The 128,136-nt window shown below is 51.7% G+C and overlaps 1 protein-coding gene across 1 annotated transcript; it reads right to left on the minus strand.

Moving 5' to 3' along the window:
* Window positions 1–216: 216 nt before the first annotated feature.
* WHRN (whirlin) lies at window positions 217–86,476 on the minus strand. The gene is made up of 13 exons (XM_026513839.4): window positions 85,749–86,476; window positions 63,177–63,395; window positions 53,383–53,508; window positions 21,116–21,318; window positions 20,021–20,057; window positions 18,582–18,794; window positions 17,570–17,779; window positions 15,111–15,143; window positions 5,781–5,852; window positions 3,977–4,514; window positions 2,030–2,211; window positions 1,348–1,470; window positions 217–1,088 (listed from the first exon to the last, which is right to left on the minus strand). Exons 1-13 carry the CDS (start codon window positions 86,364–86,366, stop codon window positions 906–908), a joined length of 2,757 nt encoding a protein of 918 aa, XP_026369624.2. The 5' UTR covers window positions 86,367–86,476; the 3' UTR covers window positions 217–905.
* Between the last annotated feature and the right edge of the window lie 41,660 nt (window positions 86,477–128,136).

Consider the following 128,136-nt stretch of genomic DNA (forward strand, 5'->3'; position numbering starts at 1 on the left):
GTTTTAATTTCAAAGTATTTTCTGTGAACGACCTTCAAGTAAGGTGCTCCAAGATGCGGGTGTGGCCCAGGTGCCCCTGCATCCCTGCTGTGCGTCCCACGTGGAGCCACGAACGGCAGGGGGAGAGGCTGGTGGTATGCATGGCTCTGTTCTACCCACCCCTCTTCAGGTCTAGCAATCGAAATCCCAGCCACAAAGGCAGGCCACACAGCACACTGGACCCTAACCTTGTTCAGGTTTCTTTATTGAAAAATTAAAGTCATAAGCTCTGTATATAAATACACTGACATCGCTGGTCCCCTGCAAGGCCTCTGGGATAGGCTGCGGGTGGGGTGGGAAGCTGGGGTCTTGGGGTCCCTAGGGGTGACGAGAGGGGAAATAAATAATAAATACTATGGGGGGACAAGGAGCCAGGAAGAAAGGGGGGTGAATGGGGGGTGCTTGATGTTTATTTGTGGCACTAAAGGTCCTGCGCGATGCCCCCTGGGCTGGGAGCCGTGTCCACCAATTCTCATGTGGCCTCAATCCAGATAAAGGCTCAGACATCTGAGGATGGGGCCAGGTCCTAGCTGACGGGGGACGGGGCACAGTGCCTCTATCCAACCCAGGGGCCAGGCCCTAGCAGGCCTCAGGTGGACTTTCTCTCTTTCCCAACACCCACTGCTTATACTGAGCGCCTACTGCATACCCCAGGCATGGCACCGGATCCCGACCTGGCCTTCTGTTTGCCTCACCCGGCTTTCTTCTCCTGGTTCTGGGCCAGCGGGCCGGGAAAGAGTGGGGGGATGTCTTCCTGCTACCCTGGCTATGCAGCCCCGGCCCTCCAGGAGCTTAATAGTGCCAGGAGGGAAGAGGGACCGGGGCCAGGGACTGGGCAGCAGCAGGAGGCCTCCGGGCCACAGCCTCTAGAGCATCACGTTGAACTCGGTGACCAGAAAGTCGATGTAGTCTCGCTCCTTGGTCTTGAAGGCCTCTGCGATGATCCGGGCCGCCTCCTGATGCTCCTTGCCCCGGAGTGTCAGCCCGTTCACTTCCAGGATCACGTGGCCCACCTTGAGCTGCCCACAGTTGTGGGCCGAACCGCCTCGCTGCAGGGGCGAGACACAGGGCAGGGGCACTCGAGGCAGCCGAGGGCGAGGCTGGCCTGCCTTAGACGCCCACCGGGCCAGGCCCAACACCGCCAAGCAGGCTGCAATCTGGGTGTCCGATGCCCTGGAGGAAAACAGGCTCAGGGAGGGCAAAGGGTCTGGGTGTGCCTCTGGTGGCAGGTCATCTGGAAGGGGGCGGAACCCTGGGGATGCTGAGAGAGGGGCCCTCAGGGGTCAAGTGGGGCCCGCGGAGGTGTACCTGAATCGTGACGATCCGAGGCAGGGGCTGGCGGGTGTTGGCGCCGCCCTCGATGGCAATGCCCAGGGTGGCCGCACTCTTCTTCACGCGGACGAGGGTGGATGTGGGCTCCAGGAGTCCAGGCTGTGGGTGTGAGCAGGAGACTAGTGCCTGAGGCCTTGTCAGTGGACGGGCCTGGCTGGAGGTGGGGGGGGAGGCTGGACTGGCCATGACCTGCCGCTGGGTCAAAAGGGCTCAGACTCCAGCCCTGGGCTGGGAGCCGCCAGTATGTTAGCACTAAGCTAAGAACTGGTGTTGCCAGCTCTCTAATCGCTACAAAAACTCCCGAGGCTCAGGAGGTTAAAGGGCCAGCCCGAGGCTGCCTGGTGGTGGTACTAGGACTCGGACCCAGGCCTGACTGCCTTAGCCAGCATGCCAACTCAGACCTGAGCTGGGAGACCCTCAAGACCAACTTTTAGAGCTCGGCTTGTCAATGTCAGTGGCAAAGGTGGGACCTAACCTGGGCCTCCAGACTCCTGATACAGTGTTCGCTCTGGGGACCCACACCCCTCCAGCGGTGGGGGCTCACTTCCTCCCCGTGGTGGTCACTTGTCAAGCTGAACCCTGCTTGGGGACCTCCTGTGCTCCACCTGGGGGGCCCTGCCCTCCACTTAGTCCTCTGTATCCCGTCCTCCTCGCTCACCGGTTTGGTGGCCCCCTCTGTGGTCCTCTCGTTTCGAGGTGGCTCCTTGCTACTCCTGCTCTTGGTGGATGCCATCTGTCTGCCTCGGCCCGGGGCGCTGGCTTCTGCCTCACCGGCGTCCACGCCGCTGTCCTCGCTCAGGGTCTGCCCACTGTCCGAGAGCTGGGAGAGCGTGGAGGCTGCTGGGAGGGGGAACGGGAGGAGAGTGGTGGTTTATACCGCTGGGGTCAGGGAGGGCTTCCTGGAGGAGGTGATGGAGCTGCAGACTGGAAGGCTGTAGAGATTCCCCAGGCATGGACTAGGGAGGAATGAAGGGATCACAGGGCTGGAGGGAGGGAGACTCCCTACCACCTTTCTACCACTGAGACCTGCCCTTCCACCCGGGGCTGGCCTCAAGGCCACCAAGACCTCTGCTCTGACCCCACCCAGTTCTCGGCCCATGGCGTAATGATGAAAACAGAGGTCAGGAGGCAAACCCAGCCCACGGATGTGGGTTCTGATTATTATTTTCTCCAACTGTCAAATTTTAATGCTCAACTCACACATTCAAATTAGGGTATTTCACATAAAAATTAAACTTCTAGCTTCTCAATAAAACAAGGGAAGGTTTGCCATGCCTGGTCTGTACCCTCCACAACCCCACTGGCCTGAGCTGAGTGGTGGGCACACAGCCTCGTTCGCCAGTCAGCTCCGAGCTGCTCTGCTGTGTGTGTGATGGCTGGGCCCCTGAATCGGAGACCCTCCAGAGACCAGTAGGTCAGGTCTGAATCCTCTCTGCCTGGCTCGAGCAACCCCAGGTGAGCTACACAGCCTCTGGGCCTCTGAGCCTCCGGGAGCACTGATGCCCGTGGAGAAGCTAGCGTAAAGACTTAATTAGATACGATGTGTGGTGTGAGGCCCACAAGAGAGCACACTTGCTCTAGACTGTTCCACAGGCACCTTCTGTGACTCAGCTCTTTCATCTGTAGAATGGGGGACAACAGTACCAGCCCCACAGGACTGTTGGGAGGCTGAGATGAGTTGCTCAGAGAAGCAGGGCCCCTAGAACGTATCTGGTGCACAGGAAACTGTGCACGACAGACAGCTTTAATTTTCGTTGTGTTGGGCTCAGGGCCAGGTGATACCTCCGGTGTCTCTCACCACATCCTGCCTGCTGTCCCCTCAGCTGCCTTCCCTCGCCGAGCTCCTGAGGCCGGGGTCCCTGCACTCTGCATCCTAGCCCGCCCACTGTTTCGCATACAGCAGGCACTCGGTTCGCTGGACTGATACATCGTTTTAGCCACAAGATGGCACCAGAACCCAGCACAATGCACCCAACTTGCTAAGGGGAGGGAGGAGCTCGAGAGCCAGAGTGTGAGCCAGATCCAGAGGCCGCCAAGGTTTCAGGCTTTACGCGGCCATCCTCCTCAGCCTGGACTCTGGAAACTCTGGGGCCGCAGCCTCATCCCAGGTGTCTGCGAGGTCAAGCCTGCCCTCCGACCCTGCAGCGCCCCCTCCCCCAGATCTGGAGACCTCCTGGGGTGGAGGGACAGTACTTTCCATATCCGCCTTTCCCCCCAGCACTTGCCTTGTGCCAGGCCCTGGGGACAGCAATCACAGAGGCCACCCCTGTCCTCAAGGAGCCTGGTCTCACCGGGGAGATGGAGACTGCAAGGTGGCCAGGACTGGGGGCGCTGGAGGGAGAGCCCAACCCTCCCAGCGACCCAGCGGGGCTGTCACTGAATCTCCTCCCACAGCTTGTCGTGGTCACACAGCTAAGTGGCAGAATGAGGGCTCACACCCGCATCCACACGGGCTCAGGACCCTGTTCCCCAGGGCACTCGGACCCTGTACATGCTTCCACTCTAACTATGTCGATGGGCAGATCAGCCTGAAGCGGCCTGGATGCCCCCAAGACCACTCAGGGGACGCCCGAGCCCAGCCCAGGCGGGGGCGGCCAGTACTCACTGCGTGTCTGGGGCAGCGCCCTCACTTCGTTCACGTCCGGCTCGCTGTCTGGCCGGTGCACCTCCACCATGACAAAGTGCTGGTTGGTGCCTGTCATGTCTGGCCGGCCAGAGGGGGAGGGTGGTGGGAGGCAGCCCCCCGCCAGCGTGGCCTCTGCAGGGGGGCTTTTCAGGTGCGGGGGCGACTGGACGCGCGGGAAGGGGCCGATGGGGTGCTGGGTGACCAGGGCCAGGTGGGCGTCCAGCGGCCTCTTGGAGCCGGGGTTGGCAGGGGAGACGGAGGCATAGATGGGGGAGGAGGGCGAGTCTTGTGCTGAGGAGGCCCCTGGGGTGGGCGCAGTGCCCGCCGGTGGGCTGCGGTTCCTGGGGGCCGAGAAGACGATGCCCGAGTGGGAAGACGCGGAGGACGGCGGCTGGAGGTCCTCTCTCCCTGGCTTTCTGGGCTGGGCAGGCAGGCGGTTGTGGCCTTGGGCCAGAGGCGGTGGGGGAGGCGGCGGCTTGCTGCTCGGCAGCCCCTCGGAGGTGGCTTTGACATCATCCTGCCAAAAGACCCAACAGGAGTAGAAGGAGTCAGAGCCCATGGTGGCTGGTAGAGGGGAGCCCCGAGCGGCCCAGGCCGCGGCTGGAATTCTGTCCCGCTCTATCAGCTCTCGGCCACGCTGCTCTGAATAATGCAACACCCCAGTGGAAAACTGCTCCCTCATCTCAGCAGCTGATAAGCGTCGGCATCCTGGCGGTCGTCTCCGGGGATGGCATCGTTACCTGTGGGAATTGAAGTTCTTGGCATCCGCCAGGGCTTGTCACAGGGAACAAGACTTAATTAGAGGTGGCTGCGGAGAATGGAAAAACACAAAAAGCATTTCTTTGGCTTTTCTTTTTAGAAGATGATCGTGGCTACTAGAGAGAGGAGATGTGCGGGACTGGAGGGAGAGAGAATGGACAGAGGGGACAGTCACATGGGCGTGGGGGCTGTGCGGTCCTGGGCAAGGCACGGCGCCTCTCGGAGCGCCTCTCTGGGCAGTGGGAAACCCGCACCTGCCCAGCGGGGGTGTGGGGACGTGAGGAGCCCCGTAGGCATGTGTTTGCAGGTGCCTGCCGTCCAGCAGGTGCGTGGTGAGCCGTAGTGACAGATACGGTCACTGCTATTTCTCCTCTGCCTAGGCCAACATCCGGCACTTGAAAGGTCTGATGACAGTGCCCTGTCCCAAACGCTTTACTTACATGGACTAATTTCCCCCTTGCCACAAACTGGTGGGTAGGTACACTATTCTTATCCCCATGCTACAGAGGGGAAAACCGAGGCACAGAGAGGTTAAGAAACTTGCCCAGAGTCACACAGTCAGTGGCAGAGGTGGGATTTGAACCCAGGCAGCTGGCTCGAGTCCAGGCCATTCAGAAGTTATTTGGGTCATAGTGACAGTGACGCTGCCCGGCCTGTGGATGTGCACATAGGGGTCCAAGGTCACATCTAAGGTCCATTTCCGGTGCGGTCCTATGGCCTCTGCAGGGAGTTCACACACTCCTCGTGTCAGTAGTTGTTGTGATAACGTTCAGATAAGGTATCAAAAGTAACACCCACTCAGCAAACAGCCTGACTCCCTGCCTGAAATCCCCAGAAGGAGCGAAAACAGTCCTGTTCCCGCTGGAAAGAGCTGAGCAACGCCTTGTGCACAGGCCTGGGGCCGGGTCTGAGGGCCTCTGTCCCCTCCTTGTGGCTCTCACTGAGGAGCTAGCCAGCCCCCACCCCCGGCTTCAGGCAGACTAGGGAGGGCAAATCTCAGGGAAAGAGCCAGAGAGGGTCTTACCAGGGAAACATCTGGGAGGGTGTTCATATTGCCCTGGACAGCCTCACCAGTTTCCTCCAGGTCCAGAGTGTTCTAGAAACGGAGAAGAAAGCAATGTGAGCAAATATAAACTGAGAAGGGAAAAGCAGTTTGCCCTCTGAGATACCAGAATGCATGATGCGTCCCGTGACACCTTCTTGTGGTTTCTGCTTGTCCAGACATTCCCCGCTCTTGGGAGATTTACACATTAAAATTAATGTCAATTTTCCTGCCGGTCGTTTTGAAATCAATTTTTCTTTGAGGCTTTCCAGGCGTCCCCTCAACTCTCTGTGGGGTGGCTCTGGCCTGGGCACTCCCAAAGCTGGGCTCTGGGTGCCATGTTCCACACGCTCGGCGCCTTCCAAAACCCAAAGGTCCTCTTGGACAGAAGCCCAGGAAGGTGTGACAATGGCAGGATGCAAGTGAGAGGTAGGCTCTCTCTTTTTAATTTAATGGTTTTAATTGTGAGGCAGGTGGTTAAGGTTTAAAGAAACCTTCTTTTGCAAAAATGCAAAAATGCCCGTTTCTTGCTTCCTTCTCTAACTCAGTGGAAGAAGCCTCAAACTCCCTCAAGTGACACTGAGCTGCCGTTAGGTCATCCGCAGGCTGTCCCTGGGAGGCTGAGCAGCGCCCCTCTCTCAAGGAGCTCTCTTGAGGGCTCAGGGGAGCCATTTCTCCACCCCACAGAGCCCAGGATGGCAACGAGCCTCCACCACCAACCCCTGGCTCACGTCTCAAGTGCAGCCATCCATAGTGAGCAGTCTCAGTGCTGGACAGATGCCGGCCTGGGGCCACAGAGGAGGTGAGACACCACCCCTGCCCTCAGGAGCCTAGAGGAAGTGGGTTTGACACAAGCAAGCAAGGAGGAGACTGTGCACAGTGAGGAGTTACAGGCGTAGAAGCAGCTGGGGAGGGGTTATCAAGGAAGGCTTCCTGGAGTAGGGAGCATGGCTTAAAGTTGAGTCTTGGGGGTGAGTTGGGCAAAGGAGGGAATGACGGTGTTTCAGAGAGCAGGGCATACATAAAGCAGGAAGGAGGTATGAGAATCTTCAAGCAGTGCCATGTGACTCAAGCATGGAGCTGCTGGGACTTGAGGCTGAGGGCAGTGGGTTGCCATGGCGATGTGGTCAAGTTTGTCTTCTATGAAGATTCCCTTTACTCACTTCCTCTCCAGCCGCCCCGGAACAATGCAGGCATGTCAGGGCCTGCCCCGGAACAATGCAGGCATGTCAGGGCCTTCACGCTGGCTGCTCCCTCTGCCTGGAACGTGCTCCCGTTCAGCTATCCACAATGCATGCTCCGTTCTTACCTCCTTCAAGACCTTCCCTAAATATCACCTCCTCCAAGAAGTCTATCCTGATGACGCCACCTAAAATCGCCACCCCTACCCCCGGCCCTGCTTTATTTTTCTCCTTTACACCAGTCACTTCCTTCACCCAGCAGCCAGGATGTAATCCTTGAAACATAAGTCAGACAATATCTCTTTCCAACTCCTAACCCTCCAGGGTCTTTCCATTTTCCCTGGAGAAAATTCCAAAGTCTGCACTCATTGTGTCTTGTGACTGGGCCCCTTCTTGCTAACTCCTCCAATAGGATGGGATGGTTCCTACCCCAGGGCCTTGGCACTCACTGTTCTCCCTGCCCTCACAGACTCACTCCCCCACTTCATTTAGCGCTGACCTCCACTGAGGCCTTCCTGGACCAGCCCTGTCTAAAACAGCACCCCTCCCCACCCCTACCCCTCTGTCTAACCCCTGACCATGCTTCATTTTTCTGTATAAATTTACCACCACGTGATGTTATATTATCAATTTGCTTCTTGTTTGTCTCTCTCATTAGGATAAAAACTCCTCAAAGGCAGGACTTGTGACCACCTGGTTCCTACTCTATCCTCAGTGTTTAGGACTGTTGCTGCTTGATAAATATTTACTAAGCAAATGAATCGAGGGCTGAATGAACTCATCAATCACTCTGGCTGGCATGGAGGAGGCCCCAGGAGGCAGAGAATTAGGCAAGGCCGCTCCCGCAGATCATCGTGGAGAACAGTCACGGTGGCTTGGATTCGGGTGAAGGCAGTGGGTAGGGATGGAGGGGCCCCCTGATGCCAGACTCCCTGGGGCACAGGCTGCCAGGCCACTCCACACTGATCCCCATCTCGAATGACGCTCCTGGAGCCTCAACCATTCTGGGCAGGCAAAGGGCACGTAATCACGAAGTCGTGGGAACCCTCCAAGGAGGCACTCGGCCCTCCCGGCTCGGAGCCTTTCGTACCCAGGCCTCTTTATCTGGTCCCGTGACGTCAGGCTGGGACACCTGCCTCATTTGACCAACAAAGCTGAGGCTGCCATGCAAACTTCAGCATCCCGACTGTCTCCAACCTCGTCCCCTGCACAGGGAAGACGCTGCTGCGGCCTCAGGGTTGCAAAGACAGCAGGGGATCCTTGGGGTGGGGGTGATAGGGCTGCCCTCCCAGCCACTGAGTAAGGGGCACCACACCCAGCTCTGCCACTCACGGCCAATCACTGATTGGCTCTGTGCTGCTTTCCTCATCTGCAGCATGGGGTAACGGCAGTCCCTGTCTCATGGGGCTGATGTATTAACACTTAAAAAGTGTGCAGAACAGGGCCTGGCACAAATACACGAGGGCAGGCAACGGTCCTTATCAGAAGCTTGCGACCCGGCGAATCTGCCCCCGCCACCTCACGGCTGCAAATGCCCCCACCCCCGGGGCCCATGTGGACACTCTGGCTGAAAGGAAACAGCCGTCTCCCTCCTCCCAAACCAGGATGAGTCCAGTGCTCCCTGGAAATAGGCAGCGGGGCACCACCGCCCGCCCAGAGTCGAATGGCGGGGCAGGGCTGGTGCGTGCAGTGATTCCCTCCCCAGACTTGACGGTGACAGCCCCGGCCTCTGCAGCAGGTGCCGAGAGGGATCAGAGGCCTGCGAGGAGGTGTCTCCGGCAAAGGCCGGAGGGGTCTCGGCCACACTCAGACGCAGCCACTGCCGCCTGTCCCTGGATTCAACCTGCAGGCCACTGTGGGGCTCAGGTGACAGTCCAAGGTGGGACCAAAGCCATGGGATTCTGCCTGTTCTGGTACTGGGAGCTTTGGCCAACAAGTATGTATCAGGCAGCCTTGGCTCGCAGGGATAAATGGTGCGCAGGTCACTGCGTCCCCAACACCCGCAGAGGGCCATGCACACAGTAGGTGCCCACACACTCGGACTCAGGACCACTGATGCGGCCGGCAGTGGTAACTGGGCCCCCGGGAGGGAGAGAGGAAGGATCCAGGGCCCCGACAACACAAGCATGACTTTGCCGCAGACCACAGAGCAGGTGTGACTTGCTCTCAGAGGTACAGTGGAGAACTGACCACCGCTAGGGAGGACGCACCAGGCCCTCTGCCGGGCGTTTTACTCACATGATCTCATCTGACTCTCCACTGGGGCAGGCCCGGGGATCCTCCCTCTTTCCCAGCTTTTACATTTACGCTCAGAGAGGGAAGTGACCTGTCCAAGACCACACGGACATTCTACAGCGGACAAGGCAGGGGTGGTCCCAAAGCCAGGCAGCACTGCCCTGACCCCAGAATGGGATAGGGCCCCGAGATCGTAGGAACCAGAGCTCCCTGGGAGCGCCCCTCGTTGACATGAAACAATAGAGCCATCGCTGGCCCCTGGCCTCAGCCCTCTCATCACTATGAATAGCATCCTGGAGCCAACGGGCAAGGCAGGGATGGAAAGTCGGGAGGGTGAGGATGCAGGGGCGGGGGGAGTACATATCCAGCCCTGGGAGGAAGGCCTGAAGTGGAGCAAACAGCAGACGGGTCAGAGCCCGGCCCTGCCAGACTCCATCTGCCCGATCCAGACGCTCAGAAGCCCCGAGTCCCCGAGCCATGCTCCTTGTGCGTCTGAAATAGCTAGCGACAGCAGGCTACAAACCCCGGGGACGTGTCAGCAGAAACGCTCGAGGAACGGGCTTGGGCTTCGAGAGGAAGATCAAGGTCAGAGCTCGTGCAGGAGCCAGCCCGCGCCTCCTGGCCTCCTCATCGTGCCCCGCCGGCGGCTCGGAGCCCCCTCTTCCTGCACCCACTGAGGTTTAGACTCTGTGGCTCAATTAGTCCTGCTACAGGGGGCCCTTCATCTGTTCGACAGCTGAGGTCACTGAGGCTCAGAGAGGGAAGGCCACCTGCCCAAGGTCACACAGCAAGGATGAGGCGGGAAGCAGAGCCGTATTCAAGGTCTGACTGTTATTCAGACTGCTAGTCTCAAGAGCCAGGACGCCCTCTGGACCTGCTGCTCCCCCCATCTCCTTCCTCCTCAAATCAGTGACGGTTCAGAAAATTCCCTTTCCTCTCAGAGAAAAGAACTTCTTTTTGTCGGAGTTGGCCCTGTCAGGGCCCGGATATCCCAGGAGTCCGGTCTGAGGGAACTGTGTGGCCAAAACAAAATGAAATCATGCAGGGCAGTCACCCGTGCTGACCTCTGCCAGGTGGACTCGTGATTCTGGAAACGATGATGCTGGCCCAGGTGTCACCTCAGCAAAACGAGGTGCTCCTCTCCCTCCCCCCTCCCCCAGCCCAATTCCCTGGTATCTCCTCCTTCATCCCCTCATTACAAGGGAAGGCTCTTACGTAAAGGTGCTATTTTCAGCTCTTTGTTCTTCTGACTTCTTTGCTCTGATGTCAGGACAACAGGCTCTCCCCAGCTCTGCCCCTAAACGAACCAGAGGCCTGAGGCTAGGGGGCCTTCCCCCTCTGTAGATGGGAAATGGAGACCCTGAGTCACAAAAGTTCTGGAAGGTCACCACTGGCTGAGACTTCTGCCCGAGGCCAGGGGGAGGGACAGAGGATGGAAAGTAGAGAGGGGAGTGGAAGTAAGAGAGAAGGAAGAGAAGGAAGACAGGAGGGAGAGGTGGAGAGCAAGGAAAGAGGAAAGAGCTGGAGCTGGCCGACAGAAGCCATCACTCCAGGAAGGTCGGGGTGGGGGAGGGAACCAGTTGGGTTGAGCCAGAGTCCTGGCATTCCTGGGGGGTAATGGGGTTGCCTGGAGTGAAGGGGACAGGACTGGGGGTCCAAAAGGATCATGGAGCCAGACCCTGGGCTGATGGCCATGCTGGTGGAGACAGGATGGCCCTGCTCTGGGGCTTTCTAAGCAAGGGGTGGGGCTGGAAGTCTGGAAGCTGATAGGGAAGGGCAGAGGGGTGTGGATCCCCAAACAGAGGGCTGGAACCCACACTCACTCGCGTGGCCGAGACCATGGGAACGGCCCAGCTCCTGGCTGGCTCTGGGCACTTTTACCATCTGTCCACTCCTGCCACCATGTTTGCCCACCAAAGCACAGAGGTCCTCAGGAGGCCTGTGTGGCACAGACAGAACGTGCCACTTTCTGCCCCCATGCATCACCCTCCCAATGATCTCAGGAAGAGGACTTTGTTCCGTGGACAGAGAGCGTGACCCGGAATCTCCAGGTCAGGGCTGGAAGGGCCCTCAGGGAAGCAGGGCTCCACGAGGGAGGCGGTGACCCAAGAACCCAGCTAAGGGGAAAACACTGCTTCTCTCTTTGCATGAACCTCCAACCCATATGGAACATTTCCTTCCTTATAAGTGGAGGCGACGTGACCCAGCAGAATCGTCGGTGCCATAGACACTGTCACCAACTGAGGCCCCAGAGCTTTCCCATCACATCCCGGTTGTCGCAGATGCCACAAAACCCCACTTGTGCTCATGCCGGCTTCACACTCACAGCCTCGCTGACCCGCTGTCAGACTTTGCTGTTGTGCGTGCTGGTCAAGAAAGGCACGGTTTACGATTTGGTTTGGTATTCCGAAAATGGCATTCCGCTCTATGACTTGAGGTTTTTGGTAACCCGTACATATTTTCTTTTAAACACCTAAGGCTGTGCTTTTGAGAAGGGGGGCCAGGGCTTGCCAGCCAGCCAGAGGGGCTCATGGCACAGGAAAGGTAAAGACCCCCGTCTTAGGTCAATGCTTAGTCTGACCCCTCTGTTTTATAACCAGGAGAGTGCAGGCGCCGGAGGGGCAGGGCTGGCCTCCGTGGACTTGCTTCTGTTTGCTGGAAACAGCTTCCAGCACTCCCAAGTCCCCACATGGGGAGGATTGTTGCTTATTTCAGACGCGGGCTGAGGCCAAGCTGCAGCAAACCGAGGCTCGCAGACGTCCCTGAGGAATTTATGGTTCTGAGGGTGCAGGGCGCTCGTGCGGAGGCCTCTGAGGGGGGAATGGGCTACTCTCCTCAAGCAGAAAAACGAACTCCAGCCTGGCCGTGCCCCCAGCTGGGCACCGAGCAGCTTCCTGGGATGGGGGCTGCAGAGCCAGTCTGCCCAATGACAGACCTGTATACCCGGACCTCAGTATAGCCCCGCCGTGTCCCCATCTCCCGCACCTCTGAGCTCTCTCCACACACAGGGGAAGCATCTTAAAAGATGCAAACAAGATCACGTCACTTCCTGCCTGGAGACCCTCACTGGTGTTCCACCGTTTCAGGATTAAGCCCAAGTCCCCGGTGCCTCCTGGTGCTAACCCTGCACCCTGCCCCCTTCCTCCCTGACATTCGGGCGCTCCTGACCTCCCACAGTTCCTTCCAGGGCCCATAAACCTTGAGCTCAGGGCCTTTGCACGTGCCAATCTGGCCCCCTCAGCTCCTTGCCTTGTGGATTGCCAGGCTGATGCCAATGACTTCAGATCTCAGCTCAAACATCTCCTCCCTGACGCCCTGCATCAATCAGTCAGGGCCCCAGTCCTCGACCCACTTCTCAGGGCGTGAATTACGTAGGTGATTTGATCTGAGGCTGCCTCCCTGACAGGACTTGCTAAGCTTCCGGGCGGCAGGTGCTGTCGTTGGGGCACCTCTCTGTCAGCAGAGCCAGGGATGGGGGCAGGGAGGGGTGCTCAATGAATGCTTGGCTGATGGAGTCAATACTTGGGCTCCTTCCTGCTCCCCCACTGAGGGTGGGCTTGCCCAGCAGAGGACCCTCTAAACCCATCCAGGCTGGACCAAACGCACAACACAGTAGGTGGGAGAAGGTCCTCTGATCGTTTGCTCCCTGTTTCTGCAAGGAGCTACCTTCACAGTTAGGGGTCCTGCAGCCGGAAGGGCCTGAGACAGGCCTGAGCTTCTCCACCCTCCTTTTGCCCCAGGACTTTTCCTCCTCCGATGAGGAGGAAAGCACAGAGGCCACAGGGGAGCAAAGCGCTGACAGTCCCATCCAGCATCCACTTCTCACCATACTGCATGGGGACACGGACAGTAAGGCTTCTAGAGTCAGGGCTTCCACCCCAGCATCCTTTGGCGGACCCAGGGAGCCCCTTCCCAGGCACATGAGAGGCTTATAGTACAAACCTCTCAATTCCAGGCAGAAAGGGGCTGAGGTTAAGGCGGGGCAGTCCCAGTGCCACCCGGGACCTCCCTGGCACCTGCTTCGTATGTACAAGGCTGGCCTTGGCCTCTACAACCCCCTTTCCCCTGAAATCCTCTGTAGTGCCCTTTGCCAGCCTTTACAGTATCCACAGAATCCCAAGTACCCCACCTGCAAATCCACTACTGAGCTCACTGAGTTTTCACGACAACCCACAGATGACTGGTCTTATCGCCTAGTGGACAGATGCGGAAACTGAGGCTCCAAAAGTCACCTGCCCAAGGTGACATGGCTACCACTTGGGAGAGCCAGCCCCAGCCAGCCCCATGAAGAACTCAGGAAGAGCAGACAGGCCTTGCTTCTGCTCCGCTCTCCGGGCTGACATCCCCATGGCAGGGCAATGACATTGTTTGGAGGCAGGAAAAATCCCAGGGCTGGCTCTCTATTAGACACATGGAAAAGAAACACAATTTGTCAATGGGGGAAGGCTGCATCTGATCTCCTTTAATCGATTCTGTCTGGTTTAAGGGAAAATGGCTGCAGAATGAGCCACGTTTAACCTGCGATTGCTAACTGCACAGCCTGGCCCACAGAAATTGGGCTAAACGGAAACTGGCTCCATTTGGAGCAACCGTCTGGGGCATCTGGGTCACAAGAGCTAGCCGCCTGCCACTCTGCCCGAGCAAAGGACACTTTCCTACCATGTGGGAGGTAGATGGTTAGAAGGCTGGGATGTTAGAAGATAACCCTGAGTGGCCAGGGAGGGCGGATTCATTTCAGTTTCTGCTCCACATTTCCTGGGCCCCAACTCACTTCCAAAGCCTGGGCTGGCACTGGGCAGACAGACAGGAGAAAGACGTGGTCCCTGCCTGGTCCCTGGTCCCTCCTGTTTACCAGGGAAGACAAACTCAGAAGAGGTGAGAACCATGTGATAGGCGTTTGAACAGTCAGGAAAGCAGGTGAGCTCCAGGAGGGACAGGATTTGGGTCACAAGAAAGGAACGTAGGTTTGGGGGTTCAGCATCATTGCAGTAAAAGCTCATGGACATGTGCTGGGGCCGCAGACCAGTGCCTGGCACTTGGTGTGAGTAGATAAACACCGAATCCTCACTCCACCAGTCACTAGCTGAGTGACCTGGACCAAGTCACTTCTCTCTCTGACTTTTCTGTGCAACGGGGATCATGGCACCACCTGCCACTTCTGTTACTGGGAAGGTCAAAGGAGATACGACTGGAAAGCATTATCGCAATGCCACGAAGAACTCTCGACAAATGCCAACAATGATGATTATTAAGAAAGGCCCCAGTTGTTAATATGGGCCAGGCTCTGTGCTGGCCACGAGGGATTCATTGGTGACGCCAGACACAATCGCTGCTGTGGTCAGGGGGAGTAGCCAGGCTTGTACACATTATTAGAATATAATGAGACAAGAGTCACGAAAATGGGACACTCAGGGGGCCTGGAGGAGCCATAGGGAAGTCAGAGAATCAAGGAAGTCTTCTGGGAAGAGGTGGCATGTGAGCGTAGGGCTGATGCCCACGGAGGAGACAGATAGGCCATGAGAAGTGGGAAAGAGAACACTCCAGACAGAGTGTATAGCATATGAAAAGACAAGAGGTCTCTCAAAAGCTCCACGGTACAGAAATTATCATCCTCAACTTACAGATCCTAAAACTGAGCTCAGAGAGGTACAACCCCTTTCTGAGGTCACACAGCAAGGAAGTGGCAGGGCTGAGGTTTAAGCAGAGAGCATCCTTGCCCCAAAGCCTGAGGAAACCTGATGGACTAGCCAACAGGAGAGACAGTGAGCACCAAGAAGAATCCCAGTTCCCACCGGGGCGGGGGGCAGACATAAGGGGGTGGCAGGAAGGGCCACGCCCCCTACCTCCACCCTGGCTAAGGGACTCCCACGGCCCCACCTGGCAGGAAGGACGGTACCTCCATCAGGTCTATAAGCCACAGCAGCCGCTCCTGGGGAGGAAGGGTGGGCAAAAGGCAAAAAGAAAAATACATCAAATAAATATGAGGGATGCGGTGGGCACAGCAGCCACCCCTCTGCCACACACGCACGCATGCACACACACAGAGAAGGCAACATGAACACAGTGCTCTAAAACCCCTCTTCCGCTTCCTCTAGCTGCTTGCGGCAGGGATACCGGAGGCTCGAAGAAAAGGTCCTGTTGCCACAACTAGCACTCCTTCATCCTAACTGCCTCTGGAAGGAAACCCTGGGATGTGCCAGCAGGTGAGGCTGCGATCGTCACTCCCATTTGGCAGGTGGGAAGACAGAGGCCTGAAGCAGAGAAGTGACTTGTCCAAGGTCACACCTGCTAATGGAAGGCAGAGCCTGAAGGCGGCCCTTGTTCAGAAGACTGGATCAGAGAAAACCTGCATTGCAGAGAGACCCAAGCCTTGTGCCGGCAGCGAAGCTCTGAGTCTGAGGGATGGAGCCCCAGGCTGTGCATGTGAGGGCGCTGGAGGCAGGATAAGAGTGAAGGGGGGTAGCAGATCCTCAACCCAGTACTTTCCAGAAGCCTCCAAGTGTCTGCAAGGCCCTGGAGGCAAATCCTCAAGGCGGTTTTCTCCAGCCAGGTTGGGGGAAGTAAGAGCAGAGGCTTCACCTGCTCTCGAGGTCTGGACAGTATTTCTGGGATGCTGGTGCCAAAAGGGACGTTACTCCTCATTTAATCCTCCCAGCAAGCTGGGCATAGCAGCATCGTTGCCCCAGTGCAAGTGGGGAAACTGAGGCACTGGACAGTGAGGCATGAGGCCGAGACTGGTGGGGACGAGCACTTCTCAGGCTTGGGGGAGACCCCTGGGTTGGGCAAGGCCATGGCAGGCCAGTGCTGAGCTGGACATAATAGATACCCTGACTGCCATCAGAGCCTCGGGCAAAGACTTTAGGCCATTCTACTCATGGGAAACTGAGGCCCAGAGAAGCCGGGGCTTAAACTGACATCTTCTGCCCCCAGGCTAGAACATACCCCATCCCCCTCACTGGATCTCTCGTCCCGACTTTCAAGGGACCATCCCAGAATTACAAGCCGCAATCCCCCAGGTTTCAGAGCAATGGCTCACGACTCCTGAAGCCCCACATGGGCATTACCAAGGCCAACCTCAAGGGAGCAAAACCCAGAGAGAAATGGCCCCTCGGGCCAGGTCCCTGCAACCTGAAGTCAGCTCATCACCTGGGAACCACATCAAAGCACGTGCACAGGGCCAAACACACAGCCCCAGTGGGGAACACCCTCTTCCCTGCCCCAGAAGTGATCTGCTTGTCCCGAAGCATGACATGGCCACCACCGTTGGCCACCGCAGCCAGAGCCCTAGAGGAATGCCTGGCAGCTTCCTGGTCCCCCCAGGAGGGGACAAGGACTCCTGCGGAGGAAGCTGACTCAGAAGGGTAGGGGTGGAAGGCGGAGGCATAGAAGTTCCCCAGAAACTCAGATCCCCAGAGCTAAAAAGAAACAAAAGCTACACTGGGATGTGCAGTCCGCAAAGGAAAGGGCGCTGCCCCAGGGCTGTTTCCTGCTGGCTGCAAGCTCTTCTGTGCCTACTAACCCCCGGCGTGCAGCCTTGGACATCACCGCACCCCCCAGCTCTGCCCCTCCAGCTGGACAGCGACCTGCATCTGTCCCAAGTCTACAGAGATTCCACCTGTAAGAACTCCCAGTTCAGCATCTGGGAACAGCAGGGCTTGAGAAATGCGGCTTTCCCCTGCCCTTTCCCCAGGAGAGCGCTGATGAGAGGTCTAAAGACAGGAAAGGAGAGTGTGAGCCACGCCAGCTCTCCTGACCTCCAGCCCGGGCTCTTCCTGCCACACGGAAGGGGATAACCGGGTCCCATACCGAGCAGCAAGGCATTGCCTTTGCCCCTTCCTTGCAAAGGTCTCCTGGGATGAATTTGCCTCTGAACATCCCAGGGGCAGAGCCCAGAATGGACCGAATGCTTTTCTGGGGAGGCTGGCGAGTCTGGAAGAAAGTCAGGGTGGGCTCCAAAGACAAGAGGGTGTGTCTCGGGGAAGATCCCATCACGGCGACCCCCATGAATGTACTGCCATGGTTTCTGGTGGGATCCCCCACAGACTGGTACTATTTTTTCTATTTGTTTCATTACCCGTGTTTTTCACCTTTCTCCCCGAGCCCGCCCCCCCCTGCAGACTGTGAGCCCAAGAGGCAGGGCCACCTCTGCCACCTCCCAGAGCCTTGCTTGGGCACACATCAGGCATTCAACAACGAAGAGGTTTTTCCAAGGGAAGAAACTGAAGCTCAGAAAGGCAAGGGACAGACCTGGTAAGGGGTGGCACTGACAGTCACACCTAGATCCATGTCACTGCAAAGCCAGATCTTGACGCCCCACCCCCGCTGGCCATCAAGCCAGGAGCAGGGGCAGCTCACCCTGGCCGAGCTGACGGTGGTGGAGGTGCCATGGCTGCCTGTGGAGGAGCCTGTGTCACTGCAGGAGACCATGGAGTAGGCGTCGCCGGCCCCAGGGCCCGGGGGCTGCCGTGCCTTCATGGACTCGATCTCCCGCCTCAGCACCAGGTGGTCGAAGCGGTCCAGGTCTTGGGGGGAGATGGTGCCTCTCACCTCAGACAGGAGCGAGAACTGGGGATGGGGACAAACAGGGCACTCAGCCGGAGTTCCAACAGCAGGGGGGACCCATCCCCTGCTACTCCAAATGACCTGTGTGCAAACCTGACTGCTGGCCTCTCCCTCCTTAACCCCCTGTGGCTCCCCACTGTCCTAGGGGAAGTCCAAGCGCCACAGCCCGGATGCTGGGCCGGGCTCACCTGACACCTGCTTCCCTCTCACCTCGTCCTCGCCGGTGTCTTAGCAAGCACGCACGACGGCACGACGGCAGCTCCCCGAACACACCAGGAAGCCCGTGCTGGTCCCTCCCACCTAGAATGCCCTTCCCTACTTCTCTCCAAATCGCGTTTCCTCTGTTAAACCTTCCCACGTGCAACCCCTCCTGGGTTTAATCCGTTCTTCCTTCAGGCAGCATCGGGACCCCCAGACCTCCTCTGGAGCAGGGTTCTCAAAGCTGCCAGCCCCTGGGGGCTTGCGGCTGGCTCCCACCCGCAGATGTGTGGAATCCACCAGCCTGGGGCGGGGCCCGGGCATGGCTTTTGAAGAGCAATCCAGATGATTCTAAATGTATGCTCAGCAAGGACAGCCGCTTGGTTAGGGCCCGCATCACAGGGGACGTTAACTGACTATTTCCCCAGGAGACTGTGGGCTGCCTTCCCTGGGACAAGGGGCCGCCTCGGTCACTAGTCTCTGCCCCAGGGCCATTTCCGCCCAGTTCTTTGCGGGTTCTCGGGAAAGGAGTGGGGGACAGAGGGAGGCCGGGAGGATGCAGAGCCCTCGGGAGCCGCTGCCTTGCCCGAGGAGGGGCGTGGGGCACCTTGGCGTGGGTGTTGAGCAGCTCGAACAGGGCCATGACCAGGGCCTCCACGGAGACGCTGCCGCCGCGGTACTCCTCCAGATAGTAGGCCATGGTGGCGCGTTCCTGCTCGTTCAGCAGGTGACGCGCCTGCTCGTCCAGCAGCAGGCGCGTCTGGTTCCCCAGGCTGCTCAGGGTCACCTGGGAGCCCGCTGGCCCCTTGCAGAATCCCAGCTGAAAGACAGGAAGACAGGGGGCCGGGAATTCTGAATGGCTCTGGGGCCACGTGGCCGGGCGACGCCAGTGACCGCAGTGCAGGGGTGGGGGGGTCCTCCGTGGCCTTGGCCTACACGGTGCCCCTGCAGGAGAGATACAGGTCCGTTCTCAGACGGTGCGGCCTCGTGCAGTCGCAAAGGGCTTCATGCCCTACACAGCACTTTTACATGTCATCTCATCAGATCCTGTCACCGTTCAGAGTTGAGCGATTTTATTATGGTTTCCAATTTATTCTCCAGGTTTCAGGATCTCCCTTGGCAAATCGGGGATAATAGTAACTTTATTTCCGAGATAGAGCGCAGATGTGCATACACCCCCTTCCCCTCCCCGCCACTGCCGCTGGCACCATCGGAGCTGTGGCTAAGACGCCGTCGGGTGTCCCCTGTCATCCCCGCTGCCTCCCCGATCACTTACGCAGAGCTGCTGAAACCATCTTGTAAAAACACGCATCTCCTCGTCTTGCTCCCCTGCTTAAGCCCTTGCATACTATCCCACTTTTAGGTTAGAAGCCAAACCTCTTAGGTGACCCACAAAGCCTCACGTGATCCGGTGACCCCACCTGTTGTCACTCTGTTCCCACCTCCTGCTCGCTCGCCACACCCCCTCGCGCTCTCCTTGCCACCGCGGGGCTCTGGCACATGCTGCGCCCTGCGACTAGACCACCCCTTCCCGCCCCTACACCAGACTCCGACGTGGCTACTTCTGTTTACCATTCAGCACGCAGCCCAAGCATCGTGTCACCAACTCAGGGAGACTTCGCCCTCCCCTCTGCCTCTCACCCCACCTAAATCCGATGTCCCATCTGTTCCTCTCTCACGCGCTAACCAGCACCGGGCCCGATGGCGCCAAACATCTTCAGTGATTAGATATGCGGGCACGTTTGTTTTTCCGTGCGTCTCCGTCACTAGGCATAATCTCCGGGAGGGCAGGGATCTGATCGGTTCTGTTCAGCGCCATCATCCCCGGTGCTGGGGGTGGTGCCCAGAACCTGGTGGCACTCAGAACCTGGTGGCGCTCGCAGACGTGTGTGGGTGGAACGGAGGATGGACGGACAGGCATGAGATCATGCACGTGAGAGGCTCTGCACACCCTGCCAGGCCTGGAGCTCCCCCTCCCACCTCCCGCCCCCCGCCATGGGGATGCGTGAAGAAGCCAAAGATAGCCATGGATGGAGAGCGCCCTACCTTGTTTGTCCCTTCCGTGGGAAGATCCCCAAGAAACCTACGGAGAAAGACAAATGTGTTCAGCTGTGTGATTGAGCAGTTTGGACAGGCGCGAGCCAGGGGGAAGCGGATTTGGAGCAGGAGGAGAGAGCCCTGGCCTCCACTCGCTGGGGCTACTCAAGGAACGTGACCCCTGGACAGCTGAGCAGCTTCCGGCCTCCCAATCGACCATGTGGGCAGCGCTTCTCAACCCATGCAAGGTGGACTCCTGACTCGTTTCCAACCCTACAGGACCAGGAAGGTAACACAAGGAGAGGAGACAATAACCCATGGCCTCAGGGTCAGGCCAAACCCAGGGAGGGGGAAGATAGGGGTGAACCGGAGACCCAGGGAGGCAACTCACAGGTGCAGCTCAGCTCCATCCCAATCTCATGAAAAAACATGCCCCCAAGCCCCCGGAATTCCTTATTTTAAAGAAGCAGCCAGAAATCCAGGTCTGCTTGTTTTTTTCCATGGGAAACCTGATGCCTTTTTAAATGTTGGTAGCTAACTGAAACATTTATGATACTGTGCTGGTGGAAAGGAAGGGAGGCAAGAGAGAAGGAGGGAAGAAAGGGAGAGATGTTCTGGGTGGATCTGGCCTGGGAGGCCAACCAACCAGGCTGAGACTCCTGTTGGAAATCCAAAGGTGACACATGACACTCTCAGCAACTATTCAGCCATCGGCAACTATAGTCACCTTATGACTCCCAGGACCCTTTCTCCGGGTAACTCACAGGGTCCTCACTCCCAGAGTTGGATGGGGGCAGGGGCGATGATCCCCACTTTTCAGACAAAACAACTAATGGCCCAAAATTAAGGTCAGTGATTTGCCTGAGATAAATAAAGAATGAGAGAGGGGGATTATGCAGTTCAGCTTTCCATGGGAAACAGACCAGGAGAGGAGAAAGGATGTGCCCAAGGTCATGCCCGCAAATGCAAAGGACCTTGGTATGGGGAACCCAGGCTCTCAGGACTGTTACAGATCAGGGTGTGGTGAAGGGACGGGAGGGGGCATCACTGGCTTTCAGAAATGGTCCTGTGGTCCTGGGCCCAGAGTGAGGAGTGCAGCCAGACCCTGCCGAGTTCGTGGTGGTGTCCCCAATCCGGGAACTGGCAATCCACTTGGTCTCGTCCACAGTGGTGCGGGCATGGGGCAGCCTCCCGACGTCCTTCACCGTCAGGATGAGGTGCTGGGAAGACTTGAGCAGCTTGACCGCTTCATCGTGCAGGATGTTGAGAAAGCTCTGTCCGTTCACCTCCAGAATCTGGTCCCCAACCTGCCGAGACCGCCAAACAACACAGTCACCTGGGCTGCGCGCAGGACACCGACCCATGCCCGGGGCTTCAGAGCCCTGATGCCAGCTTGCCGAGGAGGTTACTGAGGCTCAGAGAGGTTATGAGGATGCCTGAGGGTCACACAGCAAGTCAATGGCAGAGCCAACCTTCCAATCCTGAGACTCAGCCATGCTCTTGTCACTAGGAAGGGCCACCTCCCCTCAACCTAGCAGTGGTTTAGAGAGATGGGTCTACACCAAGATTCACCAAGGTCCCCTTATCTAGATGACAACAGCCACCTCAGAGGCCTGGTTAGGGGTGGCGGGGGGGGAAGGGCGAGACACGAAGGCATGCTTCCATGATTTCCCTTTTACGCTTCTACGGGGTTGAGATTTTTACCCCAAGCATGCACATAGTCCCTTAAAATACAAACAACATTTTCTTTAACTCAAGAAAGAAGCAATAAGTGAGAAAACTAGCCTCCCATTAAAGCAATAACATATCGCTTGGATTCTTGCAACAAACAGGCAGTTCTATTTTGTAATGTAAAAACACTTTTTTTTAAGTGAAAGGATTTAAAAAATAAAAGGAAAAAAAGTAGCCTTCCCATAAAAATAAACCTGTGACAGAATTCCAAGAGCTGGAAGGGACGATGCCCAAAAGTGAGTTGGGGCGTCTGACAGACTCCCAGTGCCCTTCTGCTCAGTAGGGTCCGCTGCTTCTCTTCCTTGCTCTTCCTGGAGGGGGCGCTGAGCCCGCGGAGGGGAAGGGGCTGCCCGGGGCTGCTCCCCGCCGTGGCCTTTCAGGGCAGCTTCATAATGCCAATCGTCCCCGCCTGCTTTTCCTTCTCCCCAGCTTCCCAGCCTGCTGATGGCTCAGGATCAACCCCCAGGGGGTTTTCCCAGCATTTTTCAAAGCGGAGTTTGGAAAAGGTGAGCCACGGGGGGAATTTGGAAGAAAGAGAGGATAAAAGAAGACCTGATGACCAGACGGAGAATCAGAACCCTGGTCCCCAGTTTCTCGTCTTTCCTTTAAGGCCTTGCCTGCAGGTAGGGGAGTTTCCGGTACAGAAAGCAAAAGGAAACTCAGACTTTGCATCTCCCCTCTGCACCAGCTTGAAGGTGCTCTGAGAAGTCCCGCAGCACGTTTGCCTCCGCGAGCCCATGCAATGTTTACTGCACACCGAGCAGGTGCCCTGCTCCGTGCTGGGCTGCCGTGCTGGGCAAGACAGCCCCGCTCCTGCTCTCGTGCCACCGCACTCGAGAGTGGGCTCAAATTTGCGCTGTAATTGGGTTTTCCCACACTGCGTCCCCAGGGCCCGGCACACAGTGGGAATTCAACAAAAATCCATCGCATGAATGAAAAGTCAGACACCTGTTCCTAGCACCAGGACCATCTCCGCCGCAGCCCAGTGGGGACCAACACATGACACTAGCCTGGGGCCCCAAATTTCATGCCACTATTTACCAGATGCCGACTGCATGCTGAGCACCTTGTTCATCCCTTTACGTATTTTTTTCCCTTATTTGATATCCTCAACATCCTGCAAAGGTGGTATCCTCGCTCTCCACTCCGCCAGAGAGAAAACGGAGGCTCAGAGAGATTAAGTAAATAGTTTGCGGTCACAGAGCCAGTGAAGAGGACAGCTAGGAGAGAGACCCAGGTCAGCATGGCCCCAAGGCCCTCATGCTTTCTCCTACTGAGCTGTCGTCAGGAGCTCTGCCTGGGGACACATGGCATGGCTTCAAACCCAGCATGTTCAAAGCCATCAGCCTGCCATCGCTCCCTAGCCCTGCCCTCAGCACCCAGATCTGAAAACTCGCCCCATCATCAACTCTGCCTTTATTCTCCTGGTAACCCATCAGCCGCTCTCACCCAATCTTCACCTCCCTCCATCCCTGGTGGCCCCCCAACCTGGGTCTCCTCACACAGCGGTTCCTGAGCCAGCACCCCTTCCCCATGTATTAACCTCTAAATCGGCCTCAGACCTGGCACCTGATCGACTTTCCCTCAACGTTTTGTTTGCGTGACATCCTTCCCTGCTTCAAAACCTCAGTGACCACCCCCCTCAACAATACAGGAGGTTAAGGGTTTCAAAGACATCAGACCTGGTTCAAATCCTGACTCTGCTACTTTCGTGCCACATGAGCTCAAGCAAACCTCCCAAAAGCTCTTGTGCCTCAGTTTCCTCAGGTGTAAAAATGGTGCTAGCCCAGGATTGCCCTCCTCCAAATGTCTCCGGTCATCAGCATCTGTTTCCCAGGGCTAACAGCGATACCTACAATTCTCGCCTGCCGCCTCATTGAGCTCCCTTGTTGAGAACCCAGGCTCCTGAGAACTTCAGCGGCTGGGCCTGGCACACAGCCAGTGCTCCGTAAGTGCTTGTGCATGAAGGTATGGGTTTTGTACTTCCCACCCTGCCTTGGCAGCCCCGTTCTGGCCTCCCCGGTATGGAGCTGCAGGGCTGTGACGAAGGACTTCCGTGGGCACACGGACCTTGCTGAGGGCGGACGGCCCCTCCTGCCGGGCCCCTCTGCATCCATGTCACGACACGGCCTCCCGTGTGCCAGTGGTTCCACCTCTGCCCTCTGGCCAGCATGAGCCCACCCCGCCACCCCGCAACCCCCCGGCCCAGCCTGCACTTCCCATCTGCTCGAGGGCTCCGCTTCCTTAAGTATCATTCTCAAGAGCTTTGGCTTTTGTTAAGCTAAGGGAATCAATTTTAATCTTCCCCACACACTTTATTTCCATCCCAACAGTTTAATTAAAGGAACTAGCATCTGAGAGACCGGATACGTCAGGGCATCCTTTTGGGCGCGAGCCTCTCCCTTCAGGTTGGCGGGGGGGGAAGCCAGGGGAGGGACGACTCAATTCCACAAGCATCTACCTGGCCCTCTGGAGAGGCTTGGCGGGGAACATCTCAAATACTGCCCGGCAAGTAGGGACGCTACTGTAAGAATCCCTTGCTTATCTGCAACTTAAATATAAAAGGACATCCTGTATTTTGATTCGCTAAATCTGACAACCCTGGGTACGGTGTCAGTAATGGGGGGATGGGGGGACAATGGTTTTTTGGGGTGGGCCCTGATTTAGCACAGTGGTGTCCAAACTCCCCCGTTATTCTCCCTGGCCCTGAGCCTGGCACCTGTCATTTACGCAGTGCCGTGAATGACCCGCTGTGAATTACTCCAGCCCCGTGCTCAGCATTAACGGCCCTGAAGTCACAAGGTCGCTGAGCTAGTCGTCATTTCCCTTCACACCTGCTGAATAAATACATCTCTACTGGATTTGTGGGAGGCGGCGTGGGGTCTGTGGGCAGCCCACCAGGGGAACAGGTGTGAAAAGGGAGTCGCGTTTGGGAAACCCGTCCTGGATGGGGGGAATGTGAGCCCATCTTCTCAATCTCCTTCCAATCTTCTTCTGTCTTTCTTGTTCTTCCAGCATCTGTTTTATTTTTTTTTATTTTATTTTTTAAAGATTTTATTTATTTATTCGACAGAGATAGAGACAGCCAGCGAGAGAGGGAACACAAGCAGGGGGAGTGGGAGAGGAAGAAGCAGGCTCATAGTAGAGGAGCCTGATGTGGGGCTCGATCCCATAACGCTGGGATCACGCCCTGAGCCGAAGGCAGACGCTTAACCCCTGTGCCACCCAGGCACCCCAACCAGCGTCTGTTTTAAAACCCAAGTTCTAGACAGGGTTGGCTTCAAGCCCCCAGACAGCCTCCCACAGACCGAGTGGGTCTGAGATGCTCCCACGCCTCACGTCCGTTCTCTTCACATCCTCTGCTCGCCGGAAAGCTTCCCAGGTCCGACGGCCCTGTCAGCACAGGGGGCTGCACGCTCACCACCACTGAGAGTCCACAAGCCCCTTCCAACAAACCTGGTATCTTCCCGGCTGCTCAGAGCCCTGTGTGGCCCGCAGTGTGTGGAGTCCCATCCCTACGGTGCAGCAGAAAGAAGCCCCTGGCTCCGAAGCCAGACAACCATGCAATAGGAGTGGTGTGGCCCTGCACTGCTCTTGGGTACACTCCGAGTCTCAGTGTCCTGTCTGTAAAATGGGTTTGATGTTACCAGCAAGGCCTGGGAGGCCACAAGGATCCAATGGGACCACTGGCACATAAACGCATTCTGATGGCTTTTCATTTGCTTCTCTTCCAAACGGAGGGGACAGGTTCCGAGATGTCAGGTGACTTACTCAAGGTCACACAGGATGGGAAAAATAGAGCCAGCATTGGAGCCCGGCTGTTTGCACATTCTTCACGCTTCTGCCTCCTTTATCCCGGCGTGTCCTGGCCCGCAGGAGACATTCAGTAAATAGTGAAGAGAACAGAGACACCCATCCTCCCCACCTCCCACCTGCCCCTTTCCCTGGGTCTGGGCAATGTGAAGCTGGAGGTGGCCATGTTTAAAGGCCTTGATTGGGCTCTTCCCCCCCAAGACGAAGAGTTCGATGTGTTTGTTCCTTGCTCTGAAGCTAGTCCTGAGTTAGACAATGTGGGTAAACAAGGCACCAAGTGGGAAGACAAAGATGCTGTGGCTGCCAGGGTCTTCCAAAGTCTCCTACGGACGGGGAGACTGAGGCCCAGACCGCACGGGGACGTGTCTAGGGCCACGGAGCGAAGCCCTGGCAAAGCCCAGGCTCTGAGGCTCTTGCTCTGAGCAAGAAGACACCCACGCCAGCCCGAGCTCAGCAGGACACGACCCCCTGGAGAAAGGAGAGACACACGCAGTGTGATCGAGTGTCTAATATTGCTCAGCTTGCAAACTGGATGCCGATGGGGAGGACACAGAAAGATAAACGAATAAAGGTGGCTTTATTTTATTTATCACCACGGGCACCCTGTTTATCACCAGTGATGGGGGAGCTGGGGGCAGACCACGGGAACGCCCTTTATTTTAAGGCAGAGGAAAGATGCCTTAAACTCCTCTGTCATCCACAGCCCATCAAGTGACAGGCTCAGATCAGGGACACTGAGGAGGGCACAAAGAGACCTCAACAAGGACAGGACACTGGTTTCCCCCGACCGTGGCCAACCCCCTGGAAGCGGGAGTTCACGCTCTCTGGGTGTGAGACAGGCACAGGAGCCCTGAGGGGCAAGCAGCACGGAGTGTTGGCAGACTTGGGAGTGACCCACCTCGATGGGGTGGTCCCCTCTTACTCCCCGAGACTCTCGAGGAAAACAAATGTACTGTTCTAAGCATATCTTCCCTCAAAACGGAATAAGGCCACCCAGTGCTACAGAGTGACACAGACTAAGTGACAGGGCATGCGGCGTGAGGTCAGGAACACAGACAGAGGAGTCGCCCACGGGGTCTAATCCCAGCTGTGTGGCCTTGGGTAACTGCCCTACCCTCTCTGTGCCTGAGTCGCCTTCCCTGGAAAATGGGGATAGCATCAGTGCCTACTCTTGTGGGTTTGAGGACTGAATGACTTAATAAACTCTCCACTGCAGCCCCAGCGCCTAAAACAGCTTCTGGCACATAGTAGGGTGCTCGATGGACATTTACTGAATGGACACATATGAAGCAGGTAAAACGGTATCTACAGCATCCAGTAAGTGCTCAATAAATGCTAGCTGCATTTTTGAGAAGCCATGCCTACATGGCTGAAGTGACCCCTCCTCTGAGCCACATCCTGACCACACCTACACCCCATTTTACAGATGAGGAGACTGAGGCCAGGAAGCGAAGTGACCGGAGCTGGGCTGTAGCCTTCGTTCTCCCAGCCTGCAAAGCCCCTGCTCGAGCCAGGCACAACTCCTTTAAGGAAAACCAGCCTATCCTTCTGTCTTCAGGCTTCGGGTCGTGCACACAGTAGGTGCTCTATTCCTGCCTGGTGAAGGGAACTGAAAACAAATGAGCCTAAAGAACCTGTGGCAGGATGGCGGTAGCTCGGAGCTCCCTTCCCAGAGGTAGCCAGGAGAGAAACCTGCCAACAACTCGATCCGCACGCTGAGCTGGGAGACGGGAGTCCAGCCCCTCGGGACACGGGCCCCAGTGCCAGCCGCTGGGCAAGGACCCCGATGGGAGCACCTTCAGGGCCTTCTTCGCCGCCTTCCCCAGTCTTTACTGAAATGGCTTTTGCAGCTTCCCCAAATGAGGATCCCGCTGACTGTAGCATTACCACGATGAAAATTCAAATTCTACTAAAGGATTTTATTGCAATTATGAATCTTTAATAGTCTTCCATGTCAGGTATGAAACTTTAATAGGCTTTTGGGGGGGGGGGTTGGTACAAGTGAGCAATGCAGTTTTAATGAGACATTAGTTTTTCCCAACAGTTCAGAAGTCAGTAAACCTCGTCCATATTAAAAAAAAAAAAAAAAAGGATCAAGATAAATGGTAAGAAGTCTCCTGAAGCCAAATGGGGGCACGGGCTGGGCCGGGGTGAGCTCTTCACACTAGCCTCTGGCTTACAAGGCAAGATCCCACCAGAAATACCATGGACGGAACTGGCAAAGCTGATGCATGCTGACTTCTGGTAGGTCCCCCACCTCCTTCTGGTTCCTTCTTGTGACACTAGCTCAGCCGCTGTCCGTACTTGCTTATTCTCTTGGGGACGTGGGCCAGCCTGCCAGGAGGGGCTGCTCTAACACCCACATCACCAACCGGACAACTGAGGCCAGATACGAGAAAGGACTTGCCCACGGTCCTACTCTGCATCAAAGTCAGAGCGAGGGCAGAGAAGCCTCTCTGGGGTTCTTTTTGTCCAAGTAAACACATCAGAGCAATAACAAAGGTCAGACCCACCCCCACTGAGTGCCTCTCAGGGCCAGCCACCTCCCACAATTGAGCTCTAGGCTTACGCAGCACCGCACGAGGCACGGGATGGAATATGCTATTTTCTAGATGAGGGTAGCGAGACTCGGGGAGGTGAAGTCACTTGTCCAAGCACACCCAGCAAGCACGTTGCACCGCAGGATCTGAACCTAGCCCAGCTGCTATTCTGAGCCCCACACTCACATTTGTCCACTCAACATTTCCACTCAGATACTTAAAGGCACTTGCAAACAGCTGAGTCCGAAAGAATTTCCTACAATAATGCAAATATTCTCTATCTGTACTGTCTGACACAGTAGCCAGTGTTATTTAAATTTAAATTAACTGAATTTAGAATTTACATAAAATTAAAAATACATTTCCATAGGTGCATGAGTGTGGTGGCTGCCATATTGAATGGGACAGCTCTCCACGCTGGTGTTGACCTTCTCCAGGGCTCCCACCCCAGTGCTCAATCCCCAAACCTCCAAGCCTACCAGGCCCATCACCCTCCCTTCCGGAACAGTCTCTAATCCATTCACTGCCCTCCGTCTCCACTCATGCGCCTGGGTCCTGGCCACCGAGGACCCTCGCCTGGACCGCTGTCATGGCCGCTAACCCGCCTCCCTGCTCCCACCCTCAGCATTCCCTCCAACACACTTCTCTGATGGGTAACTTCAGGTGTCGGCTTGACCGGGCTAACGGATGCCCACAGAGCTGAGAAATCATTCTTTCTGGCAGTGTCTGTGAGGGTGTTCAGGAAGAGATTAGCATCTGAATTGGTCGACTGAGTAAGGAAGGTTCAGGGCCTGAGGAGAACCAGACGGCAGAGGAAGGCTGAATCCACTCTCTCTGCTCAAGTGGAGAGACCTTATCTTCTCCTACCGCTGGAAGGCAGTGCTGCTGGTTCTCAGGCCTTAGGACTCAGGCCAAGATTTACATCACCGGCCCCCTATTTTTGAGCCTTCACTCTTGTACTTACATAATCGGCTCCCCTGGTTCAGGCCTTTGGACTTGGACTGAATTACACCACCAGCTTTCCTGGGTTTCCAGCTTGCGGATGGCAGAGGGTAGGACTTCTCTGTCCCCAGAATCACATGGGTCAACTCCTCTATAATAAATTTCATTACTACCTACCTACCTCTCTTGTTCTGTTTCTCTGGACAACCCTAACTAATATACCTCCCTATGTAGCAAAGGGACCAATTTTAACTTTTTTTAAAGATTTTATTTATTTGAAAGAGAAAGTGAGAGAGAGAGAGAGAGAGAGAGAGAGCATGAGCAGAGGGGGAGGGGCAGAAGGAGAGGGAGACGCAGGCTCCCCGCTGAGCAGGGAGGCCCAATGCAGGACTCCATCCCAGGACGCTGGGATCATGACCTGAGCCAAAGGCAGCCGCTTAACCGACTGAACCACCCAGGCACCCACAACGGGATCAGTTTAAACTGCAAATCTGACCTTGTCATACCTTCCTTAAAACTCCTCACTGATCTCTAAACTCCTTAATCTAGCCTGGGAGGGGTCTTACCTTGGTAATCCATCTCACACTTTTCTCCCCCAGCATTTTCTGATCCATCCACACTTGTTCTCTCTCAGTTCTAGGAACAGATGGAGCCTTTGGCCACCTCAGGGCCTTTGCATATGCTGTTTCTCTGCCCAAAAGATTTTTCCCTCCATTCCTTACCCGGATGACTCCTATTTGACCTTCAGATCTCAGCTCAATTGACGCTTCCTCCAAGAAGGCTTCTTTGATTACCCCCTCCAAGGCAGGTGTATCTGGTCCCCACCCAGAGCACTGTGGCAGCACACCCCACAGCTCTTACCATGGCTTGACATCATGCTGGGCTGGAAGCACTGAGTTCAGGGCCAGTGAGCTGCATCCGCCTTGCATGGCATATGAGAGGCCAACAAATGCCTGACAGCCTCAGTGAACAAGTGAGTAAACAGTTCAGTGAACGCCGAGCACATATACACACAAGCAGGCTAGTCCCCTGGCCCCTTCCGATTTCTGCACACAGGCAGGAGACACGTCCCATTTCTGTAAAGGTTGAGTTTGACAAGACCTGGGCACGTAGAGAGCTGGGTGCTTGCAGCCCGAGCCTGTACACCGTGGCAGGGAAAGAACGTCCCATTTTTTTCAATCAAATGGAAGGCAAAGAGGTAAAAATACGAATCACCACTCGGTTTCGGCTGGAATTACGCTCTGGGAGACGGCGCACACTTACTCAGTCCCTCATTTTGGAAGACAGAACACGGGGTGAGGACTTGAGATGTCACAGGCCCAAGGCCTCCTAGGACCCAGCCTTATCCCCTGCTTGGGGCCACTCCGCAGACCGGCAAGAATCAAGAGTTGTCAAGTTCAAGCCCCCAGCCTTCACACACACACTCGAGCAGTGACCGGCCAGAAGATGTGCCCGCAGGGGAGGCCCCGTGTATAGGAGCAGCAGAAGAGAGGAGATACTTAAAAAGAAATGTAACAAGAAGCATGCAACACCTAGGTGACGAGAACTTGAAACACTCAAAATGAACTTGACAGGGAGAAAAAAACTCCCCTGTTCCTGGAAAGGATTCAGCATCCTTAGGATGTCAGTTCTCGCTCAGCTGAAACTGAACATTATCCCAGTGAAGACACCAACTTTTTTGTTGGATAAGCGGATATCAAAGTCCATGTGAAAAAATAAACCTACAGGAACTTTCTGTGTGTATAACTGTGAAAAGGCTACGCACTGTACATTCCAACCCTAGGACATTCAGGGAGAGGCAAACCATGGAGACAGATAAAGATCCGAGTTGCCAGGGGTCCAGAGAAGGAGGGAGGGATGCTAAGGGAAGCACGGGGGATTTTCCGGGCAGGGGAACTCCTCTGTCTGAGACTCTGATGGTGAATGCCTGGCATCACGCATTTGTTAAAACCCATGAAATGTGTACAACACCAAAAGTACGACCAATATTGGCTCAGCATTGTAATAAATGTGCCACACCTAAGACGTTAATAATAGGGGGACCGGTTGTGGGAAGGGCTGGGGGGGGGTGTGGGTGGAAAGAGGCATACAGGAACTCCATACTTTCTGCTCAGTCTTTCTGTTAATCTGAAATTGCTCTAAAGATGAATCTATTAATTGTTTTTTACAGTAAAAAAATCAAGGGGCGCCTGGGTGGCTCAGTTGCTTAAGCGTCTGCCTTGGCTCAGGTCACGATCCCGGTGTCCTGGGATCGAGCCCCGTGTTGGGCTCCCTGCTCAGTGGGGAGCCTGCTTCTCCCTCTCCCTCTGCAGCAACCCCTGCTTGTGCTCTCTCTCTCTCTCTCTGTGTCAAATAAATAAATAAAATCGTTTAAAAAATCAAAATACAAAAATGGCTATGAAAACCCTGATACAGAACGGCTACAAGAAGACGTACCAGATACGAAAGTCTGCTCTAAGTCTCTATAATTCGGATGGTAGGGCACAGACTCATGACTAGAGAAACAGACAGCAGAACAGACCAGAAATAGTTCCATGGACACACAGGGATGGAGTATATGATAAAAGTGACATTGCAAATCTCCACGGCAAAGCCGGGTTTTTTAATACGTAGTACAGGGATAAGTACGTTGCCATTGGAAAAGAGATCAAACCGGATCTATATCTCAGACCCTACACAAGAATCAGTGCCAAACAGATCAGAGCTCTAGAGGGAAAATGTACTTAAGAGTATTAGAGGAAAAAAATGGGTACACTCTTCTATATCTTGGGATTAAGGAAAAGTTTTCTAAAGAGAACTCAGATTTCACAAAAGGACTGATAATTAAACCAAATGATGATTAAAATAACAACTTTCACACGGAAAGAAAAAACACTTCAGAAGTCAAAAGAAAACAACAACCAGGGAGAAAAAAAAATCTGTAATACAGATCACAGATAAAGGGCTCATTAGCCCTAATATATTAAGAATTCTTAAATTTTAGAGGAAAAAAAATCCAAAATTCCGATCGCAAAAAGATAATGGAAGAACTGAACAAGTTACAGATAATAAAAATGGTCCTTAGTCCTATGAGAAAAAGATGTTCAACGTCACTTACAAAGAAAACTGCAGGACAAAGCTACGACAAGATACCATCTCTTGGGGGTGCCTGGGTGGTTCAGTCGGTTAGGCGTCTGCCTTCAGCTCAGGTCATGATCCCGGGGTCCTGGGATCAAGTCCCGCATGGGGCTCCTCGCTCTGATGGGAGTCTGCTTCTCCCTCTCCCTCTGCCTGCCACTCCCCCTGATTGGGTTCGCGCATGCGTTCTCTTGCTCGGTCAAATAAATAAATAAAATCAAAATCTTAAAAAAAAAAATACCATCTCTCGCCTATGGGACTGGAAACAGTTAAAAACCTGACAGCACCTGTCCGGTGAGCTGTGGGAATGCCGGTGGAGCAGCACGACTGCAACTGAACGCCAGCCAACAAACATATATATGTATTTACTGTCTGACCCAGAAATCCCACTTCTAGAACTGTACCCTGAAGAAACACTTCCAAAAGTAAGAAAAGACCTATGCGCATAGTTATTCTTGCAGCGTTGTTTGTCATTGTAAAATACTGAAAACAGCCTAAGGGCAGGTACAGAGGAGAGCGGCTGAATGAGGCAACAGGTGCAGTCGCACAGGGGTGCGGGAGGGCGGGGGAGCGATGCAGCTGTGGAAAAGAATGACAGAGATTCCCGGGCACTGACAGGCAGGGATTGCCAGGATAAGCAATTTTGGGAAAACCTAGGTGCAAAAGAACCTCTGTAGCATCCCACCTTTCGGATAAGAAAGAAGGACGTTATGTAGGTATCTGCCTATTTTTGCACAAAGACACAGCGACGGAACAGCCTGGTTGAGTTGGTGACCTCCCAGGAGCGGGTGGGAACGAGTAGGAGGGAAGGGGGGGGGAAGGGGTACTCTGAGCATACCTCTTGGGGTACAGCTTTGATGTTTCATTACTCAAAAAGTAAAATTAAAGCAACAAAGGTGGGAGAAACCCTATTGAATGCCTGCAGAAAAAATGAACCCGTGTCGAATGGATAAGAGAACCCCGCGGAGGAGGAAAAAGAAATGACCCAAGTAACACAGTCCTTTGCCTAGAACCCCTCGGTTTAGAGGTAAAAGGAACTGCAGAAATAGCAGAAACTCTACCTAGGTTTGCTTTGCACAGGGGCACTCATGGGGCAATGCGAAGACCACTTTTGTGTCTTCTAAGATTGGGCAAATGAGTAAACACCGAACCATCTGGACGAGAGCCAAGCATCTCCTAAGGGCCAGCATGATGCTGGGTGTCGGGGACGCGGTATGCACTGTATTCGTTTCCTACACAAATTACAGGTGAAAAAATTACCCCCAACTTAGGGGCTTAAAAGAACACATTTATTATCCTACAGTTCTCGAGAAGTCTGACATGGGTCTCACTGGGCTAAGATCAAGACGTCAGCAGGGCTTCCTTTCTTCCTGGACACTTGAGGGCACAGTCCATTTCCTTGCTTTTTCCAGCTTCTAGAGGCCACCCCCACTCCTTGGCTGGTGGCCCCATTCCTCCGCCTCCAGAGCCAGCCTCTTCCAGCCAAGTCCTTCTCCCATGGCCATCTCTCTGGTTCTCTCTTCTGATTTCCTCCCAACTTTAAAGGACTCTTGTGACTCCATTGGGCCCACCTGAATAATCCAGGATCCCTCCCCTTCTATCTGAAGGTCAGCAGATGAGCCATCGTAATTCCCCTTTGTCATGTAACCCAACATAGTCACAAACTCTGGGGATTGGGATGTAGACATCCTTGGGGCCCTTTATTTTGCCTACGACATGGCTGGTGCTCGATACACGGCAGGCACTCAGCCAAAGAGAACTGAACACTGAAAGGTTTCTACCGCCCTGGCTGGGTGAAGGAGGGTTAACAGGGCATCTGGCACTTTGCCAACTGGAGGCACCTTGGTTCAAACTCGCTAAGAAATATTTGACAAAATGGTGCAAAACCTTTGCAGCTTTACATCTAGGAATTAACCCCAAGAAAGTCATCGTGGCTACGCAAAACATAAAAATTACCAAAAAAAGAAAAATAATTTGGACGCCCTCCTAAATGTCTAGGAATCCATCAAATACCATATGGTAGATCTATACAGTGAGAGCGTAAAACCATAGAGAACAATGTTGTAGAATATTTTTAATTTTTTCCAGTGAAACCTCTTAAAAATTATAAAACCACAGAGTGGAAAGAGTCAAACAGTAAAAAAAAAAGGGGGGGGGTATATAAAAACTGTACAAATTGTGCTCCCTAAAGCCCCTACCCTTAAAACCCCATCTCAGGCTCTCAGACTGAGACTAGAAAGTAATCAATCATCAGGGGCGCCTGCGTGGCGCAGTCGTTAAGCGTCTGCCTTCGGCTGAGGGTGTGATCCCAGCGTTCTGGGATCGAGCCCCGCATAGGGCTCCTCCGCTGGGAGCCTGCTTCTTCCTCTCCCGCTCCCCCTGCTTGTGTTCCCTCTCTCGCTGGCTGTCTCTCTCTCTCTCTGTCAAACAAATAAAATCTTTAAAAAAAAAAAAAAGTAATCATCAATGACGGTGTCTTGCGCATTCCCCCACGCCTTCTCTCCATCCACGTAACTAGGGATTGACCAGTATGTTTCCCTTCTAAAAAACACAAAACAAGATCCCATAAACGCCACTCCGTACCTACTGTTCTGCAAAGGTTTTCCTGACACAGAGAATCTTAATGCTCCACCGTCACGGAGGGTGGGGAAAGCGAATAATCCGATCCCAGTTTTGCAGAACTACTTTTATCCGTGAGAGCGGGAACGCTCCAGAAGGGCGGATACCCAAATTGTTGCAGTGGTTTTTCCTTGAAGTGTGGGATTTTCTCCATCTTCCCCAGCGGACGTGCTTTACTTTTGAATCCAGGCTTTAGAAATTATCTTAACGCTGCCATCTCTTGGGGTCTTCAACTCTATTATAAAGGGGCAGGGAAGGAATATGCCAAAATGTTCACATGAGGCGCCTCTGAGTCGTGAAGTCCAGGTGATTTTTTTTTTTTCCTGAAATGTTGTACGCCTTAAACGTATGCAATGTTACATGTCAGTCACATCTCAATTAAAAAGTGTTTTCCCTTTTATTTGGGAGATGCTCAAAGGAAATGTACCAGGAACAGCCAAACTCGACGGTTTTCTGCTAATTAGAGAAATTAAGTTTCCAAAGGATAAAACCTGATCTCGTTATTTCACTAGACGTATTCAGAAATTAAAAACAAGTCCTTGATATTCTGGAATCATTCTCAGGTTAGATAAGGAAAGCAATTTTCATTTCAAGCTCTTTATTCACTTTCTGTGCTTTCGAGATAGTATGGGAAGACCATATTGTTGAGGGAAGAAAGAAAAACAATCCTAAAAAGAAAAGTAAAAATTATGGGGCGGGGGCCGGGTGGGGGGTGACCGGCATGACATAACATCTCCCTTGACATTTGGGCGCCTGGGGAAGAATGCGCTGGGCCCTTGGCAAGCCTGCTCTGCAACCCTGGAGAAGAATCTTCATTGTATCACCCAGTCCAATCCATGTCTCTTAGCAATTCGGGATAAATCATTCCCGTTCCCCCACTGAGCTCAGCAGCCTGCTGGCACAGATAGGCTTGGAGGCGGTTTAAGCTTTTCTGGAACAATCCTCTGAGGTTTCTCTCATTTGTTGCTCCTTTTAAAACCTTATTTCAATTGGAAACAACTACACAGCTGACTTCAAGGGAATGGTTAGGTAAATTATAATTCAGCCACAGGATGGAATATTATCATGCAGCTATTACAAATTGCGCTTCTGGGAAGTGCCTAATTGCGTGGGGGAAATGCAAGTGAAAAATACAGGATGCACAGTCGTACGTGCCGTGTTAATATCGACTGTGAGAAGCGTACAGGGAAAGGGATGAAGGAAACTGCATCGAGATGCAAACCAATGGAGGCAATCCGAGTGTCCACTGACCAGTGCGTGGACAGACAAATGTGCTTCCGCCGCACATCAGAATATTATTCAGCCATAAAAAAGGCATTTACTGAGATGTGCTACAACATTATGCTAAGTGAGCCAGATACAAGGGCCACATCGTTATGATTCATTGATGTGAAATGTCCCAAATAGGCAAATCTACAGAATCAGAAATGGGGAATGACTGCTTAATGGGTATAGGATTTTTTTTTTTTTTAAGATTTTATTTACTTGAGAGAGAGAGAGAGAGAGAGAACAAGCACAGAGTGAAAGGGAGAAGCAGACTCCCCGCTGAGCAGAGAGCCGGACTTGGGCTTGATCCCAGGACCCTGAGACCATGACCTGAGCCAAAGGCAGATGCTTCACTGACTGAGCTGTGCCCAGGTGCCCCAGGACTTTTTTTGAGGGGGATGATGGAAATGTTCTGGAACTGGACAGTGGTGTTCGTTGTACAACCGCGTGAACATACTGAAACCCACAGCTTTGTACACTTTAAGAGGGTGGATTTTATGGCATGTGAATTCTGTTTAAAGAAATAAAAGATGCTAGTAAAGGCCGTCCTAAGGGGGTAGGACATCCGGTCCTGGTTTCCACATCTGGGTGTGTGCGTGTCATGTGTTGAATCTATTATTCCAGTAGCTGGGGGGGGGGGGGTGGGAAGAAGAGAGAAGAAAACTAAAAAAAAAAAACAAAAAACAAAAAACAAAAAACCAACAATGTTCCCCAAAGGATTTGGGGTAATAGCACCAGCACATAGCCCCGTGTGGGTCTGGGGACACCCAACCCTCTGAAAGCTCGGGCCTTCTTCTCGTCTGCTTTACAGCAAACAGCTCCTTGATTTTGGATGTAATACGTTCAATCCAAGTGCACCTCTCGGTTTGTCTAGCCAACTGCTGAGGTCTGCGAAAAGCTGCTGGAGCCTTACCCCGCGCCCCAGCCCCGCCCCACCTCTCCTTTCTGTCAGCTCCTCCTTCCCCCAGCACACCAGCCCAGATCTCTGTGCTTTGCTCCTGCTGGTCCCTCCCCGAAGACCCCTTCCTACACTTGTCTGCCCGGCCTCGTCTCCCGCAGTCAACACCCTAGCCAGACCGCACACTCTGCACGGGAGTCTTTGGGTTTCTGCTCGCATGTCAGGTACTCGCACACGCACTTAGCAAGTCAATGTTGACCTAGTGAACGCCCAGCAGGACCGAGGTGGAGTGGGAGGGTTCTCTCTGCGGCCACAGCTTGTCCTCCCCCCATGGACTGATGACCCCCTCCCAGCTCCCAAGTGCAGGGAGGGTAGCGTGGTGGTAACTACGAGGAATCTGAGTCAGCCTGCCTGGGTTCAAGTCCTGACTTCACCACTTCCTGGCTGTGTGACCTTGGGCAAGTCGTTTAACCTCTCTGAGCATCACATCTGTGAGCAAAGGTAAGAATCCTTATCATAAGGTTGCTGCGAGGGTGAAAGGAGCTCAGACACGCAAGCCACCAGAGCGGTGCACGGGACGTGCTCTAGTGTGGGGTAGTGTCGGTGTTCACAGCATGGTAGTTAGTTTGCTGTATTTAACATTTCCTTCTTCCTCACTAGCCTGTCGGCAATTGGCGAGCGGCACTGTGCATCTCTGCGCTCCGTGTGTTGGCCATGGATCCCCACAACCTAGGATAGGAGCTTGTGAGGAATGCAGCTTCCCAGGCTCCACCCCAAATCTGCTGGGGCATACTGCACTCGCCCCCCCCCCCCATGGCCACAGCAATTTCTACATCCGGTGCCCTCTCTCAGAACCTTGCCCCTCCCCATCAGGAGGCTGGCGTGGATGGTGCCCCCAAAAGATATGCCCAGGCCTTAACCCCTAGTACGCGTGAACATGTCACCTTATTTGGAAACAGGGTCTCTGCAGATGTGATTAAGGATCTCAAGATGAGATATTCTTGGATTTGGGGTGGGCCGCAAATCTGAGGACTGGGACCCTTAGAAGGGGAAGCAGAGGGACAGCTAGGACACAGAGACACAGGGACACCTGCGGGAAGACCATGTGACATGTGAAGACGGACGCAGACCCTGGAGGGGTGCAGTCACACACCTAGGAGGCCAGGACCCCCCAGAAGCTGCAAAAGGCAAGGGAGGGTTCTCCCCAGAGCGCTGGGAGGCAGTGCGACTCTGCTGACACACCTCGGTTTGCAACTTCTGGCCTCTAGGAGTGCGAGAGAAAAACTTTATGTGGTTTTAAGGCTCGAAGTTTGTGATCATGTGAGCAGCCCTAGGAAACTAATCAGGAAGTGAGAGTGACTGCCTCCCCTGTGAACTTGCATGGGCTTGTGCCCGCCCTGAACAACAGAGCCCAGCTGAGCGCTGCTTGATGCCTTTTGAGGTTGGGGCATAGAAAGAATACAGTTTGACCTGCTTCTCTCCCAGGACCTGGGCCCCTAGACACCCCGCGTAAGCCACCATGCTTGGAGGAAGCCCGAATTAGCTCTGTGGGAAGATGGCATAGGGAGGCCCTCGCAGAGAAGAATGGGGACCCCAGCCAGCAGCCCACACCAACCTCCAGACACGAAAGGAAAAGAGCCTTCTAATGGCTCCCACGCCCAGACTTTGAGCGTTCTGGCTGTGGCCTGAGACGTCATGGGGCTGCCATGTGCCCTGCTGTGCCCTGTCCACTTCCTGGCCCTCAGTGGGGGTGAGCAGCACCGTGGCTTACGCACATGTCCTGGTTCTGCGTGGTTATGCAGGGGTAATAACCGCAACCCATGCTGAATCATATTCTGCACTGGAAAAAGACCCTGATGATTCGTGTGCACGGTCAAGTGCCTGAAGCACCGCCCAGTATGGTTACTGACCTCTCTCCAAGCCTTCCCCCTGGGCCCTATGCCACGCAGGGGCTGGGAGATGCCCACTGATACTTACTTCCCCTATGAAATGGGGGAGCATGCTGACCTCAGAGCCAGCAAACCACGCACATTCTCGAGGTGCAGGCACTGAACTTGGCACGGCATGTGGGAGGCCAGAGGGGCCACTAATGACCCTCCCTTGTCAGTCAGCTGCCACTCAGCAACTCCAGGCCCTTCCCTCAACCAGCTGGAAATGTGGGATTAGGAGACCTGCAGCCAGGCCCTGCTGGCCATCTCTCCCTCCGGGGGACAGGGCAGCTCGGGGGGGCGGGGCGGGCTGGGTACTTGAATGAACACGCTCACCTTATCCTGCGACCAGGGCAAGCCGCAGCGGGGCTCCTGCCCTAATAGGCCTCCCTGAAGAAACTAAGTGTTTCTCTTTTCGACAGTAGCCTGCCTGGGAGCAATTACTGCCCTAGCGGGGGCCCCTTCAAAGGCCAGGCAACTTCAATGTTTGCAATTTATTAAGCACCCCTTCGGAGGCCAGGTCACGAGCCCAGCTAAGAGCGCATCTTGAGGGAGGGTGGAGAACGTGGCGCTGTCAGCCGGAGAGGCTGGAACAGCTACCTGGAATGGGCTGGGTTCTCGGGAAAGCATCACCTCCCGGCTCCTTGGGGAAGATGGGCCTCAGCCCAGCTTCATCAGCTGCTGGAGAGTTTCAGAGGCCAGCACAGCCCAGTCTCCCCCATCAGCAACCACACTTGCAGGGTGAGTGAAAATCACCCACACAATTAGAGCTACCGTTTTGGGGGAGATTATCATGTGCTAGGCACTGGGCTTCACACGCATTAGCTCGCTGCATCCTGACAATACAGGACTAAGGGCACAGGTGCTGGTGGTATTTATTTTATTTTATTTATTTTATTTTATTTATTTTATTTTATTTGATTGCTTGATAGGGAGACGGCACGCATGCTCACGAGCAAGAAAGCCTGGAACCTACAGGAAGCACACTTTCTCTCCCACAGTGCTGGGAAGGGAAGCAAGATACCCACTTTGAGCTGCACACAGCTGGTGGACCCCTGCCCAGGATCGTGAGGCGGCCGCTGTGCCCCTGAGGGAGAGGCAGCCCTGAGGAAAGGCTCTGGAAGGGAATTAAAGCCAGTCCTTTAAGTTGGAGCTCAGCAATCACATGAAAGTTGTTATCCCGCTTCTTGCTGAAAGAGTCAGGGGACTTTCAAGTCCCCACAGCAATGAGGGGCTGCTCTGCCACTGTTCCTCCCAAGCGGGTCCTGGGGGCGCCAAGGCTGGCATGACCCTGAGGAACCGGAAGGAACAGCCTTGGGGTTATTCCATCCCGAAGAGGCCACGCAAGACCGGTCCTTCGCTTGGGAGGCAGCCCACGGTGGACATCGCGTCACCGGGGGTCAGAGGAGAGGGCGGGGCCCGTGACCTTGACCAGCCCCTTCCTCGCAAATCACTCTGACTTTTACAGCCTCATTTTTCTCATCCACAAACAGAACTAATGCACGGTTAGACTGAAAACGAGAAATAATTGTTAAAGCCTGTGTTTATTGAATACTTTTATTTGTGTTACGTGCTTTATAAAGATTCTCTGGCTCTGTCCTCCCAACGGCCCAAGAGGTATTATTATCCCAGCTTTGCAGATGAGGGAGCAGAGTCCAGGGAGAGAGAGCGACACAGCCAGTAACTCTGACTCCAGCGTCGTTGCATCGAGCCACCACGTGACATGGTTTGGTAATGATGTCAGAGCTTGGTGCACCGTGGATATGAGAGTGTTTGCTATTGCTATGATTAATTTCCCCCCAAATCACACTTTCATGCTGAAGTACGGCTGTAGCTATAAGTTCTTTTTTAAATAATCTTAAAAATGGAGGTAGACCCATGCCCTCACTTGGGGGCAGCGTGCATCCAATCATCTGGGCCACGGGTCCCCCTTCCTGACCCATGACAGACACTGCTCAGCAATCCCAGCTCAGCTAAGTATTCTTTCTTGCGGAGCCGGGTTGCAACCATGCGAGTACAAACACTTGCACCGCTGTGCTCATGACACGGCACTAGGAGGCAAGATATTGATCATCTGTCCTTGGGAGCCGAAAGAGCCGACTGCAGATCAGTGACAGAGAATCTGGAGGCAGAGAAAGGTGACAAAGCCCTTCCCGACATCCAAGCAGACCTGCGCTATCAATCCCAGACCTTCAGACTTCTGCGCTCGGCCACGCTGTTGGCAACAGTGTGCAGAGGTGACCACGTGGCCTCCGTGGGCCCCGAGTCTGAATCACCCATTCTCTGCCAGTTAAGAGCGTGCTGTGGGGCGGGCTGCTCAATCTCACCAAGCCTCGGGTTCCTTCGTGCAAAAAACCGGGGATGATGACAATTGGGACAGAACAGCATGACTCAGAAAGCACCCAGAATGGACTGGGTCCACCATGAGTGGTCACTAGGCAACTACTCTCGGACCGTTGTTATTATGCAGACTGTAGAAATAACACTCTGTCCTGTGCTCCTCCCCCAGTTTGCCCGAGAACCACGTCGTAGGGGACAACCTCTTGAAGTCCTGTAAGAGCCTCCGGGGTTGGCTGGAGGGGAGGGAAGGGTGGAAATGGGACTGCTATGACTAAGCGCCAGTCCTGCCTGAGTTCCAATATCAGCTCCTTCACCTCCTAGCTGTGTGACCTTGGCCATGTTACTTAACCTCTCTGGGCCTCAGCTGCCTGTCTCTGAAATGGGGGTGCTACTAGTGCCTCCTACAGGGTCGGACTCAGCGTAGGCACAGCACTCACTGTGCACCCTGGTTGGCCCAAAGGGGGCACTCCCCCAAGCGCTGGTGATTACTATGATTATTACTGTCAAGTAGAAAGAGCCAGAAGACTGCTCTGCCCTAACTTCCTTCCTTCTATGATTATTGTCCCCTATTATGATTATTACTAAACCTCAGGTTGCCGCACCTCCTGCCATTTTCAGCCCGCTTTTACTTAAACGGATTCTGAACAGCCAGAAGCCTCCCCCAGGTTCCAAGTCCAAAAGCACAGCGTGTGGAAACCCTGGGCAGGTGTCGCTAATGTGCTGATGGCTGAGAACCTGGGCAGGAGCTGGAAGGGCTGAGTGCCCGGCCGCCATCACACAGATCCAGGGTTCAAGGGTGGAGAAGCTCACGGGCGAGTTCTGGAGCCAATCCCCAGCCCAGTTCTACCACTTCCTTGCTGTGTGACCTTGAGCAAGTGACGACCTCTTGGAGCCTCCGTTTACTCATCTTTCTGTAAAGGATGATTCCAGCATGGACTTACTGCAGGGGCTGTTTTGGGATTCGTTGGAATATAAAATTCACTGTGTGGGGTGCCGGGCCTAGAATATTCATTCTGTGGATGCTGGCTGTCACCATTTCTCTCCCATGGGCACCGGGAGTCTCTGCTGTCAGCTGTCGCTCACGCCCACTCTGCCCGTTCAACACAATCTCCACGCAGAGCACACAGGGGACCCAGATCCAGGGGCTGTGTCACATGCATCCCGCCAGCACCTGGCACCCACTCCATTGCCGGCAGTGCTCCAACAACACGAGAGACCCACGGCGCCCTGGGGTGCGGGGCTGGGGGCGCGGGATCCAGCCAACAGGGCTCTCTACAGACCCCACTCAAGGAAGACGAGAAAACAGGTGCACTCAGGAGACACTCTGCCCTTTCTCCTTGGCGTGTTTCCCCTCTCTCCGGCAGAAGAAGAGAGAACACAGGCATTCAATCACAGTCCTAAAAAGCAATCATAACAAGAGCGCTAAAATACACTTTGCTCCATGTTTGTGCTTGGATTTTCGGGAGGCCCATCTCAGTGCTCTGAAATGGCAGCAACTTCCTCAAAATCTGATCAATCAGAGATGTCAGGTTTTGAACTAAAAAGGGAAGCAATCTTCTAAAAAGCTGATAGTTGGGTCATCAAAGGAACAGAACGAACAAGAAGAGTCGCTGAGACACTGTGGGTACCACAGGCCAGACAGAAAAAGGTCGGGAAAGACATGCGCGCTGCTGACTGTCGTCATGTTCCGGGGCCGGACGAAGGGAGGACAGGCTGTCACCGCAACCGACTCGGGGTATGACTTGACTTTTCTACAACTACGTTTACTAGCAAAGAAAGAAAAGGTAAAGATTTTTTAAAAACACGTATTTCATGTAGCCAAGGTGGTATCTGCCAGGAGTCTATCTTTACAAATAGAAGATATATTAGTAGAGATAGTTTTCACACTATGCAAATAAATTTTTTTTTTAGATCCTGTTTCTGTCTAAACCTCTGCCCGCCGTTGAACACCCACGGGCACATCTTGCCTGTGGCAACTGTTACTATAATGTAATGTTTTAATGGCGATTTCTTCCTCGCTTATTCCTTCTTGTTTATTAATGGGAATTTTTCCTTAGGGAAGAGTTGTTGCTTCTCCCTCGTCTATTTATTTCGTTCTTTACGTAATTACATTAGTAGGATGCATGGCTGTTTCCTGCATTCTCTGGCCACCGGGAGCTCTTCTGATAGGCTGATGGGTTCGGTGATCCCTCCCGCAGCACATTCTTGCTTTGTGGGACCTACCACAGGATGCCCCGGGCTCCTCTCGGACCTTCCCTGCCCAAGACCTGGAATCACCATTTTTACGAAGACTTCTGGTCTTTTTTTTTTTTTTTAAGATTTTATTTATTAGAGAGAGAGAGCACAAGCAGGGGTGGGGGGAATGGCGGAGGGAGAGGGAGAAGCAGGCTCCTGGCTGAGCAGGGAGCCCAATGTGGGGCTTGATCCCAGGACCCTGGGATCATGACCTGAGCTGAAGGCTTAACCCACTGAGCCACCCAGGAGCCATGTCCCCCACCCCCAATCTCCGCTCCCCACCCCCAGGCTCCTTTTATTTAGAAAATAGTATTTGGAAATTCAGATCTGGGCACTAGGTGGGGTGTCCCTGCTTCCCACCCTTCTCCATGAATAGAGCAAAGAACTATACATGTGTTAAATCACCCATATACACACACAGCTATATGTCTGTGTCTATTTAGCGGCATGCGCACACATACATATATTGTCTCTTTTTTTGATAAATGTGTCCATATCGATACCTTTGATTCAGTCCCACAAGGTTTATTTCCTACTTCCCTTACTTGTAATGTTTTCTGAAAGTGAGAACTTGGCTCGCCTCATGTGAAACATAGTTGCTTAGCTTTTTAACCCTAGTGCACAAATGAAATAGTTTCAGAATTCCTAATCCATATGCTTTTTGGGGGGGCGGGGGAAGGGCAAAGGGAGAGGGAGAGAGAGAGAGAGAGAGAGAATCTCAAGCCAGCTCCACATTCTGTGCTGACCCGAACGCGGGGCTCGATCTCATGACACCGAGATCACGACCTGAGCCAAAATCAAGAGCCAGACGCTTAACCAACTGAGCCACCCAGGTGCCCCCATATGCTTTTGAGAAAAAAAATAAAAAACAACCAAAACCGCCACCTGGAATACGGTGTTTGTGTATAGTTCTCTTTGTCTTTCGCCTTACAACATCGGTCAAAACAATGTTTTCCAACATTACTTAGCCGAGTGCCTTTCTTCTCCACTCTCTCTCAGTGTGGTGGTGTGAATCCTCGGGGACACAGATTCCTTTGTCTTCGTTTGGCTCAGTCTGCACTCCGTCTATACCCCCCACAGCCTGGCTGATTTTTAAAAATTTACATACAGTAAAATCCAGCCTTCGGCGTACGGTTCTGTGGGTTTCGACCAGTGCACGGAGCCACGTGCCCAGCACTGCAGTTCCGTACAGAACCGTCTCCCACGTCTGCTGCCCATTCTGAGAATCCTTCACAAATTCTTGAAGCAAGTCCTTTGTCAAAAACGCGATTAGAACCCATTTTCTTCTCCAACTTTGTGGCTTGTCTTTCCGCTCTCTTGAAAGTGTCTCCCGCAGAGCGCAAGTTTTTAATTTTGATAAAATCCCATTTGCCAAATTCTTCTTTGATGGATCTTGCCTCTGATGTTCTATCTAAAAACTCTTTCTCCGGGTGGCACGGATTTTCTCCTGCGTATTCCCCTAGAAGTCGTCTGGCTTTATCTTCTCCATTTTGAGATCATTTTCACGGAAGGTGCGGAGGTTTGGGTAAAGGTTCGTTTGTTTGCACACAGACATCCAACTGTCCCAGCACCGTTTGTTGAGAGGACTATCCTCTCTCCATTGAATTACCTTTGCGCTTCTGCAAGCATCAGCTAAATGTATTTGCGTAGGTTTATTTCCGGCCTCACTCCTCTGGCCCGTTGATCGATGTGTCTGTCCTCTAATACTGCCCGCACCACCTTGCTTAACGCAGCCTTACAGTAAGTCCCGGCATCAGGGAGCAAGATCTCCAACAGCGCTCTTTGCTTGAGAATCGTTTTGGTTTCCCTAGTTTCTCCGTCTGTCCATTTGAGGGCTCAGAATCAGCTTGTAAATATCCACAAAAAAGCCTACCAGAATTGGAAATGGGGATTGCACTGAATCCGGATCAAATGAGAGAGACCTGACATCTCAATCACACGGAGCCTTCCTGTCCACGAACACAGTGTCTCTCTCCATTTATTTACGTCTTTTTTGTTTTGCACTTGTCAGCGTACAAATATGACACGTGTTTTGTTATGTATACCCGAGGACGTTCGGGTGCTACCCTAAACTGTATTTATGAATTCTGAATCCCAGTAATTCATTGTCAGCTTACAGAAATACAACGGATTTTTGTAGGCTGACTTTCTTTTTTTTTTTTTTTTTTTAAAGATTATTTATTTATTTATTTGACAAAGAGAGAGACAGCCAGCGAGAGAGGGAACACAAGCAGGGGGAGTGGGAGAGGAAGAAGCAGGCTCATAGCAGAGGAGCCTGATGTGGGGCTCGATCCCACAACGCCGGGATCACGCCCTGAGCCGAAGGCAGACGCTTAACCGCTGTGCCACCCAGGCGCCCCTTGTAGGCTGACTTTCTTATCATTCCACCTTGCTAAATTCATTTTATTGGTTCTAGGAGCTTTTTTGGAGATTCTTTGGAAATTCCCACATAGACGATCAGTCTTTGTAAATAGGGTCGCATGTCTTCTTTCCATATCTGTGTGCCTTTTATTTCTGTTTATTGACTCACTGCACTGATGACAACTTCTTGAATGATACCGAATGGGAGTGGTGAGAGAAGACATTTTTGCCTCGTTTCAATCTTAGAAGAAAGCACTTAGTAGAAAGCCTTTTTCTCTCTTAGAAGATAGCTTTGTGGTAGATGCTTACGAGCTGATTCTCACCACTAGTACGTTTAGCTGGAGGTTTGTGCGGATATGCCCGTCATCGAGGCAAGGAAGTTCCCTTTGATTCCTGGTGTGCTGAGAGTTTTTATCGTAACTGGACATCGAACTTAGTTAAATGTTTTTTCCGTGCATATTTTTTTTTCCCTTTAGTCTGCTAGTAACATTGATTTTCACACGTCGATCCAGCCTTGCATTCCTTGGATAAACGAATCCCCACTTGGTCATGGTAGATATCCCTTTTATAGACTGAATTTGATTTGCTAATATTTTGTTGAGTATTTTTTGCACTCAACATATCCTGAAGGGTAGTGGTCAGTGGTTTTCTTGCAATGCATGTGTTTGGTCATGGTATTACATGGCGTTGGCCTCACAAAATGGGCTGGGAAGCACGGTCTCTTTTTTGGGGGGGGGGATTTATTTGTTTATGAGAGAGAGTAAGTGGGGCGGAGGGGCTGAGAGAGAGGGAGAGAGAGAATCTCAAGCAGACTCCCTGCTGGGCACAGAGCCCAATCCAGGGTTCGATCTCACAACCCTGAGACCATGACCTGAGCTGAAACCAAGAGCTGGACCCCCAACCGACCGAGCCACACAGGCGGCCCGCATTGTCTCATCTTTTATTTCCAGGAAGAGACGGCATAGTACTTTTTTTCCCTTAACTGTTCAAAAAGGTTCATTAGTGAAAGCATTCAGACCCGAGTTTTCTACTTTGGACGGTTTTTGAATACAAATTCAAGTGTTCTGACACGTACACAGAACTCCAGGTTTTTCTATATTTCTGAGTGTTCATAGTTTACATCTTTCAAGAAATTGGTCTATTCATCTAAGTTGTAGAATTTATAGGCTGAGAATTATTGTAATGTGCCCTAATTATCTAAGATTTTTTCAACTGTCAGTAATTACATAAATATGCATATTCAATTTTTTCCTATCTCATTTGGACTGCCGTAAAAATCAGCCACCATCACAAATAAAAATACCCTTAGGGGGGCGCCTGGGTGGCACAGCGGTTAAGCGTCTGCCTTCGGCTCAGGGCGTGATCCCGGCGTTGTGGGATCGAGCCCCACATCAGGCTCCTCTGCTATGAGCCTGCTTCTTCCTCTCCCACTCCCCCTGCTTGTGTTCCCTCTCTCGCTGGCTATCTCTATCTCTGTCAAATAAATAAATAAAATCTTTAAAAAAAAAATACCCTTAGAGGATCCTTATCAAACAGGTACTGCATAGTAGCCATGCCCCTTCCCCCCCCCCCCAAGAATAAGCAGGAAGCAGCCTTGGAGAGTTTGGCACGCTCATTCTTCTCTCCCAGCAGAACTATTGCAGGGAAGCACGGGGACATAGTCAGCTGGCAAGGCCAAACTGCCCAATGATGTAGGTAGGGATTCTGTGCGGGGGTCCCGGCCTACCTCTCCATGACCCTCAGCCGGTCCCTTCCCCTCCTGCTGGCTCTCAGCATCCCCATGTATAAAATGGAAAGTTGGGGGCTGCAATCTGTCCGCATAGATGGGTTCCTGCCACCTGATGCCCATGGGACCCCTGTGATGAGCAGACCCCACCGTGGGCCATGGCTGTTACTCGACTCCTTCAACACAAAGGCAAGCCTCTCGGACGGAAAGGGTCTGACTGCTCAGCCCACATCCCAGGCGAGTGTGAAGACCACGAACACTTCCTAGTGGGATCTGATCCTTTTAAAAAAAAAATGCAGGCTCTGTGCTGTGTTCAGGCCAGAACGCAAATGAAACTAGCGGTCAAGATAGGAGCTTTGGGGTCAAAAGATCTGGTTCAGGGCCTTCCTCGGCCACACTCACTCCTTCATTGAAGAAATATTTCCTAAACACCTGTGTGCCAGCCTCTGTCATGGGCGGGGAGACGAAGTGTTTAAAGAACGAGCAGGCTCTGCTCCACAGAGAGAGTCGTGAAATAAATACTCCCAATTTACGAAGGGATGAAAGAGTTCTCGCTCCCCCCCACCCCGAGCTGTGGCGAGGGTCCAGGGGTGACGCGGGTAGATCACCTGCTTGCTATTGGTGGGTGCTCGTCAAAGGGGTGCCGCCCAAGCCCAGTCTGGAGAGGGAGAGTCGGGAGAACAGACACTGGCAAGGCCCGTCCGAGGAGGGGCCACCCCAGCCCATGCGGCTTCCCCAGTGCAGCCGACACTCGGTGTGGGCTCCGGCGAAGCCCAGCCTACAGGGCAGGTCTGCAAAGCAGCAGGCTGTCCCTAGCCACGGAGACACCGAAGCCGCACGAGACACGTGTCCCACAGCCACAAGCATTGGAGTGATGACCCAAAACGTGGGACACTCTTGGGAAGAGAGATCCTGCCAGAGGAACCCCAGCCAGGATGGCAGCCTACTCCTACCGGCGGCAACGACATGGGCCTCCCACCCTGGCCTGACCTCAGGGGTGAAGGCTGTGCGGCCAGGCAGCCTCCAGACAACTGCACTGGGCTTGAGAAGCTTGGTGACTTCTGAGAAGGACACACGTCCTTCATTTCCTCTCTCTGCATTCTTCCGTTATCTGGTCAAGCTAGGGCACTAGGGACGCGACAGCAAAGCACGTGGCCTCTGCAGGGCCTGAGGGGCCAGGGCCCCAGATCCCTGTGTGACCCTGACCAAGTTACTGCCCGTCTCTGAGCCTCAGTTGTTCATCTATTAAACTGCACTCTTGATGCCCACCATGGGGCTACCGGGAGGACTACGTAGGAGTGTATCCTACGGGGTCGAGCGCAGTGCCTGATTCATAATAACTGCTTACTAAATAGCAACTGCCATCATTATTATTATTTTAACTGCCAGTCGATCTGGCTGTCCTCAAAGGAACAAATAGGGTTTTATGGTCCGTTCTGCGGTGGGGGCTAGAAGCTGGGGGTGGGGGGGAGGTAGGTGCAAAGGAACAAGAGAGGTCTAAAGGTAAGTGCTGAAGGGGGAGTTAGCCCCTGCCGGGAGGGTGGGACGGCTCCGCGCTCCACCCCAGCCACCCCCAGGGTAAGCGCTGGGAAGTGCCTGACCTCCTCCTGAGAGCCTCTCCCCCTGGTACTTGACTTGCCCGCCCCTGGCCTCAGAAGCGGAGTGAGCAGATGGAGGCCAGGCAGAGAGGAGGCAGCGTTTCCACCCCGGGAAAGCTCTGCACAGCAGCAAGGAGCCCTATTGACAAATAAAGCCTGTTCTTGGCTCCGCCACCCACCAAGCCAGGCCCCTTTATTCCATGTCATTCTGCCTGATTCCTGACAGTGCATTGGCAATACACGGAATTCATCAGTCCTGGAGGCCCGAGCGAGTGTGGGCAGGTGCTAGCACATTCGAGGGAACTTGGAGGGGGGACGTGAGGTGGTGGCAGCGAATGTAAAGTGCTTTACTGTGGCGGGGACCGAGGCAGGAAAGGCCTCTTCCGGAGGTGGGCATTTTCTGAGCAAATAAAGCCTCTGACTTGTCTGCCACCGGGTAGCAAGCTGAAGTGACCGGAAAACTTCCACGGAATTATTTTTCTGCTGCCTTGTTTCAAAACGGGCATGGCCCTACTGTGGCTGCTTTCATGCTTATAAAAGTAGTATTCGCGCCATCGAGAGCCCACGCGGGGATGTAAAGAACAGTGGAACTCGCCCCCGGTCTTACCGCCTTCGGATAACCAGCTGACATGTCGGTAACTGGGCCGTGTGGCTGTTTCTCCCGTTCTCTGCGCATATTTTTACACACATCTACGGTCTGAGTGAGATCCTCTTAGGTCAGCGGTTTTGCAGCCTGTGTTCCCCACTTAATAATAGACCTTGGACATCCTTCCGTCACTAACTGCGGATTCTGAACATCATCTTTTCACGGCTGCACGGTCTTGGGTGAATCACACACCCTGGGTGATCGGGCTCTGTTCACTCTGTCAGCATCATCTGGCCCCTTCTCCCCACCTGGCCCTCTGCACTCAACCACACGGGCCTTCCTCTGCCTCCGGGCACATTTCACACCATTTACTTAAGCGTTTGCTATTCTTTCTGCCTGGAATACTCATTTCCTCCTTCACATCAGTAATTTTCTTCCCTTCTTTCAAATTTCAACTGAAATGTTTCTTCCTCCAGGAAGCCTTCCCAGATATCCAAGATCAGAGCCGATCTCCACCCACACGGTTCCATGTGCTTTGCCCTCTTGTTACTTATCCTGATTGTAATTAAACAATTGAGTAATTCCACCCCGCCCCGCCCCATCTTCCCACTAGAAAGTAAGATCCTAGAGATCAGAGACTCCATCTGTCTTGCTCAGCTCAGAAGCCACAGGGTGAGCACTGTGTCTGACACACAGGCATCCTTAGCATATACTTGCTGATTTAAACGAAGGAAGGGAAGGAGGGGCAGCCATGGACACTCACTGTCATTATGTAATGTCCCCTCCCTCCCGCCTTCCCACTCTCCTTCCGCCCTTCCCACCTCATAAGACACCTGCCGGTGGGCTACCTGTTTCGGCGTCTCTCTGTGGCTATGGGGGCCTGCAGGTGAAGGGGGACAAAGTATGGAATGTGCTCATACGTTTCCTGTCACGTCATCACACAGCACTCTCTCTGCGAGAGAGGAAAACTGCTCTCAGGCCTCAGGAAGAGGAATAACCAGGCTTCTCAAGCACAGGTGATCTGTTTTCATCTCACGGACATCTCTGACCTACTTCCCTCTTTGAACTGGCTGCCAGGAAGCTCAGGGCCAAATCTCTGTCCTGCCTTTAGTGAGTGTTCTGGGAAAGACCCTCACCTTGGCTTCAACTCTTTTCTCTCAGCCCCCCTATACCTTCTCCCCAATCTCCTCACTCATTCATTATTTTAAAAAATCTTTGTTCAGTGCTGAGAAGCTATCACTCATCTTTTTTGAAATTGGGGGTGAGTGGGGAATAAATGGAATTAAAACTGCCCACAGGCCAAATGCAATGTGGTAGGCTGAATAAAATAGACCACATTAGCAGAAAAACTGGTGACCTTGAAGAAAGTGTGTGGTTTGTTGAATAGCATGGTACCAACATCAGTTTCTCGGCCTCGACAGACCTACCGTGGTTATTACATATGATGTTGATATTAGGAGAAGCTGGATGAAGGACAAATGGGAAATCCCTTTGTGACTTCTCAGTAAATCTAAAATTAAATCTAAAAATAATGAGCTTCTTAAATAAAATGGGTGCACAGGCTACTGGGAGATTGTTTCCTCCCGGGAGTCCCTTCGAGGTGTCGTCTTTACCTGAGAACACGGCATGCGCTCTGGGGACCCGGGGGCGTTTCAGAATCAACCAGACCCATTCAATGTTTGTGGAGCTGCTACCATCAGCCCAGCTGGCCAGGTGCCGAGCATGGTTCTAGAACCAGAATCCCGATCCCCGCGTGGGAATCCCAGCTTTGCCTCGTACAAGCTGTATGACGCTCTGGGTCTCAGCTGCTGCACCTGTAAAATGGGCTCACCCGAGAAGCCGCTCTCATGGGGTGTGTGGGTGTGAGGTTTAATGGCATAAAGCAGAAAGAGGAGCCTGTCTCAGGCTATTGAGCAGAATGGTGGCTTATCACCAGCATATATTTCTTTCTCGCAGGTCTAGAGGCTGGAAGTCTGGGGCCAGGGGTCAACATGGTCAGGTTCTGGTGGGGACCCTCTTGCCGGCTGCAGACTGCCCACTTCTTGCGTCCCCACTTGTGGGGAAGGAGCTCTGTGGGGGACCCTCTAAGAAGGACACGAATCCCATTTGCAAGGCTCCACCCTCATGACCTAAGGCCATGATGTTGGGGGGGTTAGGGATTCCACAGATGAATGTGGGGGACACAAGCATTCCGTCCCTAACAGCGACACTCAATAAATTTAACCTTTATTATTAGTGTCATCGTCAGCTCGTTCCTCCTTTCATCCTTTCAACAATCCTGAGAAAGACGTGTTATTTATGATGCTTATCTGCGCAAGGGCAGGGAAGCGTGGACAGGTGCAGGGGCTCTCCAGGGTCACCCAGCTACGAAAGCAAACACAGCAAAGCTGGGATTTGAACCCAGTCTTCTGGACTCCAAACTCAGAGCTCTTCCAACTGCATCGTATGTCCTAAAAGAAGCTGACAGATGCCCCCTCTGTCGACCACTCCCACCCTGACACCACGACACGGCACAGGGCATCTCCTAAGCACCACTCTGCTCTGACCTTGACCTTTTCACGGCCTTTTCTTCTCCTCTGCATTGAGAATCAGGTGCCCCCACATTAGTGGGGCGTTCAAGGCCCTCTGCTACGAAGACAATCTCGTGTTTCGTTCCCCGGCCATGTGGTTACCCACGGTCAAACCTTCTGGCTCCCTCAGGGACACCCTCTTCCTCCCCAGCCCCTCTACCCCCAACCCGTCTCATTCTGCAAGGTAGGCTCCGACGCCACCTGGCCCAAGGTCACCACTCCCATCGCTGCTGCCCTGGCTTTCCTGCCATCAGGATTTAGCCCAAACACACACTGCCATTTATTTAGCTGATCTGTCTCCTGGGCCCAAGGTCCTTGTCCCTGCCTCGCTCCCTGTCACCACCCCCCCAAAGCCCCGAGCAAGTTCTAGCAGCGGGGCGGTACAGCGTGGCGGCTAAGGCCATGGGCTGTGGAACAGACACGGCCTGGGCTCAGTCCTGCTCTGCAACGTCAGCGGCGTGACCTTGGCAAGTCGCTTTCACCTTCTCTACGTGTCCACCTCACCAACTGGAAAATGCGGGTCACAGCCAACCCCCCGCAAGGGGCAGCCTGAGGGTTTAATGACATATGTGTGAAGTCAACTCCCAGGACCTGGCACACAGCTAGCCTTCTCTAAAGCATGTGCTAACGATACTATTTCAGTCATCGTGGGTTGCCCTGATGGACTGGCAGCCGGCAGCTGTGGGGTACAAGCCCAAGCCAGCTCCCGCTTTCTCCACGCCTCCTTCTCCGTGCTCCACCATAAACCTGAGGTCGGGGCCACTGAAGCCCCCGGCACTGCTGGCAAAACAGTAGTCACGAAGAGCTCAGCTGGCCTGCGGCCCCACGTGGGAGGCTGCCCTGCTCCAAGGACTGCTGGGAGATGGGCTCGGGAGGTCGGGGGACGGCCCCTACTGCTTGCTCTCGGCTGCGAATTGGAGGCATGCAGCCAGGGGGGCTCCCAGCAGTGACCAGTCCTCAAAGCGGGTGGGTGCTGACTGCCCCGCAGCAGGTCTGAGCGAAATCAGCTGCAAAGAGCTCCACACACAGCTTCTTCCCTTCCTCGGCCCCGCGCATGCAGCCCTGGCGCCCATCCCCTCCCGTGGGAGTTGGGCCGCTCACCTTGAGTCCGCTGCTTTCCGCTTCTGAGCCCGGGTCCACGCCGGTGACGTAAATGCCCAGGCCGTACTCGGCTCCCCCGCGGATTGTGAGGCCCAGGGACCGGCCGTCCCCCAGCACCAGGTTCACCTGCAGGAGGGACAAGAGATTGCTATTCGAGGGCCTGGAGGGTGACAAGAATGTTGTGGGGGGCAGCACAGCAGGCTCTGAAGTCCTTGGTATACCCCAAAGGGCACACCGATTCAGGCCTGGAACATTCCAGATCCCCTGCCCCAGCTCTGCCTCCAACTTGCTGAGTGACTTTGGGGAAGTCCCTCTCCCTCCTGGGGCCACAGCTGTAAGTACAGGAAAAGAAAGGTGATGAAGGAGGTGACCTCTAGAGATCCCTAGAGTGACACGACTCTCCACATGTGCTCCACACTGTGGGGACCACAGACCCCCAGCTGCCCTTCACCACACCAGTCAGCCAGGGGGAACCCGCCCTGGCCCCAGGCTCCTTCACCTTCCATCTTCCTTAGGGTCAAGGCTAAGTCCACTCCGCCTCCCTGGGGATCTCCCACCAGCCAGAGGTTCCCTGCCTCCCCCAGGAGTCTTCTGCTCTGCCACCCATCCCAGCAGCCCTCGGCAGTGTGGCCTCAGCTGTCCTTCCTTCTAGAAACACAGGGAGCACCTGCCGAATGAGGGCCCAGGGCTGGGCCAGGGGACCAAGAGACGACCCAGACCCAGTCCTGCTCCCGAGGGTCTCAGCAGAAGGGCACAGAGACCAGGAAGCAGAACAGGACAGTGTGATCAGAGCGTGACGGGGTGGCTCAGGGGCCACGATGATGCACAGAAGGTGCAAGGCCCTGGCTGGGGGCGAGGGTGGTGGTTGGGGGGCTTCCCAGAGAAGGTGACATCTCTGATGAGACTGGAGGGTGAACAGGAGTCAAACTGCCCGATGGGGGAGCCCGCTGTGTGACTTCGGGCAAGTCACTTAATCTCTCTGTGCCTCAGCCTCCTCACCTACAAAAGGAGGATGAAAATAAGCTTATAAAAAATAGGCTTATAAGAGACCTACGGAAAGGGTCACATTAAGAGATGACCACAGGCTAGTTTCCGGCGCACAGCGAATCTTGATAAACGTTAGCCACAGTTGGCTCCATTTTGCAGGTGACAAAACCAGACAAGGCCGCACAGCCACGGTTGACTCCTGCAGGCTGGCGGACGGTGGCCCGGAGAGAGCCCAACAGACCGAGTGCCTCTTGGGCGCTGCGTTCTAGGACCGCAGGCTCTGGGGGTGGCCCCAGCCCCTTCAGGCCAGAGTCGGCTCTGGGTTTGCTCGTCCGACAGGAAGACCACATCAGAAAGGAGAGCATCTATGAGGTCCACGACGCTCTCAGGGGGCACTTGGGAATGATCCCCCAGAAGTGTCGGCGAGATGGACGTGCTGGAAACGGCAGGCTCTGAGGACAGGCTAGACAACCCAGCCCTTGTGATCTGCCCCTCCCGGCCCAGCACAGCACCGCAGCCTGGACAGCTGCGAGGTGACGTGGGTTCGAGGCCCGCCCTGTTTGCTAGCACGCGCGGGTCTGGGCCCCCAGGGGGTGACAGTGTGCTGGTTACGGGTGCAGGCTCCGGAGCCAAACGGCTGGAGGGTCATCCCAGCAGCAACACTAGCTGGGTGTGCTACCCCGTGCGGAGGCCTCTCTTATCCTCCACGAAGACAGGGAGTGCACTCACACCACTTTACTGCATCATTGTTAGAGGCGAGGGGTCCGCACACTTGGAGCGCCTGGCATTGTGTCCTGCACAGCGGAGGCACTCAGAAAACGCTGGCTGTTGGTCTTATCTTCCCGGTGGCCCTCGCCGACCAGCCCTGAGGCTCGCTTGCACAGACAGGGGTGCCCTGGAAAGAAGGCCGAGGGGTCCTTCCCAAGGCTGCTGCCTCAGAGGCTGAGTCGGGCCGTGCAGTTGAGCTGTGGCTGCTGTTCGCTCCACTCGCTCACCTGGCCCCCAGTCTGGGCCAGGCCTCGTGCTGGGCACAGGATCACAGGAGCATGGGATGGGGTCCCCGTCCCCAGGACGGGGAGTGGTGGCGGCTGGTCGCTCACGGCTGAGTCCCTGCCAGGAGCTGCCTCCCCCCGCAACAGCTCACATCCAGGGACCGGGAGAAGAGGGCAGGCGAAAGCCCCACCCCTGCCTCAATTCAGGACAACCCTGCAGGCCCAGCACACCCCCAGCGCTGCCGTGGGACCGGCCGAGGCCTGGGCGGGGCTGGCATCACAGCCACTGCGCCCCCGGCCTAGCCCCGTGTCGCCCATGCCCCATTACCAGCGCTGAACCCAGAGCACTGCCCTGCTGTGGAGATAAATGGCCACACACTTAATAGCTTCAAACAGCTCAGATTTATTGTTACAAGTTCTGGAGATCAGAAGTCCAAAGTGAGTCGACAAGACAGCATTCCTTCCAGAGGCTCCTGAGGGGGGAATGTTTCCTTGCCTTTCCTAGCTTCCAGAGACCACCTGCCTTTGGCTCATGACCCCTTCTTCTAACTTCAAAGCCAGTGGGGCAGCACCTTCCCACCTCTCTCTGCTCTGGGCAGGACACCCCCTTTTTCTGACTCGTTCCCTCCTGCCTCCCCTGTGACTGCACTGGGCCCACCTAGAGAATACAGGAGACCCTCTTCATCTCAAGAGCCTGAACTTACCCACCTCGGCAAAGTGTCTTTGGCCACGGAAGGGGGCATCTTCCCAGGCTTCAGGGAAGAGGCGGTGGGAGTCTCGGGTCATCATTCTGTCTACCACAGGCACTCCCCTAGAGACCTCCTCAGGGAAATCTTGGTCTCAGAGTCCATTCTGGGGAGCCCGACCTCAGGCAGAGTATCCCAGAAATATGACCTCCAAGCTGTGAAGGCCTAGGGGGTCAGCCAGGGAAAGGGGGAGGGAAGACAAGTATTCTGGGGGCAGGAAGGAGTGCAAAAGCTCAGAACCTGGACGGAGCACAGCCCCCAGGAGTCCCACAGGGTTCTGTGTGACTAAAGCAAGGCGGGGAGGGGACAAGATAAGCCAGTGCGGGGCCATGAGCCAGGCCGAGAAGCCTGGGCTTGAGGCAAAAGAGAGACCTGCTCAGATTCATTCGGATTTTAGGAAGACTACTGGCCCACAGAGGGGACTGCTTCCTGGAGATCCTTCAGGAGAGGGTGTGCACCTTGAGACGGTGGTGGGGTAGGGGTGGGGGAGGCAGGGCTCAGACCTTCGGGAGACTGGCTGAGGACGGCGTGTGCAGCTCCCACCCGGATCCCCTGCCAGCAGAATGCACCCCTTCCTCCATGCTCTGCCTTCAGGGCCTGGGGTCCACACGCCAAGGCTCCAGCCCAGCTCATGGGGTGGCTTGGAGTCAGTCCCTCCCCTCCCCGACCTGGGCTCTCCAGCTCCAAGCCCAGAAGATTCTGGGAGGAGAGAGCCAAGAGGAGCCCCACGACAGCCAGATGGCAGCGGCTGTCTGCGGCAGCCCCCTCGGAACACTGAGAATGGAAACAAACCCCCCCGCCTCCCCACCACCTCCCCGTAAATCCGTTACATGGGAGTCAAATGGAGCCTGTATCACAGAGCTGTAATAACAGTCCTATCAACCACGGCGTAATCTGCCTCAGTCACTTGCTGGAATTCAACCAGCGTTTGGCAGGAAAGAAATTCACCTATGGGAAAGGGCACTGAGCTGCACAGCGAGAACGCCACTCCCACCGATAATATGAACAACTCATTAATTAGTCACTAAACGTACTGAGTATTTCCTGAATCCCAGGCACTGGTTGCATTACCCCATTTAATCCTTTCTCTTCCTTTGTGGTTTCTACTATTATGCCCATTTTCCCGATGAGGACACTGAGGCAGGAGGGGTGAAATGACATGGCCAAGGCCACACGGTCAGCAGCTGGCCAGCCTAGGCATTTAACCAGCATGCTGTGCTGCCTCCTCACAGCCCCGGGTTCAAATCCTGAGTCTGCACTTTACTCCTGGGAAACCAGGGGGCAGGGCCCACTTCTCTGATTCTCAGTTTTCCCCGTCAGTAAATTGAAAATTGAACAACATACCTGGGACAGGCACTGCCGCCCCCCTGCCTTCCTGCCTTGCTCTAGAACCCTGACCCTATCCAGGAAGCAACAGAGCAGCCCCCGAAGATGAAGTCAGTCTGGGTCAACTCCATTCCCCTCTGCCAGGGACATGGGTAATCTGGGCCAGTTCTAGCCAACGGACATGATGGAGGACGTCTGCTGATGGATGCTGGGAGCGATTCTCCCCTCAGAGAAGAAAGAGGCATAGGCACAGGATGAGAAGGGCCTTCTGCCTGCCTGCCCCGCTTCCACTCTGCTTTGGACACAGCTGTAATGGCAGGAGCAGCAGCTGCCATTCTGCAGCTATGAAGCAACAAGCCAAAGACAAAAGCCAACAAGAGGAAGGACAGACTCACCAACAAACCATATCTGGGGCCACCTAACCCCACTCCTCAAGGCGTCCTGTAGCCTGGACATTCAGCCCCAGGCAGGGTGGATATATGCACGATGACTCCTTCATGGACCTCAGATCTTATGTCATCTTCTCAATGAGGCCCTCCCTGGCCCTCCCTAGAATTATTCCACTCATACACCGTCCCCATGACTTTTCTTGTGTATCCCATTTACTATATACTATACATCACTTATTTGAACACACACACACACACACACACACACACACACACAGAGGAACATAAGCCTTTGAAGGCCATTCGAAAGAATGTGCTTGCCCCCTGCCCCCAGCTCCAGAACAATCTCACTCCAAACATCCACACAGACAGAAGGCCATCAGGAACTGGAACCTTCCCCCAAGGTCTATTTCCCACCTTTGAGGTTCATCGTCAAGAACCAGAAACATCATGATAACATCACGATTAGCTCCAGGGGCTCTTCTGGTTTTCCCTTTACCGCAACCAGTCCCACCGCCCTTGAAGGTGAGCTTATAGCACCCCTTTCTCTTCCTCCTCTTGTAAAGGTCTTTGCAGACCTGGAATCGATGTCACCGTTGTTCCCTTGCCAGCCAGGAGGACACTCAGTAAGTCCAAGCCGCCTACAGGAAAATGTGTCCCCGGCGCACACACTCCCAGCCCGCCACTCCAGCCCCGCACTCTGTGCTCCAACTGTTAACTCTCACATGACACCAGTGGGGGGGAGGGTGTCCAAGACCCATCTAGTTTTTCCTAACCTCCCTCCCACTGCCACAGCTTTCCCTCTGCCTGACCACTGCTCCTGCCACTGCCATGTAGCCAAATTCCAAAGGCTACCTCCTCCAGGAAGCCTTCCCTACTCTCTAGCTGGCAGGATCTCCCTCCTCTGTACACCACAGCACCCTCCCCGTCCCTTTTACAAGCATGCCTCACATCGGACCTTGGGGCACCTCGGCTTGCCTCCTCTGGGCTCCTCACGCTGGGGAGGCGGCACAGGGTCATGTCAGGACAGAGGGCTTGGAAAGAGACAGATCTGGCCTTGCCCCTGAACGCCACCCCTCCCGGCTATGTGCTGTTGGGCACCGTCACTGTTCTGCTGCGGCACTAAGTCTGACGTGAAGACTGGGGAAAACTCACACCACCTCGCACCCCTTAGGATGGCTACATCAAAGCAAACACTCCCCAGAAAATACCAAGTGTTGACAAGGCTGTGAAGAAACTGGAACCCTCGTGCGCTGGGGCGGGGGGGGTGCGGACCTATATCGGTACAGCCACGTCCTTTCTGGGTATTTCCCCAAAAGGACTGAAAGCAGGGTCCCCGAGAAATACGTGTACAGCCACAAACACAGCATTATCCACGAGAGCCGGAAGGATGAGACCCCCCAGGCGAACAAAATGCGGTCCCTCCGTTCAGCGGAACCTTATCGGCCTTAAAAAGGAAAGAAATCTCGCCACGTGCTACAACCTGGAGGAACTCGGGGGTCGTGAAGGCAAAATGGAGTAAACGAGTCAGAAAAAGACAACATACCGTCTCTCCACTCAGGCGAGGTACCCGGAGTGGTCCAATTCGGAGAGACACAGTAGACTGGTGGCTGGCAGGGGCTGAAGAGAGGAAGGCAGGCAGGGCGACTGTCCTTTAATGGGTTTGAGCTGGGCAGGAGCAAAAGCGTCCTGGAGATGGGGTCACAGAGCAGTAGGCACGCACTTCATGCCACTGACCTTGGTACCACTTGGAACGGTGAAGAGGAGACATTTTATGTGATGTGTGTTTGGCCACAATTTAAAAGAAACCCCAGAGCACTGGCATTCTACCACCTTGCCCCTAAGCCATTGTTCCAGGTTTCCCAGCGGGGACGGCCCCGGGGGGGCTCCACCCCCATCAGCCCCAACTAACCAGGAAAGAACCCCAAAGAGGAAGGTCTGACTCCTGCTGAGCTTGGATGAGCCTCCCCTCCCTTGTGGGTGAAGGAGAGGTGACAGAGACGGAGAACGTGCCTTTCCTCCCTGGAGAGCGACGGGTAGGGCAGCAGCCCCCCAAGGGCACACGGTCGCAGCGCTTCAGACCCCCACAACAATGCCAACTGGGAAAACAGATGGCCACATCCTCCTCTGTAACTTTGCAAAGAGCCCTGTGTGAGGGTCTGATCACACAGGACTCGGATTCACACCCAGCAAGCATTTACTGAGCTGCTACCACGCCCTGGGCTGTTGGCAAGGTGCTTTCGTTTTAGTTCAGTCACTCATGTAATAAATACTGAGCGCCTATGCTGTGCCAGGCACTGATCCAGGCACTGCGAGTGTAGCAGGGCACAGAACCAACAACCATACCGCCGCGGCACTTAGTGGTGGGGAGAGTGGTCCCTACCATTGTCTCCAGTTTGCAGAGGAGACCGAGGCTCAGAGCAGTTATGCCACTTGTCCAAGGTCACACAGTGGGCAAGCGGCAGAGCGGGGATTTGAATCCAGGCAGCCCGGCTCCGGTGTCTCACCCTCCCTGTCATACTGACGCTATCCCGCGTAACCCCCCACAATGACGTTTATTCCAGTTGCATCTGTGGAGGCTGAGGGGCAATCCAGACTGAGACCCAGAGCAATGAGCCATGCTGCACCCTGTCCCTCTTCGCCTCTGAGGACGTGACCGTAACTTGAGAGCAGCTGGGTCTGATTCCCAGAGAGTTACATCTGTTCTTCCCTTCTGCTCCTTCCTTCAGCCGCACGGGATGGCTCCCGCCCTTCAGCGTGGAGAACAGCGTTCCTAGCAACGGCAGCAACGCTAGGACCAGCTTCAGTGGACAGCGTCGGGTGCTTTTCCCAAGTCGTTTTGCGACGTGTGATGATGTTTCCATCACTACTGCCCTGGGCACTCTGTCCCTAGAAGGTGTGTGTCCACTGGAGTTGGGATAGGAGTGTTGAAGGTTGGCATGGGAAGCCTGGGAGTCTGGTCGTGGTGACTTGGAATATTAGACAATTCCAGGACAACAGAGAGAAGAGAGTCAGGGCCCACCAAGCTCCAGGCCCAGGGAACAGAAGTGCAGGCCCCAGGGAGATTTCCCCACACCCCTCACAACAGGAAATGGGGGTTTCCAGGCTGCATCCAGCAGGAAGAAGAACAGAAGAGAGGGCAGAAGCTTGTCTGGAGCTGTGAGATCTGTGAAGGCCATGCTGGTGTGGTCCAAGGGATTTCCTGCCTCCTGAGGTCTCTGGTCCTCTCTGGAGCACAATTCTCTAAGCCTCTTCCTTCCATATTCCTACATAAGTTATTCTAAGACTCCTAGAGGGCACCTTATCTCCTCCCAGCCCTCCCACCCATTCAGTTCCAGCCACAGGGCCCTTCTTGCTAAGCCTTGAGGACATGAGCTGGTTCCCACCTCAGGGCCTTTGCACATGCTGTCCTTGCTGCCTGGGATTTTCAGCCCCCAGAGTGCATGGCAACTCCTTCTTCCTTCCCAGGTCTCAGCTCAGAAGTCATCTCCTCAGAGACGCCCTCCCTGACCACCTCATCCGAAGCAATGCCTCCCTCTCCGTCACCCTCCACTTGTCTCCGGATTTTACTTCCTTCCATCACTCTTCACCACCTTAATGATCCTGCTCACTCGTGCTCCTTTCTGGATTATGGTCTCACTCCTCCCGTGACCTCCAAACTCACCAGAAGCTTCTCCACAGCAGGACCTCACCTCTCCTGTCCATTTCTCTATTCCTCCCTCCCATCACAGCGTCCAGCGCACTGCAGGTGCTCACTAAGTACTAAGTACGGGGTGACCGGGGTGACCCGTGGAACGGGTCCTAGTTGCCACAGTGCCCTGAGTCTCTCTCGGATTCTTGGGCTTTGAAATGTGGACGAGGGCAGCTACCCCGCTGGGCGGCGGTGACGATTCACCAAGATGTTGTAAGCACCGTGCCCAGCACCCATCAGCACCACGCCTCATGCAGGGAAGAGGCTCGAGGGAAAGATAAAGCCAGTTCCCTGCCCAACCCTGGAAGGTTGGCCTTGAAAATGACTCCGCACCTCAGGCAGCCGTGCTGGCTCGAGACCTGCTGCGAAGCAACATGGATCGCCTGGCGGGGAGAGGGTCCTAGCCCACCTCTGCCCCCCCCCAGCGCTGCCCCCACAAAGAATGCTGGGCGGTCTGCCAACGGGCTCCCTGCACTTCTCGCCCAGCACTGAAGCCGCTGCCTGTAGACTGACATCTGTGCAAAGAGCACGAAGCACGCTAAACGGCCGGGAAAGGAGAGCCGAGCAAGAGTCTCCAGACGACAGGCCTTGGCCCGGAGCCCCAAGCCACGGGGCCTCGGGGCTGTCGGTGCCGGAGTCGAGGTCCTAAAACACCGGGAGAGCCGTGGGCAGGACTTACACTATCTGGGCTCCGGAGCAACCACGGGGTGCAAGGCAAACAGCACCTGCGGCAACACTTCAAAACTCGGGGGAAGCATCTCCCGGTCTCTCGCTCTCGCTCTTTTTTTTTTTTTAACTGAAACAGTCACGATATGAGGGGTGGAGGGCTTTGATGCCCCCCCCCCGGCCTTCGGGCGACCACAAGCCTGCTGCCACCCGCTCCAGTGTTGGTGGTTCTGGCCACCAAAGCGCCCAGCCCTGGAAAGAGGCAGAGAGCTGACAGGTGGAAATCCCTTTCCCCTGGGAGGCGCACCCTGAGCTCCGCTGCTTCGGTTCTGGAACTGCCCACACCGGTCAATTCTCACTTGCTACAAGGTGACCAGCACCTGTGCCTGTTCTTGACAACCCAAGACACACACAGCTGCAGCGGTTCCCTGCGGAGCCTGGAGTCCGGGCCGCTACATGCGGCCGTGCGCCTGGGTCTGGACCACGGAGAAGTTGAATCATGTTGAATTTAAAGAGGAGCTCTGAGCTGTCTCTCCTCCCTTTTGCACTCCAGGGGCTAGAATGGGGACCTGGTGTGGCACAGCTTAAACCATCAGAAGGGGCAACAGCCCAGGGAATATTGATGGGGGTGAGGGTGGGCCCCAGAGTAATACGGAGCACAGCTGTCACTCCAGCCCCCTTTGTCTCCTCTGCTCTGGGTCAGAGAGAAATAAATGCTCTTATTTAAGTCATAGTCTTTGGGCTCTTTGGTTGCAGGATCTTAGCCTGTATCAGAATATACGTTGCATGGGTCAAAAAGAAAAGAAAACAAGATGAAACCCTTCGGTAGGGCCTTGAGAGAAGGACAGAGCCCCAAAAGAACCCAGCCCCTTTGTCTAGCCCCTAAGAAGCGTCCCTGTTCGGGTCTGGCAGGAAGAATGGGGTCTTGGGGGACCAGCCTCCCCCGCCAGCCTCCTGCCCTTCACCGGCCTGCCGAGGCCAAGGCCCGACAGCTCACCTTTTTCTCATCCCCGCTTTGCAGGAGATGCAGGGTGCTCCTCGAGTCCCCCTCGCGCTGCCTCAGGGTGCCGCCGTGGGCCTGGGGCAGGCCTGAGGGCGGGGAGATGCTGCGGCCCTGCGGGTCCACCCAGGTGTAGATGTGGTTGGTGACGTAGCCCCCAGGGACACGCCCCGCTGAGTACACGGACAGCACCAGCTTCTTCGAGCCCTTCAGAGCCTAGAGAGAAAGAAGGGGGGGGGGGGGATACAGGGATTAGCAGGGACTACCCTCCCAGTACCCAGAACTTACTTCTCTCAGGCCAGCCCCTGAGTCCCCCCTCCCCCGCCTTTTATTTCCTCTAGGCCTCAATTTTTGTCCTATGGAAACAAGGACATCCAGCCCAACCCAATCTTGAAGTGGTCCAAACGTAAGAAATATGACCTCTCGGCACAGCCGTGCAGAGAAGAGTTAACACAGCAGGCCTCAGACCGCATCCTTATAGGAAGGCCTGCTTGGCTGCCATCTGGGAGCCTGGATTCTGAGTGCTCCTCCCATTCCCTGATTGGGAAGGGTGGCTCACCGTGCCTCGGTTCCTTGTGCAAACTATGTGGGGGTCTGGAATGTAGGTCCAGGCGGAGGAGACCTATGTGACCAGACCCCAGTAAAAACCCTGGCACTAATTCTCAAAGGAACATCCCTGGTGGACAACATTTCCCAGCTTATCCTGGGCTCATCCTGCAGCAAAGGGAGACTCAGAAGCTTGTGTCTGGTTTCCTACACACATTGCCCCCTGCACCTGTTCCCTGTGCTCATTTTGCTGGGTATTCTTTTGCTATCATAAATCTTTTTTTTAAGATTTTATTTATTTGAGAGAGAGAGAAAGAGCGTGAGAGCACAAGGGGCGCGGGGCAGAGGGAGAGGGAGAAGCAGACTCCCCACCAAGCAGGGAGCCCGATGCGGAACTCGATCCCAGCACCCTGGGATCATGACCTGAGACAAAGGCAGATGCTTAACCGACTGAGCCACCCAGGCGCCCCTCGCCTCATCAGTCTTAGCCACAAGTACAGCTATACACCGAACCTGTGAGCCCTCGCAGAACCCGGGGGTGGCCTTAGTGACCCCGACAAGAGAGTCAAGAGCTGAAATGACTGATAATGATAGCCGGACATTTATAAAGAGCCTGTCTGTGTCACACCCTCTGCTCTGCACCTGGCATGCTTCGTCTTCTCCTGAAATCCTCATGGAATCCAATCTCGTTGGGAGAGGTCCATGATTCAGATGAAGAAATAGAGGGAAATCGCCTGCCTACCCTGGGGGTGTGGGGTTCCTTTTCCATACCAACTGATTTTGAGTTATTCTGTGTTTTCCAGCCTGGGGACGGAAGCCCTGCGAGGAGAGGTGAGCCCAAAGTTTCTGCCCGGGGTGGACGCGGAGCTTGGCCACATCACTTTCCTCCAGGGCACCTGGAGCTGAAATGACGCCGTTTATCGAGGGACAGTCACTTAGCGCGAGGATTCATAGCAAATCCTGCAACTGGGGGGGCTGGAGCCTGCCCACACGAAGCCCACGCTGCCGTTAAAATCACATTTATAACCGATTACGAGGAGTACGTAACACCGCGGGTCTGTGATATGCTGTACTGTGCGGTGGGGTCAAAAGGATGTAAATCGTATCTTCCAGTACGATCTCAGTGACGTTAAGATAAAAATCACCCAGAAAAGAACAAAACAAAACAAAGCTGGGGCGTGATGTGCCAACAGGCCAACAGGGCCTCTCTCTGGGTGGCAGGTTTATGCGTGACTATTATTTTGTTCTTCCTGTTTGTCAATATTTTCCAAACATTCCAGAATGAGGATACACTGCTTTTGGCCTCAGAAAACAAGAATATGCCTCAAAAGGGGGGAGGGGAGGACCTAGCTCTCTGAGTCCCCCAGGCTTGCCCAGATGTGCCCTGGACTGCATTCCCCTGACTCCCTAGTACTTTGGACAGACAAAAGGAGCCAAGGGAAGAGCTTTCCCCCACAGTGGGGAGCCCCGGCTGGAGGTCTGAGCCTCTCCCGGAGGAGGAAGGGTAAGCCAGGAAGTGTCGGCCCCTCGATTCTACAGCTAAATGCCAGTCCCCAGTGGAAGGACAATGAGAATATGGCAGCTCTCCAAAAGCTGCTTTTACAGAAGATTTCTGAGAAGATGAGCAGAGGGAGAACTGGTGCTCTTTTGGCAAGTCCCCGGGACTCCCCCTGGTAGGACAGCTGGGAAGAGAACATCTGTGTGAAGTTTGAGGGGCAGGATGGAGAGGCCAGCGAGCAAGCAGGCCTCTGGGGGAGCCAACAGGGAAGGGGCTGCAGGGCAGGAGCAGCCTTGAGAAACCTGTGAGGCCCCCCCACCCTGTGCCTTCTGACCCCTCTTCCGGGCCCAGGGCTCCCTCTTCCGTGAGGGCACTGCTGGCTGGAGGCCGGTCCCACTGGCCTGCTTCTTCCCTGCTCCCTCCCTCGACAGATTGTAAGCCTGAGCCCCGCCATTCACTCGACAACGGTTGACTTGAGGGCCTACTGTGTGCCGGGCCTGGGGAGAGCAAGTGGGCACATCCTCGTGGCACCTGCAGCCGGTGAGAGACGCGGCTTCCCCTGGCAGGTCTCAGAAAAGCCTGGCGACGCCAGAATCAGGAGCAGAGGAACCAAGTAGAAAGAACAGGAACGGTGGATGGAGGCAGAACTGCACGTGAGCCGTACTTCTGTCCCCTGTGAGTTGTGAGTCCCGGGGCCGGCGCTTCCCGTCTCAAAGCAGCTCCGTGAAAGAATAATACCCCCTTCTCAGGGCGGTGGGGGTTCCAGGAGACCACTCGCAGGAGGTCCGGAGTCTTTGCACACAGTAGGAGCTCAACGGGTAGCCGAGCCCGCTCGCCTCTCTTCCCGGAGTGCCTGCACTGAGAAGGGAAACCGGGTGCAGGAAAGCCTCGTCCAAGCAGTCACACAAGAAGGCGGTGGCGGAGAGCGCGGTTTGTATTCTGTCTTGCTGGCCAGAGCAAATTCTCCCGGTTGGTTCTATAAATAGGCCAGCAGCAACCTTGAGAACGGAGAGGAGGTGAGTGAGAAGACCACGGAGAGCGGGCGCTGGGGAGGGCCTGAGAGGTCACCGAGTCTCCCACGCGCTGCCCGCCTCCCGTATCTTACAGAAGGGGACCGTGGGAGCCCCACGTGGGAAGGGACAGAGAGGGAATGAGGATGAAGAGCACAGCCAAGGACACACAGGAGGCCCGCCCTGGGCAAGCCCCCTCCCCTGTGCACGTCGGCTTCCCCATCACAAGACTGAGGGGCCAGAAGATCTGACAGCCGCTCAAGTGGAGACCCTCCTAGAACTCTGAGGTTGGCATTTTGGGTAAATGTGGGGCTTCCAGTGGGGTCCTGGAGAGCAAGAATATCACCATCCCAAACCGAACAAACCCAAGATTCCCGAAGCAGCACTTGCTGCCCCAGAGCAGGCTCTCAGAATCCGGCCGGGGTGCAGGGGTGCAGGGGTGCGGGGGCCGAGAGATACAGCACCAACAGCTCCACCCACCCCTTTTCAGCTCATACGTGCGTATGTCACGTGTGGAAGACAGGGAGGCCGAGGAGGGTCCAAGAAGCTCGTGTCTGTCTTCTTACTGCTTTTTTGTGTCCAGTTTTCCAAATAGCCACTTGCTTTTTGAAAGAGTGGCTTTGAACAGAGAAGTGAATTCCTAGAGAGAGCTGGCCGACGCGTGCTCCCCTGCTCGGCCTGCCCCAGCTCTGCACACGCACGGTCACCCCAGACTGGGGCGCCAGGGTGCCTCAGGTGCACCTGACCATTCGGCCATTCGTTTCTCAGAAGAACCAGCAGCTTCTCTGGCCAGAGCGAGCCTCCCGATAGCACGCAGCTGAAGCGGCAGAGGAAACCCGAAAGAACTCTGGCTGTGAAACAGAGGCCCAGGCATGTCCCCGCTGCGCCGCCGGCTCGCTGGCTGGCCCGGGGCTACATCCTCCTCTCGCTGGGCCTCGGTTTTGCCAACCGGCAACGAGCGGCTTGAACTTACTAAATGCTGAGGTCCTGCCCCAATAGGAAACTTCAGTGTCTTCTGGTTAGTGGCTCCATCTAGAAGGAAAGGCCGAATTTACCCACCGGACCGTCATGAGTCACGGCAGCAGAGAGATCAGGGGCTTTGGGATACACAGGGATGGAGTCCAGGCAGCCCTCCGGGAGTGCGTTCTCAAGAGTGTGCGGGCTGAGGCTGCTACAAGTCCTCGAACCAGATCCTGAGCCCGGGGACTCCGAAGCTCCCTGTCAGCCGGAAGGGACCAACACTGGAAGGACAGACGGAGCATCCAAAGTGCGGCAGGAGGCACACACAACTCAGCATTATCACCGGCAGCCGCGGACCTCCCCAGGGACCCAACAGCTGGGGAGACGGACATTCCTCCAATGGGACCGTGGCTGCTCGGCTCTGCTCCTTGCAGGCAGCTGTCTGCGCGGGGAAAACCACATCCGACACCCACCTTAAAGCAACGTGGGCGCTCTACTTGTGCAAGCTGGTGACTGTCACCCTTGCCTGTCTCCTGTGTGGCAGCCCGCACAACCAGCCAGTCTCCTGACCCAACTGCTTATGAGCTGTGCCACCTCACACAGGTTACTGACCCTCTCTGTTCATCTGCTTCTCTCCTGTAGAAGGAAGACTTTAATTCCACTCTCTCTTTAGGCAGAGGGGCCCTATACGGCACAGTGCCTATCACCGGAGAATTCAGGGGGCTGTGGCTAGAAAGGAAACAACGTGAGATCTGGGGAGAGCCCACTGGAGGCGGAGCGGTCATCAGACCACTACGCTCCCACGCTTGTTACCGTGCGTTAGCTGGTAAAACTTGACCTAGGGCTTGCGTGCGTACCACGGAGTCAGATCCTGAAGTCTCGATCTGACCCGGCAGACGGCGTGGCTCGGATACCAACCATCAGGCGGAGGACTGTCGCGGCAACGTGTTATGATTATGGAAATGTAAATTATATGTGTATGTCTTCAAACTTAATAACTTGCTACTTGGATTAATGCTCTCAGGAGGCAAATTTGCCTCACTCAGCTCTTCAGAGCCGACTACCAAGCCCCCAAATCACAGCCCAGGCGACGGGATTCTCGGCTCCGCAGAGGGCACAGACAGCGACGGGAGACGGCCAGAGCGTGAAGGGGGCGGGGCGTTGCGTGTTCACACGGCAGACGCACGGATGCTCCTATGTTCCAGAACACGCACCGAAGCGCAAGTGTGCAGTGGACCACGAGGCCGCAGGACGACCAGGCTCCCGTCCTCAGGGGCGTGCACGAAGGGCGCATTCTGAAGTCTCAGGGAAAGCCACATCGTGGTGACTCATCCAGTTTATTTCAGGACACAAACCTCGAGGGCCAAGGTTTTCTCTTCTCAGGAACAGAGATGTTCAGCCCGTCTGAGACCCAGGTTCAGGTTAGTGATGCCGAAGAGAGGAAAGGAGGATGCACTTCCTGACCCCGCCTTGCCCAGCGGGGGCTTCTGGCTCAGACCTACTGGGCACCAATCCTGATTCTGCTGTTGACTTGCTGTGCGACACAGCAAATTACCTAACCTCTCTGTGCCTGTTTCTGCATTTAAAATGCAACAGATGTAAGCATTATTAAGATAACCTAGGGGCGGGGCGCCTGGGTGGCCCAGTCGTTGGGCGTCTGCCTTCGGCTCAGGGTGTGATCCCAGCATTCTGGGATCGAGCCCCACATCTGGCTCCTCCGCTGGGAGCCTGTTTCTTCCTATCCTACTCCCCCTGCTTGTGTTCCCTCTCTCGCTGGCTGTCTCTGTCAAATAAATAAATAAATAATCTTTAAAAAAAAAAAAAAGATAACCTAGGGGCACTCGGCTGGCTCAGTTGGAGGAGCGTGCAACTCTTGATCTCGGGGTTGTGAGTTCGAGCCCCACGTTGGGTGTAGAGGTTACTCAAACTCAAATAAAAAAAGATCATGTAGACTGCCTATGTATAGTATATAGCATCTCGCACGCAATAGTACTAAATGTGAATTTCCTTCCTGAGTCTACCGGCTCCTTCTCCCAAACCCAAGCCCCAGAATTCTCTAAAGCTCTAATCTACATGGACACAAATACAGAAGCAGCTCTAGCCTCTCTTACAACGTCCTCATCTTCAAAAACATCCTCCCTCCCTTTAATCCACACTTCCTCACATCTGCCCTGCCTTTGACATTCAGACCATTCCCACCACCTGCAGGAAGCCTTCCTGGATTGCAACTGACTCTCCATCTCCAAGAGCAACCAGCACACTTCTATGTTTTCATTGCCATGTATACTACAGTCTCTGCATCAGCTTCATACATCCTGTCTCTAGACTACAAGATATGTTCCTTGAGGCATGGTGCATGTTCTGTTTTCTTTATAATCTCTCCCAACAGCATATTTATTGAGCTTTCTAAACGCCAGGCAGCTCCGAGGGAATCTGTTCAAATGAGGCTGCAGAAAGATCAGTGCCCTCGACCAGGGCTCAGGCAGCCTTAGGTCAGCGCCCCATGCTTCTCCACACTCATGTGAGCACACACACCACAGGTGCACGTGGGATTTGGTGAGAGAAGCAAAAGAGTGGCCGGGAGCTACAGTTCTGGAGCCGGGCTACTGAGACTCCCATCCCAGCTCTGCCACCCGCCAACGGCAACCTTGGGCAAGTGACTAGTCCCGGCCTCAGTTTCACAGGCGTAAGGTGGGTTAGGAGCAATATTCTATCACAGGGTGATTGTGAGGATTAAATTAGTTTATCTGCATAAAGCATTTAATGCCTGGAACACAGGTAAGAGCTGCAAAAGGGTTAAGTATGAATATGATAGAGAACCCAGAGTAGAAGTCTCAACCCACCATCCATGTTAACAACTGTCTGTCCTTCCGGAATGTTCTATGCATTTTAGAAATATGTGGGTGCACATATACAAAACTACTGTTGTCTGATCTTTACATAAATTGACTCACACTTCACATTTTCATCACCATGTTTTTTCCAGCTAAAAAGATGCATTTTGAAGATCCTTGCTCACCAGTTCAATGGCATTCAGTTCATTTCTTTGCACGCTACGGCGCTCTCCCTGGCAGAGACACACCCCCACCACTGAATTCCCACTCCTCTATTGTTGGACATTTAGATGGTTTCTTGGTTTTTGTCACTGCAAACGAAGCTATGATAACATACCTTTTCATGCATCTTGACGCACACGTGGTCGAATTCTCTAGATCAGGGATAAGTGGAATTCCTAAGGCAGCAGAAAACGCATCTTTTTTCATAAGCAACCTTGTCCCCCCGTTGTAGTTCCTATAACCACCTGCAGGGGGCAGCACTATGACACCCGTGCCTATACAAGGCCTAATTCCCTCATCCACAGCACTGTGGATGGGACTGGGTGGGGGCTTTCCAATGCCTTTTCCCAGAGCAGCGCTCACTCAGGTATAGGGATCCACCCTCCTTTATACCTTCTTCCACGGGCTCCAGAAATCTTAGTTGTAGGCAAACCTTGACTCTATGTTCCAACTGCATTTGGAAATCAGAGAATTGCAAAGCACCAAATTAAAAGGTATCTTACTTAGGGTGAGGATCCCCCCCAAGAGTTTTTCAGTGAAAGGTATATTCACTAGAAAGCCATTCCCAAACAAAGTTCTATCTCTTCCTGCCTATGAGACTTTAGACAAGTTGCCTCGGCTTTACCACCTGTTAAATGGGGCTACTAAAGCCTACTCTTAGAGAGTTACTGTGGGGACAAAATGAGGACTGACAGGATAATGTACACCCAGAGTCTTGCACTCAGGATGGTGGCCAACAGGTGCCCAACACATGGCGGCTAATATAAATGACCACACATTTTATTCTTCCCATTGCCCAGATGAGGAAAGAGACTCTAGAAAGAGGGTAAGAGGCAGGGCTTGGATTTGAATCTTGGCCTTTCCAAACTCGTGCTTCTTTCACCAGCAATGAAAGGGGGTTCCAATACACAAGGGCAACCCTCTGTCTTGGCCTCACAGAAAAGGGGACGTAGGACTTACAGACAGTAAACAGGTGAGCCCCCCCCCCCCACCCCCCGAGCTCTTGAACCCTGAGGTGGTGCTAGGTTCAGCCACATGGGCTAGAAAGACCCTCCCCATTCAGCCCCACTTTGAAGGAGAACAGACATTAATGGTGTGGACTCTCTGCCCCAGGGACGTATTTTAATGTCAGGAGAAAGTAAAGCCCAAATTAGCCCTGTCTTCAGAGCTCCTTCCCTCTGCATCACATTTTTATCTGTGTTAATTACCTCTTACAGGGACCACTGATGGCAACAGCTTGCCAGCCTCTAAAATCAGTCTCTGCTGTGCAGCTAGGACATTCTTTTAAAATGCAGGTGGACCCCGTCCCCTCCCTGCCCAAATGCTCCCATGGCTTCTGATGTAAAATGTGAACTCCTTGCAGTGTGTCTCAGGCCTGTGCGGCTGCCCTGCTGCCTGGCCAGCCTCATCTCCTGTCCCTGCCACTGGCCCTTCCTTACAGTACCAAATGCTCCAAGTTATTTGCACGTGCTGCTCCCTATCCCTGAAAGTACATATCTCAACATACGTATACAGTGATTATTTTACTTATATCCTTCTCAGTAGATAGAGAAGTCAGGGGATTTCTATTGTGGTCACAGATGTGTCAACAAATATGAAAGACCAGAGATCGTGGGTAATTCGACATAAAATGAGAGACGATGAAGAAATGCGATTGAAATTGCCTTCCTCCTAAAATTGGTTGCCTTCCTTTTAAAAACTGCCAGTAAAGAATTTTATCTCTCCTGAAATATCACTGAATTCTCTAGTACAATCTAAACCATGCGAATTTCCCTTTTTGCCTCGGGTGCTAGGAAGCTCACAACTCCACTTAAATATGAACTATAATTCCTATTAATGGCAACACACACACATACACACTTTCCAATATGGTTTCTGAGCTCTGTGCCTTTTTCGTGATGTACTTTCTAGGTTAAGTCACTCAATTATTTCTGAAGTAGGAAGAAATACTGATCACAAATATATTAACAAGTAAGTAAATAGGATATGTAAAGTACGAAGAGGATGTTAAATCACACCAATCACATAGGAGGAGCTCAGGAAAACAACTGCCAAGCGAATGAATGAATGCCGAAGTACATCTCAAGGATCAGACACCTTAGATGTGGAGTTGGAGGCAGAGATATTTTTCATAGATGCTTGGGCAATAACTCTTGCTTTCTCATCCTGCTCTCTCCTTCCACTCCCCGGAAATACTTTACTGCTTCTGATTTTGGTCTAAGAATCATGTCATTTAAAAACATCCCCTTAAATAAAAGTCCAAAAAGTGCTAGTTTATATTCTACTGGAATGTTGACGTAAGCAGGTAGTGATATGCTGAGAACTCACTATGTCTCAAAGAACGGGGGCTTCATGTTGGTGTCCCTGACAGCCGTGTGCCCATCAGGAGGCCAGGATCTGGGGCAAAGCTTGCCACTGTGTGGCCCTCCTGCTCTGGCTCTTTGTGGCCACCTCACCCCTTTAAGTGGCTACATCCACAGGGAAACCAGTTTGGAGCACAGAGCAGTCCCCTTCCCCGAGATGGAGCTCCACATATGCATGAAGCAAAAATAAACAGAAGCAGGCGATCCAAACACCAAGGACTGCGAACGCACAGAAACAAACGCCAGGGGACAGGGCAGAGAAACGATCGCTAGTTAGGATGGAGGAGTAATCGACATCTTCTGTTCCTCTTTTGAGTCTTTTTTTTTAAATGTTTCAATTTGCCTTTAATTGGAGCCTTACAAAGTAGATTTCAAAAAACCAACTCTTCATTCCCTCCACTGTCCTTTCTTTATGAGTTTGACCTTCTCCAAAGGCTCGGTACGAAGAAGGAAGCCTTTGCTCCAGTGCTGGGAACACCAGGATCCCAGAGGCTGGAGCAGGGGCCTGACATTTTAAAAGCCCCTGATCTCTGGTATCTTTGCTCCTAAATGTCGCGGTGAGTTAAGGCTGTGGGAAAAGGAAAAAACGTGAAGGATCAAAGGGAGAAAGAAAACGTTGTCCTTGGGGATAATGCTATGAGAAATTTGCAAGACAGTGACAGAGTGGCCATCCCTTTGCAAGAGAACTCAGAAGATGAGGACAGAGCAGATTCCAGAAAGATATTGATTCCTTTTTAATGCAATTCTTCAATTATCCACTAAGCCTGGCTTTTAGTCTCTTATAATTTAAGTAAATTGCTTTACAAATGATCTTTTAAATTCAGTCTCTTTAGTCTTTTTTTTCTTTTGGGAAGAACTAACAAGATTTGAGGAGTCATAACTATAATCGCTCAAGATGAGCCTCGATGGGTTTCCAATGGAGCTGTTGTCATCTAGAACCAGTGTTTACGGCACAGCCATCCATCAGAAAAATCTGATTATATATCAACATCTTCTCGGTCCAAGAGTGGATACACAGATGGGGTGTATTCTCCTCGAGGACACTTAACATTCCTGTCCTTCATCACTTTCTGTGCATTCCGTTAACAAGGGAGAGGCCTCCAGTTTAACTCGGACTGAAGGATCTGAATTCCAGGTGGATCAATCAACGACCTAACAGCTACTCCCAACAACCATCTCTTAAAGAAAAAGGTTGATAGATCCAAGGACGTGGAAATATAACCCTCTTGTGGTTAAATGGGCATAGGACATCAATAAGTTACACATCAAAAATAAATAAATGTATATATATCAAACGCATGTAGAATAATGTATTATAGATGATATATATATATATAACATTCTGCTACATGCTATTTATTACACATTGACTATAGGTATATACAGCTATAGAAATAATAAACATGCAAAAGAGTTCAACTTCACTATTTAAATTATGCAAATTAAAATAGGATACTTTTTTGTCTATCAGATCAGCAAAAATGGAAAAGAAATCTAATATCCCGTGTTGGCAAGGCTGGGGGAAGCATCACACACACCACTAACATGGGTAGAGGGGGCTATAAAATAGCAAACTCTTCCCCAAGAACAATCTGGCAACAGTTACCCAAGCCTTAGAAATCTGCCTATGCCCAGAGCCAATGCCACCTCTAGAAAGACAGCCCAAGGAATTTTTAGACATGCTTACAGATTAATGTGCCAGGACACATTGTCTAAAGCAGCAATGTGGCTCACATTTAAAAAGCAAACTGTCCAAGAAGAAGAAATTAGTCGAATAAATCATGCGCCCCTTGGCCATGACGCCATCATGAAAAACCATGTTCTAGAAACATTTATCAGGGTCGAAAAAGAGTCAGGATCCACTGTTTGGTGAGGCAGGCTCAAAAACTATGTTCAGAACGGCAGTTCTGTAGAAAATTCCCAGTAGGAATTTACATACGTAGGCACATGGTGGACGGGAAAGACGCAAATTGTCAACAGTGATCATTTCTGGGCGGAGCAGACCATCGATGATTGGGGAGGGGGGTCTTTCTCCTTTGTGTTTTCCTGGGGTTTCCGAGTTCTCTAAATTGAGCCCATCTCTCTCGAGTCATTAACGCACACGCGCGCACACACATTTTATTTTAAATGCGCAAGCGGACTCCTCTGCTCCTCACCAAATGGCCCTTCCTTTGTCCACTCTGTAATGATGTTGACGACCACCGGCCCTTTATACAGGCCCGGGAGACAGACAACAGATTCCCCGCCTCCGCCAATCAATGAGCCGATTTCCTAAGTTACGGGTTTATCCTTATGGGGGTGGAGTTGAGGTCACGGTTAATCTATTTAGGGAATTTCCAGAGACTACACGCAAAGTACAATCCTGACAAAGGCCGGGGCATGGCAAGAGAGATAAGGGGGGGGGGGGGAAGGCCAACAGTGCCCGGTGCCGCCTCGGTACTTGAAGTCTAGTCAACAAGATGCCCAGAGCTCACCCAGGAAAAGGCAGGGGGGCGTGGCCCGGGCTGTCTGCTCCCTCGTGGGTTTTCTGATCAAATTGGCTGCAACGCCATTTCCATCAAGAAAAAAAACATCGGAGAGGAAATGTACATTTACTGACCCAAGGCTCCGGCCAGCGCGGTGCTAGGCTGCACACCCACCAGAAGGTGGCAATGCGCACACAGTTCGGAGGCAAGAAGATCGCGAGTTCAAATCCCAGCCCTGCCACCTCCGCCCTGTGTACTGGAGGCCGGTCACTTCGGTCACTTCCTCTTCCCAATGCTCGGCCTCCTCTCCCCCGGGGGCTCCGCCGAAGAGTTGGTGGGGAGATTTGAGACAAGCCCTCGCAGAGCTCCTGGTGGCACAGAGAAGCCCATCCATGGGGGCCGTATTTATTCGTGGGCTCAGTATTACAAGCTTTGAAGCATCTCAGGTGCTATATATTTTATACCACGAAGAGTCTCATCTGGCAGGAAAAGACCCCAGCACGGCTGTGTGAATATAGCAGGGAATCATGAAATATTCAAATCAATACACGCCTCCAGTGCTTTCAAGGTCACCTGTATGGCCATCAGTATCCCTGTTTTAGAGACGAGGAAATTGAATAGGGAAGTTAAGAAACTTGCCTACCGTCTGACTATTATTCCCATGACAACGCTATCGAAGAGGCATGAGAATCAGAGAGGTCAAGGAGTTTGTTCAAGGCCCCACAGGTGCACAGTGGGAGAGCCAGGCTTTGAACACAAAGCCTCTGGCTCGGGAGCCCAGGCTGTGGCATCACGGGCTGCCGCCTCTCTCTGGCATTGGAGTGACAGACACATCCCCTCAAGTCAACAAAACCTGGTTTTAATTCCTGGCTCTGCCACTTTCCATCTTTGTGACAGCAGGCAAGTGACAAACTCTTTGCAATTTTTTGCACAACGGAGCAAGAAAGGCGGGTACCGACTTTGAACCTGTTGGGCTAGTGTGAGGGTCAAGTGAGTTCATACACGGAAAGTCCTGAGAATGCCATCGGGATTCCTGTAAGCCCTCAATACAGAAGTTATTACCGGCCACAGAACAATTCAAGGAAACACTCGGAGATGTGTAATCTGTGTCACAACAAGTGAAGCAGGGTCACTAGGCTGACGGAGCCTTGGGGGAGACGAGAGGGGTTCCTGCAGATGGTGGACTGGACGATCCACGGGGGGGGGGGGGCTGGCCTCACGGGGGCGCAGCTGTCGACAGATGCAGGGACACAGAGCCACCTTTCAGAGGAGGGCATGCTGCCTGTCTGGTCAAGTGTGGATGGCACTCGGGGAACAGCCGGAGAAAAGGACGGTCTGCAGATAGAAGGGGATCAGACCATGGGCAGCCTCAACGCCAGGTTCAGGAGCTCAGCTCCTGCCCTGAAGGCTCTCAGCTCCAGTGCAGGGCAGGGCAGCGCTTGATGAGAGACAAATTTCGAAAGCGTGCCCTCCTCCAGGACTCTGAATGGACTGCTGGGCAGATAAGCAAGAAGGGAGACAGACAGCCAAAAGGCCGCTGCACTTCGGCCTCCAATGGCAGGGACAGGGGAAGTGTAGTCTGGGATGTGCTGGGGAGGGATCGGGCCTGGAGGGTCTAAGCTGGCCGGACGCTGGTGCAGTCCGCAGTGGGGAGACTGTAGGGAGGAGAGCAGGTCAAGGTTACTAACTCAGGCAATGTCCACGATTTGTGGGCAAGAGGATGAGGTATTTTCAGAGGGTCAGAAAGGAGCCAGGACTTTCAAGGCAAATAAATGCTTTTCCTAATACTGGGGAAGAGCTGAAAATACAAATTAAAAAATAAATAAATAAAGACACTAAAAGGAGGCCCAGGTCCTGTTCAGAGACAGCAAGGAAGACAGGAAGGGATGTGGGGACAAATGGAACATCTTGACTTAAACCCTCGGGGCGGGAAGAACTCGTGGAGGGAGGAGAGGGTTTAAGAGAATTTGGGAAAAGCTGGGATAGGCTTGGGGCCCCCTAAGGAGAAAGAGGAGGCGGCAGGAGAGATGGAGCAAGGAGGAAGGTCCCTCTGGGCTCAGACCCGCCGCAGGACACCACAGCCTCCACAGGCCCGGAGGATGGAAATGGAGGAAGGCAGACCCTGCCCCAGACTTCCCCGCTTCCGCACCGGCATGGGAGGGGAGTTTCTGAAAGCTGGACCCCTTTTCTTCTCTTTTCTTAATCAGAAACCTCTTAATGAACCCTCACACACCATTTCAGATGTGGTACAAATATATTCCAGGGTTTGGTTTTTTTTAAAGTACAGATACCATATTGTCAAATCACCACTTTCAACCTGCATTAATTGCTTTAATGGGTTCTGGAAAAACAGCCACCTTCTCTCCCTTCTCATCAAGGCCCCTGAGGAGCCCAGCAGGGAAGGATGCTGGGGAACAAGGACAGAGAGGCAGCTGATCTGGGAACCACACTGCCACACACTGCTCTCTGAGCCACGCACCTGCCCCACATTTTTAAGGGAGGTCGGGACACACAATTCCACCCGATCCCCGGGCTTTATTATCACTGTAAAACAAAAGAAAATGCAGATGCCAAAACCCAAATGGGGGCAATTACATTTTGAAAGAAACTCTGTCTATGTGAGGATATTGACCACATTTAGTAAATGACTCTGCAATTCAAGCAGCTACGATGCGTCAAGAGGGCCCTGAGCCCCAGTCTTTTCTTCCAAAGGCACCTTTTTTTCTTTTTTTAGACTAAGCAGGCACAACAGAAGACTTTCAAAGCCAGAAGGATGCAGTCGATAACATTTTTCATCACCATGCCTGCAGTGGGGCCTCCGTGGCCGTATTTCTCAAACTTTTCATGTGCGACAGCAACCATAACCTGTTCGTGTGGGCTAGGCGCCAAGTTCAAGGTGAGGCGGTCTGCGTCACAGAGAGGCTAAGGGAGCTGCTCAAGGTCACGGCCAAGTAACACAGTCAAATGACCGCAGGTCCATCTCCAAAAGCCATCTCTAACCTCTTGGGTACCGACCTCTCTTCCCTGGATTGTCCAACCTATCAGCTGTCCTTGCACCTGTGGACGGACCGGCTGGGTCCACCTCTCCAGTCAAGTCTGTCTGTGGATAAATGCTGGGGATGGGGGCAAATCCTAAAGGAAGGCGGTGCTCCCCAAACCTCGGTGTGATGGGAGACTTGCCTGGGAGCTTGTTAATTCGCAGGCAAGCTACATTTCTGCATCACCATTTCTAGAGTACTTAGAAACACCCTTTTAGCTGCCCCTTTGCTGGGTTCCTCCCCATAACCTGCAGCTTTAGAATCTGGTGAAGAAGACATCTTGGGACTGGTTTAGGGGAGGCTGAAATATTTGCTTTGCATTCGAAGTTGAGAGGATGCTGAGATGACGAAAATTCAGGTAGAGAGGAAAAATAACTACGAAACTGGCTGCCACTGAAGCAAAGCCACAGCCAATTTAGCAGAAGGAACACAAATTCTCAAAGGGGAAGGAGGCAAAGGGGTTGGGGCTGGAAAAGGAGAAAAAAGAAATTCACTTGTGCATTCTCCGTAAAGAATAAAGCAGCTTTTAAACGTACGCGTGATTAGCAGGAACTTGGCCTCTACCTGAAATGCTAGGGCTTCTTGAAACCTGAACAGTGCTGGGTTTTATTTCTGTTGTTTTTTTTTTTTTTTTTTTTTAACAAAAAGCCAGAAGATATATCTCACCCAAAATTGGTTCATTGATTGCTTCAGAATGCATAAATGATTCTATTTTGGAATCACAGACACAGGCTGCAGAAATAACCCACTTCTGGGAATGTGGTTTTAAAATTAAGAGCAAAGCAACAAATGAACTAACCAAAGTGGTCTCGTAGGACTAACCAAAGTGCCTGGGCCGCAGAGGATGGGAAAAGCTCTTGCCCACCCAGGCACAGACCACGTTTTTGTTTTTGTTTTAAGGTCTTTCACTGAAGTAGTCATATAGGGTTTCCTATTTACCAAATGTTTTTGTACCTACCAAGTCATACGATTCCATACCCACCCCGGGAAAGGCAAGTGGGGATATGGCTATGCCCATTTCACAGCTCCAAAGACTGAGGCATCCAGAGATGTCACGTGATCTGCTCACAGCCACACCGTCAGCTTCGCGGTAAAGCATACATTAGAGACTATGGCATTCCTTGATTTTTTGTTTTCTCCAATCACCCACTGTCTTGCAACTACATGGATTTTCTTCGGATATCACACTGAGGAACCAAGGAATCCTGAACTCGCCAGCACTGCACTGGATGCAAGATCTTTCCATACATTTGGCAAAAATTTATTTATTAAAGCACCTACTGTGTGCCAGGTGCTGGGGTAGGTGAGGGAGGCACGCAGACCAAATCCTGGTTTTCGTGAAGCTTGTCTGGAGTGGGGAAGGCACACAACAAACGAACACGGTGACATGTCCTTCTCGTAGTGGCCACGGCGCTAAAGGAAATTACAGCAGGACGAGGGGATGGTGTGGGGGCCTGCTTTGGGGAAAGGGTGGCAGGGATATGGACGCCTGTGGATGTTACAGCGCTTGAAACCCTTGGTGACCTGTGGCCCCAGGTGGGTCTGTGCCCCCCACCCCTGTGACTCCCCAAAGGGCAGGGGCCATCGACCCTTCGTCTCTGAATTCTGAGTACCAGCCACAGGCCTGGGGGCGCTAAGTGCCGCTCAGACCTTGCATGGATAAATGGCTCCCGCGAGGACAGGCTGGGCTCAAACATGCCACCTGCCGTTGATGCATGGGCTCCAGACTCCCACTTAATAAAATGAAGTCTGTGGATGGTTCCTCAAAGGCTCCCAAATGTCAGGCACGAAGTATGACGGCTGCTTGCCTTCCAGCGGGGGGCCTGGCTCTGTCTTCCAGGAGGCCGGCTGCATAACGGCTAGGGCTGGGTTCCAGGCACGTGGTAGGGCAGAAGGGCCACTTCGCTTCAAATCCCCATGGTGACCCTGGGCTGGTCAATTTCTCCTCCTGGAGCCTGACCTTCCTGGCCTCCCCACCTCCCCTGGGAAGGAGAAAGCACCTGGCACAGAGGGGGTGCTCACTCGCTGAAGCCAGCCTCCTCTCTTCCCGGTAGCGTTCTAGCAAAGCAAAGTTCAAACACAAGTGCACTGGCCCCATGGCGCTGCCTCCCGCAGCGGCCGCCAGGAGTGCACAGGAAACAAATGGTCTGATTCCTGTTCTTGGCACCCTTTGCCACCTGCCTTGCCGTAAAAGTCAAATGAAATGTCTGCAGCACAGGAATCTTTAAAAAGCAGCCCCCCACCCTGGGGCACAATTAGAAGCCTGTGTGAGCTCCCTGTTAACATCAGATTCTTGCTCGGGGGTTTTAAAAAAAAAAAAAAAGGAGAAAAAAGAATAGGTTTTGAAAGATTTGTATTTCAACCTCCAACCACCTCAAGCCGTTAAATGTCATTCCTTCTAATCAAATTCTCTGGTCCTTGCCGGGCACTAGTCTGGGGTCCCTGAGCAGTGGAGACCAAATGCTGCTCTTCCAGGTCATAAAAGAACCTTGCTGGAAAGCCAGTTGGAGCCTAATCCCCCATGGACGCCTGCTTCAGTGCAAAGCCCTTTGCAGGGCGGGGCAGGGGGGGGGTTGGGGGGCAGATTATGACTCGGAGGAGACGCACATGTGCTGGGCGCATGAGCAGACAGGCGTGTGAGGGGCGGCGTGCACTTGACAGGTGCATACAGGCTGGGTGCCGCATGGCAGAGGTGGGAAGCAACCACACACACAAAATCCAATTAGTCGGGGGTTAAAGGATCATACTTATCTTTGCCGCCCCATCGAGATGATGAATCTATGGCAGGTAATAAACAACGCCAGGTCTGTCGCAAGAGGGAGGTGACAGGAAAACAAGCAGCTAGCGCTGGGGTAATTCTGTATGTCGTTCGTGTCCAGCTTAAAGCCAAGAGGCAGGAATCTTCTAATAATAATATCCTAACTAAAAGGCATAAAAAGATAACGGCATTCTCTTCCAGCCTACAAAACGCTTCCTTCATCTGAAGGAGAACTAACCCGTTGCAAGAGGATTTTGTCCTACCCGGGCACTGTAATTGTCTAAAACCTTGAGTATCAGCTTGGGCCATGTAAATAAATAAGATTAAATTAAAGAAATGGACCTTCTCACTGCACTCTGGACCCAGCAAGCAAACATCTATTCAACAGAGTTCATTACGAGTGAGCTTTCAACACGTCATTGCCGACAAGACCCACAGGACCCAAGAAAGAGGAAGAGCCACAGAGGAAAGTCTGTGCGTCCCCAGGAACACATTACCCATGCCTTCCAAACTGGAAAACAGTAATAACACCAGGGGGAGAAGCTGCATTTCCAGATACAAAGTTAGAAGTGGTAATAATTTATAATGGCTTCAGCTAACCACGTACAATGGGAAAATGACAAATGCGTCGTTGAGAATGTGCTGGACTAAATGCAATGACTTATTTGAATATGGACAGCTTCTTTGCGGGTTATTACGCAGAAGGGGAGGGTGTGATGACGCTAATTAAATGAAACGGCCGGCCGCCGTTTTTAACTTCTGGAACATTTCAAATTCTAATATGCCCCTTGGAGGAACCCAGGGCAGGGGGTTCAGGGGGGATGCTGAGATCGTAATGAAGCCATTTCATTTTTATCGAGATGAAACACACACAACCACACACACATCCCAGTAGCAACCCGGCTACCCGCAGCCTGCTACCCACAGAATTAGGGATTCGGGGGGCAAGCGGGAAAGTGACTGCCGTTTTGAGCGCTCCCAGGGCAGTGCTGTGCATGCCACAATCCTGTGGTCGTCTTCTCATTTACTCTGGAGCGGCACCAGGGCTGGTGTTCTGGGATCGAGGGAGAGGAATCAAGTTCTCATCAGTACAGTGTGTAACCCGTCAAATTCCTGAATTAGTAGGAGGCTACACAGGCGTGCCAAGATTCTCGTCTCCCAATCCTAAGCCAACTTTCCTAACTCTGCCTTAAATGAAATCAATTCCAAAAGAACAAGAAGACACCGGATTAGACACCCTAAACGCCTTCTGGGTAGTACACACTGAGCAAATCGCAGATTGTCTGAGCCCGGAAGGGACCCTGGGCAGCTGCTGGCCCAGCCACCCGAGGGCACAGAGAGGGTCAGTGACTGGCCCAAGGTCACACAGCCAACATGTGGCAGAGCCCAATGCAGCATCCCTGGTCTGTGGGCTTCCTGGCTAATTTACCAACGCTTTTTGGCTGAAAACCTCTGAAAGGTCTCCTTTTTTTTATTATTATTATTAGTTTGGCTCCTGTTCATTCAAGAGAGATTTTTCAAAAATCAAACATTTCAATGTAATTGCAAATAGTAAATGGCTTGCCTTATCTGGACCTGTCACTGATGATTTAGCAAATAGGCTTCAAGAGAAGGATGGGAGCCCCCTGGAGAGAGGAATAGAATCCTCGCTGAACTGCTCTGAGCAACAATGGATACTTGATTTGTGAGAGAGAGAAAGAGAGAGAGAAGTGGAAAAAAAACTTTCTATGTTCAATCTTCTCTATTCCTTGGAAGGAGGTGACCCTCTCTGATTCATGAACTCTTAAGTAACTTGATTCCTAAAATTTAATTTTCTTTTTATTATGCAAACACACACACACACTCTCTCTCTCTCTCTCTCTCTCTCTCTCCTTCAGGATGCTCAAAGGATCTTTTCCCCCTCTTTCTACCTGCAGGAGAAAAATAAAGGTTTTAAGATTGAAAACACATCTCAAGAGCCAAAACACAGAAACAACCTAAGTGTATATTGACAGATGAACAGAAAAAGGACACACACACACACACACACACACACACACACACACACGCGGTGGTATATTATTCAGCCACACAAAAAAGGAAGGAATTCTGCCCTTTGCGACAGCATGGATGAACCTGGAGGACATTATACTAAGTGAAATAAGCCAGACCCATAAAAAAAATGCCGGCTGATCTCACTTCTACGTGGAATCTAAAAAAGTCTAATTCACAGAAGCAAAGAGCAGAACAGTGGTTGCCAGAGGCCAGGGGGAAGGAGAACAGGAAAATGTTGGTCAAAGGGTACAGACTTTCAATTACAAAATGAGTAAGTTCTGGGGCTCCAAGTCCCAGCATGGTGACGACAATTGATAATTCTGTACTGTTTGCTTGAAATTTGCTAAGCGAGTGTTCTTGCCACAAAAATAAAATAACTCTGTGAGGTGATGGATAACTAGCTTGACTGTGGTCACCTTTTTATCATGGACGACTAGCACAAATCATCGCACCATACACCCTAATCACACACAATTTTCATTTGCCGGTTCTACTTCCAGAAAGCTGGGGGAGGAAATAAACAAACAAACGAATAAATTAACAAACAAAATAACACCGAAGGAGAAAGAAAACAGGTCTCGTACTGAATGCAGTGTGGTCTATGGCGCAGAAAAACTGGTGGTATTTGACTAAAGTCTGGAAGTTCGGTTAAAATCCATAAGATCTCTGACGCAGTGCCCTACAGCGCTGTAAGTGGAGAAAATCCTGGTTTAAGGGTAGTTTGTAACCAGTAGAGAAGCTGGGGCCTCTCTTGGCTTGCGGTTCGGGGACTTAATGCCCTTAACTTTGTGGAGACGTGTCAACAGCCCCAGGTGTTCTTCTAAACTGTTCCCCTTTCCCCACGGAGTTAAGGTGACACAAAGCAGTTTTCATTTTGCCTGTTGCTTCGGAAGGTTCCAAAGGGGTGCATTCCGGGCAGGTTGTGTCTGGCGTTGGCCGGAAGGGGGGCACCCAAGGCAGGAGGTCATTCTGCCTTTGCCGACCCCTTCGTGGGGAAAGCGATAGTCAGGGACCCAGGGGGCTGCTCCGCTCACAGAGCTCCCGCACACATCCGAAGGCAGCTCTGCTCCTTTGGGTGCTCAGGAAACACACCACCGAGAGTTCAGGTTTAGCTCAGAACCGGGCAGCTCCAGCCTCTGGGCACGCCCCACACTGGGATGCAGACCGCAGGGAGGGCCCGTGCTTTTAAAGTCCAGGGTACCTGAGGCCTTTCCAAGTCTGTCACCTTGTGATGAGTGAGTTACACAAGTCTTTAAAAATTGCCACTAAAATTGAATCCACAATTATAATTGACCATCTGGATCAAGTATCTTTTGCGTATAAATTTATCATCTGGGAACTCCAGACCTTTTAGGGCCAAAGGCTAATGGACTATTTCTTTATAAATACATGGAATGTCAGAGAAGGGGGAAAGACTGATGTGGGGAGAGGAGACAGAGAGGAGGGCAGGTGCATGGAAATCCCCAAGAGCCTTTGTCTGCTACACCCTCCCCTCTCCGAACAATATAAACCCATCAGGCTTTGCCCAGAAACAGCAGAGAAGTGTCTGAAATTTTCAAGGGGCAGCAGGCGGAAGGGTTGGCAACGAAACAAGGAAAGCGAGAATCAGGGAGAAGATGGTTGTGCCCCAAGTGAACAGTCAGGAAATGGGCTCGATACACACCTGACCACGGGTCACCGAAGAGGACACAGGAAGTAGCCCTGGACCTCTGCTGCCTGACTACTTCCCAGCAGCCAGCAGGCCCTCAGCCGGTGCCCCAGTCACCTGCACTGAGGAGGACCCAAGGCAGGGGCAAAGGGTGTGGTGGTGAGAAGCTGGGTCACAGGGCACCCTAAACCCTGAGGAAGCCTTTACCCCACGCAAGCTGAGTAGGTCACTGTTTTCTCCCCCAAAATTCTTCACTTCCTATACAAAGGTGGGCAAAGGTAGAGTGTGTGTGTGTGTGTGTGTGTGTGTGTGTGTGTAAACACCTTCAAGGGATTCTCGAATCCACATGTACACCAAACACTATCCATCTCAGACTCCAACTGGTTTTCAATAGCCCTAGGCGTGAGATTAGCAAACACGGAACCGCTTTAAACAGCTTGATTAAATCCCTAGGAGATTGCAGTCATGAGGTTATTTTTCTCAATTAACAGACACAAAAAGTGCAGCTACTCTCAAGGGGTTGGAGGATTTATTTCTGACATTGAGGCAGGGGCCTCCCTTCCAACAAGGTTAGGGACACTTGGCAGGTCCAGTTGCCCCATTTTCCTAGTGGAGATCCAGAGGTTTGGAGAGGAAAAGTGTCGGTCCCAGAATACACAGCCTGATACCTGAACAGCAGAGTCAGGTTGGAGCTCTGTGGATCTCCAGCACAGCCTCTCTGGGGCACGCTGGTGCTGACAAAACTTTCTTTCAGGGGCAAAACCCGACTGAACAATGAGAATAACAACAGCAGAAGCGGAGACCACCCACTGATGACTAACCCTAAGCCAAGAGGAGACCTTACCTTTTTTTTTTAAATGCCCCTAAGAATCCCTATGCCTTTTCACACTTTGTAATCACGCATTTGCCGGAGTATCCGGTAATGTCTGTCTCCCACGCACTGCTAGCCTTTATGCCCCCACGAAAGCAGGGTCCAAATCTGTTTGGCCCACCACCTCGTGCGCATTGCCCGGTACCTATTTGCTAAAAAAAACAAAACAAAACAAAACAAAACCTAGATATTCCTGACTTTAAGAAACATTTTTTTAAGAAAAATGGGGCCCAGAAAGATTAGGAGATTTGCCTTAAGGACACACACACAGGCAGAGCTCCTGTCACTCTGTCCTGTACTCGTCCCCAAACCACAGCCTTACCTTGACAGCCTCAGCGTGGGTCACCCGGGCCAGGGATTTGTCGTTCACACGCAGAATCTGGTCCCCGACTCGCAGCCCTTCCTTCTCGGCCAGGGAGCCTGGCTCCACCAGCGACACGTAGATGCCCACGCCATGCTCCGAGCCCCCGCGGATGCTGAAGCCCAAGCCCTCGTGGGCCTTGGCGCGCCGCAGGCTCACCAGGCGCACCTCCCCCGGCCCCGCGCCGTCGGGGCCGCCCCAGGCGGGCTGCCGGTAGGGGGTGGTGGCGGGCAGGTAGAGGCCCTCGGCGGTGTACTGGTCGAAGAGCAGCTGGTCGGAGCGCGGGATGACCAGACGCAGCATGGGCAGCAGGCGCCGCTTGACCGGGCTGTCCAGCAGCACGCGCAGGGTGCGCACCAGGTCGAAGACGTTGCGGCGCGCGTGGTACGCGTTCAGGCAGTGCGTGAACTGCTCCCGCTCCGCCTCGCTCAGCAGCGCCGTCAGCGCCTGGTGCAGCTGGCGCACGTTGGCAGACAGCAGCCGCAGCCCCGCGCCCCCACCGCCGCCCGCCCCGGCCGCCGAGCCCAGCGAGCCGGTGGAGGACGAGCTCACCGACAGGCCGTCCAGCGGCGCGTTCATCTCCCCGCCGAGGCCCGGGCGGACGTGGGGCGCGCGGAGGGGCAGCGGCTGCGCTCGCCGGTACCGGCGCGACAGCCGGAGCCCGGGGGGCGCGGAGACCGCTGCCGGAGTCTGTGTTTCGTGGGGGGGGGGGGGGGGGGCGAGGAAACAGTGGCAGAATCCCGGGGGGATCGCGGAGACCGCCGCTGGAGTCCCGGACGCGTAAAGACGGAGGGGTCGAGATCCTGGAGTCCGAGGGTTGCAAAGACGGCGGCTGGAGTCGGGAGGACAAGGAGACGGCGGCCGGAGTCCAGGCAAAGCGGAGACAGCGACAGGGTCCCGGGGGACCAGGAGTTGGCTGCTGGAGCCCGGAGGTCGCGGAGACTGCGGCTGGAGTCCGGGGGGGTGGGGGGAGAGACGCGGAGAGAGCAGCTACATTCTGGAGGGCACAGAGACGGCGGGTGTCTGGAGTGGGGGGCGCAGCAAGGCGGACCGCCCCGTCACACCATGCCCGGGGCTCCCCCAGCCGGGCCGCCCGTTCCTCTCGGGCTGGGGGACCCCAAAGTCATAAGTTGGGGTAGGGGGAGTTCTAGTCCCAGAGCCCCCCGAACCGCAGCGGGTGGAGCCGCGCGGGCGTCCGCCAGGGGCTGCGGGGCATGTCCGGGGATGCAGCAGCCCCGGGACCCCCGCGCTCCTGCGCCGCTTGGGCGCAGACGGAGCCGCGCGGCCGCGAGCCGGCACTTTGCGAACTGTTGAGCTGCCCGGGGCAGATCTTCCAGCGAGTTCCGACGCCGTCGCCGTCGCCTGCCCAGACTTGGCCCCGCCCCCTGCCCCTCCCCCTCTCTCCCCCTCCCCCCTACGGGCTCTTCAGGAAATGACGTCCCGCCTAGCGCCTGGCGGTTGCCTGGAGACGGGGTGAAACAGTGCAGCCCAGGGGAAGAAAGGGGTGAAAGTGGGGGTTGGGGTGGGAGGAGCTCCGGGGGCACTGCGAGCCCTCTCCCCACTTCTCCAGCTAAGAGTTGAGATGCGGTGGGCTCCAAGCCTGTGCTCTTTTGCGATCGAAGCCCAAGCCTCAGGACCGCTTTGGAGCAATTAGCCGGCCAGCCAATTCACAGTTGTGGGGGAAAATAGCCAACTTTTTGCCCCTAAAATGGTAAACGCTCCAGGCTCGGTTTTCTACCTTGACACACTGCGCTCCTCTCTTGCACGCCCTGACGTACGAGTTCAAGTGTTTATATGGACGATCGTTGGGCACCTACTGGGTGCAAGAGATACATACGAGCCTGCTGGAGCCACCTCCCGCGCGAGGGGCTCGCTGGACCCCTGCCTGATAGGCGGGAAAGCCGCTTTGAGAAATATGAGTGTACACAGCCCACATGCACACATACACAAGCGGGTGAGTCTATGTGAATGAGGGGGGTGATTGTGTATCAGTGTTAGCGTACTGGTTGTGATCTTGTCAACAGGGGAAGAACAGGGGATTTCTGTGTATTATTGCTTACAACTTCATGTCAATCTACAACTATCTCAAAATAAAATTTTTTTTAATTTATGTAAGGGGTTGGGGAGAAAAGTATTCTGTGCCTTCCCATCCCAAGACGAAATGGGAAGATATTCCAAGGTGTGGCCTAGAGCTCTTCTCTCCCACCACACTGCCCCAAATATGATCTCAATTCAAAGGAGACACTGGTTAAAAATATGAAATCGCGGGACACCTGGGAGGCTCAGTCCGGTAAGCATCTGCCTTCGGCTCAGGTCATGATTCCAGGGTCCTGGGATTGAATCCCTCATCAGGCTCCTTGGAAGGGGGGGAGCCTGCTTCTCCCTCTGCCTGCTGCTCCCCCTGCTTGTGCTCGTTCTCTCTGTTTCTCTGAAAAATAAATAAATAAAATCTTAAGAAACAGTGAAATGCTGACCTCAAGGAGGTCACTGTTTCGCAGGGGAGAAAGACCACATGAATAAATAAAGTTAAAAACCAGTGTGGTAGATGTTGTGATGGCTGAGAGAGCCCAGGTTTAGGGGAGGGGAAAATTGGAAGGACTTAATCAAAGAGGGAACACCTGAACAGAGATCCCCCTAAGGAGAATGGGCTTTCTTTTCTGGGCATTGGGTAATCACAGAAGGATTTTCCACACTGTTAGCTTACTGCATGCCCAAAGCTGAGGCTGGGAGTCAAAGCTATATTCCCCCCACCCCCAATCTTCAAGTCTCTTATTCACTTCCCCAAGACAGATCTAGATTAAATTAATATCCAATGAACGTATTTGACGGAGTGTTTTAAATAACCTGTTAAGCTACCTTTGGACATATCTCTCACAGCCCGAAGTTTAGCAGTTAATGACGTGTATTGTTCTTCCTCCTTTTAACTGCCATTGAAGCCTTTGATGCAACAAGCCAAAGGTATTTAGATTTTTTAAAAATCAATCTCCCCCACCCCCCCAAATATACTAATGGCATGTCTCAAAATGACACCAAGCAGGGCTTAATTATATGCAGTTCAAGTTTCCTGCAAATGTATTTCATGCTCGGCTTTCACTTAGTTTGTGGTTCTAATTATAATTACTGTGATTGGCTTGATAAATGCACCTAGGAGCTAAGATCCCCATTCCCAACTTTATCTCTGTGCAAGGATGCTTGTGAAAAGGTATTTTGCTTCAGGCAGTGGAAACTACATCACACACACATCTTAGTAGACAAAAAAACACTTTCTTCTGCAAACATCAGAGACCATCTGGGATGCCATGCTATCTTTTAATTTCATAGAGGCCAGTTTCTAGGGAGGGGCGCAGACAAGTACAAGACCATGGAAAAAGAACTCATTGGGGCTTCCTCCATCCCTCTTGCATAACCATTAGTATCAGTTTGCACTGTGTACCCTCTGGGGCTCAAACCTCAAGAATCCTATTTCATGTCGGAAGATGTGTTTGTCGTTCAGAAATAAGCTCTTGGAAATCCAAGATGCCTGGGCTCCTGAGGGCTACACTGCCTCTGGCCTTCCAGACCTGGAAGAAAGCCCTGACCTGGCCTTGGTTGCATACTGCCCTCTTCAGAAGGTAAGTATTATTCTCCTGTGTATGCGGCGGCTTCCCTGGGCTGGCTTCACCAAAGTCACTTTTGACAGTTCGTTACTGTTCCCCAACTCTGGCGAATCAATGCCCTTCTCTTATGGAACTTTCTGGAACCTTGAAGACACTGGAGCAGTTGAAAGACAGAGGGAAGAGTGAATTGTATTCAATGCACTCTGGATATCAGGAAATAAATCATTATTCCAGTCCGGAATGTCTGTTTACTAGTGGAGTGCCCCATAACAAATGGCTTCCCTTCTCATCTGTAAAATAGTTTCTAAACCTTTCCTGTGTCCCCAAAGGACAGTTGCAAGCACCACATCCTGTCCAGTAAATGAAAGCACACAGCAACTCTTAGAATAGGGTGAAGGTGTTGGTTCTTTTCTCCTCTTTTTTATGGCAATCTTTAAAAGCCTTTTTCTATTGCGTAGTCATTTGGAACTCCTTCCCTTTCCTCTTATCCACTGGAATATATCTGTAGAAAGCACTAGAGAGTAATTTCATTTAAGATGCATTTCCTTCAGGGGGCGCCTGGGTGGCTCAGTCGTTAAGCCTCTGCCTTCGGCTCAGGGCGTGATCCCGGGGTTCTGGGATCAAGCCCCACATTGGGCTCCTCTGCTGGGAGCCTGCTTCTTCCTCTTCTACTCCCCTGCTTGTGTTCCCTCTCTTGCTGGCTGGCTCTCTCTCTCTCTCTCTGTCAAATAAGTAAATAAAATCTTTAAAAAAAAAAAAGATGCATTTCCTTCGGGACATAGAGAAAAATACAGCTAATGTTTCTTGAGTGCCAGACACCATTTTAAACACTTGTATTTTAACTCATTCAATCCTCCCAATTATTCTATAAAGACAGGTACAACCACCACCACCATCATTGTCATCATCACCATCATCATCCTGGTAAAACAGAAAAATCAGGACATAGGGACGTAACGGTCCCCAAGATTGCAGCGGTAGTTAATGGAAGAGTTGGGATTTGAACCCAGGCAGTCTGGCTCCAGAGTTCTTGCTCAACCACTATGCTGCACAGCCTCCCAAATGCTTAGTTCAAAGATGCTAAAAGGCCCCAGATGGGAATGGTATGAAGACCACATTTCCTTGAAGGTTGGGCTGGGAACGTCAGAGCCACATACTAATGATTCCCAGTTGGTAAGCTGACGTTTGGTGGAGGGGAGAACGCGTGCGGGTGTGTTTAATAAAGAACGCCTCATTGAGAGAGATGGGGGTGGAGAGGACTGGGATCCCAGCCCGGACACGGAGGCAGAGGCTCAAGGCAATCAGACGCAGGGTGTCGGAGGGAGTCGTATCTCCCAGCTTTGGAGTGATCACGTCCGCTCCAGGCCCACAGCCTATCTCTTCCCCACAATGTCAGTGGGGATACTATCAGCAGAGAAAAGGGAAATGTTCACCTCGATGACTGGTAGACAACGCAGACAATATTGATAAAAGTGCAGGGAGATAAGAGAGAGGCGAGAAAAAGAGAAAGAGCAAAACATCTGGAAAAGAGGATACAGGTACAGACACCCCGCCCCCATCCAAAAGTAGAGCGTTCCATTGAAACCTTTTGGAGGCTGAACCGGCGTAAAGCAAAGAAGCAATGAACATTCATTACTATGGAAAAACTTTTGAGCATCCTCAGACCCCAGAAATAACTTCTCCCAGGCTGTTTTGTTACCTTAGGACACATCTTGCTAACGGATGCACAAAATAAGTCCAGATCAAGCACAGTTGCTCACAGACCCAGGTCAGAGCTGTGCTGGCTTGATCCTGAGATGCAGAGAGCGGTTTCCGGGGAAGGAGCTTGGCGGGGGGGCGGGGCCGCGCTCGCTGCTGGGGGCGGGGGGGGAGGGGATGCACTGCCTTTGTAGCAAACAGCTCCCCGCAACACAAACCCTGAATATGCTATGTTTGCTTTTTGCCTTTTTTTTTTCCCTCCCCTAAAAGCAAAATCCTCTTCGAATTTCTTTGGGTTAGCGAAAACAGATGCCAGCGTAGGTCTTCTGTAAAAGTGAGGTGACGTAATGCAAACTTTTGAAAAGCGGGGGATACCTGCGTTTATCTTGCTCTTGGCAAAATCTCCGAAGAGTCTGTCTCATAGTCATAAAGAATTTTGTGATATTTGTGCTAGGAGGGTGCTAGAGCATAGAATTGATCTCCAGGTTTCAAACCCGTCTTGGATATTCACTTGGGCAACTCATGGAGGTCTTAGGTGCCTCTGTGCCCTTTGCCTGTAAAATGGGGACGGTGGCGTTGTCATCAGCATTATGATTGACTGAGTTCATGAATGCGCAGCCCTTATCCCCCTGCCTGGCAAGTACCAGTGTTCCCACAAGGCTTGCATCCATCTTGGTTAAAGTTCTTACCACACGGGAGCCCCCCAAGAACAGGGCCATGGACTCTTTGATCTCTCTGCGTCCGGTGCTCAGCCCCAGGGCAAACACACAGTAACTGCTCAGTAATTAGTTGCTGAATGCATCCTTGATTCCCTCCCTCTCCCGCTCTTGTGTTACAGATGGGACAATCAAGGGCCAGAGAAGGTTGCTGTCTTATCCACAGTCCCACGGGGCGCCAGTGGTGCCTCTCACGGGCTCATTATTAGCTAAAGGGAAAATGTACTGAGAGCTTGCAATGAAAGGGCTAAGCACTTTACAGGCATCGTGTCTTTAATCCTCACAATAATCCTGTGAAATGGATATTATTATGACCCCTACTTTACGGATAAGAAAACTGTGTCCGAGCTATGAGGCAGTTCTCCCAAAGTCTGTACTGTTAACTGCCCACAGTACTAACCCAAACGCGCCCTCTCTGCACCTGGCATCAAGACAGGTGGGAATGATGCTGACTTCTCTCATATCGCTTTGGGGGAAATAACAAATTATAACGATGGCAATAATAAATTTCAGGGAGCCAATTTGTGGCTAGAAAGAGGCAGAGCCGTGGAAGTGACCTTATCAGGCATGCCATGCTGTAATCCGATTGCTACATAGAGAAGAGCTGCTTTAATCAGAGGATTATATATTGGTTACACCCGGATATTCACTCCACGTATCAGCTGGCACAGATTAGAGAAGCCCCCAGAGGACACATCCTCACCATGTACACATCAGCATGGTTAACTGGGACATCCATTCATGCATTCACTCCATGCGTTCATTCATCATTCAGCCTGACTTAGCTCCTCCTCCATTCTGCCAGGCAATGTTCTAGACTTTCAGCAGGAACAAGACCACCAGGGTTCCCGCCCTCCTGGAGCTGACAGTCAGGAGCTGTTGTGTTGTGAGCCTCAAACATGCTAATGGTGAGCTCTGATGTTAGGGTCCCAGGCAAGGCTCCCCAGCTGGTATCTCTTTCTCTGAGCCTCAGCTTCTCAGGCTTTTTGGCATCAGCGTAAAGTGATATCCAGACTGCGGACAGACTTGGTGAAATAATTCCTGGTTATGTAAGCTTGGAGGACTTGCCATCACCTCTCTGAGCCTCAGTTTCTTTATTCATTAAAAAAAAGAGCTATAAAAAGGGCTATAAAAGAGTAATGGTTGGGAAGTTAATGGAAATAATGCAGGTAAAGCACGTAGCGTTGTGCCTGGGACCAGGGCAGCTCTGCGCTGCTACAAGAATTGCTTCAAGGGGCACCTGGGTGGGGCAGTCAGTTGAGCAACTGAGTCTTGGTTTTGGCTCAGGTCATGATCTCAGGGTTCTGAGATGGAGCCCCATGTCGGGCTCCGAGCTCAGTGTGGAGTCTGCTGGAGATTCTCTCTCCCTCTCCCTCTGCCCCTCCCTCTTGTGTGCACTCTCTCTCTAAAATACATAAATCTTAAAAAAAATTGCTTTGAGAAAATAACTTAGTTTTGCTTATCTGTATGGATCCTGTAAGACTTCTTTTTTTTTTTTTTTTAAATAATGAGGTGGCTAAATTTCTGGTTAATTGCTTCATGTCCTCGCTGATCCTCAAGGAGGCTTTTTGTTTTGTTTTGTTTTTATTTTTAACTCCAGTCTTCAGGGGATTCTGAAAAAAGAATGCTATTCCCAGGACTTTCTGTATACTGTTGGCCAAGTCCTTCCTCTCCAGGCCTCAGTCTTCCCATCTGTACAATGAGGGGCTTGGAGGCAATGATCTCTAAGCCTTTCTAACTCTAAGAACAGTGTTTTTGTTTCTACGGCAGAGGAGGAGAAGGGAGGGGAAGGCAAGGACGAGGGGGAAGCAGGAAGAGCTTCCTGGGGTTCTGGGCAGACTTAGATTTAGAATTCTGTCCCTGGCTCCCTGGCTGACTGATGACTCTTCCTCTGACTGGTTTGAGGCTCATAATGTCTCTTTGCCTCCAGGTTTCAAATAACAGCTAATGGTCCTAGCTGCCTTTCAGCAGGCTTTGTGATTTTGCCTTTGACTTTGACCATCTTCAAAGACACTCGGCAGACATCGTTATTACATTTACAGGGCCCGGTGTGTCCAAATGCTTGGCAAATTGTGTCAAAGAATCTATAACTGTTACAGAAGAATGCTTGCTCTCTGCATTCTTCTTTATTCCTTGGAAATTTGATATCCTCATTGACCTTCTATGAAGGTAACAATAAATGGAGTTTCAACATCCTGGAATTGTAGGGACTTTTTTTAGAGCCGGGCAGAACCTTAAAGATCATAGTCATTTATTCAATCAACAAACATGTTTCGAGTGCCTCCTGTGTGTCAGGCACTGTAAGGGGGCTGAAAGAGCTGACCTCTTGTCCTTGTTCTCATGCCTCCCATCTAGTTGGGAATAACACGTGACGAGTAATACTGGCTCTGTGTTGTAATAGAGTATATCAGTTATCTATTGCTGTGTAACAAATTATTACAAACTTGATGGCTTAAAAAATACACATTTATTACCTCATAGTTTCCATGGGTCAGGCGTCTGGGCATGGGTTAGGTGGTTCCCCTGGCTCAGTATTTCACAAGACTGCAATCAGTGTATTGGGAGGGCTGTGTTCTCATTTGAAGGCTTGACCAGGGAAGCATTCACTTCCAAATTCAGTCAATGGCAGAGTTCATTTCTTGTGACAGTATGACTGAAGGTCCCACCTTTTTGCTGGCTGTTGGCTGGGGGGCCATTTTTTTCATCCTGGAAGCCAGGCACAGTTTTTTTGCCACGTGGTCCACACATGGCAATGGACTTCTTCAGAGCCAACAAGGACATCTCTCTCTCTCTAGTCTGCCAAGATGGAGTCTTCCATAATGTAAGGTAATCTTAAGAGTGCCATCCCATCCTCTCTGTCACATAAAGTAACCTAATCAAGGGAGTGACATCCTGTCACTTTTGTCTCATACCATAGTTTAGAAGCAAGTCCCCGGTCCTGCCCAAGTGGAAGGTGGGTTGACTATATAAGGATGTGACTCACTGCACAAGTCACTGTAGGGTGTGTCTGCCACACAGAAAATGGACAAAGGATAACAGATGTGCAGAGAAGGAAGCCTCTACTTCTTCCAGGGGAGGTCAAGGTTTCCTGAAAGAGGGGACATTTGAAGGGTGACACTTGAAGGATGAGGGGGGTGGGTCACCTGGTGGACAAGGTAGAAAGGACACTCTGGGCAGAAGGAACAGCATAGACAAAGACACGAAGGCAGGAAAGACTACAAATCGTTCAGGGAACTGCAAGGAAGTTCTGCATAGCTGGACCCAGCAAGCATGTGGCCAGAGATATAGCTGGAGAGAAGGTGGGCAGCCGCGAATCATGACAGACATGGGATGGTGGGCTGAGCACTTTTGACTGTATTCTAAAAACAGCAGAGAGCCATCAGTTTGTAGGTGTGACTTACGATTCTTCCTGGAGGAGCAGCCAGCATCTTTTCTAACCGTTCTCGGAGATTTATAGAAGCACTTGTATTTCATAAAGAATCTTCGGGGAGAGTGGCAGCCTTTTAAGAGCATGATAGACACCAGAGTCTGCTCAAAATATGTCTGAGCCTCCATGGCGTCCCAAGCCGTTAACTGTTTATGTTGGAAGGAACTTTTAAACTTCCTGTGAGCCAATGACTGGCTTTTCTCCTCGCCTCAGTTTGGTGCAGCTTGGTCATGTGTGGCAGGCTTCATAATCACACTGACCTGGGTTCAAATCCTGGCACTGCCACTTGCCTACCGGTAAGACCTTAAACAAGTAAGTGTAGTGAGAACCAAATGCAATTACACTCCTCTGGGATGAGCGTGTTAGTCTGTCAGGGCTGCCATAACAGAGGACCACGGGGGGCTTAAACAACAGAAATGTATTCTCTCACAGTCCTGGAGGCTGGAAGTCTGAGACCAAGGTGTCAGCAGGGTTAGTTTCTTCTGAGGCCTTTCTACTGAGTTTGCAGATGGCCACCTTCTCCCTGTGTCTCGCCGTGGTCTTCCCTCTGTCTCTCTGGGCATGTCTGCCGAATTTCCTCCTCTTACGAGGGCACAAATCATATTGGATTAGGGCCCACCCTGAAGATTTCATTTTAACTTAATTACCTTTTTAAAGACCTAATCTCCAAATATGGTTTGTCTGAGGTGCTGGGGGTTGGGACTTCAACATAGGAAATGTGGGGGGGGGGGACGCAATTCATTACATAATAGTATATTCTCAGCTAACGTTAGATACGCCTTCCTCCGCCTTCGAAGGTGAAAATGTCCATGCTCCAGCTGCAGGTGTGATTACTCAGCCTCTCATATTCTAGCTCTTCCATGAGAACCGGTTTGTCCCATCATACATCTTCCAGAAGGACGTCCGTTCACTCCTCACTCTAACTAATACCAGCAACACCATGCCTGATGGGATCCCAATGCCACTGAAATATGGCTAACAAAGCAGCTGAATAACCTTTCTTTAATTTAATCCAATGGCAGTAATTTTCCAGAACACACCATTACAAGGGAGCAGAATGATCTCCAGGGCTTTCGATGCCTAATTAAAAGGCCCTGTAGCAAGAAGGAGATTGCAGTTATGTCTCAGAATCACATCATTCTGATTTTAGAGTTGTAGGAAATGAAGGCCTTTTTACCCAACAGTGAGGAGGTTGGGCAGGGCGGCCCAGAGGAATTGTGGGGGCCTCTGTGGGTCCTATGGAGAAGGCTTTGTGCCATTGTTTCTGCTTGTCGGAATAAGCCAGGGTCATTCTTCTTTCCTTGTGGGTGACGGGGCCAGGAAGACCTGACCATGGGCTGAAACGGTCGTTGGCCAAGGAATCTCAGGGACAACTGACCCATTTTCAACATTGACTTATTGACCATGTGTTAGGTGCTGTCGGTGGTGGGCATGGTCATCAAAATCACTGATGCAAATATCTCAAAATTATGGATTCATAACTTGGGGCTCGTATTCTCGCACACTTGTGAATTCTGGTCTCCAAAACCATGTGAGAATCAATTTCTGTTGTTCCAAGCCACCCAGTTTGCAGTAATCTACCAAGCAGCCCTAGGAAATTAATACCCATGGTTAATAATAATTACCTGAAGTTGATGCATTTCAAAATATAAAATCAATGTAGTTATTAATATATTTATCTTTTAAAAAATTTCAATTTTAAGTAATCTCTTCACCCAATGTGGGGCTTGAACTTACAACCCTGAGATCAAGAGCCACATGCTCCACTGACTGAGCCAGCCAGGCACCCCTATATTTATTATTATTATTATTATTATTATTATTATTATTATTATTAAATCAAAATCAGATTATGAACTTGGAAACATTCTGTAAGCCCTAAAGACAACAACCAGCCCAGCACTGGACTGATGGGCTGGGTCCTAGAAAGAGAGGCCTGTGTGCTGGCTCCCTGGTCCCCTGACCCCTGCTCCAGAAGGGGGGTTAGACAATGAGAGTACAGTGACGTGGGCAATTAAGCAGAGGAAGGCGAATGCGGCACAGAAGGCCACCTAACCCAACGTGGGGCTGGATGTCAGGAAGGCTTGCTGGAGGAGTCAGTGCTGAGCTGAGTCATAAAGGAGAAGCAGGTGTAAAGCATTGTGGAGGGCAATCTGGAAGCGAAGCCTAACTTTTTCATGCATCTGAAAGGATGACTCGGGGTTTACCCCATCAAGAAGGTGGAAAATACAAGTCTGACAGAAACCCCACTCAACCAATTAACTTCAGAAAAGAAATGTGATTGGAGAATTGCATATTGAAACAACAAGATACCCTTTCATACCTGCCACGTTGGCAAAAATCAAAATATCTGGCACTACCAAGTATTCACAAGACTGTGGTACAAGAGGATCCCGCCTACAGGGCTAGTGGGGTGTAAACAGGCACGACCACCATGGGAAGTACTTGGAAATATCTAGTACACTTGAAGATATGCCAAATCTAGCAGCTCTAAAGCTTGATATATTCCCTGGAGGAACTCTCACTCATCTGTACCCAAAGTGTGTCAGTTAGTTTCTGCTGCGTAACGAATCATCCCAAAATGCAGCACCTTAACCAACAATCACTGATTTAGCTCACACTTGTGTGGGTCAGCTGGGCAGTTCTTCTAGCCTGGCCCAGCTTGGCTCATCTCTGCTGGGCTCTTCCTGTACGAGAGGTCAATGGGAGGGTCGGCTGGTGGTGCATGAGCTAGCGTGACTTCGTTTCATGTCTGTTGGTTTGCCGGCTGTTGGCTGCAGTGAAAGGAGCGACTGAGCTGCCCGTCTCGTGTCCTTTAGCTCCGCGCCATGGTTAACACCCGTGCTGGGTGTAGGGGACGTCCCTAATATATGGCCGCTAACGTCACACTTGCCTGCAGGATGAACTGATGACATGGATGAGAAAAAGGCAACCTTAGAAGCTTTATTCTGTTTCTTTTCTTTTCTTTTCTTTTTAACAATAGCTTTATTGAAGTATTATTCATATGCCATTCAACTCACCCACTTAAAGTGAACAATTCAATAGTTGTAAATACATTTGCAAAATTGTGAATCGTCCCTGCAGTCAATTTTGGAACATATTTGATCACCCCAAAAAGAACTCCATACTCTTTGGCCATTAACCCCCCAATCTACTGTCCCCTGTGCCCTAGGCAGCCACCAGCCTACCTTCTGTCTCTAGAGACTTGCTTGTCCTGGACCTTTCATAGAAACGGAATTATATAATATTTGGCCTCTTTTTTAAAATATTTTCTTTTTTTAAGGATTTTATTTCTTTATTGTCAGCGAGAGAGAGAGAGAGAGAGAGCACAAGCAGGAAGAGCAGCAGGCAGAGGGAGAGGGAGAAGCAGACTCCCCCCTGAACAAGGAGCCCGACGCGGGACTGGATCCCAGGCCCCTGGGATCATGACCCGAGCTGAAGGCGGATGCTTAACCAACTGAGCCACTCAGGTGCCCCACACTTGGCCTCCTTTGACTGGCTTCTCTCACTTAGCATAACGTTTTCAAGGTTCCCCCAGGCGATAGCATGTATCAGCTCTCCGTTCCTCTCCGTGGCTGAGCAATATTCCAGCGCACGGCCACACTACACTTTGCTTACCCATGCATCAGTAGAGGAATGAGTGGGTCGTCTCCACTCCTGGCTGTCATGAGCAAGCTGTGTTGAGCATTCACGTACAGGCTTTTGTGTGGACACACGTTTCCACTTCTTTCAGGAGTAGGATTTCTGGGTCCTATGGTAGCTCTGCGTTAAACCTTTCCAAGAGCTGCTAGACTGTTTCCAAAGTGGCTACACGGAGCCTTGGAATTTTACAGCCTTGGGGGCCTTCTAAGCTAACATTTATACGTGTAACTTTTCGCTCCTTCTTTGCTCTTGTTTGCTTTGTTTCTTTGCCGGCTTTTTCTAAACCAGGATTCAGATGTGCTGCAGCTTCAGGCCCAGTGAAGCCGACGGGGTTTGGGCAAGCTCTCTCTGCCTGGGCCTCCCATCGGCCTCTGAGGCTCCAGCAGGATTTACGGCCGGCAGCTCCCCCACCTACCTGCTTGCATTGACCTCATGCAGAAGCTTTCCGTTCTCGGTTCGGTTTCATTCCCATTTCCTCTTCTGTGAAGACTTCCATGTCTCCCCTCCTCCACCAGACCCCTGGGGAAGGTTCCGAGGGTCATCGCACCAGCCCCTCACTTCTTCTGGGGACTGAGGCAGGAGAGCAGTCTTGGGGTTGTAGGGGCCCAGATCAGAAAAGAAGTTCGTGGCAGAACTGGAAGGGGTTTTTCCCCCTTATTATAGTTATAATGCATGCTTATTGTATAAAAATGAGAAAATAGTTATAATTCAAAAACAAAAACATTAAAAAAAAAACCATCACCCATAATTTCACCACGTATAGAAAACTAATGTTAACATTTTGGTTTATAACTTTTATTCATTTAATTAGTCATTAATTTATTCAATAGATGTTTACACGGTGTCTACCAATTGCCAAGTGCTTTACTAAACCCTGCAGACATTTTTCTTTGCGTGTGTATATGTGTATAAATACATACATAATTTCCTACAAAAACCAGGATCATCTGACATATGTGTTTTATCATTTAAATTTCTCTACCATTCCAATGATATGTCATACATCCCTTTTTATGAAAATTCATATAAATCTCCATGCTCATCCTTAATGACTGCAGAGAATATACAATGAGCTTTTTAATCAATCCCCCATTGTTGTACACACTGGTTATTTTTAACTTTCCTTGATAATTACAGCTATTATCAACACAGCTGTAATCATCTGTTTGTCTCCTTGGTTCTTCAGATAAATTTGTAGAACTATAACTGCCAGGTCAAAAGCAATATAAATATTTTTAAGGCTGCTACTGATACATTTTGGCAACTGACCCATCAAAAGTAACTGCAAGTCTGGTCTCGCATCAGCCATGCGTAAGAACGCCTGTGCCTCACCCCTCATCAACATTCTACTAAGCCCTGGGTAATTTCTTCTTTTCCAATATGAAAAATAACAAATGGTTTTATTAGTTTCCTAGGGCTGTTCTTACGAAGTACCTCAAACAGTACTGTGGAAAATAACAGAAATTTATTGTGTCACAGTTCTGAAGGCTAACGTCCCAAATCGAGGTGTTGGCAGGACCGCCTTCCCTCTGAAAACTGCAGAGGGATGGTCCCTCCTCTTCCTGGCTTCTGGCAGTTTGCTGGTAGTCGTCTGCGTTCCTCGGCTTGCACAGCATAACTCTAGTCTCCAGCCTTGTCATCCCACGGCTTTCTCCCTGGATCTCTGTCTTCGTATGACCATCTTATTAGATGGACACCAGTCATAGTGGATCAGGGACCCATCCTGGAGCAGTAAGACCTCATCAACCAAGTACATCTGCAACGACCCTATTTGCAAACAAGATCATATTCTGAAGTACCGGGGGTTAGGGCTGCAGTATAACCCCCTCTTGCAGGGTTGCGGGGGGTCAGCATTCAACTTAGAACGATGGCATGACATACTTGAATTTTTGGCTGATTGGCATTTTTGATTACATACTTGAAATTGTGATTCATTACTGGTAAAATTGAACATCTTCCCATATGAACCTTAGGTCATTTTTCCATCGGGCTATTTGTCTCTTCCTTATTTATTTACAAAAATGCTTATATAATAAAATATTCATGCTTCAACTCCAGGCTTTTCTCTTTTCCTGAGTTTCAAACACAGCAAGATCTGCCCAGACTTTGGGGCATTTGTAAAATTGCCAGAGCATGTAGCTTGCTGTGGGTGCCGTTCTCTGCGCCCCCCCCCCCCCCCCCCGGTGCTGTGAGACACTCCCCGCCTAGGAGCCCGGCTGGAGGACGATGTGACTTCACGGCTTCTGTGTTAGTCAGGACAGGCTAGATTGTGCTGCCTGCAAGAATGACCCCAGGGGCGCCTGGGTGGCTCCATTGGTTCAGCATCTGCCTTCGGCTCAGGTCATGATCCCGGGGTCCTGGGATCGAGTCCCACATTGGGATCCCAGCTCAGTGGAGAGTCTGCTTCTCCCTCTCCCTTTGCTGCTCCTTATGCTTGTGCTCTCTCACTCTCTCTATCAAATAAGTAAATAAAACCTTAAAAATAAAAGAACGACCCCAGAAATCTTGACGGGCTGCAGCACCCAGGTTTATTTCTTGCTCAGACCATGTGTCTACTGCAGGTTGGCCGAGACCCTGCCACATCATCATGGCAGGATCAAGGCTCCCAGAACAGCTCCCATCTGGGACATCAGGGTCAGGGAAACAGAAACAGCTCTGTTGTTTGAACAGAGAGAATTTAATACAGGGAGCCATGCTCATAAGTGCCGGAGGACTGACAAATCACAGGGAACTATGGGGTGATGCAGACAGCCCTGCAGAGAACAGAGAAAGACCACCCTGGGTCTGGGGGACCAAACGGAAGGCTTGGAGTCATCAGAGCCTAGCTGCCCCAAAGCGAACCGCACAGAACTGGTGTGCAGAACCCCAGAGAGCGGACGCAGCTGCCGCCGGCAGGCACCTCACCAGGGGCGCAGTGGGCCTGGCTCTGGGAGGGCGAGAACACCTGGAAACGGAGCAGTGGCTCGTGCAGGACCAAGGGCTACTGCTGTGACAGCAGGCAGATCAGCAGGCGAACAGGCACAAGGAGAAGTCTTCTCCCCTCCCCCAGCCTTGTAGCCTCCCCCAGTGCCCACTGCTGCTGGCTTAGCCGGGGCTGCGATCACCCGATGCCACGAACCAAGTGGCTCAGGCCCCAGACATGTACTTCTTGCAGTCCTGGAGGCTGGAAGGCTGAGATCAGGGTGCCAGTACGGTCGGGGTCTTGGCGAGGGCCACCTCCCTGCTGTGTCCTCACATGGCAGAAAAAGCCAGATCTTGTCTCTCTTTCTCTTTTTATAAAGAGGTTCCACTCTCAGAACCTAACCTAACCCTAGTTACCTCCCAAGGACCCCCCTCCCCCCACCTCCCAATTTCATCACATTGGGGGTTAAGGTTTCAACATATGAATTTGGGCAAGGACACAAACGTTCAATCATAGTAAACGGCGGAACCAAAGGGAACCACTCGCTAAAGAGCTGGCACAGAAGAGCAGAGTAGAGCTGCGTGGGTCTGGGACTGTAACCGGCACAGCCCATCGTACGGCCGAGGGACCAAGGAGCATGCGCTGCTCCAAAAGCCTTGCTCAGCAGTCGTACCACCAGCCACAGCTCCCTGGCCTGAGCAAGTCGTGGGGAAGGTGGGTGCACGAAGGGCCATCCGATGTTGTGGACAGTAAATACAAAACAGCTGACCACCACTTCAGCTCAGCTGCCGGGGTCCAGCAGGCTAGCCCCGGTGAGCAGCCCATCAGCGGTGATTGGATCTTCCTCCCAGGAGCAGCACCTCGTTCTAAGACAGCCTCGAAGCCCAGATGTGGTCCAGTTGCGTCGGCATCACCTTGGAGGCTCTGTGGAGATGTAGCCTCACCCCCCACCTGCTGCATCAGAACCTGCATTTTAACAGGGTCCCCGGGCTGGAGGGGCTCCTCTCTCCCGCCTCGACGGAAAGGAGGGTACACCTTGCACCTAAGCCTGGGGTAGGTTTTACCCAGTTCCCCTGCACCAATAGCCCCGAATTAGTGTCAGCTCCTTGCAGACTCTGGCCTTAATTTGAAGGTCCCTCTTAGTTCCCCACATCGGTGGGAACTTTATGCCTCTTTCTGTTTTTCTGCCTTGTCATAAGATTTAGTCAAAGGCTGGCAGGCAGCACGTGGGGATTGCGAGTCAGTTGTCACTTTGTGCGGTTTCTTGATGCCCAGTCCGTCCGTGGCTCTGATTTGCTGCTCAGGTTCCGGGTAGACATGGATTTGGGGGGACACCATTCCACTCACTACCAGGTTGAATTTGGGGACCCCCTAGGGCTCACTCCGAGACTGAAATCCCTTTGTTGACTCCCTGGTTCCTCTGCGTGGAGGCTTCAGAACACCTTGGCCTCACACCCTATGTCTACACTAAAGCACTTTGGGGACAAGAGGCACGTGTTCCCCTACTGCTGGGATTGCACTCACCTCAAATCCAAATACGGCACGATGAGCTCATTAACAACAAATGTTGTTAATGTAAATGCCCCTCTTTGGGGCGCCTGGGTGGCTCCGTCATTAAGCATCTGCCTTCAGCTCAGGGCGCCATCCCAGGGTCCTGGGATCGAGCCCCGCATCGGGCTCCCCACTCCGCTGGGAGCCTGCTTCTTCCTCTCCCACTCCCCCTGCTTGTATTCCCTCTCTCTCTGGCTGTCTCTCTGTCAAATAAATAAATAAAATCTTAAAAAAAAAAAAAGAACAAATCTCTTTGCCTTTAAAGCATGCAAATCCGTGCAGGTCTGCAGCAATTGACTGTACAAAGCCAATTATTTTTAAAAAGTGTTTTAATTTTTCATATGCTGTGATCCTCCTTAAAGCAGCGGCCCGGGCAGCTTTAAGTAACAAGGCCACCGAAGCCGGCAAATAGAGCGCTTGGGTGTGCTTCTCCCTTCCTCGGGACTACACCCAGCGCCGGCACGGTTATTTGCGGAGAGAGGGCCTTGTGCCATGTGGTCCCCTGGAAAGGTGAGCCCCAGGAGGGCAGAGACCAGGTCACGTGCCTTCTCGTGCATATCAGACGGTTTCCAGCACACAGCACTTAGTCGACTTTGGTCAAGCTTCCATACACAGACCCCAAGAGGAAGATGCGTAGACACGTGGGTATCATGGAAATGCTCCCCGGGAACTCTGTAGAGGAGTAGGGGATGCAGACCGGGAGGAGGAGGAGGGCCAGCAAGCAGGGCGAGGGCCAGGGGAGCTGAGTGAGGTACCCAGGATGCAAAAATGTGGAGGTTGGTACAGGCACCTCAGAGTGAGTGTCCCCTTAAATTCTGTGCCCCACTATGTCACTTGTTTCACCCTACCCCCAGCCTTCTGGGCAGGAATGTGATTTCAGACAAAATCCCTCCCAGGCAGCTTCAGCCTGATCCCATGGGGCCGCTGGAGTATAAGTTGCATCCACAGTTTTCTTGAGTAGAGTCAGGATCTGGGGCTTTCTGACTTCTGAGCTCTGCAGCGCCTGGGTAAAGGCACCCTGGGAACGGGGAGGATGTACATTCCCCAGGACAGGCCTGGCAAGAGTCAAAGGTGTGGGCTGTAGGGCACAGAAACAGTAAGAAGTGGTCTAGGTTCAGTATTAATAATATACCTCCCCAGTGTTTGTTGGGTGAATGAATGACGGAAGAAAGAAATTTATGAGTGAATTAACAAACAAAAGATGAATTCGCTGAAAATTGAGAATGCTCGAAAAATCCTGTTCTACAGCTAACTGTGAGCTCCGACCCATTCGGCCTGTGGGGCTAATGTTTATTTAATGCTGGGTGGCAAGCATCGTGATGGATGTTCTTACAGCAAAGTCCAGGCGAATTCCCATCATTGGTGGATACACAGAGTACCCACCGATACGATCCAAATGCTGGTGGACGTAACAGCCCAAACGAGAGTGGGGCAGAGTGTCCTTCCCTTCCCTGGGAGCATCCCCTGAAAGAGGGGAAGGGAATGAGGACCCTGGTTACTGGTGTGTGAGTGCCCTGGCTGGTGGACTCTTGCCTGCCTAATCCCAGTCCTGCCCATGACTACGGCTCCTGAAAGCAGCCCAGCATATTATATCAGCATTTAAATCCCATCACATCTCCCTGCTGACTTTCATTCCAAAATATTTATTCATTTGATGGCTCAGAATAATTGCCTCAGTCCCCAATCTCTGAGACAGGCAGTTCAGAGCAGCAGAGAATTCCCATCCTTGCCCAGCTCTCCTGCCACCAGGGGAGAGGAGGGGCACCATCCATTATGGGGGCAACATGAGACACTTAAGCACTCTGCTTGGTATAGCCCTTTCACCCCAGAGCCATTTTTCCTGTCCACAATCTCATTTTACATCAGGGGCACTATCATCCTAGGGACCCAGGCTTAAGACTCAGGTCATCTATTAACCCATTCAAACACTGAACACCTACTTTGGGCTAAGCTTTGTGCTAAGGCCTGCTCCTGCCCATTAGCTGTGTGGTAGATGACCCGGCATGAGTGCCTGTACAGTGCCAAGCATAGAAAAGGCTCTAACAAATGCTTGTTAGATGAACAAGCTTGTTAGATGCACTAACAAAATGCTTGTTAGATGGATGGAAAGATGGAAGGATGAGTGGATGAATGGAAGGATGGGTGGTGGATGGATGGTTGCATGAGTGGATGGATGGAAGGATGGATGGGTGGGTGGATGGAAGGATGGGTGGTGGATGGATGGGTGCATGAGTGGATGGATGGAAGGATGGATGGGTGGTGGATGGATGGTTGCATGAGTAGATGGATGGAAGGATGGATGGGTGGGTGGATGGAAGGATGGGTGGTGGTTGGATGGTTGCATGAGTGGATGGATGGAAGGATGCATGAGTGGATGGATGGAAGGATGGGTGGTGGATGGATGGTTGCATGAGTGGATGGATGGAAGGATGGATGGGTGGGTGGATGGAAGGATGGGTGGTGGATGGATGGTTGCATGAGTGGATGGATGGAAGGATGGATGGGTGGGTGGATGGAAGGATGGGTGGTGGATGGATGGGTGCATGAGTGGATGGATGGAAGGATGGATGGGTGGGTGGATGGAAGGATGGGTGGTGGATGGATGGTTGCATGAGTGGATGGATGGAAGGATGGATGGATGGGTGGATGAATGAATGGGTGAATAGATGGATTGTTGGATGGATGGGATGGTGGAATTTGTTGGTCTCTTTAGTATCCTATATACATTCCCTGTGACAGGTGGGGCTGAACTTGACCCCTCACATTCTCTACCCTGGCCATGGATCCCAGGCCAAGCTAATCAGACTATTCCAAACTTTTGGCCACAGAAATTGGTTTCAAGCAAGGACATATAACACAAGCCAGATTAGAGTTCACCTTGGGACTTTTTGGTTCATTCTAGCAGTAGACAACCTCTCTTCCCTGAGTTGCTAAACTACTGGAATGTTTATTTGAAGCTGCTGGAGGCTCCTTTACTTGCCGCAAGGAAAGAGCCTGATTGAAGGACGGAAAGAAGAGAGGCAGGAGAAAGGAAAAGGGAAAATGGGGAGAGAAGAAGAAGGAACAGGAAGAGGACATATTTGGGGACGTCATTTAAGCCCCCGGTGTGGGAAACAGTTGAACTCTTGGACTGTCCAGGTACAGGAGCCAATGAATTCCCTTTGTCTGACTTAACACAGCTTGAGTTGTATTTCTTTTATTTGTAACCAAGAGAATCTTGTCAGTGCAGAGTGAGGCAGTGAATAAATGAGTGAATGCATATTGAATGAATGAATGCACTCTATAGATATCAAGCTAGTCACATGTTTTGTCCTCCCTTGAGAACTAGACCTGCAAATATAAGGATTTAATTAGATGTTCCTGGTTTCCACTGGAGCCTATCTGATTGCTTCTATTATGCTTGGTGTTGCCTCTGAATGTCCAAATGTAAATGAAAAATGAAAAGGAGAGAACAGCCCACTAAAATTAATAATTTTCGGAGGCAGGCATTCCATTCCGGCTGCAGATGCCCATCTCCAGGAGTTATTATAAAAGAAGGGCTGAAACTAAAACCAATGCAATTTATAATTCCCACCCTCCTACCTCCACATTTAAGCCAGAGCAGTGGGAGCAGGTGGGCATGCAAATCCTCCCATTTCTTCCCTCCCCACTTTCTGAAACTTTCTCTCCATCCAGAACGTTTCAAGGGCTCCTCAGTGATTGACAACAAGCACAGTCAGAGGGTTCGGGAAGGCTTCCCAAGTGATACCTAAGCTACTCTGTTGTCTGGGAAAGGCCCAGGTCCAGAAGGGTGGCAAGAGCTTCACAGACATGGAAATGGCACAAGTCAAGTCACCAAATGGTAAGTTCTGGGCACGGACAGAAGTGGGAATGGCCAGAGATGAGACCGGAGAAGTTTTAGAGGCCAGCTCATAAAATTCCTTATAAACACGAAATCCACGTGTTTCTTTCCTTAACCATCTAAGTGTAATTTCCAGGATTTGGGGTTTTTCTAATTGTTCTACATGGAACATCGGTAAATACCAGTTGCAGACCCCCACTGCAGATCCACTTAGAATGGAATCTAGTGGGGTGGGGTTCACACCCTGAATTTCTATCAGATGCCCCAGCAATTTGGACGCTCACTCAAGTTTGCAGACTTCTCCTCTAGTTGATGGGACAGTAGATTAGTTAAGGCCGAGTCCGACTTCCTAACAGGAACTGAGATGCAGTTACTTAACCAAATAGAGATTTCTTTTCTTTGCATAACAAGAAATCTGGAGCTGGGGGGTCCCGGGTGACTGCGGTTTGTCCAGGAAGTCATCGAGCCAATAGGCTTCCTCTGTCTTCCCGGTCTACCAACCTTACCGGATGGCTTTCATCCTCCTGGGGTCAGGATGACTGCTCCCACAGGCATCAGTTTGTGCGCCAGACAGAAAGAGGGAAGAGAAAAAGGTGCTTTGTACCAGTTGAATCCCTTCCTTTTTATCAGGAAGTCCCTAGAAGCCCAGCCCATAGACTTTTGCTTACATCTTGACCAGAACCTGGTCGCAAGCTTCAAGGAAGACTGGAAAGTAAGATTTTTAACTGAGCGTATGGCTGCCCCAAGCAAAATTGGGATCTATTAGAAAAGAAGAATGGGGAAGAACATAAGGTTATTAGGAAGAAGGTTGGATAGAGAACCATGGAAGACTCCGCAGCAGGACAGACCCACAGGTGGATTTCGTGCGTCCTCACCACAGCGTGGCGAATGGGTTGACAAGGGGCAAGGCCAATAGCAGAGGCACCAGGGGGAGGCTGCAGCAGCCCATCAGGGAAGGGGCATGATGACCCGCAGAGGACCGTGGCTGTGTGCATGGATTCAGGAACTCCTTAGCAGATGAAACTGACAAGACTTGATTGTATGGGGTCAGCATGGCGGAATGGGCAAGAGAAAGGACACAAAGGAACTACCAAGGGTGTCAGTAAGTTTTCCAGCTTCGATCCCAGGAAAGATGATGGCATCATAAGTGAGTTTGCAGCCACAGAGAGGGGAACACTGTGTTTGGGACAAGCTGTCTTGTCCAGAGATATGAAATCTCAGGGTGGGAGTTCAAACTCCAAGAGCGAATGAAATTGTCAAGGAGCATAAGGCAAGAAAAAGCTGTGAACACAGAGCTTGTGTAACCCGCACCAAGACTGCTCTGGCCTCCAGATGGAAGTAGAACCATTCTGAATTTTCCCTGAAAGCTGCAGGGAGTAGAAGCAGAATTCTCAGCTTCCCAAACCCCACCCTCTCTCCCAATCCAGGGGAGCCACCAAGTGGCTGCCACCCCCTATGGGAAACTGTTTTAAGATCTTGTCCTCCTGGGGCGCCTGGGTGGCACAGTGGTTAAGCGTCTGCTTTCAGCTCAGGGCGTGATCCCGGCGTGATGGGATCGAGCCCCATATCAGGCTCTTCTGCTATGAGCCTGCTTCTTCCTCTCCCACTCCCCCTGCTTGTGTTCCCTCTCTCGCTGGCTGTCTCTCTCTGTCAAATAAATAAAATCTTTAAAAAAAAATAAAAAGATCTCGTCCTCCTTTGGACTGGAAAAACAATTAATAATATTAGGTGACTCCGAGCGGTGTTCTAAGCACTTTACATATCTCACCTTGTTTGATTGACACAACTGCTCTCTTATCTCCAATTTACCAAAGAGGAAACCATGGGAAATACGATGCCTCAGGAAATCAAATGACTTGCCCAAGGACACACAGTTCATCAAGGACAAAACCAGTAGGTTAAACCCGGGTCTGACTCCAAAGTTCCAAATCTTCACAACTAATATTCTGAGCCCTGAGCATTTTCCACTGTGAGTTCTGATCATTTATGTATTTGTCTTATATCCCCATTGAACTGCGGCCCTCTGAGAAGAGGAGATTATCTCAGACCTTCCCTTAATAACTGTTGAATAAAAGAATCGATGCAGGCCCTCAACTATGGCCCTAGGTTGAAGGGTAGACATGCTCCCTGAACCTCATGGATCCTTTCATACCCCATCAACCCTAATACACTCTTTGGGACCAGACTTCATCCTTTTTAGTGCATGGATATTTGTGAAAATTCTCTTCGCAATTATCTTGCTTTCAGAGATGAGAAAACAGCAAATGCCAGTTTGTTAATGAACTGCGAGTACGATGATAGAAACCGGTGGACCAAGTCGTCACTGCGAGCGTGAGGATTTTCGTTCTTGACATAGAACTCCTTTTCTTAAGATAAAGCAGTACAAGGAGGCTCCTGCTTCTTAGGAGACTGGCTGGGGCGTGAGTAAGCTGTGGAGACGGAAGTCTCCGCCCCACCTGGGCAGATGGAAAAGCGAAAGCAGCCCGTATTTCTGGTGGTGGAAGCAGGTGGTGGGGGGAGGTCTCACGGGAAGACTGAGACGTAGACTTTGCCAGACGCTGCCCTGGAGCATGTCCTACTTGTTCAGATTGTCACCTGCCTCACGTGCTGGCTTTCCCCAGGCATCCAGGAGGACCCAGTCAGATGTCTGGTCCATGAAGAGTTAGGAACCTCGCGTCTGACCCCAAAAACATCAACACGGAAGGAAGGCCAGGAGGGGGAGATCAAGGGGACTGAGGGGCTGGGGTCACCATAGCTTTTGATTCAACTGCATATCCCAAATAGCTTGTTTCTTTTTTTTTTTTTTGAAAGCTGAGTTCTCTGTCCCATTTGCCCAGATGGGCAGCCTGGCAAGGGTTGGAATCGGCTTTTTCTTTTCCTGCCTTGAATTCCTCCAGCGAACTCAGAGACTGACCTCCAGACTCCTATGAATTAAACTCTGGTTTGCTCTTCAGACTATCCTTGTTACATTAATTTAGGGAGCATAATAAATCTGGAGTGAAGTGTGTTTGCTGCAAATGCTAATTTGCTCAATGAGAATATCAATTAGATCTCTGAGGCATAGAAATTATGGCTGTTAAAGATCTCAAAGGTCATTCTTAGCCTGCTCCAAAGTAAGAGGATGAGGAGTTAGGTGCTGGAGAGGGCTGGGGTAGAATAGGAAAGATACAAATATTTAACGCCAATGAAGTGTCGCATCCTGCGTTTGAAACTCAGGAGTTTCACAGATCCCAGAAACCCGTCTACAGATTCACAGTAATACTAATAATAACCGCCGCCAGCAACAATCCCAGCAATGGCAGCCTCTGCTTACTGAGCAATGACTATGCATTAAATTCAAGTATTCGTGCATTTAATTCTCACAGCAGCTCTGTGACATATGCACTATTCTTATTCTCATTTTACAGGTGAGGAATTGGAGTCGTAGAGAATTTAAATGCATAGATATCCTGGCGTCTATTTCGGGCCAAACTGGAATAGCAGACAGGCATCAGATTTACTCTCCTTCTTGAAATAACTGAAAAAACCAAGCGACAGCTCTCAAAACATTGGCTCTCCGTGAACGAAGGACAGTGGGCCCTGAGAGATGGGAAGCAAATGAGGCGAGACTTAGGCAGGTTCCAGCTCGCTGCCTGGAGAGTTTCCAGTCCACAGTGCAGATACGGGGACCTGAGCAGAGCCCAGCACATTCTCAAGTTGAGGACGTGGCACCGGGAGTCCAAGGAAGTCAAGGTAGGCTTGGGTCTGCAGGGCAGAGCCCCAGAGAGGGTTGCTTTGTAGACAGACAACTCTGGCACTCTGCCAACGGTCACTCACGAGTATCCGGTTCACTGAGCATTGCTTGTGTGTGAAGAAACCGAGTCCAAGGAAGGAAAGACCCACCCAAGAGAATAAGAGGAAACATGGCTTGCTGAGAGCTCACCGAGGACTGGGACTAGAGCCTGGTCCCCACCACCAGCGTGGGAAACTCTCATCATGTGTGGGGCTGGCTCGAGCACTGGGAAGGGTATTGCCTCGGCGGTGGGGAAAATTAGCACTAGACTAGAGACTGCTCTAGCCCTGCCGAGGGAGACTTAAAAGGAAGCTCTCCAAGGATCAAACTGCTTCCCAGTAACAGAACCACAGCCCAGGGGCGCCTGGGTGGCACAGCGGTTAAGCGTCTGCCTTCGGCTTAGGGCGTGATCCCGGCGTTATGGGATCGAGCCCCACATCAGGCTCCTCTGCTATGAGCCTGCTTCTTCCTCTCCCACTCCCCTGCTTGTGTTCCCTCTCTCGCTGGCTGTCTCTCTCTCTGTCAAATAAATAAATAAAATCTTAAAAAAAAAAAAAAAAGAACCACATCCCAGAAAAACAGCTCGAAGATACATTTTAGAAGTATGTATCAGTGACCTAGCCAGAGAAAATGTTTAAGTGGATGGACTAAATGTGTAAAAAGTAAAAAAACAAAAAAACCCAAACAAACCACATTTTATCATTTGCAGTTATAAGTGTACTAAATTAAAATAGGATCTATTCAAACGTGTTTGTTTGTTTGTTTAATACAATACAGTCCAGCACACAACAAGGTAAAATTTACAATGTCTGGCATCCGGGAAAGAAATGACCAACTACCCACGAGCAGCAAAATAAGGAGAAAAATCAATCACACCTGACCCAGAAATGGCATCGATGATAGAATTAGCAGATAAGGACAGGAAAATAGTCATTATAACTTTATTTCATATGTTCTGGAAGCCAGAGGAAGGATCAGACAATCAGACAGGTTAAATAGATACAAGGACGAGGGGCGCCAGGATGGCTCAGCCGATTTGAAGTGTCGGACTCTTGATTTTGGCTCAGGTCATGATCTCAGGGTCGTGATCTCAGGGTTGTGAGATGGAGCCCCACGTCAGGCTCGATACGAGGAAGATATTTTTAAAAGCCCAAATACCCAAACTAAGGCTCTAGAGATGAAAACTGCCACGTCAGGGATAAAAATACATCAGATGAGATTCACGGAACATTAGACGTCAGAGATTAATGAATTTGGTGACATAACAATCGAAATGATTCAAAACTAAACAACAACAACAAAAACCGCAACCTGATGTGTAGGGCGGAAAGCAGGGGCTGGTTCCCTGGAGGTGAGGGCACTGGGCGGCGGGAGGGGCATCGGGAAACTCAGAGGGATGGATGTGTTCGCTGTCTTGGCCGTGGTGACGGCTTCACGGGTGTTTATGCGTGTCACATCTCGTAAAACTGTACACTTTGAACACGTGTCGCTTATTACATATCAATCATGCCTCCGTAAATCTGCTACGAAACAAGTTTCCAAAGGTCATACAGCTCATAAATTGCCGTCTGGCTCCCGATGCTAAACACCGAAGTACTGCTTTATACAGCAAGGTAGCTACTGTTACTCCCATTTTATAGATGAAAGAGAATCAAAGGGATGACGGGGCTTCTCCAAGGCCACACAGCGGGTAAGTGACAGAGCTAGGATTTATACCCAGGTCTGGCTGACTCCAACTCCAGTGCTCTTTCTGTCCCATTGTCTATGTTTTTTGCTGTTGACTTGAAGCCAGTAGACACCATGGGCACAGCCTCCGCTCTCCCGCGCGTCTCTGGGTCACCCCCTCTCACTCTGCACCTCTACCTGTCTGTACAAAGCCCACCCTGGACTCCCAGTCCTCACCCATGGATCATTACTCAGCCGCCTACCTTCTGTACCTGGAAGCATGGGAACAAATCAATTTGTAAATGCCCAAATGAGAGCAGGGCTGAGGAATTGCCAATGCATCTTTGTGAAAGCAAGAGCTTGCTGGGCACTTGGAAGGCAGCCCCTGCCTGTTTTAAAGAAGTAGGCCCTCCGAATCGAGACGAATAGAGCAGCACGCATGCAGCATTTAGCATTTCCCCCCCTCCCTTCTCTTTACAACAACTCATCTCAGTCTTCTCACTGCCCCCCTGCCTTTTTTTTTTTTAAATGAAGCGACTGGTGCTGAATATTGGTTATGAGGCATGCAAACACATAAATAGCTAAGCCTGCGTTCAAATTCATCCTTGTTGGGGGAGGGGGGTTGCTCCGAATCGTAGATCTCATTTAGTTCACTGCAGAGGGAATATCTGACCACATTTTTCATCATAAGCATGAACTTCACGCAGCCAGGGCTGTTAAAAACAAACCACCAGGGGCGCCTGGGTGGCTCAGTCCTTAAGCGTCTGCCTTCAGCTCAGGGCGGGATCCCAGAGTCCTGGGATCGAGCCCCATATCGGGCTCCTCCACTGGGAGCCTGCTTCTTCCTCTCCCACTCTCCCCGCTTGTGTTCCCTCTCTCGCTCTCTGTCTCTCTCTCTGTCAAATAAATAAATACATAAAATCTTAAAAACAGAAACAAACCCCCAAACCTAACCACCTGGCTTCCTGGAGTAGGAGGGGGCTTTCCATTATGAGAGAGGTTCCAATAGAAGCCTCATGGCTGCTATTGAACTTGAGGCCAAGGAGACTCCTGCATGGGGTGGAGGGCCACCCTGAGACTTCTGAGGTCCCTTCCCCATCAGGGGCGCTAAGCTCACATGCAGAACACTGGAGCTATTTATTATACATTAGACTGAGGGTGCGAAGTGTTCTCTGCCCTGTTTCCTGCCCTGCTCCTGTCCTGACTAATTTAGTATTTCTCAACCACTGGATTCTCTCTCCCTGTTTGGAGTAAAGCCTTAATCACTATGTAAAAAAAAGTTTTAGTTATCACTGAGAAAAGTTGCTACTCTGTATTCTCTGTCGGTGGGACACTGGTTATGAGACGCAGGGTGGATCAGGACACGCCTCTCCCCGTACTCCGAGTAAATCTGAATTTTGTGAACTCTAAATGGTGTGATATAAAACATATTCATTACTGGGCGCCTGGGTGGTTCAGTCTTTAAGTGTCTGCCTTTGGCCCAGGGCCTGATTCCAGGGTCCTGGGATCGAGCCCCGCATTGGGTTCCCTGTTCCGCTGGGAGCCTGCTTCTTCCTCTCCCACTCCCCCTGCTTGTGTTCCCTCTCTTGCTGGCTGTCTCTCTCTCTCTGTCAAATAAATAAATACAATCTTTAAAAAAAATGTATTCATTAAGCTTTCATACTGCATGCAAAATTTGAAAGGATGCAAATTCCCCTAAATTGGAATTTTAAAAAAGCACTGTGGAAAGAATGATTTCCAAACTGGAAAGGGGCTGGGATGCGTTGTGTTCTGGGTTTATGCCACTGATTCATGGCTGTACATCTTTAGCAGGTAAACTAAAGTACCCATTTTCCTTGCTCAGGATTTGTCTTGAATCCTGTGAGGTCTTCAGGAACCTGGTCCCTCGCACTGCCCTGGTACAGGTAAAAAGCAAAGTGCAACATCAAGCTGGCTCTAATGAGGTGTTCTGTATTTTCCGGAACATGGGAGAACTTGACCTCCAGAGCAGCACAGTCCAACAGAAATATAACATGAACAATATATGTAATTTTAACTTTTCTGGTAGCCATATGAACAGAAGTTTTAATATTTTATTTAACCAAATACATTCAGAATGTTATTTCAACATGCAACCGATAGAAAACATTATTTTTGAGATATTTTGCCTTCCTTCTTTTGTACTAAATTTTCAAAATCCTGTGTGTATTTTACACTGACGGCACAGCTCAATTCAGAACTGCCGCATTTCAAGCGCTCCATGGCCGCATGTGGCTGGTGGCTGCCATATTGGACGATGCGGGGCTAGAATATCTATGGGGCACGGTCAAGGCACTAAAGATGGTGAGGGGCATAGTTGCAGGGCATGGTGCCTTTCAGGAGGCAGTGTGGTAACTGCTACCTTTAATGATGCTCTAGAATGCTCTCCCACTCGGGCATTTTAAGTCTTTTCCCCCCAGGTGGCCTGCCCCAAACTCCAGTTTTCAAAGGCATCTTCTCCCACAAGGAGACTGAGAATCACTGGCTATATTAGACAAGCTGCAAGTCAGTTAACTATCTTTTTCAGTAAACTCCCCATCTGTAGAATGGGGCTAGGCAGGAATACCAAGAGGATGAAAGAAGACAGCTGATGTGAGTGGTAACATTCGACTTTATCGTGAATGGTTGCAGTGATATTCCTTGGCTCTGTTGCTGGGTGTATGTCTGCAGGTATCTGAGCTTACAGCAAGCAGAAACAAACCTAAACAAGTTTAAAAAACAAAAACAAAACCAAATTGACAACATGTATTTGTTGAACCTCCAACAAACCAAATTGAAGTATTTTTTGCAAGTTGAACTGAATTAAACCAATCCCCCCCCAACAATAATAACAATAAAACAGGGGCGCCTGGGTGGCACAGCGGTTGAGCGTCTGCCTTCAGCTCAGGGCGTGATCCCGGCGTTATGGGATCGAGCCCCACATCAGGCTCTTCCGCTATGAGCCTGCTTCTTCCTCTCCCACTCCCCCTGCTTGTGTTCCCTCTCTCGCTGGCTGTCTCTATCTCTGTCGAATAAATAAATAAAATCTTTAAAAAAAATAATAACAATAAAACAAGAGACCCCATAAGTCATTTCTAACTAGTCAATATTTTCTTGTCCCTCCTCTTTGCTGCAGACCCCAGTCCTAGACCCCCGTCCAGGATCTGTATATCCATCACTGGGCTCCTCGGAGGCAAGAAAACCCCACACATATGGCTCGGGTGGAGGTGTGGGGCATCAGCCAAACAATCATTATTTGCTTATGGTGTGAATGCAAATGCACGTTTGGGGCTTGCGTGTTTATTTGACAGAATGTGCAAAAATGAATAATTTCAGAGGAACCTCCAAGCTCCCAGGGCAGGGCAGTCTGTCCCCAGTCAATTATCACAAAATATTCAGGTATCTTATTGAGAACTTGCTTTAAAGAAAATGCCCCCAGTGAGAATCCATTCAGTGCCTGTTCCACTCTGTCCTGCTCAGAATCAGATTATTTCCTTCCCATTTGAATGATAGGTTCTTATTCTGTACCTGGGAGATGATTTGAGGCTGCTGAACGTGGCTGTCGTACAATATTTCACTCAGTGCAATTTAATGAAGAACAACCAGAAGATTTATGCTCTATCTCCTTCGCATAAACAATGAACAATATGTCCAAGTGTGAAAAATTCTGCAGGATTATTCCAGGGGCAATTTTCATGGGCTTTGGAGTGGGACATGCCTGGTTCATATCTTAGTTTTCCTCTTTACACTCTTAGTTTTTCTATCAGTAAAATAAGATAACCGTGGGTGCCCAAGAAAAGCTAAAATGAAGTCATATAAGTAACTTCTTGGCACATAGAAGGTGCTCAATAAATACTTTTCCTTTCCAGTTGCCAAGCCGGAATTCCCCTCCCAAACTGATCTTTCAAGTAATTGCTGGGTGTTTTCCAACTGGCACGGCCGATGATAGAATTCTTGATCCTCTATAAATCATGACCAACTTTATTATAGCAACCCTAGAAATGCTTCCCCCAGGCCGGTGTCCAATAATCGAACCACCACCGAACTCGGGGACTTTCTGCTCTTGGCCCTCAGTTGGTATGATGGTCTGTTCTCAGAGGTAGAGCGATCCGTCTGAAAATACTGAGGAATTAATGGGACCTGTATGTGAAGATGCACATGGATTATTAATTAGCTGCTTGGAATTAAAATTCTAGAAGTAGAACGGTTGGTTATGAGGGGCTGCGCATTTGAAAGACTTGTAGAACATGTGAAAATGAGCCTAAGAATATTCCACCAGCAGGGAAGGAAAATACTCCCTTCCTCATAATCTCATTCCAACCAAGTATTGCCACTTTTTGTGTTTACTAATATGAAACATAAAATGGTTTACTGTTTAATTTGAAAGGCTTTGTGGGACACTTTTTCCATATGCTTATTGGCCATTTGTGTTTATTATTTTCTGTTGGTGTTTTTAGCCTAATGTTCTCCAGAGGTTAAGTTTTTCCTTATTGGCTTTTAAAGGATCTCCGTCATATAGATATATTAGCTCCTTACTACATCTATAACGACTGTTTGGTCTTTTTCCCCAGTGTGTTATTTGATTTTCAAGATTTGTTAGTCTGTTTTTCAAAATTGTCTAAAAAGTAACGAGCAAACATTTATCCACCCAATAAACACTTGCTGAATGCCAACTATATGCCAGGCTGTGTGCCAGGCATTGGCATTATGAGAAAAAAAAAAAGCCCAAATTTCTACCCTCTAAGAGATCAGAGTCTAGTAGAAAACAGACATTTCTGTAAAGGTGCCATGAGCACGGTGTGATAGTTGCCGTGGCCAAGGGAAGCCCTGGGGTCCCTGGGTGAAAAGTAAGGGCATCCTAACCAGTTGGGAGGGGAGGAAGGGATTGAGGGAAGCCTTCATGGAGGTGGTGGCATTAGAGCTGAGTCTCCATTGGACAGAGTAAGGAGGGCGTTCTAGGAAGAGGAAAGAACACAGGTGAAGTTCCCAAGGCAACAAAAGGCTCAATCTTTTCCGAGATTCCAAATAATTCAGAGCGACTGAGGTGTGTGATATAATGGGATGGGGGAGGCTCACCCAAGGACAGAGATTTGACAGCAACAAAGAGACAAGTAGGCGAGGGCTAGATCGTGAACATCCTGTGCCGTATGATAAGAACTATGAAATTAGAGTCCGAGGATTAGGAAAAGCATCGGGGGGCTTTCAGAAGTTGGCTCTAAAAGGCTGGGTTACATTTCAATAGTAAGAAGGATGGAAGAGAGAATTGGAAATTTCAGGCAAAGGATGTGACTTTCCAGCCTGGAAGAAGTATTCAGAAGTAAGGCTGGAAAAGGAAGGGGGACCTAGTGTGGTAGGAGGGAGTCACTGACGATTTTGACTAGGGAGCACTAGAGGAGTGCTTTAGGGGGATAATTCTGGAAGCAGATATGGATAGCCTGGGAACCAAGAGGCAAGTTCAGAAGCCACTGCAACATTCAGGCTGCTCCGAGTGGTGGCGGCGGGGATGGAGAAGACGGAGAGATTGCCGGCACATTATAAAGATGGAAGGACCCGAGGGATTCAGGTATGGGGGATGGTGATGCTCTTACAGAATCAGTTTAGGGAACTGGACAATTATTCCTGGAATCCAGGGTCAGCCTAAGCCTTCAAGAAACGAGACATCCGAACTAGCAGAGCCCTTGGAGTTCACTAGGGTAGATTGTAAATGGCTACAAATTCTTGGACATTCCTCCTACTGAGAAGAGGTCACTGTGTGTCCTCCACTTGAATCTGGGTGGGCTCTGTGACTACTTGACCAAGAGTCCACCACTGTGCCAGCTTCTGAACTTGAGCCTTGAGACTCTGACAGTTTCTACTTTCCCATCAGTTGGATGAGAACAACTTTTGGGGTCCAAGCAGCCCATGACGAAGCCCCCAGCAAACGGTATCAAGCCCCTGGCCAACTGCCCCCCAGGAGTTCCCAGCCGACGGCCAGCACCAGCTTGCCAAGCATGTGAGTGAGCTGTCTTGGAAATGGCTCCTCCAGGCTCCGTGGAGCTTCTTCCGCTGAAACTGCCCGGAGCAGAGAGGAGGGATACCTGACAAGTCTCCCAGATCGCAGGTTCACGGGCAAAAGAAACGCTCGCTGTTATTTTAAGCTGCTGAATATTTGAGTGGACTGTCACACAGCCATCGGGAAAGGACAGAAAAAAATCAGGTATGAGAGAGGTGCCAAACTATGGCTAGATAGCCAAATGTGGGCCACCACCTGTTTTTGTAAATCGAATGCCATTGGAACACAGCAATGCCCGTTCACTCACATATGGCCTTTTTCTGCTTTTGTGCTTTCATGGCAGGGCTGAGTAGCTGGGAACCCTGTGGCCCACAAAGCCTAAAATATTTACTCTCTGGTGCTCTACAAAGAAAGTTTGCTGACCCCTCATCTGGTATATCAGAAAGAGGCCCAAGGAGAAGAAGGCACTGGTCAAAGTTTACATACAAGTTAGGGACAGGATCAAGACAAAACCCCAGGATTCTTAAATCCTGGTTCTGTGTTATTTACACCACTCTACTAGGATTTATTAAGCACCTCCTAGACAGTAGGTGTCGAGTCACTAGTGTCAAGGTGATACACCCAGAGCACATTGCCAGTGGGGAAGAGTAAAGAAATAACCATCTAGAAAAATCTATAGTAGAAACGAGCTCTGCATGTGAGAGAAGGCAGAGCATACGCTCTTCGTTCCTGCTCCTGAGTGCCTTCCCAGCATCTGGCCCCCCCTTTTTGAATAACAGCACCCTGATTTTCCTTTAAGAAGCCATTGCCCTTCTGCCCGTGGTTTGAGTGGAGCTGACCTCACCTTTCGGCACCAGGCCTGGCCACTGTGCTTTGTTCTGACGTGTCCAGATGACACACCTGCCAATGAGATCCCACTATCAGTCTGTTGCTGGATGTTCTAGGACAAGGAGGAATTCTTTCCCTGGAGTGGCTAAGCCGGTAGCCCTTCCACCTGGAGCCACAGGGACCATCCCTGTCGCCATATTGGGCAGGCCTGGCCGAGACCGAAGGCCCGGTAGAGGAAAGCAGAATCAGGAGCCGGAGAAAGATTCCTTATGACATTGAATCAGATAGAACGCTGGGCCGTTCCATGAATGCTAATAAATACCTTTTCTTTTTTTTCCCCTGAAACCACATAGACTCTGCCATGATAACTAAACAATTCCAGCTGATACTGGTTTTTCCCTAGGCAACCACCACCCAGCCCGCTTCTGAAGCCTTCCCTTCCCCACACCATCTCAGCTGTCTGCTATCTGCAGTGATGATAAGTACGCTGTTCTTGGTATTGTGTCTATCACCAGCTAAACGACAGACGTATTTCCACTCAGGGTCTTGATACACTTGGGGGTCTGGGAATGATGCCTCTCGGGGGGGACTGGCAGTGCAGGGCAACAGATGTGCGTGGGCTGGGTGGGCTTGGAGTAGCTGGAAGCAGGAGATGTGTGGCCCTCAGAGGCCCTGGCTGAGGTCTGAACCCCATTGTTCTGAGAGATTCCTGGCTTCAGAAGGCTTTTTCTTTCCTTTTGAAGTGGGGACCGCCCCTCAAATGGGCATCTCCAGTGCAGGCAGTGGAGTGGCTAGAAAGGGACGGTCAGCAGTATATTGGGATTGGCTCAGATCTTGGATCCCCAACACCAACTGCTTCTGAATTTCATGGAGAGCTTTCTAAAAGCCCAGGTGCTGGTCTCATCCTCTGCAAGATTCTGAGTCAGTAGGTAAGGGGTAAGCAATCCTGATATGCCCAAAGCTCTCCGATTGGAGAGAGCAGCCTGGTTGGAAAACCATAGGAATGAGAAGTCCAGAGGCCAGGGTCTGTCTCTTTCCTCTTCCCCGGGGCCTCCTGTAGTCCTCCAAGGTGCATCTCCTCCTGACCTCTCAGGATCCCTGGAACCCTCCCAGAGGGACCTCATGGGATCAGAGGCTGTTGGAAACAACAGTAAAAACCAGCCCTGTAACTTTCTCTTTAAGGAAACCAGCCGAGAACCAGACATGTGTCCCAGGATCACATAACAAGTTCAGGGCTTAACCAGGGTGCAAACCAGGGAGGCTGAACAGGGGAAACTCTCCCGGGTCTGGTCTTACTCTGAATTATGGGGGTGGGGTGCTACCCTCCAGTTAGCTCCCCGGCCTCCCAAAGCGGACTCAGCAATGGCCTGTTCTCTGTCCTGATCGGTGGGAAGGAGCTGCGCACAGAGGGAGGGGAGGAGAGGGGCTTCTTTTAGTTCCCCACTCCCGCATACAAGCTTTGGGCCATGCAAAGGCTGCTTGGAACTTAACAGGTAGCTCACCAGCCTCCAGAAGCTAGAAATTTCCATTCCCTGCGAACAGGTAGGGTAAATCTGGAGGGTGGGTACTGGCTGTACCTCCACCCCACCTTCCTCCCTCTGCCCCTGCCCTCAGTCTTCCATATACCGCACAGCCACTCACTTAGAGTCTGCTCTTTCCAGTCCAATGTGTCAGCAAGAGTGAGCGATGGAGCTCACAGACCATCATTCAGGGGAGGACGGTGGTGAGTCACGGTGAGAGACTCTTTCCAGGCTGTGCTAGAAGACGGGATAATAGCACCATTTGGACTGGCCTCTTAAAAATAGAACAGATGGAGTCTGTGACCTGGAGAAGAGGTTGTAGGAATCCAGGGGCGTCCTGGCTGCTCTTTCCAGTCAGGTTCCAGTTCACCGTGGGATGCTGGCTCCTGGTAGGCCCAGGGCGGATTGGAGAGTGTCATCACAGGCCATCGAAGGTGGGGCTTCCAAGTCTTTTGGTGGTTGCAGAAGCTTTCAGGATTCCATAGAAATTGCGGACACACCCCACCCAAAATTCATATACACATTTATGCAAATGCGTCATACAATGTCAGGGGTTCATGGAACTCCCTGACACTCAGTCATGGTTTCCTGGCAAAGCACTCCTGGCCTATGGGTTCTATTTGTTCACCAAGTCTATGAAACTCATTCCTTCCAAATTCTTCTTCCCGTACCCTCCCTAAAACCAAACTTTCTTTTTTTCTTTTTGGTTGTCATTTACTTACAAACATTAATCGAGTACTATCCAGCTCCTTATGGGAAGTGAAGTATTCCTGGGAGGCAGAAGAGAGGAGGGTCCACCATTTTGGATGTCTGCAAGAAGGGTGTTGGCATTATGGAGGCACGGGCCCTGAAGGAATAACCAGCAAAGGAAAATACATGGTCAAGGTTGGCTGGCTTCAGAGCCCAGTGGCCATTCCCTATCCTCTGCCTCCTTCCCTGGGGAGATATCCCTCCCCAGCCCCAGGGTGAGTCACCATATATCTAAGGCAGCCATGGCAATTCCATCCCTCTTTCTGAATGTTTCTGGCCAAAGAGATCAGAGGGAAGGTCTGCTTGTGGCCCTCATTTCCTAGAAAAAAGGCAGAGCCTCAGAAGGAAAAGGATTTTTGCTTGTGTCCTTTCCTTCTTCTTTGGGACGTTGGTATGAGGACTTACACTTGTAATGGCCATAGTGTGACCTTGAGATGATGAACGTGAAAATGAAGAACAAAAAACAAACAAAAAAAATCTCTAACAACTTAAGCAGGAGGAACTAAAAGTTAGGAAGAGACTGGGGTCTTGAAGGATTTCACTGGACCTCTGACCTGCCCTGAATTCTCAGACTCCTCATCTTATTAGGTATAGTAGTCAGTGTCTGCATGCCTTTCACCACGTCTGGATGGGTTACTTGTAGCCAAAAAAAATTCCTAAAGGCTGAAAGTGAAGCCCTGAAGTCTTAGGTCTCTATTAGGGTATGAATCTGGTCTACCACCGGGGCTCAGAGAAGGAGGTGATCTACTCTAGCTGGAGATGAAGGGAGGGATGGAGAAAGGCTGAAAGTAGGCAATACCCTCGGGCCAGGTCGAAAAGATTGCCTCTTCCTTCTCTTTCATTAGAGTAGATTGAAATGACCAGTGCCTAACACAGACACTTGCTCCATAAATAGTTGTTGATGGAACACACAACTATGTGTATGAATGAATGGGTAATTCGATTTTTAATGCAGGACCCCAGCGCGCAGTGACATCTCAGCTCATATTTCTTGGAGGCCCCTGTGGAGTCTCACACGTGCTTAGGAACAGAGGCCTGGTTAGCTTCAGCCCCCTTCCTGTGAGCAGCAGGGTTCTGGGGCAGATGTGTTAGCCATGTCACTTGCCATGATAGTTGATACATGTCCTCCTCAGAGCATGCAAGGCCCCACAAATATTACTAAGATGGGATGGATCCACACCCTCCCCGCGAGAGAGAAGAAGGGGACTGAGGGAGGTGGAGGTGGTTGGCCTTGTGAATAGTGTAGCATTCAGGCAGGGAGACCCTCTCGTTCCTGCCTGCAGATTAAGACAAGCACAGGACTCCAGCTGGGATGTCTGCAACAAAGGACACTGGCATTTTGTTGCACAGTTAGACATCTACTTAACCGGCTGGTTTGCAAAACTTCTCATGTACTGCCTGACCAGGGGAAAAGCAAATCATTAAGAGATGCAGAGTCGGGAGTGATCAGACAGAGAGGGGGCCAGAAATGTGGTCCTGAGTTCCTCCTTCCTAGGAGCTAAAGAAGAGGGGGTCCACACCTTCCCATGAAACACGGTGAATGGTGCCCGGGGAGGGGTACAATATGGCAGCTCTGATGCCTATCAGGGAGGCACGTGGCCCAGGATCACGGCCGCTATTGTTGAGGGGGAGGGGCAATTTTCACTTCGGCATTTGTCGCTCAAATCAGTCCCAAACCATTTGTCTGAGACTGTAGGTCTTCTAGAGGGGGCTAAAATTAAACCTTGAAATGGCTGTGTCTGCTCCTCAGACAGCAGCTGGGTGTCCAACATTTCAATCTTATTCTGACACGAACTACCCAGAGCTAGACCCCATAGTTTTCAGCGTTCAGTCCCATGAGATTGCCTCACTTCAGACACCAGTGACAAGTCTGGGGGCCCCAGGTTACCCACCCTTTTATTTGGCTTGGCTACAAATTCAGGAACTCTCTCTCACAAGTTCTTCCCCTTCAGGTTTTTTAATTTGCTAGAATGACTCACAAAACTCCAGAAAATGCTATCCTTAATGTTATTGCTGTTTCTTATAGAGGACACAAAGAAACAGCCGATGAAGAGGTGTGAACGTGAAGTTCTGAAGGCCCCAGAGTGCAGGAGCCTCTGATTACGCTGTGGTGAGATTCTTCGGTTTTACCTTCTCTTTGGGTCAAAGCTGTCCGTGGCACACTGGACTCGGAAGGTGCAGGGACACTGGGTCCCCTGAATCCTCAGAGCAGGCTGGGTGGGGTCTGGGGCAGTCAGAGCTCCTGGCCAGTTGCTTGGGGCCACGAGTGATGAATAAATATCATCTTCTTGGGAACAGTTTGAGAACGCTAGGAATTCACTCCATGGGTTTGGAAGCCCTTCTTTACATTATTAGTAGGGTCTCATTTTGGTGCTTAAGATACAATTGTGTTCATTTAATTAACTCACTCCAATTCCAAATGCAATTAAAAACTCCTCCTGCTTTTTCACACTCTCCTTCCTGCTTTTTCAGGGAACTCCCTCTGAGCAGACAGAGCCCTGGGCTTGGCCGGCAGAGCAAGCTCTGGATCTCAGCCCCCACCCGACCCAACTGTCTTGGGTCAAGACAAGCTTCACGGCCCCGGGTGGAGTGCAGCACCACTGAGTCTGCCCACAGAGAATGTGCGAGAACCGCGTTCCCTGGAATGTGCTTCATTCACTCCAGAGCATTGCTCTGGGTGCTTACCCTCCTAGGAAGCTCCTTGGACCCATTGCCAATACGGTCCGTTCTGCTCTAACACGACGTGAGCTCTTGAAAAATCTTTGTGTGATGTGAAACTGTGCAATGACGAACCACAGGGCTGATCGGAAAAACGGGCTTAGGGCACCACACTCAAGAACTTTTCAGTAACGTACTAAAAAAAAAAAAAAAAAAGAAAGAAAGAAAAGAAAAGAAAAGAAAGGAACTTAATACAGATGATGTCACAATCTTGCACATATTAAATTGTTAAGAATCAATAGCACAATACACGCGGCCCCTTACCTTGAGAAAGACCTGAGATTTGCTTGTACAAGTGGGGGAAGGTTACAGCTTGTGAGTTATGGTGAAGTGGTGGGAGGGGGTTATCTGAAGTCAGAGAGACAGCTGTAACCCCAGATCCGGGGAAGAACTCAGGCAGCTGGTGACATTTGAGGTGTACGTATGTGTGCGTTTTGCGTAATCCTACTGACAATGTCGAATTTAACTAGAGTCCTATGATCCTGGAAAACAGGGAAGACTAGAAAAGGTTCTCCTTTTTGTGTTCCAGAAACAGCACACTGCAGAGAACCATCTTCCCATGTGACTTAGGTAAGACTCACAGATGACCTCTTGTTGACCTATGGTAAGGCCAGACACAGACCCTCCAAATTCCCTTTTTTCACCTTGAAAATGGTTAGCTGAGTTGTTTTGTCCCACCGATCAGTCGGAACACAATGCTTGTTAACCAAACTTTGGTTAAGCTTTCTCTCCTTCCCCCGGTCCCGAGCCTTATTGGCCCACTCTCAACCTGAACCAGCATACAGCCCCTCCTCTGGGTCCTCCTGAGTGTAGGCTGACATCCTCTGGGCTACTCTGAGTGATCACGCCAGCCTTTCATCCTTCTCTCCATGCTTGGTTCTTTCGGGCCTTGACTACTTCTCTCCATAAAAGAAAAATCCTTTTGCTTAAATTTTTGAAAGCCTTGCAGGCCTCACAGTGGGAGTGTCTTCCCTAGCGCAATTGTTCCTCCTTCACTCTTGCAAAAACCCTTCAAATAGAGTGTCTCCTTGTCTCAGTCCAGATTTGTGTTTGATGCCACAAAGTTGGTTCAGGAGGGTGCAGAGTTCTGCCTTCACCCAGTGTTTCTTGTGGATGAAATAAATATTTGTATTATGCTCAAATTATTCTCCAATGTCTCACTGGCATTGGGACAAATTCACATTTCAAAACAAAGGTTAAAGCCGAGCTGACTACGGATGTCTAGCCAGACATTCCGAATCTCAGCAGTGCAGGCGGCTCATTCACATGCTAGGGTCCCACTCATGTGATAGTCCTTTGAACTTAGGGAAAGATTCTGGTAATGTTTTAGATTCTTCGCAAACCCCTGATATTTCTGTTATTTCCCATCCTTCTCTTCACCTTCCAGTAAAGCCTCTCTTCACAGGGCTTCCTCCTCGAACTGCCCTCAGAGTCATAAGAAATCACAGAATTTTAAGATGAGAAGGGATTTAAAAATCACTTGGTCCGGGGCGCCTGGGTGGCGCAGTCATTAAGCGCCTGCCTTCGGCTCAGGGCATGATCCCGGCGTTCGGTGATCAAGTCCCACATCGGGCTCCTCCGCTGGGAGCCTGCTTCTTCCTCTCCCACTCCCCCTGCTGTGTTCCCTCTCTCGCTGGCTGTCTCTCTCTCTCTGTCAAATAAATAAATAAAAATTAAAAAAAAAATCACTTGGTCCAATGCCTTCATCTTATCAAGAAGGAAAATGGTGTCGCGGATGGTGAGCTCCTCGGGGCAGGTCCGGGCCAGTTTCATATCTGGGATCCTCCTGCTTAGCTCAGGACCTGCTATGATCAGGTACTCAAGAGGAACCGAAATGATTTATAAACCCCAAGGAAAGGTAGTGTGAAAGGCGTCAAGGCAGGCAGCTAGCTTGGTGGCCTCTTGAATGACACCAACTGGCTAAAGGCTGCTCTTCTTTCTAAAACCAACCAACAATTGTTCTTATTCCCACGCTCTAGATGTCCCTGAACCATCTAAAATACAGAGGCCCCTTCGTGCTCAGGGAAGACTAAATCGAACCTTTTCTGCTTTTCCTATTTGACTGTTTTGCCCATATCACAATAGACGATGTGGATTATAAATGGCCAGACTGCAAACTCTAAAATGTGACTCCTCTGGGACTTCTTAATCTATCCAAGACACAGACAGGCACAGCAGGGAAAAGTGAAAATATCTCAGCTTCATTAGAGGAAATTTATGAGCTCGTCTAGGGTCGCCATGGTGACCAGAGGACAGGAACTATTTGCAGCTGCCAATACCTGCAGAAGATCTCAGGTAAGGGGCGAAGCCGTGTTTACCGACAATGAACTACGTACCAGCTTGCTCCGCATCTGTTTCTCTAACCCTCGCGAAAACCTGCAAGAGGGCTAGTATCATCCCAGGCAAAACTAAGGAAACTGAGGCTCAGAGGCCCTAGTCCATTTGCTGAAGACCACACAGAACAGATCTGAACTCGGGTCCATCTGACCCTGAGGTCTGCGTGAATCGGACTTCCTGGAACTGTGAGGAGCACCACACTTTGACTCAGGTGGCGGAAGTCGGCATAAACTGCGCAGAGATATGCGCAGACCCAGGGAAGTGCATCACTGGGGGTGGCAGAGCCGCCACCAGCCTCCCTCAGGATGCCACAGGCCGCTGTTCCCATCTGTGGCTGTCTCCTTTTTCCTCCTTTAGTTTCTTTCTTCTCTGCTCCCTGAGAAAAAGAATCAGGTGGCTTTACTAAATCCTAATCATGTGCAGAGTGGCATTCTGGCCAAAGATCGGTGGCTGTCTACGATCAAGGCTCAATCTTTATCTCATCAGTTGAACCTAATGGTTAGTGTGGGTCCTCTGGGAAGCAGACCCTGAAGCAATGATTGGAGCACAAGGTTTCATTGGGAAGGTACAGGGCAGACTGGTAGGGAAGGGCAGAAGGGACCCAAGGAAGGGGAGGTGCATTATTGAGCTGGCTACTGCAGTGGGAGACTGGAGTTAATTCCCTGGGGAAAACCCAACACAAAACATTTGCCTCAGAATTATTCCTCTCAAAGGTCAAGGAGTAGGGGGTATTTATACACCAGCTCCCCAGCGTCACCGGGTGAGGGCTGCTCCCTGGGGATGTCAATTCCTGGTCACTTTCAGCTGGGAAGAGCCATATTCCTCAATTCTGGAAAAGACAGAGATCTTCAGGCTGAGAGATGCAGATACTGACTGCTGGAAATGAGCTAGAGCCCCCTTAAAGGTCACGGGGAACTGGGTGGGGGCAATGACAGCTTCTGCTAGACCAGGGTTGCAGGGTTATATGAGCAAAGGCATGGTGACCTGTGGGCAAGGATCTGCCTCTGGCCACTGGCTCATAACTGAGTTTCGAGAGTGACAGACACTGAATGTGATCGAGGTTCTTCTTGTAGACAATGACTTCTCCTGCCAGAAGACAAAACTGTTTTCCAACATAGTCCATAATAACAGGCTAACATTTCATGTGTTATCTCATTGACCACCCAACCCCACCCCTGCCACATTCCTGTAGGATTGCACTGTTATTTTCATTTCACAGAAGAGAAAACAGAAGCTAAGAAAACAGATAATAATGCCTATCGGAGGATATAATTTTCCTTTTTTTTAAATGATTTTTTATTATATTATGTTAGTCACCATACAGTACATCCCCGGTTTTTTTTTTTTTTTTTTTTTTTTTTTAAGATTTTATTTATGGGAGCCTGGGTGGCTCAGTT

Source organism: Ursus arctos, unplaced genomic scaffold, assembly GCF_023065955.2.
Source record: "Ursus arctos isolate Adak ecotype North America unplaced genomic scaffold, UrsArc2.0 scaffold_18, whole genome shotgun sequence".
In the NCBI taxonomy this organism is placed as follows: domain Eukaryota; kingdom Metazoa; phylum Chordata; class Mammalia; order Carnivora; family Ursidae; genus Ursus; species Ursus arctos.

Excerpts from the sequence above, each read along its gene's own strand:
- WHRN (XM_026513839.4), bottom strand. The coding sequence starts at position 86,366 with ATGAACGCGCCGCTGGACGGCCTGTCGGTGAGCTCGTCCTCCACCGGC. Across the intron at positions 18,795-20,020 it reads CCACGGAAGGGACAAACAAG|CTGGGATTCTGCAAGGGGCC; the intron begins GTAGGGCGCTCT and ends CCTGTCTTTCAG. Across the intron at positions 17,780-18,581 it reads TGCTCAACACCCACGCCAAG|TTCTCGCTCCTGTCTGAGGT; the intron begins GTGCCCCACGCC and ends CCCCATCCCCAG.